This window comes from Hyla sarda, chromosome 9 (genome assembly GCF_029499605.1).
Source record: "Hyla sarda isolate aHylSar1 chromosome 9, aHylSar1.hap1, whole genome shotgun sequence".
NCBI classification, from domain to species: Eukaryota; Metazoa; Chordata; class Amphibia; order Anura; family Hylidae; genus Hyla; species Hyla sarda.
In genome coordinates, this window is record NC_079197.1 from 17417401 (window position 1) to 17539296 (window position 121896).

Sequence of the window (121896 nt, forward strand, 5' to 3'; positions counted from 1 at the left end):
AGGCCCCACAGTGTGCCCACCCTGCACCTACTGGAGGCCCCACAGTGTGCCCACCCTGCACCTACTGGAGGCTCCACATTGTGCCCATCCTGCACCTACTGGAGGCTCCACAGTGTGCCCATCCTGCACCTACTGGAGGCTCCACAGTGTGCCCACCCTGCACCTACTGGAGGCTCCACAGTGTGCCCACCCTGCACCTACTGGAGGCCCCACAGTGTGCCCATCCTGCACCTACTGGAGGCCCCACAGTGTGCCCATCCTGCACCTACTGGATGCTCCACAGTGTGCCCATCCTGCACCTACTGGAGGCTCCACATTGTGCCCATCCTGCACCTACTGGAGGCTCCACATTGTGCCCATCCTGCACCTACTGGAGGCTCCACATTGTGCCCATCCTGCACCTACTGGAGGCCCCACAGTGTGCCCATCCTGCACCTGCTGGATGCTCCACAGTGTGCCCATCCTGCACCTACTGGAGGCTCCACATTGTGCCCATCCTGCACCTACTGGAGGCTCCACATTGTGCCCATCCTGCACCTACTGGAGGCTCCACATTGTGCCCATCCTGCACCTACTGGAGGCTCCACATTGTGCCCATCCTGCACCTACTGGAGGCTCCACAGTGTGCCCACCCTGCACCTACTGGAGGCCCCACAGTGTGCCCACCCTGCACCTACTGGAGGCCCCACAGTGTGCCCACCCTGCACCTACTGGAGGCTCCACAGTGTGCCCATCCTGCACCTACTGGAGGCTCCACAGTGTGCCCATCCTGCACCTACTGGAGGCTCCACAGTGTGCCCACCCTGCACCTACTGAAGGCTCCACAGTGTGCCCACCCTGCACCTACTGGAGGCCCCACAGTGTGCCCATCCTGCACCTACTGGAGGCCCCACAGTGTGCCCATCCTGCACCTACTGGATGCTCCACAGTGTGCCCACCCTGCACCTACTGGAGGCTCCACATTGTGCCCATCCTGCACCTACTGGAGGCTCCACATTGTGCCCATCCTGCACCTACTGGAGGCTCCACATTGTGCCCATCCTGCACCTACTGGAGGCTCCACATTGTGCCCATCCTGCACCTACTGGAGGCTCCGCATTGTGCCCATCCTGCACCTACTGGAGGCTCCCCAGTGTGCCCATCCTGCACCTACTGGAGGCTCCCCAGTGTGCCCACTCTGCACCTACTGGAGGCCCCACAGTGTGCCCACCCTGCACCTACTGGAGGCCCCACAGTGTGCCCATCCTGCACCTACTGGAGGCTCCACATTGTGCCCATCCTGCACCTACTGGAGGCTCCACAGTGTGCCCATCCTGCACCTACTGGAGGCCCCACAGTGTGCCCATCCTGCACCTACTGGAGGCCCCACATTGTGCCCACCCTGCACCTACTGGAGGCCCCACAGTGTGCCCACCCTGCACCTACTGGAGGCTCCACATTGTGCCCATCCTGCACCTACTGGAGGCTCCACATTTTGCCCATCCTGCACCTACTGGAGGCTCCACATTGTGCCCATCCTGCACCTACTGGAGGCTCCACATTGTGCCCATCCTGCACCTACTGGAGGCTCCACAGTGTGCCCATCCTGCACCTACTGGAGGCTCCACATTGTGCCCATTCTGCAACTACTGGAGGCTCCACAGTGTGCCCACCCTGCACCTACTGGAGGATCCACAGTGTGCCCATCCTGCACCTACTGGAGGCTCCACATTGTGCCCATTCTGCACCTACTGGAGGCTCCACAGTGTGCCCATCCTGCACCTACTGGAGGCTCCACAGTGTGCCATCCTGCACCTACGGGAGGCTCCACAGTGTGCCCACCCTGCACCTACTGGAGGCTCCACAGTGTGCCCACCCTGCACCTACTGGAGGCCCCACAGTGTGCCCACCCTGCACCTACTGGAGGCCCCACAGTGTGCCCACCCTGCACCTACTGGAGGCCCCACAGTGTGCCCATTCTGCACCTACTGGAGGCTCCACAGTGTGCCCACCCTGCACCTACTGGAGGCTCCACATTGTGCCCATCCTGCACCTACTGGAGGCTCCACATTGTGCCCATCCTGCACCTACTGGAGGCTCCACATTGTGCCCATCCTGCACCTACTGGAGGCTCCACAGTGTGCCCACCCTGCACCTACTGGAGGCCCCACAGTGTGCCCACCCTGCACCTACTGGAGGCCCCACAGTGTGCCCACCCTGCACCTACTGGAGGCTCCACAGTGTGCCCATTCTGCACCTACTGGAGGCTCCACAATGTGCCCATCCTGCACCTACTGGAGGCTTCACAATGTGCCCATCCTGCACCTACTGGAGGCTCCACAGTGTGCCCATCCTGCACCTACTGGAGGCCCCATAGTGTGCCCACCCTGCACCTACTGGAGGCCCCACAGTGTGCCCACCCTGCACCTACTGGAGGCTCCACATTGTGCCCATCCTGCACCTACTGGAGGCTCCACATTTTGCCCATTCTGCACCTACTGGAGGCTCCACATTGTGCCCATCCTGCACCTACTGAAGGCTCCACATTGTGCCCATCCTGCACCTACTGGAGGCTCCACATTGTGCCCATCCTGCACCTACTGGAGGCTCCACATTGTGCCCATTCTCCACCTACTGGAGGCTCCACAGTGTGCCCATCCTGCACCTACTGGAGGCTCCACATTGTGCCCATTCTGCAACTACTGGAGGCTCCACAGTGTGCCCATCCTGCACCTACTGGAGGCCCCACAGTGTGCCCACCCTGCACCTACTGGAGGCCCCACAGTGTGCCCATCCTGCACCTACTGGAGGCTCCACATTGTGCCCATCCTGCACCTACTGGAGGCTCCACAGTGTGCCCATCCTGCACCTACTGGAGGCCCCACAGTGTGCCCATCCTGCACCTACTGGAGGCCCCATAGTGTGCCCACCCTGCACCTACTGGAGGCCCCACAGTGTGCCCACCCTGCACCTACTGGAGGCTCCACATTGTGCCCATCCTGCACCTACTGGAGGCTCCACATTTTGCCCATTCTGCACCTACTGGAGGCTCCACATTGTGCCCATCCTGCACCTACTGAAGGCTCCACATTGTGCCCATCCTGCACCTACTGGAGGCTCCACATTGTGCCCATTCTGCACCTACTGGAGGCTCCACATTGTGCCCATCCTGCACCTACTGGAGGCTCCACATTGTGCCCATCCTGCACCTACTGGAGGCTCCACATTGTGCCCATTCTGCACCTACTGGAGGCTCCACAGTGTGCCCATCCTGCACCTACTGGAGGCTCCACATTGTGCCCATTCTGCAACTACTGGAGGCTCCACAGTGTGCCCACCCTGCACCTACTGAAGGCTCCACATTGTGCCCATTCTGCACCTACTGGAGGCTCCACAGTGTGCCCATCCTGCACCTACTGGAGGCTCCACATTGTGCCCATTCTGCACCTACTGGAGGCTCCACATTGTGCCCATTCTGCACCTACTGGAGGCTCCACAGTGTGCCCACCCTGCACCTACTGGAGGCTCCACAGTGTGCCCACCCTGCACCTACTGGAGGCTCAACAGTGTGCCCACCCTGCACCTACTGGAGGCTCCACAGTGTGCCCACCCTGCACCTACTGGAGGCCCCACATTGTGCCCATCCTGCACCTACTGGAGGCCCCACATTGTGCCCATCCTGCACCTACTGGAGGCCCCACAGTGTGCCCACCCTGCATCTACTGGAGGCTCCACATTGTGCCCATCCTGCACCTACTGGAGGCTCCACATTGTGCCCATCCTGCACCTACTGGAGGCTCCACATTGTGCCCATCCTGCACCTACTGGAGGCTCCACATTGTGCCCATCCTGCACCTACTGGAGGCTCCACAGTGTGCCCACCCTGCACCTACTGGAGGCCCCACAGTGTGCCCACCCTGCACCTACTGGAGGCCCCACAGTGTGCCCACCCTGCACCTACTAGAGGCTCCACATTGTGCCCATCCTGCACCTACTGGAGGCTCCACAGTGTGCCCATCCTGCACCTACTGGAGGCTCCACAGTGTGCCCACCCTGCACCTACTGGAGGCTCCACAGTGTGCCCACCCTGCACCTACTGGAGGCCCCACAGTGTGCCCATCCTGCACCTACTGGAGGCCCCACAGTGTGCCCATCCTGCACCTACTGGATGCTCCACAGTGTGCCCATCCTGCACCTACTGGAGGCTCCACATTGTGCCCATCCTGCACCTACTGGAGGCTCCACATTGTGCCCATCCTGCACCTACTGGAGGCTCCACATTGTGCCCACCCTGCACCTACTGGAGGCCCCACAGTGTGCCCACCCTGCACCTACTGGAGGCCCCACAGTGTGCCCACCCTGCACCTACTGGAGGCTCCACATTGTGCCCATCCTGCACCTACTGGAGGCTCCACAGTGTGCCCATCCTGCACCTACTGGAGGCTCCACAGTGTGCCCACCCTGCACCTACTGGAGGCTCCACAGTGTGCCCACCCTGCACCTACTGGAGGCCCCACAGTGTGCCCATCCTGCACCTACTGGAGGCCCCACAGTGTGCCCATCCTGCACCTACTGGATGCTCCACAGTGTGCCCATCCTGCACCTACTGGAGGCTCCACATTGTGCCCATCCTGCACCTACTGGAGGCTCCACATTGTGCCCATCCTGCACCTACTGGAGGCTCCACATTGTGCCCATCCTGCACCTACTGGAGGCCCCACAGTGTGCCCATCCTGCACCTGCTGGATGCTCCACAGTGTGCCCATCCTGCACCTACTGGAGGCTCCACATTGTGCCCATCCTGCACCTACTGGAGGCTCCACATTGTGCCCATCCTGCACCTACTGGAGGCTCCACATTGTGCCCATCCTGCACCTACTGGAGGCTCCACATTGTGCCCATCCTGCACCTACTGGAGGCTCCACAGTGTGCCCACCCTGCACCTACTGGAGGCCCCACAGTGTGCCCACCCTGCACCTACTGGAGGCCCCACAGTGTGCCCACCCTGCACCTACTGGAGGCTCCACAGTGTGCCCATCCTGCACCTACTGGAGGCTCCACAGTGTGCCCATCCTGCACCTACTGGAGGCTCCACAGTGTGCCCACCCTGCACCTACTGAAGGCTCCACAGTGTGCCCACCCTGCACCTACTGGAGGCCCCACAGTGTGCCCATCCTGCACCTACTGGAGGCCCCACAGTGTGCCCATCCTGCACCTACTGGATGCTCCACAGTGTGCCCACCCTGCACCTACTGGAGGCTCCACATTGTGCCCATCCTGCACCTACTGGAGGCTCCACATTGTGCCCATCCTGCACCTACTGGAGGCTCCACATTGTGCCCATCCTGCACCTACTGGAGGCTCCACATTGTGCCCATCCTGCACCTACTGGAGGCTCCGCATTGTGCCCATCCTGCACCTACTGGAGGCTCCCCAGTGTGCCCATCCTGCACCTACTGGAGGCTCCCCAGTGTGCCCACTCTGCACCTACTGGAGGCCCCACAGTGTGCCCACCCTGCACCTACTGGAGGCCCCACAGTGTGCCCATCCTGCACCTACTGGAGGCTCCACATTGTGCCCATCCTGCACCTACTGGAGGCTCCACAGTGTGCCCATCCTGCACCTACTGGAGGCCCCACAGTGTGCCCATCCTGCACCTACTGGAGGCCCCACATTGTGCCCACCCTGCACCTACTGGAGGCCCCACAGTGTGCCCACCCTGCACCTACTGGAGGCTCCACATTGTGCCCATCCTGCACCTACTGGAGGCTCCACATTTTGCCCATCCTGCACCTACTGGAGGCTCCACATTGTGCCCATCCTGCACCTACTGGAGGCTCCACATTGTGCCCATCCTGCACCTACTGGAGGCTCCACAGTGTGCCCATCCTGCACCTACTGGAGGCTCCACATTGTGCCCATTCTGCAACTACTGGAGGCTCCACAGTGTGCCCACCCTGCACCTACTGGAGGATCCACAGTGTGCCCATCCTGCACCTACTGGAGGCTCCACATTGTGCCCATTCTGCACCTACTGGAGGCTCCACAGTGTGCCCATCCTGCACCTACTGGAGGCTCCACAGTGTGCCATCCTGCACCTACGGGAGGCTCCACAGTGTGCCCACCCTGCACCTACTGGAGGCTCCACAGTGTGCCCACCCTGCACCTACTGGAGGCCCCACAGTGTGCCCACCCTGCACCTACTGGAGGCCCCACAGTGTGCCCACCCTGCACCTACTGGAGGCCCCACAGTGTGCCCATTCTGCACCTACTGGAGGCTCCACAGTGTGCCCACCCTGCACCTACTGGAGGCTCCACATTGTGCCCATCCTGCACCTACTGGAGGCTCCACATTGTGCCCATCCTGCACCTACTGGAGGCTCCACATTGTGCCCATCCTGCACCTACTGGAGGCTCCACAGTGTGCCCACCCTGCACCTACTGGAGGCCCCACAGTGTGCCCACCCTGCACCTACTGGAGGCCCCACAGTGTGCCCACCCTGCACCTACTGGAGGCTCCACAGTGTGCCCATTCTGCACCTACTGGAGGCTCCACAATGTGCCCATCCTGCACCTACTGGAGGCTTCACAATGTGCCCATCCTGCACCTACTGGAGGCTCCACAGTGTGCCCATCCTGCACCTACTGGAGGCCCCATAGTGTGCCCACCCTGCACCTACTGGAGGCCCCACAGTGTGCCCACCCTGCACCTACTGGAGGCTCCACATTGTGCCCATCCTGCACCTACTGGAGGCTCCACATTTTGCCCATTCTGCACCTACTGGAGGCTCCACATTGTGCCCATCCTGCACCTACTGAAGGCTCCACATTGTGCCCATCCTGCACCTACTGGAGGCTCCACATTGTGCCCATCCTGCACCTACTGGAGGCTCCACATTGTGCCCATTCTCCACCTACTGGAGGCTCCACAGTGTGCCCATCCTGCACCTACTGGAGGCTCCACATTGTGCCCATTCTGCAACTACTGGAGGCTCCACAGTGTGCCCATCCTGCACCTACTGGAGGCCCCACAGTGTGCCCACCCTGCACCTACTGGAGGCCCCACAGTGTGCCCATCCTGCACCTACTGGAGGCTCCACATTGTGCCCATCCTGCACCTACTGGAGGCTCCACAGTGTGCCCATCCTGCACCTACTGGAGGCCCCACAGTGTGCCCATCCTGCACCTACTGGAGGCCCCATAGTGTGCCCACCCTGCACCTACTGGAGGCCCCACAGTGTGCCCACCCTGCACCTACTGGAGGCTCCACATTGTGCCCATCCTGCACCTACTGGAGGCTCCACATTTTGCCCATTCTGCACCTACTGGAGGCTCCACATTGTGCCCATCCTGCACCTACTGAAGGCTCCACATTGTGCCCATCCTGCACCTACTGGAGGCTCCACATTGTGCCCATTCTGCACCTACTGGAGGCTCCACATTGTGCCCATCCTGCACCTACTGGAGGCTCCACATTGTGCCCATCCTGCACCTACTGGAGGCTCCACATTGTGCCCATTCTGCACCTACTGGAGGCTCCACAGTGTGCCCATCCTGCACCTACTGGAGGCTCCACATTGTGCCCATTCTGCAACTACTGGAGGCTCCACAGTGTGCCCACCCTGCACCTACTGAAGGCTCCACATTGTGCCCATTCTGCACCTACTGGAGGCTCCACAGTGTGCCCATCCTGCACCTACTGGAGGCTCCACATTGTGCCCATTCTGCACCTACTGGAGGCTCCACATTGTGCCCATTCTGCACCTACTGGAGGCTCCACAGTGTGCCCATCCTGCACCTACTGGAGCCTGTCCTGCACCTACTGGAGGCCCCACAGCGTGCCCACCCTGCTGTGCCCTGAACTTCCGGTCTCTCCTTCCACTGAGGCCTAGGATCCAGCAATACTACATAAAAGTAAGTGTTTGTCAATGCAGTGTGTGTATATGGCTGTAAAATACCTATGTGCCTGTGATAGATAGATATAAGATTATTTTATTAAATGTATGTAATGTAATATCCCTATGTGTCTGAAATGTATGTATACTATATATATATATATATATATATATATATATATATCTTTTGTTGTTGTTTAAATGTTATACTTTGAGGTGTGTAAACTCCATATGTAATGCGCCTTGACTATCTTCCAGGCAGCATTAGGGTAGCACCTGTGAGGCCGTGCACCTATATCAGCCAACTCAGGTGGGGCTTGCAGCTTGCCTCCCCCCTCCCATTGTATGTGTGTTTAGCCACGCTGGAGGGTACCTGGGAGGAGGGTGTGAGTCGTCCTAATGCTGCCGAAATTGCCCACTGGCCCCTGTTTTGCTTATCACGCACAGGTAGGTTAGCGTTAGGTCCTGCGCCATTTGAGAAACCTTGGCGTTGGTGTGCGGGCTCTGGTGTGTCCTTCATATAAGGATACACTGGCGAATGTCTCAATTTTAACATCAGTGTTGAGGGATAGCCAATGTATTGTTTACATCCACCACAGTAGTGCACCTAAATTCCTGTATTGTATATATATATATATATATATATATATATATATATATATATATATATATATATAACGATTATTTTATTAATATCTAGAGATCTCTCTCTCTCTCAGTTCTTTTCTGTCTAAGTGCTCTCTGATGACACCTGTCTCGGGAACTGTCCAGAGTAGAAGAAAATCCCCAATAGCAAACCTCTTCTACTCTGTGCAGTTCCTGAGACAAGCAGAGATGTCAGTAGAGAGCACTGTTGCCAGACAGAAAAGAACAACTCAACTTCAGCAGCTGATAATTATTGAAAGGATTAAGATTTTTTAATGGAAGTAATTTACAAATCTGTTTAACTTTCTGGAGCCAGTTGATATAAATTAATTTTTTTTCCCTGTGTGGCTGAGGGTGTGGTTAGGGATATGGTAAGGGGTGCGGCTATGGGCGTGGCTTGTCCCTCTTTGCGCTAAGCAAAAGTTTGGAGGTATGTGCAAAACTACAACTCCCAGCATGCCCGGACAGCCGTTGGCTGTCCGGGCATGCTGGGAGTTGTAGTTTTGCAACGCCTGGAGGGCCGCGGTTTGGAGACCACTGATCTAGGCAATCTGACAGTGCTGTTGATAGGGGCACGTTGGCTGTTGTTATAAGGCCTTCTTCTTTTTTTGTGCACTATATAGTAGCATTATTTATTTGCTATATTGGCATTTATTATTTTTATACAGTATGGCAGCATCATCTACAACATAAACTATATGGTGACATAATTCCGCTACAATGTGTCAGATTATTGTGTACACGGAAGATAAGTGTGAACTCAGGCTACGTGCAGAACATGTCGGCGCTAGGACCGCTCGGAAATGCGCCGTCTCATGCGACGACAATGCATTCCCTTGAGGACTCCGCAGAAAGAACAGACATGACTTTCCTTTCTAAGGATGGCGAAATCTGAATTTCCGCCCCAGATGTTTCAGAAAATTCCGCTAAGTGAAATGTGCAGCATAATCCCATTGAAATAAATGGGGACTCTCTGTGCGGTATATTCATGCGGAATTCCACACGGACATTCTGCCATGGTTTTGTAAATTTCGGTACCTGAGAAATTGCCGGTGATCGGTAAACGTCTTCTCACACCGTGGAAACTTACAGTCCCCACCACAGAGAACGGGATGGAGGAGTTCAGTGCTTTGAGAAAAAAAGAGAAATGTTGAATTTTTTACTGCATTTTACACTCATTTTTACAGCATTTTAGCTGTTTTTGCAGCGATATTCCAAAGTCGTGGTCAAAATGACAACTATTTACCATATTTTGCGGTATAAAATCTCGATTTGTGTCCTGAAAAACAGCCTCAGGGGAGGTGCATAACTACTATATAATCTGATCCCATAGAGATAGCAGCAGTATACAGATAGAGATGGAGGGGAGGTGCATAACTACTATATAATCTGATCCCATAGAGATAGCAGCAGTATACAGATAGAGATGGAGGGGAGGTGCATAACTACTATATAATCTGATCCCATAGAGATAGCAGCAGTATACAGATAGAGCTGGAGGGGAGATGTATAACTAATATATTATCTGATCCCATAGAGATAGCAGCAGTATACAGATAGAGCTGGAGGGGAGGTGTATAACTACTATATATCCTGATCCCATAAACATAGCAGCAGCAGTATACAGATAGAGCTGGAGGGGAGGTGTATAACTACTATATAATCTGATCCCATAGAGATAGCAGCAGTATACAGATAGAGCTGGAGGGGAGGTGTATAACTACTATATAATCTGATCCCATAGAGATAGCAGCAGTATACAGATAGAGCTGGAGGGGAGGTGTATAACTACTATATATCCTGATCCCATAAACATAGCAGCAGCAGTATACAAATAGAGCTGGGAGGGGAGGTTTATAACTACTAAATATACTGATCCCATAGAGATAGCAGCAGCATACAGATAGAGCTGGAGGGGAGGTGTATAACTACTAAATATACTGATCCCATAGAAATAGCAGCAGCAGTATACAGATAGAGATGGAGGGGAGGTGTATAACTACTATGTAATCTGATCCCATAGAGATAACAGCAGTATACAGATAGAGCTGGAGGGGAGGTGTATAACTAATATATATCCTGATCCCATAGAGATAGCAGCAGCAGTATACAGATAGAGCTGGAGGTGTATAACTACTATATATCCTGATCCAATAGAGACAGCAGCTGCAGCAGTATACAGATAGAGCTGGGAGGGGAGGTGTAAATCTACTATATATTCTGATCCCTAAGAGATAAGAGCAGCAGTATACAGATACAGTTGAAGAGGAGGTGTATAACTACTGTATATTCTGACCCCATAGAGATTGCAGCAGAATACAGATAGAGCTGGAGGGGAAGTGTATAACTACTGTATATTCTGACCCCATACAGATTGCAGCAGCAGTATACAAATTTGGGTGGGGAGGGATCTGGTAGGTGATGATGTGATCCTAGAGTCCACAGGAAGTCAGAACCCAGGACTGACATCCTGTCGCTCACATTAAGCACAGTGGCCCACATTTATCATTGTAGGTGTAAGTGAAGCATTTATCATTGTAGGTGTAAGTGAAGCATTTATCATTGTAGGTGTAAGTGAAGCATTTATCATTGTAGGTGTAAGTGAAGCATTTATCATTGTAGGTGTAAGTGAAGCATTTATCATTGTAGGTGTAAGTGAAGCATTTATCATTGTAGGTGTAAGTGAAGCATTTATCATTGTAGGTGTAAGTGAAGCATTTACCATTGTAGGTGTAAGTGAAGCATTTATCATTGTAGGTGTAAGTGAAGCATTTATTATTGCAGGTGTAAGTGAAGCATTTATCATTGTAGGTGTAAGTGAAGCATTTATCATTGTAGGTGTAAGTGAAGCATTTTTTTACACCTTTTTTTGTGTGCTGTAATGTGTAGGAGCACCACATTTATGAAATGTTCACTGAGCATTTGATACATTTTGTGCAGGTCACATTTTCTCAAATTTCTCTCTTCACATACACTAAAAAGCTACGCCAGGTGTGGGATGGTGCAGTTTTAGAGACTTTTCAGTGGCTTTGCTCCTTTTTTGCGCCTTTTTACATAAGGCGCAGTTCATAAATCCCTTCCATATCATGTGTATTGCCAAAATCAGTGGATTGCAACTGAAATCAGTAGAAATGTGTAAACAAAAAGGCACAAAAAACGCGCAAATAAGCCCTGCTTGCTCCTTTTTGTGCCTCTTGTAGACACAAAAAACTGTCTAATGATAAATGTCGGCCAGTACCTTTTTATTGCACTAGGCCAACAAGGCCCAGGCCTAGGGTGACAATCTATCCGGAGGGGACACACAGTAGATACGCCACTACCGTCACAGTCACGTCTGCAACAAAACCTGCCGCATGTGAATTCGCACTTACACAACTACTGACCTGTCCTTATTTAAAGCGTGACTGAAGGATTTCTTTTGGGATCGCTCGGTATTTAGGGACAGTTCCTGTATGTAGGCGGACGCTGTACTTTTCTTGCTGACAGGATCTTCTTCGCCTTTTCCGAAGTCTGCTCCATGTTGGACCCAGCCCAGGCTGCCGAGATTGAACCCTGTGACAGGATAATCGCACTGAGTACATGTTGTCAGGGTCAGGCTTGGTGAAAGTCAAGGGAGGATCAAAGATTTTGCAGATTTAGGGTGTGTGCCTCATATTTTCCTTCACCTGCCATTTGTACAGACCCCGAGGGCTTATCCTGTTCCGTCTTCATTAAACACCTACCATGTGGGTATAATCCGCCTTATAAATAAACCATTCTTATGGAGTCATTTCATTAAAGGGGTACTCCGGTGGAAAACTTAATCCTTCCAGTACTTATTAGCTGCTGAATGCTACAGAGGAAATTCCTTTCTTTTTGGAACACTGATGACATCACGAGCAGAGTGCCCTCTGCTGACATCTCTGTCCATTTTATCAACCGTGCATAGCAGATGTATGCTAAGGGCAGCATGGTGGCTCAGTGGTTAGCACTGGGGCCTTGGGTTCAAATCCCACTAAGGACAACAATAAATAAAGAGTTATTATTATTTATTATAATGACATCAGCAAAGAGCGCTGTGCTCGTGATGTCATCAGAGAGAATTCCAAAAAGAAAAGAATTTCCTAGTATTCAGAAGCTAATAAGTACAGGAAGGATTAAGATTTTTTAATAGAAGTAATTTACTAATCTGTTTAACTTTCTGGCACCAGTTGATTTAAAAGAAAAAAGGTTTAAAAGAAAAAAGGTTTTCACCAGAGTACCCCTTTAAGGCTGTGTTCACACCATTCTCATGGCATAATTTCTTTAAAGGGGAACTAACACCCTTCTCGAAACTTTTCTTATTATCCAAACTTTATCTACATAATGGTGAACAACATTGCTTTTTCTAGTGCAGCGTTTTTCACCCAATGTGATGTAGTTTTGCAACAGCTGAAGGCACCCTAGTTATTAAACGCTGCACTAGTGCCACCTACTGGAGGTAGGTCCTGGAGACTGCCAACTGGCATATCAAGTCTTAGGCCATGTTCACACGGCAGAATATCTGACATGCAATGTGAACATAGCCTAAGACTTCCTTCAATGGTTAGAGGTCTCCACAAGACAAAACAGTACCCAAAGACCTACATGTACCTGGAGGTGCAGCGCGCACTTGCTTGTGTCTGTTCATCACTTGGAAATATCTGGAGGGCTGCAGGTTTGGTACTGATGGTGATGATGATGATGATGACAGTAATGTTGGTAAAGTAGGAGATGTCACATGTAGGGCAGGAGACTGAGAAGAAGAGTCTCTGGTGATCTGTGAGAGCAATAAAAATAAGTCAGCAGTGCTACCCCATAATATATATTTTGGTTTATAGGTGTAATATTTATCCTGTGCAGGTCCTGTGGATCCCAGCAGTACAGTATAAAACATGGACAACGCAGGAGATGTGCGGCTGTGTACAGGTAGTAGTAGAAGTGGTAGTGGTAGTAATAGTAGTGGTAGTAGTGGTAGTGGTAGTAATAGTAGTGGTAGTAATAGTAGTAGTAGTGGTAGTAATAGTAGTAGTGGTAGGAGTAGTAGTGGTAGTAATAGTAGTAGTGGTAGGAGTAGTAGTGGTAGTAATAGTAGTAGTGGTAGGAGTAGTAGTGGTAGTAATAGTAGTAGTAATAATAGTAGTGGTAGGAGTAGTAGTGGTAGTAATAGTAGTAGTAATAATAGTAGTGGTAGTAGTAGTAGTAGTAGTGGTAGTAGTAGGAGTAGTGGTGGTAGGAGTACTAGTAGACTAGTAGTGGTAGTAGGAGTAGTAGTGGTAAGAGTAGTGGTAGTGGTAGTGGTAGTAGGAGTAGTAGTGGTAGTAGTGGTAGGAGTAGTAGTGGTGGTAGTTGTAGTAGTAGTAGGAGTAGTGGTAGTAGTAGGGGTGGTAGTAGTAGTAGTAGGGATAGTAGTGGTAGTGGTGATAGGAGTAGTGGTGGTAGTAGTAGTAGGAGTAGTGGTAGTAGTGATAGGAGTAGTAGTGGAGGTGGTAGTAGTAGGAGTAGTAGTAGTAGTGGTAGTAGTGATAGGAGTAGTAGTGGTGGTAGTAGTAGGAGTGGTAGTGGTAGTAGTAGGAGTGGTAGTAGTAGTGGTAGTGATAGTAGTAGTAGTGGTAGTAGTAGTAGTGGTAGTAGTGATAGGAGTAGTAGTGGTGGTAGTAGTAGGAGTGGTAGTGGTAGTAGTAGTAGTAGGAGTGGTAGTAGTAGTGGTAGTGATAGTAGTAGTAGTGGTAGTAGTAGGAGTGGTAGTGGTAGTAGTAGTAGTAGTAGTGGTAGTGGTAGTAGTAGTAGTAGTAGTGATAGTAGTGGTGGTGGTGGAAGTAGTAGTAGCAGAAGTGGTAGTAGTGGTAACAGTATGGAACATGATGACAAGTCAGAAGATGTGCGGCTGTGTAGGGGTAGTAGTAGCAGTAGTGGTGCAGTGGTGGTGGTAGTAGAAGTAGTAGTGGTAGTGGTAGCAGTAGTAGTAGTACAGTATGGAACATGATGGACGTCTTGTGTGGCTGTGTAGGGGTAGTAGTAGTATTTGCAGTAGTAGTAGTAAGATGTAGAACATGATGACAAGACAGAAGATGTGCGGCTGTGTAGGGGTAGTAGTAGTAGTAGTGGTGCAGTGGTGGTGGTAGTAGTAGTGGTAGGAGTAGTAGTAGTAGTACAGTATGGAACATGATGGACGTCTTGTGTGGCTGTGTAGGGGTAGTAGTAGTATTTGCAGTAGTAGTAGTAGTAAGATGTAGAACATGATGACAAGACAGAAGATGTGCGGCTGTGTAGGGGTAGTAGTAGTAGTAGTAGTAGTGGTGCAGTGGTGGTGGTGGTAGTAGTAGTAGTGGTAGGAGTGGTAGTGTTAGCAGTAGTAGTAGTACAGTATGGAACATGATGGACGTCTTGTGCGGCTGTGTAGGGGTAGTAGTAGTAGTAGTATTTGCAGTAGTAGTAGTAGTAGTGATAGTAGTAGTGGTGGTGGAAGTAGTAGTAGCAGTAGTAGTAGTAGTACATTATGGAACATAATGATAAGACAGAAGATGTGCGGCTGTGTAGGAGTAGTAGTAGTAGTAGTAGTAGTAGTATTAGTAGTAGTAGTGGAAGTAGTAGTAGCAGTAGTAGTAGTAGTAGTACAGTATGGAACATAATGATAAGACAGAAGATGTGCGGCTGTGTAGGAGTAGTAGTGATAGTAGTGGTGGTGGTGGAAGTAGTAGTAGCAGTAGTGGTAGTAGTAGTAACAGTATGCAACATGATGACAAGACAGAAGATGTGCGGCTGTGTAGGAGTAGTAGTAGTAGTAGTGATAGTAGTAGTGGTGGTGGGGTAGTAGTAGTATTTGCAGTAGTAGTAGTAAGATGTAGAACATGATGGACAAGGCAGCAGATGTGCAGCTTTGTAGGAGAAGTAGCAGATGTCAGCATTTTAAGAAATTCATCCTATACGAATCTCAGAAGTTTAGGATCTGTCCCAAATTGATTTGCTTATCTCTAATTGGCTGTTTCAAACATTTTCTTTATGTTTGAAGAATATGTCCTGCCTGATGAAACACCTAGATGGTGTGAAACAGCGGTCGCTTTCATATGGCTAGTTCAGTGTTTCCCAACCAGGGTGCCTCCAGCTGTTGCAAAACTACAACTCCCAGCATGCCCGGACAGCCACTGGCTGTCCGGGCATGCTGGGAGTTGTAGTTTTGCTAAATCTGAAGGCACCCTGGTTGGGAAACACTGGGCTAGCTGTACGTCTATAACCGACCCTGCTGAATCTTCTCACTGCAAGAAAAATAGAGTCTACTACTTGCACATCATATGGTAAGTGTCTGAGTTTCCTCTTTTACACACAGACAACTTTAATATTCCGTAAGTACCTAGCACGTAGTTATTGGGATTCCAAGAACACTGGTTTGGCCGATCCATGCTTACTTGATGGGTCTCTGGACAATAGGCTGATCATACACTGCCCCCTGCTGAGATGACTGTCCAAAACCCTTGTGGATAAACCTGGCAGCAAGAGTTCAATTTTCCTACAGCTCCTCCACAGGGGGAAATAAGTATTACAAGTGTTCATCTTAATCAATAGGATTTCTGTGTACGGCAGGAAAGAACAGGTCCCCAGAAATAATCAAGTGCCAAAATAATCAGAATCCTGAATAGAGAAACCTGAACACATGGAATGTTGCGTTCACTTGCACGCCTCCCGCCAGTCTCGTCACTTCTGCATTGTTCCAGTTCTAGCGCGCACGCTTCAGATGTTTTTGGGTATATACAGACTCTGTTACTCCGTCACTGAACGACCATTTTTTTTGTCGTCCTGGCTCATGATTCACATCACAGTTAGTGAGAATGTACCGTATATACTCGAGTATAAACCGAGTTTTTCAGTACGATTTTTCATGCTGAAAACGCCCCCCTCGGCTTATACTCGAGTGAACTCTCCGCTGGTCAATCCCTTCTCAGTGGTCTTCAACCTGCGGACCTCCAGATGTTGCAAAACTACAACTCCCAGCATGCCCGGACAGCCATCGGCTGTCCGGGCATGCTGGGAGTTATAGTTTTGAAACCTCTGGAGGTCCGCAGGTTGAAGACCACTGCGGCCTTCGTCCTCATTCAGACACCTACGACTTGCCCTCCCCACCGGACGGTCCCTGCAGCATAGATGGCCGGACCCGCTCACCCTTCCTTCCCACCGAGGGGAGGTGAGTAGAAAACGAAAAAGGGGGTGTCTGAATGATGACAAAGGCCGCAGTGGTCTTCAACCTGCAGAACTCCAGAGGTTTCAAAACTACAACTCCCAGCATGCCCGGACAGCCGATGGCTGTCCGGGCATGCTGGGAGTTGTAGTTTTGCAACATCTGGAGGTCCGCAGGTTGAAGACCACTGATGAAGGGATTGACAGGCGGTGATGATGAAGGGGGGGGGATGATGACAGGGAGGGATGATGACATGGGGGGATGATGTATTTCACACCCTAGGCTTATAGTCGAGTCAATAACTTTTCCTGGGTTTATGGGGTGAAATTAGGGGCCTCGGCTTATATTCGGGTCGGCTTATACTCGAGTATATACGGTAACAGCCAAGACTTTGAAGTAATAGACGGTGTCATCATCTCTTTCCAGGGATAAGACAAGCAAATCACATGACACAATGCCATAATTGTTATAATACCGATCAGAGGAGAATACCACCCACGGCTCTATTTGTCTTAAATGGTTCCTTTTAAGTTGGGAGCGGGTTATATTATTTTATGTTTATTTGATGTTTTAATTGCTGTTGATCTATAAAGACGCACTCCACCCATGAAACTGGGTAATCCTATAGGAACTTTCATTTTCTTTTACTATAAAGTACAGAATTGCTGATTAGAATAAACATATCCATATGGTATAATGCAGATACTATGCGGTTTACATCGGATGAGATCAGCATGACCTCATGGTGGTTAGAGGTAACTCGGAGGTTTGTCATATCAGAGTTAACATTGGGTGTCTTTATGGAAATATACAAAGAAGGAGAGGTGCTCCATCAAAATGGGAACCTCAAGCTGTTGCAAACTGATGGAGGATGGAGGATATGCAATGATCAGCTGATAGGGGTTGCCTTCATGTTTTCTAGTTCCCTTACTTTACGTGTACCTGGCATTTCAAGTGACTTTTTCATTATAAGCAGCACTATTTCTGGCCATTATATAACTTGTATGAGGTATTTTTCAGCAGATTTTTGCTCTGCAGGCTTCATCTCTAATTTTCAGTTCTCTCAAAGCTGGTGGGAGAAACTCCCTTCTCCTCCCACCATAGACTTGTATTGCTTGTCTTGAGCTCTCTTCTCCTTCTCTATAGACTTGTATTGCTTGTCTTGAGTTCTCCTCCCACCTTAGACTTGTAGTGCTTGTCTTGAGCTCCCTTCTCCTCCCACCATTGACTTGTATTGCTTGTCTTGAGCTCCCTTCTCCTCCCACCATAGACTTTTATTGCTTGTCTTGAGCTCCCTTCTCCTCTCTCCATAGACTTGTATTGCTTGTCTTGAGTTCTCCTCCCACCTTAGACATGTAGTGCTTGTCTTGAGCTCCCTTCTCCTCTCTCCATAGACTTGTATTGCTTGTCTTGAGTTCTCCTCCCACCTTAGACTTGTAGTGCTTGTCTTGAGCTCCCTTCTCCTCCCACCATAGACTTGTATTGCTTGTCTTGAGCTCCCTTCTCCTCTCACAATTGACTTGTATTGCTTGTCTTGAGCTCCCATCTCCTCTCTCCATAAACTTGTATTGCTTGTCTTGAGTTCTCCTCCCTCCATAGACTTGTATTGCTTGTCTTGAGTTCTCCTCCCACCTTAGACATGTAGTGCTTGTCTTGAGCTCCCTTCTCCTCTCTCCATAGACTTGTATTGCTTGTCTTGAGTTCTCCTCCCACCTTAGACTTGTAGTGCTTGTCTTGAGCTCCCTTCTCCTCCCACCATTGACTTGTATTGCTTGTCTTGAGCTCCCTTCTCCTCCCACCATAGACTTTTATTGCTTGTCTTGAGCTCCCTTCTCCTCTCTCCATAGACTTGTATTGCTTGTCTTGAGTTCTCCTCCCACCTTAGACATGTAGTGCTTGTCTTGAGCTCCCTTCTCCTCTCTCCATAGACTTGTATTGCTTGTCTTGAGTTCTCCTCCCACCTTAGACTTGTAGTGCTTGTCTTGAGCTCCCTTCTCCTCCCACCTTAGACTTGTATTGCTTGTCTTGAGCTCCCTTCTCCTCCCACCATTGACTTGTATTGCTTGTCTTGAGCTCCCTTCTCCTCTCTCCATAGACTTGTATTGCTTGTCTTGAGTTCTCCTCCCTCCATAGACTTGTATTGCTTGTCTTGAGCTCCCTTCTCCTCCCACTATAGACTTGTATTGCTTGTCTTGAGCTCCCTTCTCCTCCCACAATTGACTTGTATTGCTTGTCTTGAACTCCCTTCTCCTCTCTCCATAAACTTGTATTGCTTGTCTTGAGCTCCCTTCTCCTCCCACCATAGACTTTTATTGCTTGTCTTGAGCTCCCTTCTCCTCTCTCCATAGACTTGTATTGCTTGTCTTGAGTTCTCCTCGCACCTTAGACTTTTAGTGCTTGTCTTGAGCTCCCTTCTCCTCCCACCATAGACTTGTATAGCTTGTCTTGAGCTCCCTTCTCCTCCCACCATTGACTTGTATTGCTTGTCTTGAGCTCCCTTCTCCTCTCTCCATAGACTTATATTGCTTGTCTTGAGTTATCCTCCCTCCATAGACTAGTATTGCTTGTCTTGAGCTCCCTTCTCCTCCCACCATAGACTTGTATTGCTTGTCTTGAGCTCCCTTCTCCTCTCACAATTGACTTGTATTGCTTGTCTTGAGCTCCCTTCTCCTCTCTCCATAAACTTGTATTGCTTGTCTTGAGCTCCCTTCTCCTCCCACCATAGACTTTTATTGCTTGTCTTGAGCTCCCTTCTCCTCTCTCCATAGACTTGTATTGCTTGTCTTGAGTTCTCCTCCCACCTTAGACTTGTAGTGCTTGTCTTGAGCTCCCTTCTACTCCCACCATTGACTTGTATTGCTTGTCTTGAGCTCCCTTCTCCTCTCTCCATAGACTTGTATTGCTTGTCTTGAGTTCTCCTCCCTCCATAGACTTGTATTGCTTGTCTTGAGCTCCCTTCTCCTCCCTCCATAGACTTGTATTGCTTGTCTTTAGCTCCCTTCTCCTCCCACCATAGACTTGTATTGCTTGTCTTGAGCTCCCTTCTCCTCCCACAATTGACTTGTATTGCTTGTCTTGAGCTCCCTTCTCCTCTCTCCATAGACTTATATTGCTTGTCTTGAGTTCTCCTCCCTCCATAGACTTGTTTTGCTTGTCTTGAGCTCCCTTCTCCTCTCTCCATAGACTTATATTGCTTGTCTTGAGTTCTCCTCCCTCCATAGACTTGTATTGCTTGTCTTGAGCTCCCTTCTCCTCCCTCCATAGACTTGTATTGCTGAACTGATTTTCAGACACACAAATTTAAGCAGCAAAAGGGGAGAAGAGGGAAGAAGCTTCATAATAGGAGAAAGAAGCATTTTTGTCTACTAATATTGCAAAGTTTTGTATATTCACTCGAACTACTAATCTATGCAAAGTTTGTCAAATGACATGACCTGTTTGAGATATTAAAATGTGTAGTGGCACTTACTGGATGGATCACCACGGCTTGCTTATTCTCATGTAGCAGTGCCCGCAGGTATGAAGAGGAGTTGATGGCGGCTGGAGGGCTGACCATGATATAAGGACTCTGATGCTGCTGCTAACATAGCGCATTTATATTAGTACTAAGAATTGTTTGTGCTTAGCTACACAGTTTTAATACTAACAAAATATTACTTGATGTAACTGTGAGCCGGCGGAGGCGGCGTTCCTGCGATTCCATTGATCATTCTGACCCTTCGCTTTTCCATTAGGCTGGATGTCGCTCTCTGGAGACGAAGTTTGCACAGTCTTGTCTTGGTAGCTCCGCATGGGGGCCTTTAATCAACTGCAAATAAAGGGTTAATGCATTAATTACTATCATCTGAAAATGGCGTCACATATTACTGGCGTGTTACATAATGAGGAGCACTAGGAGCAGCACAAGCACTAAGGCCATGTTCACACTTCCGAATTTACGTGCGGAATTCCACAGCAGCAGAGTCCCATTGTATTCAGTGGGATTCTGCTGCGCTGTGCACACAGCGGAATTTCGGCACCAGTTGTTTCTGGCACAGAAATTCTAATGTCAGTGTTCGCAGAAAGAACGGGCCTGTACATTCTTTCTGTGGAATCCGCATGAAATGCATTGCCGTCTATGAGACGGCGCATTCCCAAGCGGTCCTAGCAGTCTGTGGAATGCTGTACGGAAAGTCTCCGGACGTGTGAACATAGCCTTAAGCTGATCATAAATATTGCCTGGCTGTATTAGAACACATTCACACAATGGAATTTCTGAGCGGAATCCAGTGAAAAAAAATTCCACTTTAAAATTATACTGCAGCAGAGTCTTATTGTTTCAACGGGATTCTGCTGCACTGTGCACATGGTGCAAATTCCGTGGTGGAAACATCTGCTGCGGAAATCCCAATTCTGGCCCCCGACAAAAGAATTGACATGCATTGCCTTTAATGGAGATGGGGGATTTCTGAGCAGTCCTAGCGCCGGCATGCCCTGCCAGAGCCCGCTATTTGTGGAATGTCCGCACGTGTTTTCCGGGAAGACTTTCTGCAAAAAAAAAAAGTCCGCCATGTGAACATTGCCTTGTCTTCCCTGACTGCCACATTGATTTGCCTGTAGCAGTGTTTCCCAACCAGTGTGCCTCCAGCTGTTGCAAAACTACATGCTGGGAATTGTAGTTTTGCAACAGCTGGAGGCACCCTGGTTGGAAAACACTGGCCTGTTGTATAATATCTTCTACGTTTGTATATTTGGAAGGGTGGCGATAAGTGGCCACCAGACACTTATGGTGCTGCATAGCATGAAAAACTTGACAGGCACAAATTTAAAGGAGATCTCTGTTGAAAATTAACTGTGGATAGGGGATAAGAAGCTGAACACAGGTTCATCAGGTTGCTGTCCGGTTGCATCAGTTTTTTAAAGAAAAAAAGTATACGTTTTTAACTTTTCACTCCATTTTGAATAAAGTTTTACTTGTTTGATTGAAATTCCCAAAAAAAAAAAAACTGTGCAAAGTCAAAAACCGTATGGTGAAAACCGGATGGAACCGTACGCACATACAGTTCTGTACGGTTCCCATTGACTCCCATGTTAAAAAAAACGTATACGGTTTAATACAGTTTTTCACCCGGACCAAAAAACGTGGTAGACTACGGTTTTGAGTACGGGGAAAAAAAACTAACAAAACCGTACAGGATGCAAAACGGACACAACCTGATGCATCTTTTGGCTTATTACGATTTTCAATGGAGAGTCAATGCATACGGTTTTCAATACGGTTCCGTACGGTTTTCACATTGAAAACGTATACGGGAACTGTATTGTAAAAACGTGGTGTGAATGCACCCTAATACGGCGTTTCCCAACCAGGGTGCCTCCAGCTGTTGCAAACCTACAACTCCCAGCATGCCCGGACAGCCGAAGGCTGTCCGGGCATGCTGGGAGTTGTAGGTTTACAACAGCTGGAGGCACCCTGGTTGGGAAACACTGCCCTAATACACATTAAGAAGCTACAGCATGGCATAAAAACTTACCCATCCACTGCGGGCATTGCCAACTATGCCCCCCAGACAACTGTATCTACTACAAAGAGATATAAAAAAAAAAACGCTTTTCCATGGAAACTCCCCTCCCCCACCATAGACTGATTTTCCATTGTGACAGGTACACTTTGAGTAGTTTTTTTAATAGCGCCGTCTTGTCGGTTTCTCTGTTTTTACAGGAAACGAAGCCAACGTGGGACGTGTCTGAATCTACCGCTTCCCTTCCTGTGACTCTTCATGAGAGACAAAGAACACAGTCGCCTTTTCTACGTCTCTTTGTAACCTTTATGGAAGAGCCTGACGTTCTATAAACATTTGACAACAATTATTTAAAAAAAAAAAAAAATTTTAAATGTATTTTTCACATTATATATCAATACGAATGTCTTAGGCCCCTTTCACACTACAGGTATCATCCTGTAAAAAAAAATCCTCTGTTATCACTCCTGGCAAAAAGTCCTGAAAACGGCCATGAAAAAATCCCATTCATGTCAATGGGATTTTTTGACCATCCTTTTGCATCAGGCTTGTCCGTTTTTTTAACTAATGTCGGTTATTTTTGCCGGCACAAAAGACGGTGAATGCACAAATTTTTGGTCCGGCAGAAAAAAAAAAAAAATGGTGAAAAAACGGACGTTAAAATTTAACATTGAAGTCTATGGGAACCGGATGTTCAAAAAAAACACACATCCGTTATCATCGGTTATTGTCAGGTTTTTTTAACATCCGTTTTTTGTACTGAGCATGCTCAGTACAGCTTTACAAAAAAAGGGTTAAAAACCCTGATAAAAGAAACGGATGTAACTGGTAATAATGGATGATAACGGATGGACAACATCAGTTTTTTTTTAAATAAATAACCCATTAAAATGACGGATGATGGTCATCAGTTATCATCCGTTATTACCGTTATTGCATCCGGGTTTTTTTCATCCGTTATTGCAAAATAACGGCAGTAAAAAAAAAACATTAAAAATAACGGATGATGGTCATCAGTTATCATCCGTTATTACCATTGCATTCGTTTTTTTTTTTTTTTTCCATCCATTATTGTAAAATAACGGCAGTAAAAAAGCAGGATGATACCTGTAGTGTGAAAGGGGCCTTAACCGGGCACTTTCAGAATCAAAAACTTTTTATATGTTGTACATCTTGGAAAAAAAATTACCTTTTAATATCTAATCTAATATACTTAATTTAAAAAAAACAAAAACATTATTGCCTTTTTATAGAAATCATGGCTTATTAAAAAACACCACTAGGGGTCCCCATACCATCCAGAACATAATCCTGTCCGGCTGCAGCATCATCTTTGTCCCAGATGAAGCACAGGCAGGGAGAAAGTCCAGGAAGTGAGGGCGGGGACTAGCACTCCTCTGTGCTCACTCCTGTCCTGTCAGACTGCAGCATGAAAACAGAGAGGAGGGGGTTACAGAGCAGCCTGCAGTGATTGGATGAGGAGACCCAGAACAGCAGACTCAGGGAGGAAGTGAATGCATGGTGAGGGCGAGATCAGTGCTTGCTTCAGACACAAAATGACAAACCAAGTGAGCAACAGATAGAAGGTATTTGTGAGAGAAATATAGGTGTTAGACACATAATTATATGTACATGATCAGGATTAGGTACTCAGTCACAGTCGCATTTTGTGGCATATGACAGGTATTCTTTAACTAACCTAAGTGGCGGGAAGTGGAGTTAAACAACATGAATCAATCTTACGGTATCTGCAAAGAGTAATTGACGATTCTCTAAGATGTAAATAAGCCGCAGGGGCCCATTGGGTGGTTCTGATAAAGCCAAGTGTCCACGATATCCCTTCCTTGTCAGAGCCCCCTGCTTCCTCCTTTGATTGACTTTTAGTTCCAGCAATAGCAAGAGTGATGTTGGACAGCAGTTGGCTGTCCGGGCATGCTGGGAGTTGTAGTTTTGCAACAGCTGGAGGCACCCTGGTTGGCAAATATTGGTGTAGGGGTAGGATAGTTTTGGAAATACTGCTCACTTGCCATGATAAGGCCTGCCCATTGTCTATTAGTGGCCCCGTGGGAAGGATACGTTGCTCTTGTATGGAGGTATACACAGCATCTCGACATACAATGCTGGAGGAAAGGCTTCACATATGTCCAGGGGAATATGTACCTTTCCATTAATATATACAGTCAGGGCCGTAAATGTTGGCACCCCTGAAATTTTTCAAGAAAATTAAGTATTTCTCACAGAAAAGGATTGCAGTAACACATGTTTTGCTATACACGTTTATTCCCTTTGTGTGTATTGGAACTAAACCAAAAAAGGGAGGAAAAAAAGCAAATTGGACATAATGTCACCAAAGGGCTCTTTAGCCTGAAACGCGTAGGCTCTACGCTCCTTGATATGCTGTTTGTCACTTTTGTACCTCAATAAATAAGTTTTACCTGCCTTCCTGGTGCTGGACATCTTCCGTTTTCTAATAATGTCACCAAACTCCAAAAATGGTCTGGACAAAATTATTGGCACCCTTTCAAAATTGTGGATAAAAAAGATTGTTTCAAGCATGTGATGCTCCTTTAAACTCACCGGGGGCAAGTAACAGGTGTGGGCAATATAAAAGTCACACCTGAAAGCAGATAAAAAGGAGAGAAGTTCACTTAGTCTTTGCATTGTGTGTCTGTGTGTGCCACACTAAGCATGGACAACAGAAAGAGGAGAAGAGAACTGTCTGAGGACTTGAGAACCAAAATTGTGGAAAAATATCAACTATCTCAAGGTTACAAGTCCATCTCCAGAGATCTAGATTTGCCTTTGTCCACAGTGCGCAACATTATCAAGAAGTTTACAACCCATGGCATTGTAGATAATCTCCCTGGGCGTGGACGGAAGAGAAAAATTGATGAAAGGTGTCAACGCAAGATAGTCCGGATGGTGGATAAGCAGCCCCAAACAAGTTCCAAAGATATTCAAGCTGTCCTGCAGACTCAGGGAGCATCAGTGTCAGCGCGAACTATCCACCGACATTTAAATGAAATGAAACGCTATGGAGGAGACCCAGGAGGACCCCACTATGGAGGAGACCCAGGAGGACCCCACTATGGAGGAGACCCAGGAGGACCCCACTATGGAGGAGACCCAGGAGGACCCCACTACTGACACAGACATAAAAAAGCAAGACTACATTTTACCAAAATGAACTTGAGTAAGCCAAAATCCTTCTGGGAAAACATCTTGTGGACAGATGAGACGAAGACAGAGCTTTTTGGTAAAGCAAATCATTCTACTGTTTACCGAAAACGGAATGAGGCCTACAAAGAAAAGAACCCAGTACCTACAGTGAAATATGGTGGAGGTCAGTGATGTTTTGGGTTGTTTTGCTGCCTCTGGCACTGGGGGCCTTGAATGTGTACAAGGCATCATGAAATCTGAGGATTACCAACGGATTTTGGGTCGCACTGTACAGCCCAGTGTCAGAAAGCTGGGTTTGCGTTCGAGATCTTGGGTCTTCTAGAAGGACAATGACCCCAAACATACGTCAAAAAGCCCCAGAAATGGATGGCAACAAAGTGCTGGAGAGTTCTGAAGTGGCAGCAATGAGTCCAGATCTAAATCCCATTGATCACCTGTGGAGAGATCTTAAAATTGCTGTTGGGAAAAGGCGCCTTCCAATAAGAGACCTGGAGCAGTTTGTAAAGGAAGAGTGGTCCAACATTCCGGCTGAGAGGTGTAAGAAGCTTATTGATGGTTATAGGAAGTCACTGATTTCAGTTATTTTTTCCAAAGGGTGTGCATCCAAATTTTTAAGTTAAGGGTGCCAATAATTTTGTCCAGCCCATTTTTGGAGTTTGGTGACATTATGTCCAGATTTCTTTTTTTCTTTTTTGGTTTAGTTCCAATACACACAAAGGGAATAAACGTGTAAGCAAAACATGTGTTACTGCAATCCTTCATTTTCTTGAAAAATTTCAGGGGGGACAACATTTACGGCCATTATTATTATTATTATTATTGGTATACTGGGATGTTATCCCTAAAGTGTGTGCTCATAATATGCAAAGACAAGATAGCATAAGCCATAAGAATACTCTCTATAACACAAGGTGATCTGGAGGATATATAATGGAGACACTAGGGGGCATCTGTGGATCAAATATTTAAATACTATTCGGGACTCTTTTCTGGACAAACTACCTTTTGTTTTTCAAGCCGCGTCCCTCCAGCTGCTGCAAAACTACAACTCCCAGAATGCCCAGACAACCAAAGTCTGCATCAAATGATATTTAACATTTACACTATACCTGTACAATTAGTCTACATTAGAATGGAGATACTTTTTCCGAATACACTACATCATTTTTGGTTGCAACCTCTACCATAGCCCAGGGCTGCTCTGAAAAATCTGAAATATCCCAGTATTCCTTGCAATTTTTTGGGCACTTTCCATGCTGGGAAGTGTCATTTTTATACCAGACACTGGGCAGTAATCTAATAGGAAAAACAACCCCCATTAAGTACCCGTGGGCCTGTGCCTGGGGCTGCAGTGTTAAAAAGTACCTGTCACCAAAAAAACTGTTCTCAACTATCTCAGGCAGTGTTCCCTAACTATTCCTAACACCCCTGGGGCCCTTAAAAAATTTCAGAGCTTTAAAAAGCTGCATATCCTACCTTTCTTCTTGCTCACATTGTGCAATTTCACAGCAGAAGAAAGTGGGCATTTCCCAGCAGGCATGACATCACTGAAGCCTGCTGGGGGACCACTTCCGCCCTCACGTGGTTGCAGTGCTGTGATGAATAGAAGACCTCAGGCTCTGTGCAGCTGTCAATCAAGCTATCAGTCACATTTTTCACTTTTACAGCCTACTGTTCAAAAAATCTGTGAGGTGTAAGTACTCACTGTAACCCTTGCTATGTTCCTGAAGGGGTGTAGTTTCCAAAATTCTCTCTCCAAAAGTCCAATGGCGCTCCTTCTGTTCTGAGACCTGTAGTGCGCCAGCAGAGCACTTAATGTCCACATATGGGGCGTTTTCTTAATCAGGAGAAATTGGGCTTCAAATTTTGGGGTCCATTTTCTCCTATTACACCATGTGAAAATGAAAAATTTTGAGTAACACCATCATTTTAGTGTTAAAAATAAAAATTTTCATTTTCTCGTCCAAGTTCAACGCAAACCCGTCAAAGATCTGTGAGGTGTTAAAGGGGTTCTCCGGTGCTTATACATCTTATCACACCCCCTCCTGTAGGCTTGCATTGAGGGGCGGAGCGTGATGCCACAAGGGGGCCGAGGCGTGACGTCACACGGCGCCGGCCTTGTGGTCGTCGGTAATCAGATCCGGAGCAAACACGCTCCGGGGACTGATTACAAACAGGGTGCCACGTGCAAGATCACGGGGGTCCCCAGCGGCGGGACCCCTGCGATCAGGCATCTTATCCCCTATCCTTTGGATAGGGGATAAGATGTATAAGCACCGGAGAACCACTTTAACCCCTTAAGGACTCAGCCCATTTTGGCCTTAAGGACTCAGACAATTTAATTTTTACGTTTTCATTTTTTCCTCCTCGCCTTCTAAAAATCATAACTCTTTTATATTTTCATCCACAGACTAGTATGAGGGCTTGTTTTTTGCGCGACCAGTTGTCCTTTGTAATTACATAACTCATTATATCATAAAATGTATGGCGCAACCAAAAATCACTATTTTTGTGGGGAAATGAAAACGAAAAACGCAATTTTGCTAATTTTGGAAGGTTTAGTTTTCACACCGTACAATTTATGGTACAAATGACATGTGTTCTTTATTCTGAGGGTCAATACGATTAAAATGATACCCATTACTACATACTTTTATATTATTGTTGCGCTTAAAAAAAATCACAAACTTTTTAACCAAATTAGTACGTTTATAATCCCTTTATTTTGATGGCCTCTAACTTTTTTATTTTTCCGTATAAGCGGCGGTATGAGGGCTCATTTTTTGCGCCGTGATCTGTACTTTTTTTTGATACCACATTTGCATATAAAAAACTTTTAATACATTTTTTATAATTTTTTTTAATAAAATGTATTAAAAAAGTAGGAATTTTGGACTTTTTTTTTTTTTCGTTCACGCCGTTCACCGTACGGGATCATTAACATTTTATTTTAATAGTTCGGACATTTACGCACGCGGCGATACCAAATATGTCCATAAAAAATTTTTTACGCTTTTTGGGGGTAAAATAGGAAAAAACGGACGTTTTACTTTTTTATTGGGGGAGGGGATTTTTCACTTTTTTTTTACTTTTACATTTTTTTACATTTTTTTTTACACTTGAATAGTCCCCATAGGGGACTATTCATAGCAATACCATGATTGCTAATACTGATCTGTTCTATGTATAGGACATAGAACAGATCAGTGTTTTCGGTGATCTTCTGCTCTGGTCTGCTCGATCACAGACCAGAGCAGGAGACGCTTGGAGCCGGACAGAGGAAGGTGAGGGGACCTCCGTGCGGCGTTCTGAATGATCGGATCCCCGCAGCAGCGCTGCGGGCAATCCGATCATTCATTCAAATCGCGCACTGCCGCAGATGCCGGGATCTGTATTGATCCCGGCACCTGAGGGGTTAATGGCGGACGCCCGCGAGATCGCGGGCGTCGGCCATTGCCGGCGGGTCCCTGTGTGTGATCAGCAGCCGGGATCAGCCGCGCATGACACGGGCATCGCTCCGATGCCCGCGGTTATGCACAGGACGTAAATGTACGTCCTGGTGCGTTAAGTACCACCTCACCAGGACATACATTTACGTCCTGCGTCCTTAAAGGGTTACTGTACCCCTTGTTACGCTCCTTGACGGGTGTAGCTTCCAAAATAGTGTGCCATGTGTAGGTTGTTTTGCTGTTCTGGCACCCCTGGGACTTGCTAAATGCAACATGCCCCCCAAAAACCATTTCAGCAAAATTCTCTTTCAAAAAGCCAAATTTTGCTCCTTCTCTTCTGAGCATTGTAGTGCACCAGCAGAGAACTTAACATCCACATATGAGATATTTCCATACTCAGAAGAACTGGAGTTTTAAATTTTGGATGACATTTTTTCCTATTACCCCTTGTGAAAAAAAATTGGGGTAACACCATCATTTTTTAGTTAAAAATCAAATTTTCAATTTTCGCGTTCAAATTCAATGCAAAGTCGTCAAACACCTGTGAGGTGTTAAGGTTCACTATACCCCTTGTTACATTCCTTGAGGGGTGTAGTTTCCAAAATAGTGTGTCATGTGGGTTTATTTTATTATTTATTTTTGCTGTTCTGGCACCAGGGGGGCAACATGGTCCCAAAAACCATGGCAGCAAAAAAAAAATTTTTAATTCCACAGTTACTCTTTCCCTCTTGAGCCATGTTGTGAGCACACAGAGCACTTTATGTCAACATATGAGGTATTTCCATACTCAAGAGAAATTGGGCTACACATTTTGGGGGCTTTTTCTCCTTATACCACTTTTAAAAATGGGGCTACAAGAACATGTTAGAGTAAAAAAATGCAGATTTTGATTTTTCTCCTCCACTTTGCTGCTATTCTTGTGAGACACCTAAAGGGTTAACAAACTTTCTGAATATCATTTTGAATAGTTTGAGGGGTGTAGTTTCTATAATGGGGTAATTTATGGGGGATTTCTCACAGAAAGGCCCCTCAAATCCACTTCAGACTTAACTTGTCCCTGAAAAATTCAGATTTTGAAATTTTCGTGAAAAAAGTAGACATATTGTATTTGTGAATCAATATATAAATTATTTGGAATAGCCATTTTCCTTACAGGCAGAGAGTTTCAAAGTTAGTAAAATGCTAAATTTTCATAAAATTTGGGGATTTTTCACCAAGAAATGATGCAAGAAACAACAAAAATTTGTCACTATGTTAAAGTAGAATATGTCACAAAAAAACAATCTCGGAATCAGAATAAGAGGTAAAAGCATTCCAGAGTTATTAATGCATAAAGTGACAGTAGTCAGAATTGCAAAAAAGGGCTGAGTCCTTAAAGGGGAACTCCGTTGGAAACAAGTAGAAAACAAATGTTTTCAAATCAACCAGTGCCTAAAAGTTAAACAGATTTGTAAATCACTTTTATTAAAAAATCTTGATCCTTCAGGTACTTATTACCTGCTGTATAAAACAGAGAAATTTGTGAATTTATTTTCTGTCTGACAACAGTGCTCTCTGCTGACATCACGAGCACAGTGCTCTCTGCTGACATCTCTGTCCATTTTAGGAACTGTCCAGAGCAGCATATGTTTGCTATGGGGATTTTCTTCTACTCTGGACATTTCCTAAAATGGACAGAGATGTCAGCAGAGAGCACTGTGCTCGTGATGTCAGCAGAGAGCACTGTGTTCCAAAAAGAAAAGAATTTCCTCTGTAGTATTCAGCAGCTAATAAGTACTGGAAGGATTAAGATTTTTGTAATAGAAGTCATTTACAAATCTGTTTAACTTTCTAGCACCAGTTGATTTAAAAAAAAAAAGTTTCACACCGGAGTACCCCTTTAATATCCTCATAGAAAACCTCTTCTGCTCTGGACCATTCCTGACACGGACAGAGGTGTCAGCAGAGAGCACTGTTGTCAGACTGGAAAGAACTTCACAAATTTCTCTGTAGTATATCTGTAGTATTCAGCAGCTAATAAGTACAGGAAGGATTCATATTTTTTAAATAGAAGTGATTTACAAATCTGTTTCACTTTCTTGCACCAGTTGATTTGAAAAAAAAAAAAATTCCCACCAGAGTTCCCCTTTAAGGTGAAAATGGGCTGAGCCCCTAGGGGGCTAAATGGCCATTAGGCTCTTTTCTTTCTTTCTTTTTTTAAGCCTTTAACGGCCGTTATTGGGACAGGGCACAACGGGCAATAATGGGTCCTGATGGATGACAGATATGAGATAGCTCACCGTGCCCTCCTGTGTACACCAATAGACAGACAAGGAGAGCGCTCCTAGTGTGATAGCGTAATGCAAAAGAAAAAATTATAGACAAGAAAACTTGCTCACCAAGTATAGTTGTACTGCGACCAAGTACAACTATGGTGAAGGCGTGAAGTGACCCTGCAACGGGCGAAGAGCGGCAGCTGCTCCTGGACACACAGGCGAAGAAATTAAGCGGATCCCTCCAGGGAACAAACCAGGATAGAGGCAGCGCACAGGACTTCAAAGGTAAAATGGTTTATTTACCCGGCATGCAACGCGTTTCGCTGGATAACCAGCTTCATCAGGCATGATGAAGCTGGTTATCCAGCGAAACGCGTTGCATGCCGGGTAAATAAACCATTTTACCTTTGAAGTCCTGTGCGCTGCCTCTATTCTGGTTTGTTCCCTGGAGGGATCCGCTTAATTTCTTCTCCTGTGTACACGGCTCCTATTAAACTCTATGCGAGTTACGTAAACTGTGTACAGAAGCCTATTCGGCTGTTTTTGGCTTCCTGACTATCTCCTAAAGCCACAAGGTCTTGCAGACTATCCGGCAGATTTTCTCGAATGTGTATGGAAGCCTTTGGGATAAGTCTTCAATGTGTGTATAATGGGGGGGGGGGGATCCAATTTCATAGGTTTCCTCAATATCAGTAGAATAAAGGGGTTGTGCCCCGCCATGGCCAGCATGAGAGGAAGGTAGAATAGTCAGCTGCCTAGGGTGCCACTAAAGGGGGGCACAGTTTGCATTAATTGAATGAAGGGCACATTATTAAACCAAATGCTGGGACCCTCCACTATCTCTAGATCGGGGCCAAACTCTCTGTTACCTCTAAACACTTTGACCCCCACCTTCGAAGGCAAACTAGACTTATAAGTGATGGTCCGCTCCAACAAAAAACAGCTGTAGAGATATCCTGCCTCCTGTCGCGGATTAAGCACTTCGAGGTAAAAGACAATGACCCACATCATTGTGCATTTGTAAACCAAAATCTCATGCTTGCCACATTAGGAAAATCAGGTAAGCAAAAGCCACACACAAGAGCCTTTACATTATTCTCTAATAATAGTCAACACCGCACTATATAAGCAAAAAAAAAAATAAAAAATTTAAAGCAATTTCAGAAAAGTTACAATCTACACTTAAAACCAATTAAACTTTGCTGAGAAGCCGTAAGAAAGCGAAACACATGATGAATCACATAGCGGCGAACAATACGACGATAGACAAAAGTAAGGGGTTAAAGTTGACATTAGTCATAATGTTCTGCATTCATTTTCCTGATCCTGGTTTTGACAGCAAAGCTCGCAAACAATAATCAGCTTTTTTTTTTTTAAGGAATGTTTCGGGCTCGTTGCGCTGCGTATTCCAGGCTGCATGAAAAGCCCTAAAAATACCTTCTTGGGGTTTTTTTTCCGCCTAATTCTCCAATCATTCCTCACTCATTTAATCTCTACCAATGGGTTGCACAATGTTTACTGGATAAACAATGTGTATTATATCAGGCCACCTACTCCGTGCCAGAGAAATCTGAGGCACTAAGTATTTATAGGCTCCGAAAGCAGATGGAAAATATGTACAAAAGGGAACAAAGACACGGGGAATGGTAATTAACCCTGAGGGCCCCGGGGCCGCCGCGTTCTTCTTCTACTTCATTCCAGGCACTTAGGACTTGGCTGTGAAGGCTCTAGCACTTGTATAACTCAAGCGTGAGTGTGTTCCTAAGTGAGGGATAGTATCAGGGCGCGCTCCTAAATTTCTTAAAGAACCTGTGACCTCAGGAATGTCTACTGCAGTGTTTCCCAATCAGTGTGCCTCCGGCTGTTGCAAAACTACAACTCCCAGCATGCGCAGACATTCATTCCAGGCACTTGGCTGTAAAGGCACCAGCACTTGTATAACAAAAGCGTGTGTTCATAGGTGAGGGATAGTAGCATGGCGCGCTCCTGTGACCTCACAAATATCAACTGCAGTGTTTCCTAACCAGGGTACCTCCAGCTGTTGCAAAACTACAACTCCCAGCATACCCGGACAGCCTTCGGCATCTTATTTTAATATAGATACTGACTGTTATTTGCCCCAGGGCTCAAGTCCTGCAGGAATGAGTGGAAACTGAGTTCCTGCACTTTTTCCACAGCAGGAACACCGTTCCCATTAGTAGGAGTCCTGCAGGACCAGCCTTTAAAGGGGTACTCCAGTGGGAAACTATTTCTTTTTTAAAAATCAACTGGTGCCAGAAAGTTTAACAGATTTGTAAATGACTTCTATTTAAAAATCTTAATCCTTCCAGTACTTATCAACTGCTGTATGCTCCAGAGGAAGTTCTTTTCTTTTTGAATTTCTTTTCTGTCTGACCACAGTGCTCTCTGTTGACACCTCTGTCCATTTTAGGAACTGTCCAGAGCAAGAGCAAATTCCCATAGCAAACCTCTCCTGCTCTGGACAGTTCCTGACTTGGACAGAGGTGTCAGCAGAGAGCACTGTGGTCAGACTGAAAAGAAATTCAAAAAGAAAAGAACTTCCTGTGGAACATACAGCAGCTAATGAGTACTGTAAGAGTTAAGATTTTTTTATGGAAGTAATTTACAAATCTGTTAAACTTTATGGCACCAGTTGATTTAAAAAAAAAAAAATTTCCACCGACGTACCCCTTTAAGTGAAAATCTTGGGTGAGTTCCCATACTTTTTATTTTCCTAGGATTTGACCCCGAATTTGCCCCATTTGTTCTGATTCGCCCATCACTGTTCATATCTTTGCCCCTAATGTGACACTATTTTTCGATTTTTACTACTGACCAGAATGTGTTTCAACGGGATGGTAAACCTTGATCCCCCAACGCCGTGTTGCAATCCATCTTATAACTAAACCATGGTGGGTGTAGACAGTAGCGGCCCTGGTTGTAGCACCGTAATGTTGACCAGATCCCCTAATATGGTGTTTCCCAACTGGGGTGCCTCTAGCTGTTTGTGGTGTCCTGGTACAGGACATGTCCTGTCACTTTGTCTGGAGTCCCCTCAGCCAGAGTCCCTCCATGCTAATGGGCTCTCCTGAAGGGCTAACCACTAGTTGCCTCTTAATATGGTAATATTTAATGTATATATTTAATTAATCTAGAATACCTCTGTATAGGAGCTTAGAGGTCACGTGCCTTTAATTTATGTTATGCTATGGCTTAAGGACCTTTGGGTCATGTGACATACCCAGAGTTCCAGAGGTCAGGACTGACAGGTTTGGCTGACCAACAAGCTTTGTTCCTCCTCCTTAATATATAAGGGGCTGCTGCCACTGAATTCTGTCTCTTAGCTCCTGCTCTTGGTTCCAGACTATCAAGCAGCACTAATCTCAGCACAATCATCAATCCAAGCTAGGCCTGAAGCCTTATCCTCCGCAGCCACTAAACCGTGAGTTATCCAGCTCAAAAATACTAAAATCCTGTGTGACTACTGCAACTCAATTGTCTTCAAACCAGTAGCCCAGTGGCTAGCAAACCAAAGCTCATTGTATTCAGAAGTCCCAGCAAACCTGTGAGGAACCTGAACTACGGTTCTCTATACAAAGACTGTTTTGTTACCTGCAGTTGCATAAAATATGCAGTAAAGTTTATTCCGGTTTCATCAAATATCTGCTGTGGACATTCAATTATTTCTCCCTACCGTTTCTGGGACGGTTGGCGGTAGGATCATTAATCTAAGGAAAACCTCATCCTGGCGTCACGACAACATAGGGCTAAAGGGTACCTCTCATCAAATAAACTTTTGATATATTTTAGATTAATGAATGATGCTGAATAACTTTCCAATAGAATGTTAATGAAAAATATGCTTCTTTCTATTGTATTTTTCCCAATCAGTCCTGTCAGCAAGCATTTCTGACTCATGCTGGAGTCCTAAACACTCAGAGCTGCCAGCCTGCTTTGTTCACAGCCAAACAGGCTGTGAACAAAGCAGGCTGGCAGCTCTGAGTGTTCTCCTTTGTGAACAAAGCAGACTGGCAGCTCGTAGTGTTTAGGACTCCATCATGAGTCTGAAATGCTTGCGGCCAGGACTGGTAGGGAGACCCCTAGTGGTCATTTCTTCAAAGTGGAAAATTAAATAGAAAGAAGCATATTTTTTAATAACATGCAATTGTAAAGTTATTCTGCATACATTAATCTATAATATATCAAAAGTTTTTTTTTGATGAAAGGTACCCTTTAACCCCTTAAGGACCAATGACGTACCGGTACGTCATTGGTCCTGCTCTTCTGATATAACGCGGGGTTACACAGTAACCCCGCGTCATATCATGGCGGGCCCGGCGTCATAGTGAAGCCGGGACCCGCCTCTAATAGCGCGCAGCGCCGATCGCGGCGCCGCGCGCTATTAACCCTTTAGCCGCGCGCTCAAAGCTGAGCCGCGCGGCTAAAAGTGAAAGTTCCCGGCTAGCTCAGTCGGGCTGTTCGGGATAGCCGCGGCTAATCGCGGCATCCCGAACAGCTGACAGGACAGCGGGAGGGCCCCTTCCTGCCTCCTCGCTGTCCGATCGCCGAATGACTGCTCAGTGCCTGAGATCCAGGCATGAGCAGTCATGCGGCAGAATCGTTGATCACTGGTTTCTTATGAGAAACCAGTGATCAACATAGAAGATCAGTGTGTGCAGTGTTATAGGTCCCTATGGGACCTATAACACTGCAAAAAAAAAGTGAAAAAAAAAAGTGAATAAAGATCATTTAACTCCTCCCCTATTAAAAGTTTGAATCACCCCCCTTTTCCAATAAAAAAAAAAACACAGTGTAAATAAAAATAAAAATAAACATATGTGATATCACCGCGTGCGGAAATGTCCGAATTATAAAAATATATCATTAATTAAACCGCTCGGTCAATGGCGTGCGCGCAAAAAAATTCCAAAGTCCAAAATAGTGCATTTTTGGTCACTTTTTATATCATTTAAAAATGAATAAAAAGTGATCAATAAGTCCTATCAATGCAAAAATGGTACCGTTAAAAACTTCAGATCACGGCGCAAAAAATGAGCCCTCATACCGCCCCATACACGGAAAAATAAAAAAGTTATAGGGGTCAGAAAATGACAATTTTAAACGTATTAATTTTCCTGCATGTAGTTATGATTTTTTCCAAAAGTCCGACAAAATCAAACCTATATAAGTAGGGTATCATTTTAATCGTATGGACCTACAGAATACATATCAGGTGTCATTTTTACCGAAAAATGTACTACGTAGAAACGGAAGCCCCCAAAAGTTACAAAACAGCGTTTTTTTTTCAATTTTGTCACACAATGATTTTTTTTCCCGCTTCACCATAGATTTTTGGGCAAAATGACTGACGTCATTACAAAGTAGAATTGGTGGCGCAAAAAATAAGCCATCATATGGATTTTTAGGTGTAAATTTGAAAGAGTTATGATTTTTTAAAGGCAAGGAGCAAAAAACGAAAATGCAAAAACGGAAAAACCTCCGGTCCTTAAGGGGTTAATACCAACATGCCCTACAATATTACCTGCACCACCCTGTCACCACATGTTGCAAAACTATAACTCCCAGCATGTTGGCTGTCCTGGCATGTTGGGAGTTGTAGTTTTGCAACAACTGGAGGTGCCCTGGTTAGAAAAGGCTGGTATGGAGGGCATGGAACTCTACAGTACTTTATGCTGTATTATACTATCACAAGTGAAAAAAATATTTTGGAGCTGACGCGGCCCCCAAGGAATGATGGCAGAGGCCTTTGGCTTTTTTGCCACCTTGTCGACAATGTAGTGTCCTCTAGTTGGGAAAGGATAGAGGGACAGCTGTCACGTATTGCTGCGTCTTGTTTGTTTTCCTTTGGCCGAAGTTAGTCTGGAGTGGGATCAGCGTTTGCACCTGTTTTTTGGAATGGGATTACCAGCTCAAAGTAAGGCATGTAGCGAAGGGCTGTCTGCCCCTGCCCCGCTCGATTGATGGCGTGCCAGGCTGCTCTTCTCACAGAGTATATGTCTTGTGGCTAACCACCAACAGGCAGTGCACTTCAAAACACAGCCCGAAATCAGATACCCATCTTATATGTCAGACGCCAGGGCCAGCCAGCACTTCCAATGTCACTGTGGGCTGTCACCAGCCTGAGACGGTACCTGGGAAATCACCCCGGACTGTGTGAACCCGCTCATCTCGCTGAAACAACCTTCTCCGTCTTTGTTCCTGTGAGATCTGAGCCCATTGTATTATCGACAGTGATCGTAATCTATGGTATTTTTTTTTTCCGTACTATTTTTGGATTTTAAAACGTTTTGTGCGATTATAAAACATAAACGAAAAGCTTCATGCTAACCCCTTAAGGGGGGGGGGTCTCCTGGGAATTAAAGGAGTTCTGTACTGAAAGATACCTTATCCCCTATCCAAAGCATAGGGGATAAGTTATAGATCGCGGGGGTCCGACTGCTGGGAGATTTCCAGAATGGGGCCCAGGCAGTCTGCTGGAAGGGGGCGTGCCGACCCCCGCACTGAGCTGTGGCCGACACCACCCACCCACTATGTATCCCATAGAGATACATAAAGGGAGCATGTCAGCCGCGACTTCCTGCGGGGGTCGGAACGGCCAATTCGGGCAGACTGCCGGGGCCCCGTTCAGGATTTCCCAGCGGCTGGACCCCTGCGATCTATAACTTAATCTCTGTCCTTTGGGTAGGGGATAAGTTATTTTTCACTGAACTACTCCTTTATACTTATGCCCTATCCATGAACAGGGAACAAGTGTCTGATAGCGGAGAATCCGACCTGGGACTTCTTATACGGGGCCGGCTACTTATCCATTCTCGTCGTGTTCCGGCTTCCACCCTCGGAGATGAGCGCAAGTGAAGGCCCGCCCAGCCAATCACCATCTAAGGCGGGACATCGCTGCGGCCAGTGATTCGCTCACCGGGTAAGTTGATGGGCCCCGTATAGGGGATTGCGGGGGTCCCAGCTGTCAGACTCGCCACAATCCGACACTCATCCTCTATTCTGTAATTCAGTTCCCAGAAGTAGCTCTGTAAGAATATTAGGGAGATTTATCAAAAACTGTGCAGAGGAAAAGTTGTCTAGTTGCCCATAGCAACCAATCAGATCGCTTCTTTCATTTTTAAAAAGGCCTCTGCAAAATGAAAGAAGCGATCTGATTGGTTGCTATGGGCAACTGGTCAACTTTTCCTCTGCACCGGTTTTGATAAATCTCCCCCATTGGACATAAATGTATTTTCTGGTGCCCTGGTACATTTACATCTTGAGCGGCTGTCCGACTATAAATCGAGTGCAGGAGCTGCACCCACTTCATAGACGGTGAGTGATGGCTGCCATTGGTCAATGTTGGACAACGGCGATCCCGCCAATATCCATCATTAACCCTTAAAGTGCCATGATCAATAGTGATCACAGCATTCAAGAGCCACAATGACAGCCTTCCTCACCAATCGGCACCCCCGTAGAAATAATGCGGTGGGGGTCAGATCAGTCGAAATGCCTGTCGGAGGTCAGCTTACCTGCTTCCTGCTTCGTGGGGGTCCCAGGTGCGTTCTGCTGACAGAGCCTGCTTAGGAATGCTATGCAATAGCATGACATAATCCAGTGTTAGCAATCTAAAGATTGTATGTAGAAGTCCCCAATGGGAACTTAAAAAGGGTAAATAAAATTATAAAAACAATGTTACTTAAAATATAAATAAGCCTCTATCCTAATGAAAATTTAAACTACCCTCCTTTTCACATTTTTTCTAATTTAAATAGAAATTTAAAAAAAAAACACTGAAATTGTCTGAATGATTAAAACAACATTTATGATCACATATGGTGAATGGCAAATTATTATTATTTTTTAAATATGTCACATACCAGAAAAAAATTGAATAAACGGTGATCAATAAGTGTTTAAAATATGTGCGCGAAAGTAGTACCCATAAAAACTACAGATCATCAAACATCAAACAGCCCCGTATAAAAAAAAAAAAAAAAGTTATAGGGGTCGGATTTTTAAACATACTTATTTTGTTTAAAATGTTTTTGTTAAATAGAAAAGTGTTAGGGGTTACGCTGCGTCCAGACATGCTGGCCACGAGCGCACCCCTGTTCTGTCCCCTGGTGCCGGCGGCGCTGCCGTTCGCATGTCGGTATGCGGTCGCAGGCATCCGCCGGCCCGTAACTTACCTTTCCACGCTCCTGCTCCCTCTGTCTGCTGGCACACGCGTGGCTGCTTCCTAGGGCGTGCACGTGCGCCGGCTCTCAGAAATTTAAAAGGGCCAGTACGCCCTTAATTGGGTTTAGCTAATTAGTGAAATTATAAGTGTCAGCACTTCCTCTATTGCCTTGCCAGATCTTTATGACACCATTGCATTAGAGACACTGTTCATTTGTGTCTTGCCTTACCATGTATCTGACCCAATTGCTACATATCCTGACCTTGCTCCTGTGCCGCCTGCCTTCTGACCTCTTGCTACGTGACCTGACCTTGCTACAGTGCCGCCAGCACTGACCTCCTGCCTGTCCTGACTACAAGTTGTCTCATCCTTCCTGCACCATGTTTTACCTCGGCACCCTGTGTGGACGAGTCATATCAGGGGTAGCAACCTGGGTGCCGCCTGCCACATCAAGTCCATCCCGCTTTGTGGCAGGCTCTGGTGAATAACAGTGGCACCTTTAGACTCTGCTCCCTGGTACGGCCCACGCCATCATCCACACAGGTCCAGCTGATCCACTTCTCCACCTCCAGCCATTACAAAAGGCATGTAAACACAGGCATCATTTTAATTGTATTGACCCACAGAATAAAGAAAACATGTCAGTTTTATCCTAAAGTGCACTGCATAAAAATGAAACCCTTCCAAATGTTACAAAATTGTGTTTTTCTTTTCATTTTCTTCTGGTTATGCTCTATATTTAATGGTTGAATAAAAATTGTCATTACAAAGTACAATTGGTCACGCAAAAAACAAGCCCTCATATGGGTCTGTGGATGTAAACATAAGAGTTATAGCTCTTAAAAGTTAAGAGAGAAATTTGGAAAAATTAAAATTAGCTGTGTCCTCAAGGCCAAAATTGACTGTGTTCTTAAGGGGTTAATGAACAGGTCAGATTTGGAGTTTTGCATTACTACTGTGATGGGGAATTGCTAATAGTGCATGTCAGCTTTAGTAAATATTTGTATTCCTCGTAAAATAAAAATTCTGGTTCATTGGTTCTTAGAACTCTGTGATGTGCCGTTCCTCTGTTATTCCTCCTGGAAATATAGGAACAATTTCAGAAGAACGTCTAGCTGGAGGTGTGCCTCCACACACTCGGATGTTGTCCAATCAATGATGGCTCTGCAGGGTCACACCCCTTTGACATGTCAGGCTCTGCAGGGTCACACCCCTTTGACATGTCAGGCTCTGCAGGGTCACACCCCTTTGACAAGTGGGAATTGAAATGTCCAGATGTCAATATATTCATAGATTTTTAGGAGAAATAACAGGGGAGCAGCACAATAAAGATGAGGAATACATGAATTTACTTGTTTCTATTGGAGGAGGGAACATTTGTCTGACCGGCTTCTCTGAGAAATAGATAGGTAGGTATATAGATAGATAGATATGAGATAGATAGATAGATAGATAGATAGACAGATATGTGATGGCCCAGTACGGGAGGTGTTAGCCCGTACCCTTGCTGCCCTGTCCGGCAGCCTCCTTCAGTGTCCCCTGGACCCCTTGTACTTGTCCCCCCCCCCCCCCCCCCCCGTATATATGTTTTGTGATGCATTATAATATATAATGTGTTGTTACTTTAAGAAGTGTACCATGTGATTGTTACCCAGGAGGTACCAGTGATCAGGTGATCCCAGGGGTGACCTATGGGCTCCCTGCTAGTCTCCCCCATATAAGCCCCGGGTGGAGCTATCTCGCTCTCTTTTGCTCTTTCTGCTAAGCTGAGGTCCAGTGCAGTCGCCTAGTGTGTGTATCCAGAATCATTGGAGGCCTCGAGTCCAGTCCTGCAGCCACAGTCAATTGCAAGTAATCTACAGTCATAGCTTTGTCAGTCGTCAGTCAAGTCAAGTCAGCGTGGTCTGCATTAAATTGTCCAGTCCTACTACAAGCCCCAGCAAGCCCTTAAGGTCTCTGCATCACTGGTCACCTCTGTGGGCCCAGACTTTACCATCTGTCTACCCTCAGTAAAGCTACCATTGTCCGTAACTTGGCGTCAGAGTCATTATTGCCCCCCTGCCTCGCCCAGGATCCAGCGTTATAACTTCGGGTGGTATCGAGGATATAAATGTTAATTTATGGATTTTTTTCCTCGCATTCTGTCTCTCATAGTTGAGGTATAACCTATGATGAAAATTACAGCCTCTCATTTTTTAAGTGGGAGAACTTGCATAATTGTTGGCTGACTAAGTACTTTTTTGCCCCACTGTAGACAGACAGACAGATAGATAGATAGATAGATAGATAGATATGAGATAGATTGATAGATAGATATGAGATAGATAGATAGATAGATATGAGATTGAGATAGATAGATAGAAAGATAGATATGAGATAGATAGATATGAGATAGATAGATAGATAGATATGAGATAGATAGATAGATATGAGATAGACAGACAGACAGACAGACAGGTAAATAGATAGATAGATAGATGGATAATAACTGGTGAAGTAGTTTACAGTTCTGACACTAGGGGGCCCCGTCTCCATGTAGTCCCCTGTGGTGTCGGGGGTGCGGTGTGGAGTGCGCTGTCTCCTAATTAATAAGTTGGTTCATTAAGAGATTAATATGTAAATGTCTCATTAGAGATGGAGCGGAGCCGGCAGGGAGCAGCAGGATGATTCGCAGACATACACGTTACCTGAGATTAATATTATGAGAGGTTTCTGTCATATCCCCTTCTCCTAATAACATCTCCTACTTGTAAAAATAGCAATTCCGCTGTATGGCTGCAATCAGTGATCATTACCGTGTGGTTATTGTGGGGCAGGATGTCTTCTGGGCCCTACAAGATGACAGCAAGGATCCTCTTCACAGGATAAACTTAAGCACTTAAAGGGGTATTAGGATTTTTCAACACACTTTCTGCATCAATTTCTTGGGGGTTTTAAGATCTCTGCTTGCCACCATGTAGAAGGAAACTTCACTGCTTGATATATATAAAAATGAAGGATGAGATATGAGGTCGGGATATTAGGACGGGATATGCAGATGCGATATTAGATCGGGATATGAGGGCGAGATATGAAGACGGGATATGAGGATTGGATGTGAGGACAGGATGTGAGGATGGGATATGAGGACAGTGTTATAGCCTGGGGGATGTAGGGTATGGGGAGTGTAGCTGTGCAGTAATTAAAGGGTGCTTGTTAACTCTTGCTATTCGTGACGCCAAGGTGCGGGCTCCTCAGTAACGCTTGTCCTACTGCCACCTTTCCCAAGAGCGATAGGGAGGTAGAGAAGAATAGATTGTCCTCAACCGGAGAGTTTTCTGAAACAGTATCAACTTTTACTGAAGGTTTTCTGCAAGCTTCAATAACATAACAGTCTTTAAGCATAACAACAGCTTTTCCTTGGAGATTGACAAAGGTTGGGACTTTAGCATTTAGAGTCTTTTAGTATTGTGCGTTATTCCACTGTATTTAGGGGACTTAGTTGCGGTCCAGTAGTCACACTAACATAAGCGTAGATTTAGATTTGAACTCACGGTTTTAGTTCTGCTGAGACCGGCAGGTTTTTGAGGCCTAGCGTGTCTTTGAAAGTTGCGTAGCACCGTCCTGTTAGTCCGGTATCCACGAGAGCAGCAACCCAAGAGAGCGACAATTGGACGCAGCTTCCTTATATGGGCAGGGGCTGGACTAACGCTAATTGGTCCATACTGATGTCAATCACCATTACAGAGATTTGTGGGTAACACGTGACCCAAGGACCTCCTAAGGTCCTACAACATACCATAGAGGGGACTAGCATGGTCACATGACCGAAGGTCCTGCGACGCTAAACAAGGTAAGTACTATACATTACTATAAAATATATATAATTATTAAATATATACACATATTATCATTAGAGATAGACTTGACGAGAGGCGACTAGGGGCTGTCCCACCTGAGGAACCCTACCTGAACATAGTTACTCTGACTTTGGGACCTCTACACTAGGTAAGGTATGCAATACGGATGTGAGGATGGGATATGAGGGTGAGATATGAAGACGGAATATGAGGATGGGATGTGAGGACGGCATATGAGGATGGGATGTGAGGACGGCATATGAGGATAAGATAGGAGGACAGAATATGAGGACAAGATATGAGGACGGGATAGGAGGAGGAAATATGACAATGAGGAAGGGATATGAGGACAGGATAGGAGGAAGAGATATGAGGCTCGGGATATGAGGACGGGATATGAGGGCAAGATATGAGGACAAGATATAAAGACAGGATATGAGGACAGGATATGAGGACGGGATATGAGGACAGGATATGAGGACAGGATATGAGGACAGGATATGAGGACGGGATATGAGGATGGGATATGAGGACAGGATATGAGGACAGGATATGAGGACAGGATATGAGGACGGGATATGAGGATGGGATATGAGGACGGGATATGAGGACAGAATATGAGGACAGGATATGAGGATAAGATATGAGGAAGAGATATGAGGCTCGGGATATGAGGACAGGATAGGAGGAAGAGATATGAGGCTCCGGATATGAGGTCAGAATATAAGGTCAGGAAATGAGGACAGGATATAAGGACGGCATATGAGGTTGGGATATAAGGACAGGATATGAGGACTGGATATGAGGACAGGATATGAGGACAGGATATGAGGACAGGATATGAGGACGGGATATGAGGACAGGATATGAGGACGGGATATGAGGACAGAATATGAGGACAGGATATGAGGATAAGATATGAGGACAGGATAGGAGGAAGAGATATGAGGCTCCGGATATGAGGTCAGAATATAAGGACGGCATATGAGGTTGGGATATAAGGACAGGATATGAGGTCGGGATATGCAGACGGGATATATGGTTGGGATATGAGGACGAGAGCATTGTTTCTTTTTCTCTCAATACTGTACATGAAGTATAAAATTGTGTCTTAAGTTGAGCATATCCATTAGTAAGGAGTTCGTGAAGTGTTTCCCAGACAGGGTGCCTACAGCTGTTGCAAAATTACAACTCTCAGCATGCCCGGACAGCCGAAGGCTGTCCGGGCATGCTGGGAGTTGTAGTTTTGCAACAGCTAGTGGCACACTGCTTGGGAAACACTGAGTTAGTGGTAAATAATTCAATTGATTTGATATTGTTTTGTATTATAACAGTGTTTACCATAAGAAAAGCTTGAAAAGTATCAGAAACCTTATATATCACAAGCTGAAAAGTTAAGAAAAAATCAATATAAATGCAGATAAAGCCGGTAGTATAAGTATCGTCTCCCCCATCACATCTGTAGAATCTCAGAAATGTCTGCGGTTATACAGTTTCGGAGTAGTTAGAACTCGCTACTTGTAAATGGGTGTGGACCATCTACGGGATACGGGTCAATAAGGTACTTTTTGGGTTTGTTTCTCAGAAAAGCAAATGCTGTTTTTTCCCTACATAGTCGGTGACTGTGGCGTCACTGCGGTGGCTGTTACCGTGTTGCGAATTGTGATGAAGGAGGCCGATTAATCAGCGGATGTCGTAGACGTCACTATCCGTAAACCTTGGCACAGGCCAACGCAACAGTTTCATCAAATTTATAGTGAAAGGCAAAATTTATATTACAACTGAATTACATTTTTTGGAATTTGATGGTCTAAATCTGTGTGTGGTTTTTCAGCTGTTGCAAAAACTACAACTCCCATCATGCCCGGATACCCGGGGGTCCTTATTAAGGCATTAAAAGGGTACTCTGGAGAAAATCAAATGTTTTCGAATCAGTTAGTGCCAGAAAGTTATACAGATTTGTAAATTGCTTCTATAGAAAAATCTTAATACTTCCACTACTTATCAGCTGCTGTATGCTCCAGGGGAAGTTGTAAAGTTCTTTCCAGTCTGACCACAGTGCTCTCTGCTGACCCCACTGTCCATGTCAGGAACTGTCCAGAGCAGAAGCAAATCCCCATAGCAAACCTCTCCTGTTCTGGACAGTTCCTGACATGGACAGAGGTGTCAGCAGAGAACTGTATGCTCAAGAGAACTACACAACTTCCTCTTGAGCATACAGTAGCGTATAAGTACTGGAAGGTTTAAGATTTTTATATAGAAGAAGTTGACAAATCTGTCTAACTTTCTGTTGATTTTAAAACCTTTTTTTTCCCCTTCAGAGTACCCCTTTAAGTTCTGACCAGCCATCCCTTCATTAGACCAGTACGACTGGGTCCACATGTAGTATTGTGACTTGTATTTGGTCCTAATTTTGGTCAAGGCCAAAACCAGGAGGGGAACCAACACTTATCATGATTTGGGCAAAAAATATTTATAAAAATACTATGTGATGTATATTTAGGTAACATCGAACATAGTGTCCATTGAGAGTGTCTAAAGCAGTGTTTCCCAACCAGGGTGCCTCCAGCTGTTGCAATAGAACAACTCCCAGCATGCACTGTCATGGCATGCTGGGAGTTGTAGTTTTGCAACAGCTGGAGGAACCCTGATTGGGAAACACTAGTCTAAAAGGCAAATCCTCAGAGTATTATAAAGTGACCACATAGATGGCTACACGAGAAAGACCCTTTTTATGAAGCCAGATGCAGTAACACAACATCACCAATTGGAAAGGGGTCACAAACATACTAACAAAGAAACCATCCAAGACCACCAACCAGGTTGTATATGGGAAAGTCAATCCAAAATTTTAAGAGAAATGTTCATATTGAAAAGAAGAAGTTTGAATCTCATCATCTCAAGCTTACACGATCGGAATGATCTCAATTATTTTTTACTTATTATCATTTTTTACAATGATTAATAAAAAAAAAGAAATAAAAAATTCCAATTTTTTTTTCTTTTGGGAAGGGTGGGATGACTTTCGTAGACCCTTTAGTGCCTAGAACCTTTAGCAGATAATATTCTATATACGTATGACTATATTCACGTGCTGGTCGATCTTACAGATATATAAAATCGGAATTTGTCAGTACATTACTGCATAATATATATATATATATATATATATATATATATATACATATATATGCCACATAGTATAGTAATTTTATGCAATACAACAAATTTGTCTCTACTACATTTTATCTGTAAAATAAAATAAAAAAAAATGAAATATATATATATATATATATATATATATATATATATATGCGCATATTATTGTAATTTTATGCAATACAACAATTTTGACTCTACTACATTTTATCTGTAAAAAAAATTATTAATTTTTTATATATATATATATATATATATATATATATATATATATATATATGTGCCTAGTATAGTAATTTTATGCAATACATCAAATTTGGCTATACTATATTTTATCTATAGGCTATGTCAGTGTTTCCCAACCAGCGTGCCCCCAGCTGTTGCAAAACTACAACTCCCAACGGCTGTGCGGGCATGATGGGAGTTGTAGTTTTATAACAGCTGAAGGCCCACTGGTTGGGAAACACTGACCTAACACCATCATGTGTGATACTATCTGCTGAGCTACTGTATCTAACTCCATTGTGTGTGATACAGTGTGTCTGGGCATGCTGGAAGTGGTAGTTCTGCAACAGCTGGAGTCCCCCTGCTTGTGAAACACTGGGCTATGTTCACACCAAGACACAGAAAATGGCACAAATCGTTCTATTATAGTTTTTCTCTGTGTCAGTTCTACTCTTGGTTTTGGCTACCGACCAAAATGCTAGGTGTGAACACAGTCGTGCAGATAGGACTTTTTTATTTTTCTCATATGATTAAATTCACTAAATTATGTGACAAATTAAAAGCATAGCAGTGTATACTGAGGGGACAATGACGCACCCACGGGGAGAAAGAGAGGGGTGACCAGGCCTCACCGGACGGCATTTCCAGGGCCGTAATGAACCAGGGCCTCCCTAAAGATTAACTCCATTTGGTTACAGGGAATAAAGGAGTCATCTGTCTGCACGGCCAAGGGAATCTGAATGAAAAGAAAGACTCCGGCCTCCCACCAGATTATAGCGATCAGCTGGAGGATAAAAGACACGGACCCCCAGTAGATTAAAACTCAACCTAAACAATAATGAAAGGCTGAGACCCCAATCGCTTCGTCCAAAAGGGGGAATTGGGAATTCATTTCCATACAGCCTGTGTGTCCTGAATATATGGGCTCCATGTTTACTAGATTAGGTCCCATTAATAAAGAAGGCCTCCATTAATCTTCCCCCGCGCCTCTTTGATTTCCCTATAATTTATGGGCTGACAGATGTGTTTGTCTTCCAGTTGCCATGGAGGTCGCAGCGGCATGTGAAGAGGGAGACCCCCGAATAAGAAATGAAATCACGGGAAATGGGAAGGGGGGAAGTTATTGGTATCATTGGCCTGTTATTGAGATGATAGCAGGGCTGGGAATGGGCAACATTGTACCAAGCTTTCTATTAAAGAAATATTATTCTTTATAGTAAAGTAAGACTATCCATCTATCTAATTCATATCTATCTATCTATCTCATATCTATCTATCTATCTATCTATCTCATATCTATCTATCTATCTCATATCTATCTATCTCATATCTATTTATCTATCTATCTCATATCTATCTCATATCTATCATCTATCTATCATCTATCTATCTGATATCTATCTATCATCTGTCTATCATCTATCTATCTCATATCTATCTATCTATCTATCTATCTATTATCTATCTCATATCTATCTATCTATTATCTATCTATCTCATATCTATCTATCTATCATCTATCTATTTCATATCTATCTATCTCATATCTATCTATCTATCTATCTCATATCTATCTATTTATCTCGTATCTATCTATCTCATATCTATCTATCTATCTATCATCTATCTATCTCATATCTATCTATCTATTATCTATCTCATATCTATCTATCTATTATCTATCTATCTCATATCTATCTATCTATCTATCTATCTATCAATCATCTATCTATTTCATATCTATCTATCTCATATCTATCTATCTATCTCATATCTATCCACCCATTTATTTTTCTATTGTGTATTGCCTTTCTATCTATCTATCTATCTATATATATATATATTATAACAATGCAACACAAAATAATTGTACAATATATTAGGATTTATACCAACTAACCAATCTAGATACTAGTTACAGAAATAATAGTAAAAATATAAATAAAAAATTCAGCTAGATGAGAACATAAAAGTTATAATAGTATTAGGAATGAGTGGGATATTTTACTCAATATCCACTGTTTCCCATAAAAAAGGCTTACATTTTTTTATGTAGATATAAAATAAAAATAAGTAAATACATTTAGAATTCTTTGTCTAATGTAATGATGTAGATACCAACTCCTCCAGCCCGTATCGCGTTCGCGCCCTCCCTCCATACCTCTGTCTTCCTGGTGACGGTCAGATGATTTTGAAGACATGCCTAAACAGTCCCTACTTATACCGCAAGGAAACGCGGTGTCATCCCCACCATTGGCTGAGGCTCTGACCTCATGGAAAGTGGACATTTTAAGCATTTTACATTAAAACCAACTTCTCAGAGTTGTGTTTTTTTTACTTGGTATTTTTAACAAATCATTTTTTTTTTTTTACTTGGTATTTTTACCAAAAAGGTTACAATAATATCAGTGAAACCGCAAGAGGTAGGGAGAGAAAGACTCTTCATATTGAAGGTAGACTCTTCACATAGGTACGAGAGTCTATTTACATCCCTTTCATATAAAAAAGTCAATTTTATTTAAGTTTTTTTCACTTTTTTGTGTTAGAATACTTGGGGTTTTCCAACTCTCATTGTAGACAGTTATTTTGACACAGTCTTAGGACCACTTTCACACGGTCTAATTTTGGTCAGTATTGTGAAGTCAAAACTTGGCACGGAACCAACACTTGGAAAGATTTGCACTTCTTCTGTGTTTTTGGACCCATTCTTAGTTATAAATACTGATTCTTATTACTGTCCAAAACACTTTCGTGTGAATATGGTCCTAACCAAACAATAAGGTCAACTGAAGGCTTCTTGTCTACAAAACCCAAGCATGGCTGCTGGTCCATACCATTTTATGGAATTCTTTTGTCCGGCATCAAGTCATAGAACTTTTTACTTCAAACGTTAACGTCGATAGACTATCGTAACTGTGATTTATTACCTTTTAATATGTAGGCGTGAGGAGAGAACATAGAATTTTTCATACCAACCAACTGCGATCCAGAATATGGACGACAATCTTGGCAAGAAAATATATCCCTCTTAGAGCAAAAATAGTTCTTGTCTCGGTGCCAGCTTAGGGGACCAGCATGGGGGGGAGGCAGAACTTGTGGCATGCTTTCCGGACTAAATCAAGATGAGTGATTACTCACTGAACAGACACAATTTATCATCAATATCTCTTTAAACTTTCCAGACCCAAACCTGTGATTGACGTCAATGAGCTACCGAGGAGCACGAGGCTATAACATCTAAAAAACACTACGGGGCAATAAAATTATCACAGCCAAGAAAGTACAAAGAGAATACAAAGTCATAATCATATGTATGACTTCACCCTCAATATAATATGGTAAGATCTTAAAGAAAATTCCTAAAAAATTAAAAAATTGTAGATTGGGATTGGTTTCTGCCTCACGTCCTATGACCGGACCATAATATCTATCCCAGACCGGACTATGTACTTGTACTTACATAAAATGCTAAGGTTCATACCGTTTTCTGGATACACACCACCCGCGTTGGTTCTTGCCCCGCTAGAAGAAAGTTGGAAATATTACGGGAAGGATCCGATTAACCATTCCGATAAATAAAATCGCATTACATATACGTGGGGTTGGTTGGATTTGAATTGTGATTTGAGAATTAGGTGTTTTCAAAAATGACATTTACTAGAATGAAAAGTTTTTTGGCTCTTTTCCGCCATGTTGAAAACAAACCAGCTCACTGCCTATGAATGTTTCTTGGTAGGAAGAGACTTCAGATGGTGTAGGAAGCACGGAATACAAATCCAAGCTGCATGTCTTGGTGAAAAAAGGGCAAAAAATTGCAAAAAAAAATCCAGTTCCCAAAAATCAATAAAATCCAAAATGTATTAAATCATATTAAAATGATACCCAAAAATGGTGAGGTATAAAAGCAAGCAGAAACGCCAAGGCGTTTCTGCTTGCTTTTATAAATCACCATTTTTGGGTATCATTTTAATATGATTTAATACATTTTGGATTTTATCGATTTTTGGGAGCTGGAATTTTTTGCACTTTGTTCATACTATGGTATAGCGGAAAAGAAAAAAGTGCAAAAAAATTGCAAAAAATCCCAGCTCCCAAAAATCGATAAAATCCAAAATGTATAAAATCATATTAAAATGATACCCAAAAATGGTGAGGTATAAAAGCTGGCATTTCTGCTTGCTTTTATACCTCACCATTTTTTGGGTATCATTTTAATATGATTTAATACATTTTGGATTTTATCGATTTTTGGGAGCTGGAATTTTTTGCAATTTTGTGCACTTTGTTCATACTATGGTATGGCGGAAAAGAAAAAAGTGCAAAAAATTGCAAAAAATTCCAGCTCCCAAAAATCGATAAAATCCAAAATGTATAAAATCATATTAAAATGATACCCAAAAATGGTGAGGTATAAAAGCAAGCAGAAACGCCTTGGCGTTTCTGCTTGCTTTTATACCTCACCATTTTTGGGTATCATTTTAATATGATTTTATACATTTTGGATAATAGTTTTGTGTAATTAATTTTATGTCTGATACTTGTCTTTGTTTGTACCCCATAATTGTAAGCGCTGCGGAATCTGTAGGCGCTATAGAAATAAATAAATAAATAAATAAATAATATAATTTTATACATTTTGGATTTCATCAATTTTTGGGAGCCGGAATTTTTTGCAATTTTTTTGCACTTTTTTCTTTCCCGCCATACCATAGTATGAACAGACAGCGAAAAAATTCTAGGCCCTTGGGCTGCGAAGGGGTTAAACACGCAAAGCTGATGGCTTCCGAGAGCAACTGTGTACCGAGCTTAAAAAAGGCTGACACAGCTGTCCTTACAGGCCTGTTTCGGATGTCCCTCTAAGCCAACATCAAGAATGTTATTGAGGCTGCTCACTGACAGAAGAGGTCTCCTTTACCATAAACATTTCCTTAAATCCTGGCTTTGTTTTTTCCTTCCTGTGTCCTCACCTCTTTATTTAGAGTCATGCAAGCCGCAGCGTCCATTACGATCTCGGATGTCCAACGATGCCCGCCTTCTTGGCCGGTGACTCGGCTGGTACAGTGTGCTGCCTGGGCGGGCAGGGTGCTTCTTGTACATCTGGGCTCTTACAGACCTTCAGGTACAGGCTCAGTCTTTTATCTCCAGAGTGCCCTTTCATCTTGAAGCCAAGAACTGACGTCATATCAAAGCCCGACAGAGGGACACTGAGTCTGCTTCACCCCCGACACCGAGCACCTAGAAGCAGAATAACTAGACATTTCGCTTTGTTAATGTTTTTGTTAGAAAAAGCTCAATCCTTGGTGCGTTTCGATGGCATAGAGTGTATTGTAGTCACATATACCCAGATAAAATGGAATAGTAATAACATACAAAGTATGTTAATTATATGTTAATTATTTTAAAAAAATTAAAAAAAGGAGTGTTAAAGGGGTTCTCCGGTCGACAGACAACTGGTGCCAGAAAGTTAAACAGATTTGTAAATTAGAGGTACAAAAAAGACAATACGTAGGTGCACTCACCGCTCGGCGGAGACTGTAGCGTGTAGGGGTCCGGTTCACCGGGAGCTGGATCTCAGCAACGGCAAGAGCCTCTGAGCGCCATACTTCCTGCGCCGTCGCTGAGATCCAGCTCCCGGTGAACCGTACCCCTACACGCTACAGTCTCCGCCGAGCGGTGAGTGCACCTACGTTTTGACTTTTTGTACCTCTTTGATACCTTACACTTGTATGTGTGCACCCCGCAGGAGACATGAAGATAGGTACCGATGTTTGGTCACATTGCAGTTCAGGTGATATATGCCCTTAGTGTGCTCTCCCCTTTCTTGCCTGTTTTTATATACCAGATTTGTAAATTACTTCTATCAAGAAATCTTAATCCTTCCAGTACTTATTAGCTGCTGAATACTACAGAGGAAATTATTTTTTCTTTTTGGAACACAGAGCTCTCTGCTGAATCACGAGCACAGTGCTCTCTGCTGACATCTCTGTCCATTTTAGGAACTGTCCAGAGCAGCATATGTTTGCTATGGGGATTTTCTCCTACTCTGGACAGTTCTTAAAATGGATAGAAATGTCAGCAGAGAGCACTGTGCTTGTGATGTCAGCAGAGAGCTCTGTGTTCCAAAAAGAAAAGAATTTCCTCTGTAGTATTCAGCAGCTAATAAGTACTGGAAGGATTAAGATTTTTTTATTTATAGAAGTAATTTACAAATCTGTTTATCTTTCTGGCACCAGTTGATTTAAAAAAAAAAAAAAGTTTTCCACCGGAGTACCCCTTTAAAATCAACCAGAGTCAGACCGGAGTATCTTGAAGGCTTAGATTTCAGACATAATAGAACGTAGGGATTTATTGGTCATTGTCATGGTCACATCATATCATCAGTAGGGTGGCCACCAGGCCAATATTTTACTGCCACAGACTGTCTTTTGGCCACACTGCCAGAATTTTCAAATTAAAGTGGTATTCCAGGCAAAAACTTCTTTTATATATATATCAACTGGCTCCAGAAAATTAAACAGATTTGTAAATTACTTCTATTAAAAAATCTTAATCCTTCCAATAGTTATTAGCTTCTGAAGTTTTCTGTCTAACTGCTCAATGATGATGTCACGTCCCGGGAGCTGTGCATGATGGGAGAATATCCCCATAGGAACTGCACAGCTCCCGGGACGTGAGTCATCAGAAAGCAGTTAGACAGAAAACAACAACTCAAATTCAGAAGCTAATGACTATTGGAAGGATTAAGATTTTTTAATAGAAGTAATTTACAAATCTGTTTAACTTTCCGCAGCCAGTTGATATATAAAAAAAACGCTTTGGCCTGGAATACCCCTTTAAAACTACCGGCAATGCAATGGCCGGTATTTATCCAACCAATCCTCTAACTGTTGCACCATATACTATTCCAGTGTTTCTCAACCAGGGTGCCTCCAGCTTTTGCAAAACTACAACTCCCAGCATGCCCGGACAGCCGTTGGCTGTCTGGGCATGCTGAGAGTTGTAGTTTTGCAACAGCTGGAGGCCCACTGGTTGGGAAACAATGGTATAGGTTATGGTGTAACATTCAAGGAGTTGGAGGGTTGGTGGGATAAATACCGGCCATTGCATTGCCAGTATTTTTAATATAAAAATTCTGGCAGGATGTCCGAAATACCGACTGTATCTGTAAAATACCGGCCAGGTGGCCCCGCTAATTTCATGCTGGGAGTTGTAGTTTTGCAACAGCTGGAGGCACCCCTGGTTGGAAAACATTGACCTATACTATATACTACTATATAGTCCAACATGCTGGGAGTTGTAGTTTTGCAACAGCTGGAGGCACCCCTGGTTGGAAAACACTGACCAATACTATATACTACTAATGTATATAGTCCAACATGCTGGGAGTTGTAGTTGTCATTTGGGGCAGCTGCTGAGACACAGGCTGTATCAGGTCATGCTGGGAGTTGTAGTTAGTAACTAACTGCAACTCCCGGATTTAATTTAAAAAAAAAGTGACCAAAAAGTCACATCAAAACAAAAATGATACCGTTAAAATCTACAGATCGGGGCACATAAAATGAGCCCTCATACAGGCCCGTATTAGGAGAAATAAAAAAGTTATAGGGGTCAGAATAGGACAAAATTCCATTCCCCCCACATATGTGTATCCTGTGATGTTACGCATATATAATTAATTATGCAAATTAGCATAGCCTGGTAACCCTAATCGTCAGTAAGGACTAGGGGGGAGATTTGTCAAAACCTGTGCTAAGAAAAAGTTGCCCAGTTGCCCATAGCAACCAATCAGTTTGCTTCTTTCATTTTGCAGAGGCCTTGTTAAAAATGAAAGAAGCGATCTGATTGGTTGCTATGGGCAACTGGACAACTTTTCCTCTGGATAGGTTTTGATAAATCTCCCCCTGGGTTATTTGTAAAACAGTCCCTAAAGCTGGCCAGAGATATTAGACATGGGTCAGCCAAACCCGCCGATTTCAGTAGGACCAGGTGACCATCTCATGTGTATGGGGGAACTCCAGACTCCCTCAACAGCAGATGTCGGGGGAGAGAAGAATTAAGAATTGTTGGATATCAACCAGATAAACTGCCCCCAGAGGTGTCTGGCAAAGGCTTACCTTCCCCAAATCCCATTGAGAATGGGGAGATAGAGAGATATAACTAGAGCACTCATGGCCAGCCTAAAATTCCTTAGGCTAGGTTCACATCACGATTTAACCATCCGATTATCGGAGTATAAAATCAGACAAAATCGGATTGCAAAAAATCGTATACAATCGTATGTAAAAATTTCTTTGCTATCCGATTTAAAATCGTATCCAAAAATTGTACAGATGAAAATTCCATCAGATTTTCAATAAAAATCTGATCCTGTTTTCAAAATTAATCTGTATGCCAATGGCAATAAAGTTTTATATATTTGAAGTGTATGTGTTTTGAAGACTACTGCGCATGCGTCCAAAAAAAACGCGTGCGATTAATCTGATAGAATCACCCAATCACACGATTCCATACGATTTACATCGGACACGATTTCGATCCGATTTTGAATCTGGATGAAAAATCGTGGTCAACCACAATTTTACCGCCGATCTTAAATCGTGCAAAATCGGATGCGGATCAAAACTGATGTATTTGTTGACTATCATTAATGAATGGAAGTCAATGGATACGACTTGGCGTGCAGATTTGTACAATTTTAAGGTTAAAAATCGTGAGAAGAAGGAGGATGGTAAAATCGTGATGTGAATGCGCCCTTATCTAACGCCTGCTTTGAACATAATCATCTAGTAATAGACCTTGTTGTAGACATTGTACATAAAATACAAAAAAAAAGTGTTCCAGCAAAATACATGTCCATAAAACTTGTATCTTGCTTCGTATTAAAACAAAAGTCCACACAGCACGGGCAGGCATGAAACTTACGCATTTTGGTCGCTCTTGACCTTAATCATAGACCATGGATAGTCAATGATTAAGGTTAAAGGGGTACTCAGGCAGAAAACACATTTTTTTTTAAATCAACTTGTACCAGAAAGTTAAACAGATTTGTAACTGACTTCTGTTTAAAAATCTTAATCCTTCCAGTACTTATCAGCTGCTGTATACTATAGAGGAAGTTGTATTTTTTCCTGGAGTTCTTTTCTGTCTCACCACAGTGCTCTCTGCTGACACCTCTATCCGTATCAGGAACTGTCCAGGACAGGAGAGGTTTGCTATGGGGATTTGCTGGTACTCTGGACAGTTCCTGACATGAACAGAGGTGTCAGCAGAGAGCACTGTGGTCAGACTGAAAAAAAATTCCAGAAAGAAATACAACTTCCTCTGCAGTATACAACAGCTGATGAGTACTAAAAGGGTTAAGATTTTTTTAATAAAAATAATTTACAAATCTTTTTAACTTTCTGGCACCAGTTGATTTTAAAAATTTGTTTTCCTCCAGAGTAGCCCTTTAAGTCCACTGGTGGACCAATCTACCAGCCTACTTTTCATGCTACAAAATACAAAACAAAATACAATGATCCTCATTCGAGAGAGAAAAAAAATCAACATTATTGTTTCAATTAGGGTTTTATGTTAACTATATTTTTTAAGAATTTTTTTGTGATGTTTTTTCACATTTTCAATTTTACTATATATATATTTTTTATATGAAAAGAAAATTCGTCCAGCACTTGACTCAGGGAACGGTATCTTTATTAAGGTGCCATGGAGAACAGCACCGACAGCACCGACAAGGAGTACAGTAAAAGGTGACAGCAGTATATAGATAACGCTGGATCCACCACCATTCACAGAAAAGATCATCTTAACCCCTCCCTGTAGAATGACCTCTGAAAAGGTCACAATTCATCTGAATGGGACAGCTCCTGTCCATTGTCGTATATGGTCCACGGGTCTTGCTGTAAAGCATATCACTAAATGTTGTTAGAAAACAGTTCTGGCAAAATGGCTGCCCCTATAATAAAGCACAAAAAAAAGTTAAAAAAAAATTAAAAAATTACAATCAGAAAATAGAAACAAAATTTGAAATTCAGAACAGGTTTCAACATCTGGATTTAATCAGGAAAAATCCATTTAGGTGACACTTCACCTTTAAAGAAGTGATATGCTTTGTCAATCTATTTTGGAGCCACCAGTTTTGTTAAAAAATAGGCAAATATTACTCTATTTGAAACAAGGGCCAGCGGTAGGAACCTTTAATCAGTGTTTTCCAAACTGTGTGTTCCCAGCTGTTGCAAAACTACAACTTTCAGCATGCCCAGACAGCCTTAATTTTGTATCCATTTTTGTGTGGGCTAAACATGTTTTTAACATAAGCACCTTAATCAGTGTATTTTTTTTATCAGTGTGTCCCCAGCTGTTGCAAAACTAAACTCCCAGCATGCCCGGACTGCCTTAGTTTTTGTCCTATTTTTGGTGGGCTTAACATGTTTTTAACATGAACACTTTAATCAGTGTTTGTCAAACAGTGCCTCTCCAGGGGTTGCACAACTACAACTCCCAGCATGCCCAGACAGCCTTAATTTTGTATCCATTTTTTGTGTGGGCTAAACATGTTTTTAACATAAGCACCTTAATCAGTGTATTTTTTTTTTTTTTTTTAAACAGTGTGTCCCCAGCTATTGCAAAACTAAACTACAACTCCCAGCATGCCTGGACAGCCTTAGTTTTTGTCCTATTTTTGGTAGGCTTAACATGTTTTTAACATGAACACTTTAATCAGTGTTTGTCAAACAGTGCCTCTCCAGGGGTTGCACAACTACAACTCTCAGCATGCCCAGACAGTCTTAATTTTGTATCCATTTTTGCGTGGGCTAAACATGTTTTTAACATAAGCACCTTAATCAGTGTATTTTTTTTAAACAGTGTGTCCCCAGCTGTTGCAAAACTACAACTCCCAGCATGCCCGGACAGCCTTAGTTTTTGTCCTATTTTTGGTGGGATTAACATGTTTTTAACATGAACACTTTAATCAGTGTTTGTCAAACAGTGCCTCTCCAGGGGTTGCACAACTACAACTCCCAGCATCCCCGGACAGCCTTAATTTTGTATCCATTTTTGTGTGGGCTAAACATGTTTTTAACATAAGCACCTTAATCAGTGTATTTTTTTTTTTTTTTAAACAGTGTGTCCCCAGCTGTTGAAAAACTACAACTCCCAGCATGCCCGGACAGCCTTAGTTTTTGTACTATTTTTGGTGGGCTTAACATGTTTTTAACATGAAAACCTTAGTCAGTGTTTGTCAAACAGTGCCTCTCCAGGGGTTGCACAACTACAACTCCCAGCATCCCCGGACAGCCGAAGGCTGCTGGGAGTTGTAGTTTTGCAACCGACGCACTGTTTGGAAAACACTGACCTAAATCCTGAAGACCTTTGTGGAAACCATTGCCTGGAGATGTGTTCTTAAGCTACGTACACATGACACATTGCTTTGTTTTGGTATTTTTAGAGCTAGTCACATGATACGGATCACCACAGGCGAGACAGATAAGGTGAAGATCATCAGCTAAGGTAAGGGGAAATTCCACCATAGTCTTCTGACATTTCAGGACATGAGATTTGAGTTGGTACCAAGTCTCCACAAGATGAAGTGTTCTACGAGGTCTGTGAAGGGCTGAGATGGTTCTCGATGGTTTCTGCCACTTACGGTCCTGACAGGATTTTTAGGATTTACCTGAAGGAACAGTGAACTTTGAGTCCAATGCCTAAAAGGGTATACACCAACCAAGAAAAATAGCAAAGCAAAGAGTGATAGTACGCCAATTACAGTACAAATGATAAAGCTTTATTAAATCATACGCAACACAGCCATATACAATTAAAGGGTACCTCTCATCAAATAAACTTTTGATATATTTTAGATGAATGAATGTTGAATAACTTTCCAATAGCATGTTAATGAAAAATATGCTTCTTTCTATTGTATTTTTCCCGATCAGTCCTGTCAGCAAGCATTTCTGACTCATGCTGGAGTCCTAAACACTCAGAGCTGCCAGCCTGCTTTGTTCACAGGCTGTGAACAAAGCAGGCTGGCAGCTCTGAGTGTTCTCCTTTTTGAACAAAGCCGACTGGCAGCTCATAGTGTTTAGGACTCCAGCATGAGTCTGAAATGCTTGCTGCCAGGACTGGTAGGGAGACCCCTAGTGGTCATTTCTTCAAAGTGGAAAATTAAATAGAAAGAAGCATATTTTTTAATAGCATGCAATTGTAAAGTTATTCTGCATACATTAATCTATAATATATCAAAAGTTTTTTTGATGAGAGGTACCCGTTAAAAACACTTTAAAAGGGGGTCCATGAAAAGCATATGACCACCCTCAGCCATGGAGAGGGACCCCCCAAAAAACTCCAGGGGCTCCCCCCAACAACAGGGACACCCGTCTAATCTCTCAACAATATGTAAGGTGCAGTTTCTCTCAAGACAATACAGCCCCTATATGAAGTGCAAGAACAATTATGTATAGTAAAAAAAAACTAGCAGCTATAGATAATACACATGTAAATGTCTATTAAGGTGCACAGTCAATAAGTCAAATAAATAATCATATATAAGATATACTCAACATAAGGCAATATATACAAAGCAGCTATGCAGTTTGCAATGATGTTCAAGTATATAGAAAAATGTCATGCAGTCAGAAGAGAGAGTAAGGTATACGTCACACTATCATGTGGAGAGCGGGTGTCCCCCCCCAAGACTTAGGTCCCCACGCGTTCCGTCACTTTCCGCGCCCCTGAGTTTTTTACATGGCTGAGGGTGGTCATATGCTTTTCATGGACCCCCCTTTTTTAAGTGTTTTTAATTGTATATGGCTGTGTTGTGTATGATTTAATAAAGCTTATCATTTGTACTGTAATTGGTGTGCTATCATTCTTCGCTTTGCTATTTTTCTTGGTTGGTGTATATATATTGCTTTAAGGCATAGATAGCACCCAAATAATTATTGCAGAGGTTGAGCCCACTACCTTATTGCACAATGCCTAAAAGGGGTCACAGGGTGTCCTCCTAGCCATCAATCATCTGCAAAAGAACTGGGTGTAAGTAGGTTATATCCCTAAAGTGCCACCACAGAGGAGTTTTCCTTATACAGTTGTCCCTCAACCCACAATGGTTACAATATTTTCGGTCTTTTCTGGACCATTGTAACTTGATACCAGACTCACCATACAATGTACAGACAGTCCAGATCTGTGATACTTGTCAATGGCCGGAAGAACTGACCGATCAGAATGGGCATTCACTGGTAAAACCCCTGTATTACTGAAGTGTATGCACTGACTGGTGTCTGGTAGCGCCCCCTACAGTACAGGGAGGTATTACATGTTCTGTACTACTCTTTACCTGTATTACTGAAGTGCATGCACTGACTGGTGTCTGGTGGCGCCCCCTACAGTACAGGGCGGTATCACATGTTCTGTACTCTTTACCTGTATTACTGAAGTGTATGCAGTGACTGGTGTCTGGTAGCGCCCCCTACAGTGCAGGGAGGTATTAAATGTTCTGTACTACTCTATACCTGTATTACTGAAGTGTATGCACTGACTGGTATCTGGTAGCGCCCCCTACAGTACAGGGAGGTATTACATGTTCTGTACTACTCTTTACCTGTATTACTGAAGTGTACGCACTGACTGGTGTTTGGTAGCACCCCCTACAGTACAGGGAAGTATTACATGTTCTGTACTACTCTTTACCTGTATGACTGAAGCGTATGCACTGACTGGTGTCTGGTAGCGCCCCCTACAGTACAGGGAGGTATTACATGTTCTGTACTACTCTTTACCTGTATTACTGAAGTGTATGTACTGACTGGTGTCTGGTAGCGCCCCCTACAGTACAGGGAGGTATTACATGTTCTGTACTCTTTACCTGTATTACTGAAGTGTATGCACTGACTGGTGTCTGGTAGCGCCCCCTACAGTACAGGAAGGTATTACATGTTCTGTACTACTCTTTACCTGTATGACTGAAGCGTATGCACTGACTGGTGTCTGGTAGCGCCCCCTACAGTACAGGGAGGTATTACATGTTCTGTACTACTCTTTACCTGTATTACTGAAGTGTATGTACTGACTGGTGTCTGGTAGAGCCCCCTACAGTACAGGGAGGTATTACATGTTCTGTACTCTTTACCTGCATTACTGAAGTGTATGCACTGACTGGTGTCTGGTTTCGTAATGCAAGTCTGTCTCTACTTACACTCTGTCCAAAATTTTTATTTTATAAACTGATAATTCCTTTAAGAAGACAAATTAAACAAAAAGCCCCATGTATCACAAGTCTGAAAAAAAATCCTTAAAAACATATACAGAGTCAATAATGGATACTAAGGCAAAAGTTGTCACTTATTTTTTATTATATCATATTTTTATAGAATTTTACAGAATTAAATTATCTAAAACTGTATACATATGGAGGTACACAGACGACTCCTGACGTATCTGCCCTGGTCTTATGGAGGTACACAGACGACTCCTGACGTATCTGCCCTGGTCTTATGGTCCATTTACAGTTCTTATTTTTCTCTCTATCTCTCTTACATTAGTCATTTTGTCACCAAGTGGTTTTCACACCTTTGAAAGTAAATAAATGTTTCCTTCCGAGCATTCGTGTCATGTTGACTATATATTATGGTTTTCTTGAAACAAACTCTGCGCACAGTTTTTTTTTTACTATTGATTTACAGTATATCATACTTTCAATCTTGTATCTTGCATAGTAATTATTTCTTAGCAAGTCAACATCTGAACCAAAGTTGAACCTTTATTTATACTGGGCATATTATGGGACCTTTACACACTAATGCAGGGGTCCTCAAACTTTTTAAACGGGGGGCCAGTTCACGGTCACTCAGACCGTTGGAGGGCCGGACTATAGATAACAAAACATGATCAAATTCCTATGCACACATATATCTTATTAGTGGACTACCCCTTTAAGTACCCACACATTAGGGTTGGCAGTACAGTTCCCCCACAATAGGTGCCATACAATTCCCCCACATTAGGTGCAGTACAGTTCCACCACATTAGGTGCAGTACAGTTCCCCCCACATTAGGTGCAGTACAGTTCCCCCCACATTAGGTGCAGTACAGTTCTCCCCACATTAGGTGCAGTACAGTTCTCCCCACATTAGGTGCAGTATAGTTCTCCCCACATTAGGTGTAGTATAGTTCACCCCACATTAGGTGCAGTACAGTTCTCCCCACATTAGGTGCAGTATAGTTCTCCCCACATTAGGTGCAGTATAGTTCTCCCCACATTAGGTGCAGTATAGTTCTCCCCACATAAGGTGCAGTATAGTTCTCCCCACATTAGGTGCAGTATAGTTCTCCCCACATTAGGTGCAGTATAGTTCTCCCCACATTAGGTGCAGTATAGTTCTCCCCACATTAGGTGCAGTATAGTTCCCCCACATTAGGTGCAGTATAGTTCCCCCACATTAGGTGCAGTATAGTTCCCCCACATTAGGTCCAGTATTTCCCCCCACATTAGGTGCAGTATAGTTCCCCATATTAGGTGCAGTATTTTCCCTCACATTAGGTGCAGTATAGCTCCCCACATTAGGTGCAGTATTTCCCCCCACATTAGGTGCAGTATAGTTCTCCCCACATTAGGTGCAGTATTTTCCCCCACATTAAGTGCAGTATTTTCCCCCACATTAGGTGCAGTATAGTTCCCCCACATTAGGTGCAGTATTTTCCCCCACATTAGGTGCAGTATTTTCCCCCACATTAGGTGCAGTATAGCTCCCCACATTAGGTGCAGTATTTCCCCCCACATTAGGTGCAGTATGTTCCCCCACAGACATACAGCCTCCAGCCAGTGTATGGCTGGAGGCTGTATGCCTGTGTTCTGCCCCACTTCAGTGCTCCGACCACCGCTCCTCCGGTCCGGACATAGCAGTAAGTCCCCGGACCGAAGGAGCAGGGTGGTCGGAGCACCGAAGCCGACTTGCCGCTGGTAACACTTACCTAACTGGCCAGCGCACGTCCTCATCGCTGCCCCGCTCCTCCGCGCCCCGTTGCTATGGGCGCACTCACGGCATCAGTGACGTCCATGCATGCGCCACCTTCCCGGCGGCCCCTGCGTTTTTAAAGTAAACGCGGGGTCTCCGAAAGCGCATCCCTGTGTCCCGAAAACATCTTTCGGGACACAGGGATGTCCCAGGCAGCGGCAGGCCGGAAAAATTTGTTCGGCGGGCCGCATGTGGCCCGCGGGCCGTAGTTTGAGGACCCCTGCACTAATGAAACCAGTGTGTACCCTCCGTATTTATAAATGTACTAAAGGGGTACTCTGGTGGAAAACCTTTTTTTTTTTTATCAACTGGTGCCAGAAAGTGAAACAGATTTGTAAATTACTTCTATTAAAAAATTATAAAACAAGTCCTGTGGACCAATGAGGTTAAAATTGAACTTTTTGGCCGGAATGAGCAAAGGTACGTTTGGAGAAGAAGGGGAACAGAATTTAATGAATAGAACCTCTGTCCAACTGTTAAGCATGGGGGTGGATCAATCAAGCTTTGGGGTTGTATTGCAGCCAGTTGTCACGATTCGGCTGGCTGGAGGTGGATCCTCTGTGCCAGAGAGGGATTGGCGTGGACCGTGTCGGTGGACCGGTTCTAAGTTGCTACTGGTATTCACCAGAGCCCGCCGCAAAGCTGGATGGTCTTGCAGCGGCGGTAACAACCAGGTCGTATCCACCGGCAACGGCTCAACCTCTCTGACTGCTGAGATAAGCGCGGTACAAGGGAGTAGACAAGAGCAAGGTCGGACGTAGCAGAAGGTCAGGGCAGGCAGCAAGGATCGTAGTCAGGGGCAACGGCAGGAGGTCTGGAACACAGGCTAGGAACACACAAGGAAATGCTTTCACTGGCACAATGGCAACAAGATCCGGCAAGGGAGTGCAGGGGAAGTGAGGTATAAGTAGGGAAGTGCACAGGTGAAGGTACTGATTAAAACCTCATGCGCCAATCAGTGGCGCACTGGCCCTTTAAATCGCAAAGACCCGGCGCGCGCGCGCGCCCTAAGGAGCGGGGCCGCGCGCGCCGGGACAGCACAGACGGGGAACAGGTCTGGTAAGCGAGTCGGGATGCTCATCGCGAGCGGGCGCATCCCGCATCGCGAATCGCATCCCGGCTGGGAACATTATCGCAGCGCACCCGGTCGACAGGTCTGACCGGGGCGCTGCGAATAGGAGAACGCTGTGAGCGCTCCAGGGAGGAGCGGGGACTCGGAGCGCTCGGCATAACAGTACCCCCCCCCCCCCTTGGGTCTCCCCCTCTTTTTGGAACCTGAGAATTTGAGGATAAGATCTTTGTCCAGGATGTTGTCCTCAGGTTCCCATGATCTCTCCTCTGGGCCGCAATTCTCCCAATCAACCAAAAAAATTTGAAAGGACCAAGATAATGTGGTCCCAGTTTATAACTGGGGACACAAAGCGGACATACTTGGCGGAGAGCCATACTTTGTCTCCGGGAGAAAAAATGGGGGGAATTCTTCTTTTCCTATCGGCATGTTTTTTCATCCGGGATGAAGCCTGTAAGAGAGAATTTTGAGCCTCTTTCCACATGGTGGAGAAGTCCTGAGTCACCTCATCAACAGAGGGCAAACCAGAGGGCATGGGAGTGGGAAGGGGGGGAAGAGGGTGACGGCCGTACACCACGAAGAATGGGGATTTAGCGGAAGATTCAGAGACTCTGAAATTGTACGAGAATTCGGCCCATGGTAGAAAATCTGCCCAGTCATCCTGGCGGGAGGAAACAAAATGTCGCAAATAGTCACCCAGAACCTGATTAATTCTTTCTACTTGCCCATTGGATTGGGGATGATAAGAAGACGAGAAGTTTAATTTGATTTACAGAGGGCCCTCCAGAATTTAGACACAAATTGAACGCCTCTATCCGAGACGATATGCGTGGGCAGCCCGTGAAGGCGAAAAATGTGTATAAAAAATTGTTTCGCCAACTGAGGCGCAGAAGGAAGACCTGGAAGAGGGATAAAATGTGCCATCTTGGAGAATCGATCAACGACCACCCAAATAACTGTGTTGCCATGGGATAAAGGTAAGTCAGTAATAAAGTCCATACCAATCTGAGACCATGGTCGTTCAGGAACAGGCAGAGGATGGAGGAGACCAGCAGGCTTCTGGCGAGGGGTCTTGTCCCGGGCACAGACTGTACAAGCCCGCACGAAATCAACAACATCAGCTTCCAGGGTAGGCCACCAATAAAATCGAGAGATGAGCTGGATGGATTTTTTGATGCCAGCATAGCCTGCGAGGTGTGAGGAGTGTCCCCACTTGAGAATCCTGAGGCGCTGGCGTGGAGAGACGAAGGTCTTCCCTGGAGGAGTTTGTCTGATGGAAGCTGGAGAAGTGGAGATCAGACAGTCCGGCGGAATAATGTGTTGCGGGGAAGCTTCCACTTCAGAGGCATCCGATGAACGAGAGAGGGCATCAGCCCTAATGTTCTTGTCAGCAGGGCGAAAATGAATTTCAAAGTTAAAACGGGCAAAGAACAACGACCACCTAGCCTGGCGAGGGTTCAGCCGTTGGGCAGACTGAAGATAAGAGAGATTCTTGTGATCAGTGTATATAATGACTGGATAATTGGATCCCTCCAGCAGGTGCCTCCATTCCTCAAGCAACAATTTTATGGCCAGTAGTTCTCGATCACCAATGGAGTAGTTTTTCTCCGCCGGAGAGAAGGTCCTAGAAAAGAAACCACAAGTAACAGCATGCCCGGAAGAATTTTTTTGTAGGAGTACTGCTCCAGCTCCCACCGAGGAGGCGTCTACCTCCAGCGAGAAGGGCTTAGATGGATCAGGTCTGGAGAGTACGGGAGCAGAAGAAAAGGCAGTCTTGAGATGATTGAATGCGTCTTCCGCTTGAGGAGGCCAGGACTTAGGGTTGGCGTTTTTCTTGGTTAGGGCCACGATAGGAGCCACAATAGTGGAAAAATGCGGAATAAATTGTCTGTAATAATTGGCAAACCCCAAAAAACGTTGGATAGCACGGAGTACGGAGGGGCGTGGCCAATCCAATACGGCTGATAGTTTATCTGGGTCCATCTGTAGTCCCTGGCCAGAGACTAAGTATCCTAGGAAGGGGAGAGATTGACATTCAAAGAGACATTTTTCCATTTTGGCATATAATTGATTGTCCCGAAGTCTCTGAAGAACCATGTGGACATGCTGGCGGTGTTCTTCTAGGTTAGCAGAAAAAATCAGAATATCGTCTAGGTAAACCACAACACAGGTATATAGAAGATCACGAAAAATGTCATTTACAAAGTCTTGGAAGACGGCAGGGGCGTTGTAAAGCCCAAAGGGCATAACCAGATATTCAAAGTGTCCATCTCTGGTGTTAAATGCAGTCTTCCACTCGTCCCCCTCCCTGATGCGGATGAGATTATATGCACCTCTTAAGTCCAGCTTGGTAAAGATGTGGGCGCCTCGTAGGCGATCAAAGAGTTCCGAGATAAGAGGTAGGGGATAGCGGTTTTTTACAATGATTTTATTAAGTCCGCGGTAATCAATGCAAGGGCGTAAGGAGCCGTCTTTTTTGGAAACAAAAAAAAATCCAGCTCCGGCACGGGAGGAAGACTTGCGGATAAACCCCTTTTTTAAATTCTCTTGGATGTACTCCGACATGGCTTGTGTTTCCGGAGCAGACAGAGGATAGATTCTGCCTCGGGGTGGAGTAGTACCAGGGAGGAGGTCAATAGGACAGTCATAAGGCCTGTGAGGAGGCAAAGTCTCTGCTTGTTTTTTGCAAAAAAAATCTGCATAATCCAGATAGGCCTTGGGGAGACCAGATATCGGAGGAACCACAGGGTCTTGACTGACAGTACAGGGAGCAGGCTAAAGACAGTCTTTGTGGCAAGAAGTACCCCAGTTCTTGATTTCCCCGGTGGTCCAATCGAGGGTTGGGGAATGGCTTTGAAGCAACGGTAATCCAAGAAGAATTTCCGAAGTGCAGTTAGAGAGGACCAGAAATTCAATTTTTTCGTGATGGGGTCCAATGCACATTAAGAGGGGTTCCATGCGGTAATGCACAGTACAGTCCAATCTTTCATTATTAACAGAGGCGATGTAGAGGGGACTGGCGAGACTGGTCACCGGGATGTTGAACCTGTTGATGAAAGAGGCCAAAATAAAATTTCCTGCAGATCCGGAATCCAAGAAGGCCATAGCTGAGAAGGAGAAGGTAGAAGAAGAAATCCGCACAGGCACAGTAAGACGTGGAGAAGCAGAGTTCACATCAAGAGCTGTCTCACCTTTGTGCGGAGTCAGCGTGCGTCTTTCCTGACGTGGAGGTCGGATAGGACAATCCTTCAAGAAATGTTCGGTACTGGCACAGTACAGGCAAAGGTTCTCCATGCGGCGTCGTGTCCTCTCTTGAGATGTCAGGCGAGACCGGTCAACTTGCATAGCCTCCACGGCGGAAGGCACAGGAACGGATTGCAGTGGACCAGAGGAGAGAGGAGTCGGGGAGAGAAACCGCCTCGTGCGAACAAAGTCCATATCCTGGCGGAGCTCCTGACGCCTTTCGGAAAAACGCATGTCAATGCGGGTGGCAAGATGAATAAGTTCATGCAGGTTAGCAGGGATTTCTCGTGCGGCCAGCACATCTTTGATGTTACTGGATAGGCCTTTTTTAAAGGTCGCGCAGAGGGCCTCGTTATTCCAGGACAATTCGGAGGCGAGAGTACGGAATTGGATGGCGTACTCGCCAACAGAAGAATTACCCTGGACCAGGTTCAGCAGGGCAGTCTCGGCAGAAGAGGCTCGGGCAGGTTCCTCGAAGACACTTAGAATCTCCGTGAAGAAAGAGTATACAGAGGCAGTGACAGGATCATTGCGGTCCCAGAGCGGTGTGGCCCATGACAGGGCTTTCCGAGACAGAAGGCTGACAACGAAAGCCACCTTTGACCTTTCAGTTGGAAACTGGTCCGACATCATCTCCAAATGCAGGGAACATTGTGAAAGAAAACCACGGCAAAATTTAGAGTCCCCATCAAATTTGTCCGGCAAAGATAAACGGAGGCTGGATGCGGCCACTCGCTGCGGAGGAGGTGCAGGAGCTGGCGGAGGAGATGATTGTTGAAGCTGTGGTAGTAGCTGCTGTAGCATCACGGTCAGTTGAGACAGCTGGTGGCCTTGTTGCGCCTGTTGCGACTGCTGGGCGACCACCGTGGTGAGGTCAGCGACAACTGGCAGCGGGACCTCAGCGGGATCCATGGCCGGATCTACTGTCACGATTCGGCTGGCTGGAGGTGGATCCTCTGTGCCAGAGAGGGATTGGCGTGGACCGTGTCGGTGGACCGGTTCTAAGTTGCTACTGGTATTCACCAGAGCCCGCCGCAAAGCGGGATGGTCTTGCAGCGGCGGTAGCAACCAGGTCGTATCCACCGGCAACGGCTCAACCTCTCTGACTGCTGAGATAAGCGCGGTACAAGGGAGTAGACAAGAGCAAGGTCGGACGTAGCAGAAGGTCAGGGCAGGCAGCAAGGATCGTAGTCAGGGGCAACGGCAGGAGGTCTGGAACACAGGCTAGGAACACACAAGGAAACGCTTTCACTGGCACAATGGCAACAAGATCCGGCAAGGGAGTGCAGGGGAAGTGAGGTATAAGTAGGGAAGTGCACAGGTGAAGGTACTGATTAAAACCTCATGCGCCAATCAGTGGCGCACTGGCCCTTTAAATCGCAAAGACCCGGCGCGCGGGGCCGCGCGCGCCGGGACAGCACAGATGGGGAACGGGTCTGGTAAGCGAGTCGGGATGCGCATCGCGAGCGGGCGCGTCCCGCATCGCGAATCGCATCCCGGCTGGGAACATTATCGCAGCGCACCCAGTCGGCAAGTCTGACCGGGGCACTGCGAATAGGAGAACGCTGTGAGCGCTACGGGGAGGTGCGGGGACCCGGAGCGCTCGGCATCACACCAGTGGCACAGGGAACATCTCACGAGTAGAAGGAGAAATGGATTCAATAAAATTTCATCCAATTTTGGATGCTAACTTAATGCATAACTTAATTAATCTGTGAAAAAGCTGAAGTTAGAATGAGGATGGCTTCTACAAATGGATAATGATCCTAAACACACCTCGAAATCCACGGGGGATTACATCAAGAGGCGTAAACTGAAGGTTTTGCCATGGCCTTCACAATCTCCTGACCTCAACATAATTGAAAATTTATGGATAGACCTTAAAAGAGCAGTGCGTGACAGACAGCCCAGAAATCTCAAAGAACTGGAAGACTTTTGTAAGGAAGAATGGGCAAAGATACCTCATTGAAAGACTCTTGGCTGGCTACAAAAAGCGTTTACAAGCTGTGATACTTGCCAAAGGGGGCAGTACAAGATATTAACTCTGCAGGGTGCCAAAACTTTTGCAGACGTCATTTTTTTGTTTTCTGTTATTTTGAAAGTGTAAATGATGGAAATAAAATCTAACTTTTGTTGACATATTATAAGATTGTCTAATCTGTATTTTGATGCCTTTTGGAGATTTTTCCATCTTTCCTTGGCTTCTTTATGCACATTAATACAAATTTTTACCTGGGGTGCCCAAACTTTTGATCCCCACTCTAACTGCAACTCGCGAATTTAATAAAAAAAAAAAAGTAATCAATAAGTCTCATCAGAAAAAAAATGGGACTGTTAAAAATTATAGATCGGATGCAAAAAATTAGCTCTAATACAGGCCCGTACAAGGAGAAATAAAAAAGTTATAGGGGTCAGAATAGGAAAAAAAAATTCCCTGCATATGTGTATCCTGTGATGTTACGCATATATAATTAATGATGCAAATTAGCATGGCCGGTATTTTTTTTTTGCAAGAAAGGTGGCGACCCAATCTGGAATTAGCCATATTTTAATATAAAATAACTATGGAACCCAATGAACATCACTATCCGGCTTCTTATTTCTATTGCGTTTTTGACCATTCCTCTCCTTACTTCTATGCGCCTTTACCCAGATCGGCCTAAATGCCAACAATTATCCGAAAACACTTCTACTGTATATCATTAAACTAACATCAGTATAACAGCCATCGCAGCTATTACAGTGACTGGAAAAACGACATTTTATAATCTCAAGGCCTTCGTAAAACATCATTTAATGGGGGGATTGGCACCTTCTTAATCCGCCATGCCTAGGATTTACACAAGGAGATGGAAACAACAGACTTATTAAAAGTGGGAAATCACAACTTTAGCGGCGGCTTTGATGAATATTTCGGATATATTAAGCCTCTCGTGCCTATTACCAGATTCCTCGGCGAAATGTACTTACCACATAGATCAATTTTCCATTTCTCTTTAATTCCAGATGCTATGTTAAAGGGGTAGTACCGTGGAAAACTTTTTTTTTTTTTAATCAACTGGTGCTAGAAAGTTAAAAAGATTTGTAAATTACTTCTATTTAAAAAATCTTAATCCTTCCAGTACTTTTTAGGGGCTGTATACTACAGAGGAAATGCTTATCTATTTAGATTTCTCTGATGTCATGACCACAGTGCTCTCTGCTGACCTCTGCTGTCTATTTTAGGTCCTGTCTGGAGCAGCATATGTTTGCTATGAGGATTTTCTCCTGTTCTGGACAGTTCTTAAAATGGACAGCAGAGGTCAGCAGAGAGCACTGTGGTCATGACATCAGAAAAATCTAAAAAGATAAGCATTTCCTCTGTAGTATACAGCCCCTAAAAAGTACTGGAAGGATTAAGATTTTTAAATAGAAGTAATTTACAAATCTGTTTAACTTTCTGGCACCAGTTGATTTAAAAACAAAAGTTTTCCACGGTACTACCCCTTTAAACTCATACAGTATAATGAGAACCAGGAGTTGGTTACAATTAATCAGCCTGAATTTTGGGGGGGGAGAATTTTTACCTTCAATACCCCATTCACCATGAAGTGAAGTTGTTTGTGTAGGGAGGACGGGTGGTCAAACAGGCCGACCTAAGGATTCACTGGCGTGTCCAGGCTCTGATAGCTCTGCATGCGCCGCACCACTGTCCTCGCAGGGTCAGACACCACAGTGGGTGGGAAACAAAAAATTAGTGATTGAGGTCACCTACGAAATGGATGAACTTGCCACTGGGGGCACCTATATTTTTTTAGAGCTGAGGAACGTGCTCTCAATTCACCCAAAGTGCAATAAAAAGTGCAAACGTGTTGCACCAAAAAAAACGTGCACAAAGGATGTGGTCTATCGCAAGACCTCCGAGAGGAGAGTCCCCCCAAAAAACAAAACCCATCGCCTCAGACCAAAAGGCACCGCGAGGTTCCAGGTTCGATGTCCCTTTTCGCCAAAGCTACTAAGGGACCATAAATGCTCCCGGCATCCCCTAGGCGTTAGCCAAGGTATCTGCCCACAGAGCCGTTAAAGGGGTACTCCGGTGGAATTTATTATTTTTTTTTTAAATCAACGGGTGCCAGAAAGTTAAACAGATTTGTAAATTACTTCTTTTTAAAAATCTTTACCCTTCCAGTACTTTTTAGCAGCTGTGTGCTACAGAGGAAATTCTTTTCTTTTTGAATTTTTGTCTTGTTCACAGTGCTCTCTGCTGACACCTCTGTCCGTGTCAGGAACTGTCCAGAGCAGCATAGGTTTGCAATGGGGATTTTCTCCTGCTCTGGACAGTTCCTGATACGGGCATCAGGTGTCAGCAGAGAGCACTGTGGACAAGACAAATACGAAATTCCAAAGGAAAAGAATTTCCTCTGTAGTATACAGCTGCTAAAAAGTTCTGGAAGGGTAAAGATTTTTTTTAATAGAAGTAATTTACAAATCCGTTTAACTTTCTGGCACCAGTTCATAAAAAAAAAAAAAAAAATGTTTTCCACCAGAGTACCCCTTCAATGGTCAGTACCCTGCAAATGCAGGAGTACCCAGTTTTTTTGCAGGGAGGTGCGGAACCTGATGAGCTCACACACCTCCCCTAGACCGCCAGGAGGGACACCCAGAAGGGCTACCGCATCCTGACAATCCTGTGAACACGCAACATGTAAAAAGTGACACAGTGAACAAAAAGAAATAAATAAGTGAATGTTTGCACTTATACTGCCCGAACATCCGGCCGGATCAATAAAAATGTCTCTGATACTGGGAGCACCTATCTAATGGAGGAAACTACCTAGCGAGGTCACCTAAACGATGGAGGAAAATAGCTCCTGGAAGAATCTGCCTACCTAACAAGCAAGCTACCTACCTTATGGGGAACCTGAATACCTAATGGGGGAAATTACATACCGGGGGACCCTGTCTATCTAATCAAAAAAAAAATACCCGCTTGGGTCACAATACTAATGTGCTAAACTATTTAATAGGAGGCACCAATCTAATGGGTAAAATTACCTGCTGTGGGAACCTACCTAATGTCCATACGCTGCAGTATATACCAGTTTGTAGAGAAATTGAACGGACAGGGTAAAAGTGAGTTGGGCATACCCTTACATTGTTTGTGCACCCAAGCTAGTGGCACAGAGGAACAGGTATTTAGTGCGTATAGTGCTCAAGATCGAGGCTTGTGGTGTTGTGACGCCATGCCATGCCTCCTGCATTCATGCCTATGGGAGGGGCGTGATGGCTGTGGTCAAGCAATAGGATAGGGCAGGCATAGGCAACCTTCGGGACTGCAGATGTTTTGGACTACATCTCCCATGATGCTTTTGCAGCATTCTGGCTGTAAGAGCATCATGGGAGATGTAGTCAAAAACATCTGCAGTGCCAAAGATTGCCTGTGCCTGGGATAGGGGATAAGAATGTCTAGGGGCGGAGTAACCCTTTAAAAAACTTTTGACATGTCTGGGGGGAGAACAGCTGACCGAGACAATCCCATACACTTACTGTACAGTGGTCCCTCAACATACGATGGTAATCCGTTCCAAACGGACCATCGTTTGTTGAAACCATCGTATGTTGAGGGATCCGTGCAATGTAAAGTATAGGACAGTGGTCTGCAACCTGCGGACCTCCAGATGTTGCAAAACTACAACACCCAGCATGCCCGGACAGCCAACGGCTGTCCGGGCATGCTGGGAGTTGTAGTTTTGCCACATCTGGAGGTCCGCAGGTTGAAGACCACTGTTAGAGGAAGTTGTACTCACCTGTCCCCGCTGCTCCGGACCGTCACCGCTCGCCACCGCTGCCCGTCCATCGCCGTTGCCGCATCCCCGACACTCCGGCAAGGCCTCTGCTTCCCCGGAATCCTCGCTCTCCGTCGCCGCCATCACGTCGCTACGCATGCCGCTCCTATTGGATGACGGGACGGCGTGCGCAACGACGTGATGACAACGATGGAGAGCGCCGACGATGCAGGGGATCCCGAAGAGGACGCGCCGGAGCCCCGAGGACAGGTGAGTGATCGTCAGCGGACCACACGGGGCACCGTAAACAGCTATCCGGTGGCAGCTGAAGCAGTCTGCGTTGCCGGATAGCCGTTTATGCGATGGCCCCGACATACAAAAGCATCGTATGTTGATGCTGCCTCTGAGAGACCATCGCATGTTGAAATTATCGTATGTCGGGGCCATCGTAGGTCGGGGGGTCCCTGTATATTGTAAGTTTGCCTCACTTAGCGCACTCTTCTTTGGTCAGGGTCCAAGCAGTCAGACCCCGACCGATCAAAACTTGTGGCATATCTCTACAACATGTCAGAAGTTACAGAGCCTATTTAGGTGTCAAACATTAATTTAAAGAGATGCCACCTTCAATAGGTGGTAGTGAGGAGCAAGTTCTTTTCCTTCTGGCGGAGAACTACTTATTGTTCTTCAAAAATGCTGTAGGTCTGGGAATTTTTTAACAATACCATTTGTAAAAAAACGACCAGAAGCCATTGATTCTTCTGACATACATTATTAAACACTTGTAGCTCCAGGCGTTCCATTTACCATAGAGATTAATGATCAGGGTCAAATGGTCATCCAGCTAATGAACAGTATAGAGAATTAACGTGACTATTGTTCCTGCGGAGGAAGTGGGCCATGTTCTTGCATGGAGGATGATTTATTGGAGCCCCCATATAGTAGTGCATTGGACCTCCTTTGACATTCAGAACCACAACCATTTGTTGGGGCATATAATGAAGGAGGTCCCAGCACTCACCGATGCAAGCAATTGATATTTTATTGTATATCCAAGTCATAGGACGCGTTTCGGCACTTAGCCTTCCTCTGCTGTCAGACACGGCACAGACAGCAGAGGAAGGCTAAGTTCCGAAACGCGTCCTGTGACTTGGATATACAATAAAATATCAATTGCTTGCATCGGTGAATGCTGGGACCTCCTTCATTATATTGCATTACCTTTTTCCTCGTGCACCACCACCTTTTCAGATAGTACTGACCATTGCTCTACCATTTGTTGGGGCATAGACTCCCAGCATGTCCCGACAGCAAACAGCTGCTGAAATATTTCTGTAGGAAAATCCACCCAAGTGGACAGGATTTGTTCTAACACCAGATGGGGGTCCTGACATGCTCTTAAAATTCCATTCTACTTCACCCAATGCGTTTCGGTTCTCAAGGATTCTTCCTCAGGACCCCAAACACATATTTGGACCCCAAACACATTTACTGTATCTTCCTCTGTATTTTAATGGGATTTCAATTTAGGGTGCATTCCCACAGGGCGTATTTGAGGCTGCGCAAAGTTTATGGCAGCAGCGGGAAATACGCTGCGTATTCCTTGCTCACTATACACACAGGGCTTTCCGGCGGCAGCACTATGTGTGTAGTGAGTTTTGGAGGTGGAGCCGCGCGTCACAGACACGCCGGCATATGGCTCCGCCTCCAAAACTCACTACACACATAGGGCTGTGTGTATAGTGAGCAAGGGATACGCAGCGTATTTCCCGCTGCTGCCATAAATTTTGCGCAGCGTCAAATACGCTGCGTATACGCCCTGTGGGAATGCACCCTTAAAAAAAAAAAATCCCCTGCATTGTCATCTTCTGCTGCTGGACGATTTTCATTTGTTACTTTTCTAATGTGAGCCCATAATATAAAGGGGGGAGAAGAACGGCTGACCGAGACAATCCCATAGACTTACTGTATATTGTAATTTTGCCTCAATTAGCGCACTCTTCTCTGGTCAGGGTGCAGGCACTCAGACCCTGACCAATCAAAACTTGTGGCATATCTCTACAACATGTCAGAAGTTACAGAACCAATTTAGGTGTCAAACTTTAATTTAAAGGGATGCTACCTTCAATAGGTGGTAGTGAGGAACAAGGGGTATTCCGGTAATAAACATTATTTTTTTTTTATATATATATATATTTTTTCTTCATATCAACTGGCTCCAGAAAGTTAAACAGATTTGTAAATTACTTCTATTAAAAAATCTTAATCCATTTTGTTGGCATCTGGATTCAGCTGAAATCAGTGACTGAGACGCTACTGTACTTGTGGGGGTCAAAGGAGAGGAATGTGCTAGACAGGTATTCCTACTTAAAGGGATATTCTGGTGAAAAACGATTTTCTTCATATCAACTGGCTCCAGAAAGTTAAACAGATTTGTAAATTACTTCTATTAAAAAAAAAATCTTAATACTTCCAGTACTTATCAGCTACTGAAGTTGAGTTGTTTTTTTCTGTCTGACCACAGTGCTCTCTGATGACACCTCTGTCTGTCTCGGGAACTGTCCAGAGCAGGAGAGGATTGCTATGGGGATTTGCTCCTACTCTGGACAGTTCCTGAGAAAGACAGAGGTGTCAGCAGAGAGCACTGTGGTCAGACAGAAAAGAACAACTCAACTTCAGCAGCTGATAAGTACTGGAAGGATTAAGATTTTTTTTTTTTATAGAAGTAATTTACAAATCTGATAGAAGGTAGTGCGGCACTGCGTGAGTGTGCTGGATGTGGGATGGCAGGTAGGAGTTGGTGTAGCTGTATTGCCTCAGGTGGTGCTCAGACTATACAAGCAAAGTTCATGATGTCCGTAAAGAGAAATGAAAAATCGGCACTCACCGGTCATTATGGCCGGACGAAGCACACCAAGTGTGCGAAACTAGAGCTCGGTCGCCACCACTTGCCCCCCCAACACCCCTCTCTTCTGTACCCCTGATGTCAGTATGTCTCAATAAAGAAGACCCTGCAGCCACACCGGTGAGTGCCGATTTTTCATTTCTCTTTACGGACATAATTTACAAATCTGTCACTGATTTCAGCTGAATCCAGATGCCAACATAATGGAGAGGTGGCCACACACTTGCAAATCCTTAGGACTCACCGAACCATCAGATAATAGATCTCATGGATATTCCATAAATATCTTTCTCAAATGGTTTGATCTAAGTTGTAAGATATAAGCCATACACATGAGATTGCTGTCTCTCTCTATCCCCCCCACACAAATGAATGCAACGCTGAGGGACCCCTCAACTACTGTTGGGAGATACAAATTATTTGGTCAACTGGTCCTGCCAAAAATGGCGAGTTCAGCCAACATATGCCCAATGTGTATCGGGGCAATTGGGCTTCCAGAAGCCTGGATTGTGGCTATGATCTAAACCATCCCAAAATCATGGACCATGGATATGTCCCAACCTGGACACCTAATAGATGTTTAAATGTTGTGGGTTGCCACAAAGCTCAAAACTTTGATTTGGATTGTTATATATGGATATGTATGTATGTATGTATATATATATATATATATATATATATATATATATATATATATGTATATATATATATATATATATATATATATATAATCATACAATTTCCCTTAAAACCTCACACAACAGGTGATATAATGGTAAACGTGACACCTTTTTATGGCCTGTAGACAAAGTCAGTAATTTTTTGGACATGTTTCTCTTCTAGTTAATGGACCCATAGAGACAAAGATTTAAGAGACTAGTCAGGGGCTCTGAATCCCAGGAATTTTGTTAGGTAAATATCAGTGTTTGCAGATTATTTTGGCTACTCAGGAAGAAAGTGTAAAATAAGTAAACACCTACGGCACACACCGGTCGCCTCCCCACGGAGGGTGAAAAGCCAGCAGTATTTTCGGGTGAAAAGAAAAATATTTATGGCCGCCATATACAGAAATTAAGTCTGTCAACTTCCTGCCAAGAACGGTCATCAAAAATAACCCCACACCATGAACGCACCTGCACGGTTGGCTCAGCTAAACCTTTACGTCTTATTTATGGGGAAAACAATGGGAAATGCTAAAGGTTATATCCAAACCAGCCAATCAATTTAACCCCCAAAATATTACTCACCCAGGGATTTCTAAATATGGCTTTAAACCAAACAACAAGCCAAAATATTATGACAAAGTAAGAATCTGCACAATGGCCTCTATAAAAGGAAGAAAATGCTATATAAAGAACTCCATACAAAATACAAACCTAACAAAGAGAAAACCGAGACACTTGTGTACCCTATAAAAAAATATACATCTTTATTGTAGAAAAAAAAATTAAAAATATAAAAAAAAAAAATCGAAATTTATATCAATCCAATCACCGGGGCCCCCACACAGAAGTAATAGCAATACAGCAGAAATAGGTTACATGGTACAGTATATGTGAAGTGCACAATATAGTATGTGTAAGGTGATATATATCATATATAATGCAAATGAGGGAATATTGGGGCAGATTTATTAAAACCTGTGTAGAAGAAGAGTGGTGCAGTTGCCCATAACAACCAATCAGATTGCTCCTTTTATTTTCCATAGGCCTTTTGTAAAATGAAAGAAGCAATCTGATTGGTTGCTATGGGCAACTGCACCCTACACAAGTTTTAATATATCTCTCCCAATATTCCAAACAGTATAAACATAAAGGGGGAGATTTATCAAAACCTGTCCAGAGGAAAAGTTGCCCAGTTGCCCATAGCAACCAATCAGATCGCTTCTTTCATTTTTAACAAGGCCTCTACAAAATGAAAGAAGCGATCTGATTGGTTGCTATGGGCAACTGGGCAACTTTTGCTCTGGACAGGTTTTGATAAATCTCCCCCAAAGGAGCTAAAGTGCCCATGCTATAAGGATAAATAAACACATAATGATGCACATAAAAAAACATAACAAAACTAAATAACAGCGCTAGTAGCAGTGATGATGTCACTTCCCTACAGAGTGGCATCATGGGAGGAGTGGTGTCATCCGGGGCCCCACACGGCTACTAGCACTGTAGTTTATCTCTGGTATGTTTGTTTATGCGCATCATTATGTGTCTCAGACTGATTTTATTTGGTTATTTGCCTGGTTCAATGGAGCTCCCACTATATATATATATACATGCAGGAAAATGTATATTTTAAAGATTCTCATCTTCTGACCCCTATAACTTTTTATTTTTCCCCGTACGGGACGGTATGAGGGCTCATTTTTTGCGCCGTGATCTGAAGTTTTTACCGGTATAATTTTTGTATTGATCAGACTTTTTGATCGCTTTTTATTCATTTATTCGTGATATAAAAAGTGACCATAGCTTTGCATTGATCAGTGTTATAGGCGGTCAATTGCTCAAGCCTGTATCTAAGGCTTGGAGCAATCAATCGCCGATTGGATGTGACGGAGACAGGTGAGGGGACCTCCGCTCGGGTGCTAGCTGATCGGGACATCGCGATTTTATCACAATGGTCCCGATCAGCCCAACTGAGCTGCTGGGAAGCTTTCACTTTCATTTTAGACTCCGCAATCAACTTTGATTGCCGCATCTAAAGGGTTAATAGCGCGCGGCACAACAATCGGTGCTGCACGCTATTAGCCCAGGGTCCCGGCTATCATTAGCCACTGGGACCTACCCGGTATGACGCGGGGTCATGTCGTGACACCGCGTTATTTACCAGGACCGGGCACAGGGCGTACAGGTACACCCTGCGTCCTTAAGAGGTTAAAGTATTTCTCTATCTATTCTTTGTCTGGGCATGCTGGGAGTTGAAGTTATGCAAGGGTTATCTGGAGGGTCACAGTTTGAAACCACTGCTCTAAAGCAAACTCCCCAAATAATACAGAAAAGAACTATACAACTTCCTCTGTAGTATACAGCAGCTGATAAGTACTGGAAGGATTAAGATTTTTAAAGAGAAGTCATTTACAAATCTGTTTAACTTTCTGGCACCAGTTGATTTAAAAAAAAAAATTTCACCGGAGTACCCCCTTAATATTGACTCCTTACCAGGTGCTATGAACAGCAGACAGTAAAGATCAAGTAAGGACGACATACCAGTGATACCAGCTAAATATACAGAAAGCACCAGACTCACACATTTTTGTGAGTAACAATTTTCGCACTTTATCATGCGTTGGTGCCAGGATTCAAGGGTTACAAGTTCTAGTGAGGAATATGCTAAATGATGATTTATTTATGAAGGTGTCAAAGCAAAGAAGATAATGGAGCGGCCTAGACGTATCTCACACACCGAAGGGATTACTCCATACAAATGTGTTATATATCGTTAAAGTGGGGAACCTGGGACTCTCCAGATACCGTGGAGCTTCAAATTCCAGCATTCTTTCCTAAGAGATTGGCGCATTAAATCCCGACATTCTTTATTACAGATCCAAATCCTGGACTCCTGACATTCTTCACAACAGATCCAAATCAATATACAGTAGGTGGCTTATCTAGTCAGCAAATGTGCACGGAAAAAATTTAGATGTGGCACCGTAGCTCCAGTTGGGTCCATATCATCATTTGAATACATGGTGGAAACACGCAGGGGGCGCTTGTTGAAATATCAGCAACAGCTGCAGACTTCTAAAATGCTTGAGGGAGTATACTGAACTGGAAGCAGATGGTGCTGTGTTAACTATTACTGTTTATTAACATGTCTGGTTCCTCTTGTTTAATGTCCTGCCCTCTCCATGATATCATTCTTCTGTATCCTCCATCTCCATGGGATGTACTTGATGGCTTTGTTATGTCTTACCTTCCAATCCGATTTCACAATCTTATGTTGAATAACCACTTTACAAGTACTTGAGACCAGGGACTGTGTGATAGCCTCTACAATGATGTGGTGGGTGTGATATAGCAGAGTGGTGTGACCAAGTTCCTCAGAGTATCACAACCTTATTTCTATTGAGGTTGTATTGAGGGGGCGTGTTGGCCGCCGCTTCGTGCAGTGGTCAACACTCCCCCTTCCCAGGGGGAGTGTACAGGAGCCCAGTACAGGAGACCGCAGTCGGCCCCAGCGGTCGGACCCCTCGTGATCTGAAACTTATCCCCTATCATTAGGATAGGGGATACGTTTTTCAGGACTGGACTATTCCTTTAAAGGCGACCTGCAGTGTTAGACATTTATCCCCTATCCTTAGGACAAGGGATAAGTGTCTGATTGTAAGGGTCCCGAACACTGGAGCCCCCCCGCGATCTCCTGTTCGGGGGCCCTGGCTCTGCTGCGGCACTCCCATGCAGGAGGCGTGTAGGCATGTGGAGGCCGCAGCATGACACGCCCCCTCCATGCATCTCTATGGGAGACGCGGAGATGCTGTGTTTCTGCATCCCTGTCTCTCCTATAGAGCTGAATGGAGGGGGCGTGTTGTCGACCTTAGTGATGTAGACGACACGCACATTTGCCGTGCAGAGCCTCAGCATTGCTGTGTCCCTGTACGGGAGATCGCGGAGGGTTCCAGTGGCCGGACCCCCCCGCGATCAGCAGGGACGTGCACAGAAATTTTGAGGGGCAGGGGCGCAATGCAAAAAAAAAAAGGGCACACCCAATCCATATGTGACTCCCTAGACCAGTGCTACCCAAGGAGTAGGAAGCCAGGAGAGCCAGCATGCAGCACACTACTTTTGCCCACTTATCTGCCACTTATTATTGCTTAAATTACTCTTGTATTATTGCTTATGTTACTGTTATATCTGCTCCTCTTAATATTGTCTCTGTCACCCTTATGTCTACTCCATTATTACCCCTAATACCCTTATGGTATAGCATTGATCAGTGTAAGCAATCAAGAGATTGCATGTTTTAGCTCACTGTGGGGGCTTAAAAAAAAAAAAAGTTAATAAAAGTAAATTAACCCCTTCCATATTAAGGGTGCGTTTCCACATGGCGTATACATGGCGCGAAATTTATGGCAGCAGCGTGAAATACACTGCGTATTCCCCGCTCACTATACACACAGGGCTTTCCGTCAGCAGCCCTATGTGTGCAGTGTGTTTTGGAGGCGGTCACAGTCACGCCGGCACGCGGCCCCGCCTCTAAAACTCACTACACACATAGGGCTGCCGCCGGAAAGCCCTGTGTGTATAGTGAGCGGGGAATACGCAGCGTATTTCCCGCTGCTGCCGTAAATTTTTCACAGCGTGTGGGAACGCACCCTAAAAGTTTAAATCCCCCCCTTTTTCCCATTTTTTGAATAAAATAATGTAATAAAAATTTTAAATAATCATATGAGGTACTGCCGTGTGCAGTATAAGATTACCTAAACCGCGCAGTCAATTGCGTACACGTAAAAAAATAACAAAGTCTAAAATTGTGCATTTTTTGGTCACTTCATATACCAAAAAATGTGGTATAAAAAGCTATCAAAAAGTCCCACCAAAATAAAAATGGTACCGATTGAAAACTGCAGACACAAAATGGACCCTCATATAGCCCCGTATGCGAAAAAATTTAAAAGTTATAGAGGTCAGAAGATCACAATTTTAAACATACTAATTTTGGTGCATGTAGTTATAATTTTTTTTAAAGTAGTAACATACAAAACCTACATAAGTTAGGTATCCTTGTAACCGTATGGACTTACAGAATAAAGATAAGGTGCCATTTTTACTGAAAAGTGCACTGCATAGAAACAGAAGCCCCCAAAAGTTACAAAATGGTGTTTCTATTTTTAATTTCACTACAAATATATATTTTTGGTTTTGCAGTAGATTAAATGATTGATGTCATTACAAAGTACAAAGCACAAAAAACAAGCCCTTATATGGGTCTGTAGGTGCAAAATTGAAAGCGGTATGATTTTTAGGCCTGGTCTTTAACCCCTGGGCGCCGGTCTGTACTAATGACCATCTTTGGGACTATATTAGACATGACTGTACCATGCTGTTTTATTAAGCCTGCTGCACATTGAGAAAGGGCCACAGACCCGGAACGCGTTTGTTTTAAGGCTCTTTGGAATAAAGGACATTATCTTAACCTACATTGCCTTCCTTGTGTCTGAGCGGTTTGGCCTTGAACTACACCGGTGTTTTTTTTCTCCTCCACATTCGCGGAACACCCGTCTAGATACTTACTGAGAGTGTGCATCATCCTGTATCCTGCGCTAGGGTATGTGTCTAACACTAAAGTACTCCTTTAACTTACTTAAATCCCAGAAATGAGAATTCTTAAAGCGAAGGTTCTGTTTAACAACTTTACTTACCGTAACTCCTGATGCAATCCAATACAGCACAGACTCTTGGAATGCGTCTTAAAAAAGTACAGTTTTGGTGATACAGCTTGAGATTCAGGGGACATGTCTTAAATGGTCATTCATTTTTTTGTCTGATCCCATGTAATACCACTTTCTACCAACACAGGCTGCTTCTGGAGAAACGTGTGACTGCTTGCTGCTTTCCCTGGAAATTTGGATGCAGAAACTACAGTGATCAGCTGATAAATTGGGGGGGGGGGGTCTTCTTTCAGGGTAGGAGTTATCCAGATGAAACAGAAAAAAAAGTGATCGGCTGATCAACAAAGGGTCTTCCTTCAGGAAAGGAATTATCCAGGTCGGACAACCCTTTCAAACTGGTGTTCCCATCCTTTAAAGTGATGGTTTATCACTATATTCCGTTTATAATTACTTGAAGTCAAACTGCAGGACCCCGACCAATCTAAGAATGAAGGGAACACAGTACATATTTCCTGGCACAGCAGCCCTTGGCTACCCAGTTGTGCAGCTTGATGGCTGAGGGCCACTGTGCAAGAGAGGAACACTAAAAGGGATGCAGCACTACACCAGATTCTTTCCATTGGTGGGAGTCCCAAATGTCGGACTTCCACCAAATCCACCAAACTCCCTTTTGACTGTGCAATGAGTCTCCCCCTGGTATAATGATTTATCTTGGATATGTTTTACATTTTAAAATATGCATGGAACAATATGTGAAGATACCCGGTTGAAGGACCGTTCTGTATGACGCTGCTAGTAAATGAACGAGCACATTATATGTATGAGTCATCCATAAATGCGGCTTCTTTGTCATCCATTGTATTTCAATTATTGCATAATGCGTTAACTGTTTACCGCTGGCAGAAGAGTAAGCGCTTGGAGGTGGTTATCAGCCATCAGCTGCCACCCCCACCCCCACATCCCAACACGCATGCTTGGGGGGGATATTCATATTTTTACAGTAACATGGGGGAGAAAATGATTTGTTAAATGGAACAAAGACAATATGACAATATTGACAAGTTCTATGTGTGTGTGTCGTCTCCCTGAACCAATATAAGAAGTTAGCTACAGTTCCCCCATAACAGCACCAACTGCAGTGCCTCTAGTTAGTAGTAGGCAAAAGAACTGCTTTCTTCTTTTTTACATATTCAAGCTTTATTTATCCCAAATAATATTGTAGCACACATCTATGGCTCTAAAGCGTCAAAGTAATAATAATTCTTTGTGATCACAAAGAGATAAGCGGAGCGATTCACCCATTCGTAGAAAACTTGCGGCTGCAGATGTGTCACTTCGCTGGCATTCGATAACCAGGTCGAGACCAGAGCGGGGAGGCGGAAGATGTTACCAGGGATTCAGGCATCGGGCCACAGCCGTTAACATTCGCTAACCAGGTCGAGACCAGAGCGGGGAGGCGGAAGATGTTATGGGGGATTCAGGCGTCGGGCCACAGCCGTTAACATTCGATAACCAGGTCGAGACCAGAGCGGGGAGGCGGAAGATGTTATGGGGGATTCAGGTGTCGGGCCACAGCCGCATCGCACCGTTTGCCGCTTCGTCAGGCCCCTTGCAGGGGCCTGATAAAGCGCCAAATGGTGCGATACGGCTGTGGCCCGACGCCTGAATCCCTGGTAACATCTTCCGCCTCCCCGCTCTGGTCTCGACCTGGTTATCGAATGTTAACGGCTGTGGCCCGACGTATGAATACCTGGTAATATCTTCCGCCTCCCCGCTCTGGTCTCGACCTGGTTAGCGAATGCCAGCGAAGTGACACATCTGCAGCCGCAAGTTTTCTATGATTGGGTGAGTCGCTCCTCTTATCTCTTTGTGATCACATTTTCCATGCATACCCTTGTAGCACCACCCACAGAAGCCCAGACTCACGAAATACTAATTACAATCAGATTTCACCACAGTTACAATTAAGTGAAAGTGCCGTATTTTTTCTCTTCTTTGTGGCTATAATAATAATTCTTTATTTATATACCGCACACATGACACAGCTGATCAACACTCAGATTGGTCCCTGTCCCCATAGCGGTTCACAAGCTAAATTCATCAGTATGTTTTTGGAGTGTAGAAGGAAACCTACTCAAACATGGTGAGAACATACAATCTTCTTGCAGATGTTGTCCTTGGTGGGATTTGAACCAGGACTCCAGCAGTGCAAGGCAACAGGGCTAACCACTGAGCCACTGTGCAATAAAGAGTTCGTTGCATGATCTTGTTAAATGTCACTGCCCCATCACGATAAACCACCCCCTACCTTTATTTTTATTATTTTTTAGTTTTCTACCTTGATATTGCTCTGTACTTTCTGCTCAGTCTGAGTCAAATTCACAGACTGGGAAGGGGCGTTCCCCAGCAGGCGTGACATCATCTGAAGCCATACAGGGGAGAACTTCCTCCCTCACTCTGCTACACACAGCCCAGAGCAGTTCACTGTGAGATAAGCTATGATTAGCTATGGCTGCACACACACTCCTCAGCACTCCAGACTGCATTTCCTGATTTTGGACTTCTGCCAGGCCAGCAGGAGTCCAAAGTCTGTGCAAGAGATGAGGGGAAATGTGCTCTGGACAAGTAGGGAGACACCTAGTGGCAGCTTTTTTAAACACAAATAAAACATAGAAAACTTAAAAGTACAGATTTTTTTATTTACCATAAGGAGTGCAATAGCAAAAATTAATTTTAATGACAGTGCCCATTTAAACACATAACTATTTCAGACACATACACATTACAATCTTTATAGGAAGCCAATCTGTATATATATTTTGGATTGTGGGAGGAAACCAGACTACAAAGAGGAAACGAATACAAACACAGGAAGAACACACAAGCTCCATTGAGATCTGGTCTTTGTTTAGATTCAAACCCAGGACCCCAGCGCTGCAAAGCAACAATACCGAACACTGAGCCACTGCCCTCCCGCATACGGGATAACTCCTTCCATTGATGCTAAAAATCTAATTAGAAGTTTGTAAATGAGTTTTTATAACCATAAACCCCTTTGAAATATTGTGGACTAGTTTCTGTTCTAAAGGGCACATTAGAAGACTCTATGTCAATTTGCTATGAAAAGCCATTGGAAGGGGTTTATCAAGACATTTAGAAAGCTTTTTAAACTGTTTTTTTCTCTATGTTTGTCACAGAAAATGTAGCACAATGGGTCCGTGTGACTTTTTGTGCGACAATTGCTTTAGAAACGTTTCCATGCCTTTTACCCATTTAGAGCACTTTGGCCGACATTTATAATTGTCTTTAGACTGTTTTTTGTGTCTAGAAAAGGTGCAAAAAAGGAGCAAGCAGGGTTTATTTGCACCTTTTTTGCGCCTTTTGGTTTACACATTTCTGCTGATTTTGAGTTGCAATCCACTGATTTTGGCAATACACATGATATGGAAGGGTTTTATGAACTGCGCCTTTTTGTGAAAAGGCGCAAAAAAAGGCGCAAAGCCACTGAAAAGTCTCTAAAACAACACCAGCCCAGACTTAGCTTAGCTTTTTGGTGTATGTGAAGAGAGAAATTTCATAAATCATTTACCTGCACAAAATGTATCAAATGCTCTGTGACCATTTAATAAATGTGGTGCTCCTACACATTACAGCACACAAAAAAAGGGTAGAAAAATGCTTCACTTACACCTACAATGATAAATGCTTCACTTACACCTGCAATGATAAATGCTTCACTTACACCTACAATGATAAATGCTTCACTTACACCTACAATGATAAATGCTTAACTTACACCTACAATGATAAATGCTTCACGTACACCTACAATGATAAATGCTGGCCTTTGTGCAGTGGTCACTGATTTACTAAGTTCAAATTTTTGCGAAATGTCTCAAAATTGTCACATGATCCCAGAAATAGATGGTTTCTCAGGTCAATTCAGCCCTGCCTTGCATTTTCTGTGCGTTTTCTGTTAGTTTTTCTGTTGTATACTTCTGGCCACCAGGGGTCTCCCTTCTTGGCCAGAACACATTCCGTCTAGTCAAAATCTCAGATTTTGGTCTCCTGCTTGCAATGGCAGGAGACCAAGCTCAGGAAGTGTTTCTATGCACTGAGCTTGATTGACAGCTGCAAAGAGCCTCACTGACAGCTGCACAGACTGAGAGCTGCAAAGAGCTTCACTGAAAGATACACAGACTGAAAGCTGCAAAGAGCCTCACTGAAAGATACAGACTGAAAGCTGCAAACAGCCTCACTGAAAGATACACAGACTGAAAGCTGCAAAGAGCCCCACTGACAGCTGCACAGACTGAAAGCTGCAAAGAGCCTCACTGAAAGATACACAGACTGAAAGCTGCAAAGAGCCTCACTGACAGCTGCACAGACTGAAAGCTGCAAAGAGCCTCACTGACAGCTGCACAGACTGAAAGCTGCAAAGAGCCTCACTGACAGCTGCACAGACTGAAAGCTGCAAAGAGCCTCACTGAAAGATACACAGACTGAAAGCTGCAAAGAGCCTCACTGAAAGATACACAGACTGAAAGCTGCAAAGAGCCTCACTGAAAGATACACAGACGGAAAGCTGCAGCAAAGAGCCTCACTGAAAGATATACAGACTGAAAGAGGTAAAGAGCCTCACTGAAAGATACACAGACTGAAAGTTGCAAAGAGCCTCACTGAAAGATACACAGACTGAAAGCTGCAAAGAGCCCCACGGAAAGATACACAAACTGAAAACTGCAAAGAGCCTCACTGAAAGATACACAGACTGAAAGCTGCTGCACAGAGCCTGAGGTCTTCTATTCATCACAGCACTGCAACGATGTGAGGGCGGAAGTGGTCCACCAGCAGGCTTTAGTGATGTCATGCCTGCTGGGAAACGCCCACTTTCTCCTGGGAGATTGCACTATGTAAGCAAGAATAAAGGTATGATATACAGCTTTTTAAAGCTCTGACATTTTTTTAAAGAGGGGTGGGGTGTTAGAAGTAGTTAGGGAACATAGCCTGAGTTAGTTTAGAAAAGTTTATTTGTTCACAGGTACTATTTAAGAATTCACACCACTCTTTGTAAATGCCCCCCATTGACTCTAAAGCAGTGGTCTCAAACTGTGGCTTTCCAGATGTTGCAAAACTTCCACTCCCAGCATGCCCGGACAGCCAACGGCTGTCCGGGCATGCTGGGAGTTGAAGTTTTGCAACATCTGGAAAGCCACAGTTTGAGACCACTGCTCTAAAGAAAAATCCCCAAAATGTTGGATTAAAATTACAATTAGTAGAACAAAAGTTTCTACAGAAATAAATTTATGGATTATAAAGACTACCAATAAATTCTGTGTATTTCCCTTTAATATTGACTCCTTGCCAGGCGCTATGAACAGCAGACAGTAAAGATCAAGTAAGGACGACATACCAGTGATACCAGCTAAATATACAGAAAGCACCAGACTCACACATTTTTGTGAGTAACAATTTTCGCACTTTATCATGCGTTGGTGCCAGGATTCAAGGGTTACAAGTTCTAGTGAGGAATATGCTAAATGATGATTTATTTATGAAGGTGTCAAAGCAAAGAAGATAATGGAGCGGCCTAGACGTATCTCACACACCGAAGGGATTACTCCATACAAATGTGTTAAATATCGCTAAAGTGGGGAACCTGGGACTCTGCAGATACCGTGGAGCTTCAAATTCCAGCATTCTTTCCTAAGAGATTGGCGCATTAAATCCCGACATTCTTTATTACAGATCCAAATCCTGGACTCCTGACATTCTTCACAACGGATCCAAATCAATATACAGTAAGTGGCTTATGTAGGGCCGGTCCTGCCTATAGGCAAAATAGGCAGCCGCCCAGAGCGCACTCTTGATGGGGGCGCCGAAGTTAATAACCAGCCAGCATCCAAAGCACCCGCTGTTCATCCGAAGCACCTGCCCAGTCAGCATTACTGCCGCACCCCCCGCCACCGCCACCCCCACTCCCACACCATGATAATCTTTATTCTTCAGCCTGCAGGAGGAGCGCAGTGCCACCTTCCAGGTCAGACATGCAGGTCATGTCCGGATATGGCGCGCACCTCCATACATCCGCCCCATGAGCAGGAGGTTTGTTACAGTGTGTCACCCCAGAAGAAAAGTGGGGTGTGTCAAAGGACGGAGCCAATGGGGTCAAGGAGCGTCAAAATTAGCTTTCGCCTAGGGTGACAAAAATCCCTGCACCAGCCCTGGGCTTATGTTGTCAATTGTGCATGGAAATAGTTTAGATGGGGCACCACAGACCTAGCTTGGTCCATGTCATATATTTGCACAGATGGTGGAAACAAAATTAAAGGAGAAAACACCATATGAAGATAGATAACGGAGCACTCACCCAATCTTCGTCCATGCTGGCAGACTCTAAACGATGTGATGTCACATCACGGCAGGGAGCCGGTAGATGGTACCGGGGGAGCTCAGACGCTGGCCACGGACCATATCAAGCCACTTGGCGCTTCGTCAGGCTGCACACCTAAAAAATGAAATTAAAAGAGATCTCTAGCGAAAAAGGACTTATCGCCTATCAACAGGATAGGGGATAAGTAGCTGATCACCGGGGGGTCCGACCATTGGGACCCCTCATGATCACCAGGATGGGACCTGGCGCTCAGTGAGGAGCGCATGCTGCAGCTAACATGTGCTCCATTCATTCCTATGGAAGCGGAGAAAAGACCCGAGAACAGCTCTCCGGCATCATCCGCGCTCCTATAGGAATGAAAGGAGCACGTGCCAGCTGCAGCATGCGCTCCTCACTGAATGCCGGGTCCTGTCCCGTAGACGACACGCGCTCCTCACTGAGAGCACCAGGGTCCGGTCCCGGGGATCGCTGGGGGTCCAACCAATGGAGGCCCCTATGCTCAGCTGCTTATCCCCTATCCAGTGGATAGGAGATACCTTATTTTTCACCAGAGTACTCAGGCTTGTTGAAATATCAGCAACAGCTGCAGACTTCTGAAATGCTGGAGGAGGTTTATTGAACTGACAGCAGGTGGTGCTGTGTTAACTGTTAACATTTATTAACATGTACACTGGATCTTCTTGTGTAATATCCTACTCTCTCCGTGATATAATTCATCTCTGTATTCTCTGTTTTATTATGTTTTCTTCTTTAATGGGAATACCCCTTCATGCATTTATCTTTTGGCTGTGCAATGAAACTTCCCCTGGTGGAATAATTTATCTTGATGTAAAAACTTGGATATATTCTAGATTTTAAAATATAGATGTAATGATGTGTGAAGAAACCTTTTCCAGCACTGTTCTGTATGACACGGTTAGTAAATGAACAAGCACATTATATGTATGAGTCATCCAAAAACATGGCTTCTTTGTCGTCATCGTATTAAAATGTTAACTGTTCACCGCTGGCAGAAGAGTTAGCGCTTGGAGGTGAATCAGGAGGCCAAAGATAATAGAGGTCTCTCGGCTGAATCTTAATTTGGGGGCAGTGCTGAGTCCTCAGCCCCCAATAACATGCATACTTAGAGTGGGGAACATTCAGATTTTTTCAGTAATGTGGGGAAAGAGGAGAATGTGTCACATGTAAAGAAACATACAACAAAGAAAATCCGACTATGACAAAAAGTTCTATACAATTGTGTGTCATCAATCTGAAGCAGTAAGGCAATATTCCTCCATAACAGCGCCAATCATAATGCCCCTTCTAAGGCTAAGTGAATATATGTGTCGGAGCTCCGTCACCTGCAGATTGTACTGTATTGTATATATCATCTGCTCAGCTCCTCCTGCTCTATAACATGATACCTGCAGATTGTACTGTATTGTATATATCATCTGCTCAGCTCCTCCTGCTCTATAACATGATACCTGCAGATTGTACTGTATTGTATATATCATCTGCTCAGCTCCTCCTGCTCTATAACATGATACCTACAGATTGTACTGTATTGTATATCATCTACTCAGCTCCTCCTGCTCTATAACATGATACCTGCAGATTGTGCTGTATTGTATATCATCTACTCAGCTCCTCCTGCTCTATAACATGATACCTGCAGATTGTGCTGTATTGTATATATCATCTGCTCAGCTCCTCCTGCTCTAACATGATACCTGCAGATTATACTGTATTGTATATATCATCTGCTCAGCTCCTCCTGCTCTATAACATGATACCTGCAGATTGTACTGTATTGTATATATCATCTGCTCAGCTCCTCCTGCTCTATAACATGTTACCTGCAGATTGTACTGTATTGTATATATCATCTTCTCAGCTCCTCCTGCTCTATAACATGATACCTGCAGATTGTACTGTATTGTGTATATCATCTGCTCAGCTCCTCCTGCTCTATAACATGTTACCTGCAGATTGTACTGTATTGTATATCATCTACTCAGCTCCTCCTGCTCTATAACATGATACCTGCAGATTGTGCTGTATTGTATATCATCTACTCAGCTCCTCCTGCTCTATAACATGATACCTGCAGATTGTGCTGTATTGTATATATCATCTGCTCAGCTCCTCCTGCTCTAACATGATACCTGCAGATTATACTGTATTGTATATATCATCTGCTCAGCTCCTCCTGCTCTATAACATGATACCTGCAGATTGTACTGTATTGTATATATCATCTGCTCAGCTCCTCCTGCTCTATAACATGTTACCTGCAGATTGTACTGTATTGTATATATCATCTTCTCAGCTCCTCCTGCTCTATAACATGATACCTGCAGATTGTACTGTATTGTGTATATCATCTGCTCAGCTCCTCCTGCTCTATAACATGTTACCTGCAGATTGTACTGTATTGTATATATATTATCTGCTCAGCTCCTCCTGCTCTATAACCTTATACCTGCAGATTGTACTGTATAGTATATATCATCTGCTCAGCTCCTCCTGCTCTATAACATGATACCTGCAGATTGTACTGTATTGTATATATCATCTGCTCAGCTCCTTCTGCTCTATAACATGATACCTGCAGATTGCATTGTATTGTATATATCATCTGCTCAGCTCCTTCTGCTCTATAACATGATACCTGCAGATTGTACTGTATTGTATATATCATCTGCTCAGCTCCTCCTGCTCTATAACATGATACCTGCAGATTGTACTGTATTGTATATATCATCTGCTCAGCTCCTTCTGCTCTATAACATGATACCTGCAGATTGTACTGTATTGTATATATCATCTGCTCAGCTCCTCCTGCTCTATAACATGATACCTGCAGATTGTACTGTATTGTATATATCATCTGCTCAGCTCCTTCTGCTCTATAACATGATACCTGCAGATTGTACTGTATTGTATATATCATCTGCTCAGCTCCGTCTGCTCTATAACATGATACCTGCAGATTGTACTGTATTGTGTATATCATCTAGAAATATACCAAATCGCCTAACACAGTGGGGGAGATTTATCAAAACCTGTGCAGAGGAATAGCGGTGCAGTTACCCATAGCAAACAATCAGCTCGCTTCTTTTATTTTTAAAGAGGCCTGTGGAAAATGAAAGAAGCGATCTGATTGGTTGCTATGGGCAACTGCACCGCTATTCCTCTGCACAGGTTTTGATAAATCTCCCCCAGTGTGTTCCAATTAGTGTGCCCCCAACTGTTGCAAAACTACAACTCCCAGCATGCCCACACAGCGTTCGACAGAGGAAGAGTGGTGCAGTTGCCTATAGCAACCAATCAGATCACTTCTTAATTTTTAAAGAGGCCTGTGAAAAATGAAAGAAGCCATCTGATTGGTTGCTATGGGCAACTGCACAACTCTTCCTCTACACAGGTTTTGATAAATCTCCCCCAGTGTTTCCCAACCAATGTGCCTCCAGCTGTTGCTAAACTACAACTCCCAGCATGCTTGGAGTTCTAGTTTTGCAACAGCTGGATGTACAGTGGTTGGGAAACACTGCCCTAACATATGCAGATGTAAATCATATATTTGTGTGTACGTATATGTCACTTTCTATATTGTTTATTAAAATGCAGCAATTATCATCACATTTACATTTTTGTAATCGAAATTTGTTGTCTGAAATGTTGCAGACAAATTTTTTGTTAGTTTTTTTTATTTTTTTACTTTTTGGGTCATTTTCGGTAGGGTACTTTAGTGACTGAACTTCATTGTTGCCAAGTGACGATTACTTTTTGCAGGGGTCATTGAGATATTAAATGCGACTTCTTAAAAAAGTTGCCATTTAGTTGCTCAAGCGACAATTTGGACGCTAATTTGCGAAAATAATCTTAAAAGGACCATAACAGTTCGGCAGCCCTGCATCGCTGAAATCATTATTATGTGATGTTTTTTATGGTATTTTCACCTATTTTTTATTTTTTTTGTAGCCTTCAGTAAGTTACAAAACATTTAATTACAAATTATTTTCTGATCTTTTCAATAGGTAAAGTATGCGTGGTTAAATGGGCGCTGTCAGGTCCAAAAACGTTTTATATGTTGTTACTGATGAAAATTAAAGGAGTAGTCCAGTGGTGAGCAACTTATCCCCTATCCTAAGGATAGGGGATAAGTTGCAGATCGCGGGGGGTCCGACCGCTGGGGCCCCCTTTGATCTCCTGTACGGAGCCCCGACAGCCCGCGGGAAGGGGGCGTGTCGACCTCCGCACGAGGCGGCGGCCGACACGCCCCCTCAATACAACTCTATGGCAGAGCCGAAGCGCTGCCTTCGGCAATCTCCGGCTCTGCCATAGAGATGTATTGAGGGGGCATGTCGGCCGCCGCTTCGTGCGGGGGTCGACACCCGCTATCTGGGCCGAGAGCCGGGGCCCCGTACAGAGAGATCGCAGGGGGCCCCAGCGGTCGGACCCCCCGCGATCTCAAACTTATCCCCTATCCTTAGGATAGGGGATAAGTTTTTCACCACTGGAATACCCCTTTAAAGACCTTTTGTAATATGGTTGTTTAATTTTTTTTTTTATATTTAATAAAGAAAACAGCTCCTGAAAATCCCACCACTAGGGGTCCTAATACCTACTGGGGTACTAACCAGTCTTGCAGCAGCATCAAGCTTGTCCATGAGTCATGGACAAGAGATGATGCATGGACAAGGCTGCATGAGCAGGGGCACCAATCACCTCCTACCACTACAAGGGAGGGACACGCCCCGTTCCACTGAAAAGATTTCGAACACTATGAGCTACTGAAAATAGGTATTTTTTTTTATAATAAATATAGGTGATAGAGGCATAAAAATACATAAAAATAGATGGGTACTGAGTAAAAATTTTTCTTTTTTTAAATTTGTTTTGGACCTTAACAGGGACTTTAAGCGGGAAATATTGAAAAAGGTTTTTGATTGTAGTCTGTTTTTTTTTTTTCACTTTAGTTTAATGGAATAAATTCAATTACAAAAAAAGCAATTTTGGAGACTCTACTTGCTATATGGTAATGCAATATTTAGGTGCCAATGGTGTTCAACTTGGGACTTGTTCACACTGCCCGAGTGCTTCAGTAAAGAGAATCTCCGTCAGTCAGTCTGTCGGAAGGAGAAAAGTGGAGAAAAAAATACTTCATGGCCAATTGTTTTTTTCTCCGCTCAACTTCTGTAAAATACTGGACACCCGACAGATTCCATTCAAGTTAATGGGATCCCTTGGGCCCCGGAAAGGGAGCTGAATGGACCCTGAATGGGTCGGAGCATTGTGGTGGTGTAAACTTAGCCTTACACCCTTACATGTTGCATGGCGCAAAAGTACTTCCTGCCAACTTGTTAGTAAGGCCACCAGGCTTCAGATTTTTTAAAAAAATCCTTAAATTCCATTAAAAAATTCTCCATTCCGAAGGAGACCTGTGTAGCTGCCCAGACTGCCCAGTCCAAAAAGCCATTCGTAGTAACAAAGTCCAAGCATGGAGTCCAAGCAGAGAGATACACAGCATTGACTGAAGATGCCAACAGCTTACGATGCGCCAATGCCACAAACGTACTGAATATTTTTGTGCAGGAGAGGTGAGGGGTGATGCTCTGCAGGGATTTGGTGCTGAAGGTTTTTTTACGCAGTGATTCATGATGTTCTACAGGTAGCTGGCATGAAAGTCTCCTGAAGTGGAGGACTCATGTGCAGAGTAGAGGACGCATTCTTGGACGATCCTTGTGTATAGCCTACACATCTTCCTACAACGCCATCGCTCGACATCGCTGTATCCATGGAGGGAGACAGCCTGAGAGAGATGGAGTATTCTGGGATCCTGTATGAGAGAGAAGCCATTCATGATGTCAGATCAGTGCAAGGGAGGGATGGAGCTGTATCCCTGCGAACATCCGGAGCCGACAAGTCATCCGGCTCCTGTATCCATGGCAACTAGAGGCGGATACCTCTCTCCCCCCCCCCTCAATCGCTCTCCCCCCCCCCCCTTCTTCATCTCCATCCTTCGCTCCCTGCCTCCCCCTCCCCACCATGTAGAAGATGGCTGGTTCCCTTTTGCTGGAGTGGCCTGGAAGGAAAAATCAGACGGGCACCCCGAATCTACAGCTTCCTGGTGCCCCCACATCTTCAGTCTCCAGCTGGGGTACCACTGGGATCCGGCAGCTGAATAGGTAAGGTTGGGAACGGTCCCTGTATTGTCCTGCCATACCAAAAAAGGGGGTCAGGAGGGACATTCCATGGTGTAACCCATCAATCTATACATCTCGCTGCATAATGCAAGATCTATGTGACATCTCCTGGTCTCCGTCTCCCGTATTGTTCCTATATACCAGCATCGCTATGTATGCACTGGGCTCCCCTCCCCCATCGGTGTCTCTCCATTGCTTTTCTCTGCTTTATCTATTTAGTAGTCTTTTGTATGTCTCCAATTGTCTCGTCTCCTTTCCCCGCGTCTTACCCTTATTTGTCTATGCTCGGGGAGGAACCGTGTTGCTATTGAAATAGAAACGAGAGCGTTATCGCCTCATAAAACCCTGGATACTGCACTAGACTTCACCCTTTCTATGCCAGGAGGCCTGCACCCTTTCTATATCAGGAGGCCTAGCAGCCCTTTTTTTTTTTTCTTTTTTTAAAGGCGAATAAATGGTTAAAATATGCGCGTGGCATACGAATGGTCCTGACTGAGGAGTAATAACGCCAGCAGAGGACCCGGGCCTCCATTGTGATGCCAATGTGAATTATATCATTGCATTGGCGCCTGGTTATAACCCGCCTATGTGGCCCTTTATAAGCGTGCAGTGCTCGCCTGTTAGGTTTGTGGCGTTTCTGTCGGACGCCTCCTGAACGCTCTTTGTTCGCACACGGGTGCTAATAAAACTTATGCCAAGACTATAGGGCATCTGACAGGCTTCTCCCTGCAAAAGCCATATAGGCCATATAATAGAGAAGGACGGCCCTGACAGCTGGGCCGGGTATATGCCAGGCATGCCACAGGGGATTCTGAATGATGGTTGTCTATCCGTATGACACAATAACCCCCAAAAATTTCCTCTTAATATAATGCATTGTTTCCCAATTACGGTGCATCCAGCTGTTGCAGAACTACAACTCCCAGCATGCCCAGACAGCCTTCGGCTGTCTGGGCATGCTGGGAGTTGTAGTTGTGCAACAGCTGGAGGCATCCTAATTAGGAAATACTGATATAAAGCCTAGATTTATCTCTGCACTCTAGTGTTCTCTGTTATCACCCATTGTTTTTAAATCAACTGGTCCCAGAAAGTTGTACAGATTTGTAAATTATTTCTATTTAAAATCCTAATGCTTCCAGTACTTATCAGCTGCTGTATGATCCAGAGGAAGTTGTGAAGTTCTTTCCAGTCTGACCACAGTGCTCTCTGCTGCCATCTCTGTCCATGTCATGAAGAGTCCAGAGCAGGAAAGGTATTCTATGGGGACTTGCTCCTGCTCTGGACAGTTCCTGACACGAACAGAGGTGGCAGCAGAGAGCCCTGTGGTCAGACTGTAAAGAACTACACAACTTCCTCTGGAGCATACAGCAGCCGATAAGTACTGGAAGGATTAAGATTTTGATATAGAAGTAATTTTCCAATCTGTATAGCTTTCTGGGACCAGTTGATGTGAAAACATTTTCTTTTTTTTTGCCTCCAGAGTACCCCTGCTCACTACCAGACCTAGCTCCAGTTCTGAGAACATGCAAATAAATATACAAATTATAGGTCTCCATTATGCTTGTAGATCTTTGTTAGTGTTTTATTCCGTATTGCAGCCTTTAGTAACTACTATATGAATTATATCCATGAAATATAATCCTTAAAGAGTACCTGTCACCAAACTAAACTTTTAATATATTCTTCCTTATCCGGGCATGCTGGGAGTTGTAGTTTTGCAACAGCTGGAGGCACACTGTTTGGAAACCACTGAGCCAGGTCTTATACTCTATTGTACCTATTTATTGAGACTTTTAGGTACAAACTGTATATATTCACAGGTCTGGATTAGAGATGAGCGAACTTACAGTAAATTCGATTCGTCACGAACTTCTCGGCTCGGCAGTTGATACTTTTCCTGTGTAAATTAGTTCAGCCTTCAGGTGCTCCGGTGGGCTGGAAAAGGTGGATACAGTCCTAGGAAAGAGTCTCCTAGGACTGTATCCACCTTTTACAGCCCACTGGAGCACCGGAAAGCTGAACTAATTTATGCAGGAAAAGTCATCAACTGCCGAGCTGAGAAGTTCGTGACGAATCGAATTTACTGTAAATTCGCTCATCTCTAGTCTGGATTTACATTTTATTCTTTCTATTAATATTTTAAATTAATATTAAAACATTGGTCCCATAGCAGTCACAGGGCCTCTCTAAGGTATGAACGCCCTTACTGGGGTGTATACTATTCTTGTCTCTTGCTAGTAGTAATGGATGATAGCAATGTCTATTGCGGATGTTGCCTCTAACATTTACATTAGTATACAGACAGGGCTAACATCAGAAATGTTGGGGCTTCTTACACAGTTCAAGGCCTGGACCCCAGATCGCCTGCCCCTGAGTCCACCTCTAGGGTCAGCCCTTCTTTAAGTACAACAAAGCCAGTATAAAGTTAGTTATTTTCTGTTAAAAGAATGTCCCCATACTTGTTTTAGGCCCCTTCTGTGGCAGTTGACCCCATTTAGTTGTAGGCCCCCACTGTGCTTGCCCTCATACTTGTTGTAGGCCCCCTCTGTATACTATGGTTTTAGGTCCGGTCTTAGGTCCGGTCACAAAACCGCATACGGGTCAAAACTGAGCCGAAACTGAGCCGACCGGAGTCACCATTTGACGGTCGGCTCATTAAAGTAAATGGAGTCACGGGCTGATCCAGCTGGGGTACGGGAGCGCCCGGTTTGCCCCTCCCCCCGCCAGATCCGGCACCTGTATGTACAAAACGTGGTGTGAATGCAGCCTAAGAGAGAGAAGCTCCACCCAGGGCTTTTATGGAGGAGACTAGGAAGGAGCCCATAGGTCACTCTTGGCGTCACCTGGTCACTGGTACCTCCTGGGTAACAATCACATGACATAACTCTTAAAGATACAACACATTTATACAATACACTGCAGAACATATGTACAGGGGGGGAAACAGGTGCAAGGGGCCCTGGGGACACTGAAGGAGGCCGCCTGACAGGACAGCAAAGATACGGGGTAACATCTCCCATACTGGGCCACCACAATAGAATGGGAGGAATAGATACCAAGACAGGTTATCAAGCTTAGGGTTATTTAGTTTGGAGAAAATATGTCTTAAGGTCAATCTGATCACAATGTACAAATATATAAGTGGACAGTACAGAGATCTTTCTAGTGATCTTTTTATACCTAGGCCGATAACCATGACAAGGGGGCATCCTCTACATCTAGAGGAAAGAAGGTTTCATCATTATCAGAGACAGAGATTCTTTACTGTAAGAGCAGTGAGACTATGGAACTCTCTGTCACATGATGTTGTGATGTCTGAGTCAATAAACAAGTTCAAGGGGGCCTGGATGTTTTTCTGGAAAAATATAATAAGATTTACGTGGACAGAAGGTTGATCGAGGGATTTATTCTGATGCCATTTTGGAGTTGGGAAGGAATTTAACCTCATAGGGGTTTTTACCTTCCTCTGGATCAACACAGTAGGGTTATAGGTTAAAGTTGATGGACTCTTGACTGTTTTCAACCTTATGAACTAAGTACATAAGGTCGGTTTCCCATACAGATTCATTCTTGTCTCTGTATTACGGTCACAAGTCCTGGCCTGACTGCACGTCCGTGACCCGAATATACTGCTGTCACTTCAGGCCATTAGACCTTTGCTCAGGCCAGGACTTAAGACAATAATACATCCACATTATGGTTGTGTGAAAACGTCCTACACTATGAAGGCTTTCCAAAAAGGAGTTCCAAATACAAGATAAATTATAATATATGGGGGGGGGGGGCTAAATACAGATTATTGGTTTGGCCCATTTTGGACATTATCGGTATAGGCAATTACCTTGCCCATATGCTGATAATGCCCCGCCCCCGGCCAGAGACGACCGTCGCCGCCGCTGCCCCATTGCCTCCCCATCCTCTGGCCACATACTGCGGCCGCTGCCCCATTGCCTCCCCATCCTCTGCCCACATACCACCGCTGCCCCCCCCCCATCCTCTGCCCACATACTGCCGCTGCCCCCCCCATCCTCTGCCCACATACCACAGCTGCACCCCCATCCTCTGCCCACATACTGACGCTGCCCCCCCCCATCCTCTGCCCACATACTGCTGCCGCCCTCCCATCCTCTGCCCACATACTGCAGCCGCCCCCCCCCATCCTCTGCCCACATACTGCCACCGCCCCATCGTTTCCCCCCATCCCCGGTGTTATAATTACCTGTTACCGGGGTCCGCAATACTTCTGGCTCCTGCGCTGTTGCTGTGCGCTGTGCAATGACGAGTGACGTCCCCAACGCGACGTCACCGTCAGTGCGCACAGTGACAGCGCAAGACGCCGACGGAGCCAGAAGTATCGCGGACCCCAGGAACAGTATTTTTAACACCGGGGTGGGGGGAGGCGGTATGTGGGCAGAGGATGGGGGGGGGTGGCGGTGGTATGTGGGCAGAGGATGGGGGGGAAGCGGCGGTATGTGGGCAGACAATGGGCAGGGGAGACGATGGGGCAACTGTGGTGGTTAGACTCAGGACCCCAGGACAGGTAGGGGGAGAGAAACGGGTGGCGGCAGCGGTCTCTGTCCCGGCAAAAGCCACTGCAGTTCATTGATTTAAAGCGCCCGCTTTAAATCGTTGAATTGCAATGGCTTCTGCGGGGGGGGGGGGGGGGGGGGGGGTTTGAAATAGCCGATAACTTATACCGGAATATCGGTATAAGTTATCGGCTATCGGCCTGAAAGGTGACAGATTATCTGTATCGGTCCTAAAAAATCGATATCGGTCAATCCCTGGTGATGGGTCTTCTTTAGGGTACATTAACACATACAGGATCCTGCGCAGATTTGCAACTGCAGATTATAAGCTGCGCTCAGTCATTTAGTTTACATTGAAATCTGCAGCAAAAAATCCTGTGCATCAATTCCTGCGCATCAAATCTGCGTACGTATGAGCATACCCTTAAAGAAAAAATAGGTCAGCCCTATACACTACCCACACATCATGCTGTGTTCATCCTCCACAATCCTACTGTAAGTACATGTTCCTACAGAAATACCTGTCATCTAAACAAGACCAAATAAAGGGGTATGTGGGTGCTTACAATGTAATGAGGGGGGCACAAACTTTAATGACCTATATCGACAATATTCCTTTCCTCTGCCATCTGTTCATTTGGAACTTCAAACTAGGATTTCACGTAACTAGACTAAGAATAGAACATAGAACTGACAAAATAGAGGTTATATAAGGTTTAAACTTATTTCCTATCCCAATGTTTCCCAACCAGGGTACCGCCAATGGCTGTCCGGGCATGCTGGGAGTTGTAGTTTTGCAACAGCTGGAGGCACCCTGGTTGGGAAACACTGTCCTATTTATTGGCTATGGGATAAGTATTTGGTCAATGGGGGTCCGAGCAGCAGCATTCATGCTCAGTCTCCATTTGCCATTAATGGGACTTCTGAAGATAGCTAAGGCTAAGTTCACACTGCGCATGTCCTAAAATACTGCATGTCCTTTTTTTTTCTCAGCTCAGTTCCTGTAAAATATTGGACATCCGACATGCCCTATTAAAGTCAATGGGACCCCTTGGGACCCTGCGATATCTGTTGTGAAAAGCGTCCCAATAGCTTTCTTGTTTGTCTGCCTGACCCTAAACAGAATGGAGTCAGCAGCAGTGGGCACTGTTAGAATAAAAAACTTTTTATATGTTGTATATCTTGTCAAAACATTAACCTTTCTAATATACTTTATACAAAAAATGTTATCTCCTTTTTATAGAAATCATGGCTTATAAATGAGACCACTAGGGGTCCCCATACCATCTAGAACATAATCCTGTCCAGCTACAGCATCATCTTTGTCCCAGATGAAGCACAGGCTAGGACAAAGTCCAGGAAGTAAGGGCTGGACTAGTACTCCTCTGTGCTCACTCCTGTCCTATCAGACTGCAGCATGAATACAGAGAGGAGGGGTTACAGAGCAGCCTGCAGTGATTGGATGAAGAGACCCAGCACAGCACATCAGACTCAGGGAGGAAGTGAATGCATGGTGAGTGAGGGCGGGCTCAGTGCTTGCCTCGGACACAACCCTTCATGAGCAATGGATGTCAGAATGAGTGAGAAGCAGAACAGAGGGATTTATGAGACAAGCTAGACACTTTAAAAAGACATGTAAAGAATCTTCATGACCTATTGTGTAACATATAGAAGCATAATTTTTTCTGTGCTGGGACAGGTACGCTTTTAAAGGGGTACTCCACTGGAAAACATTTTGTTTATTATTTTTAAATCAACTGGTGCCAGAAAGTTAAACAGATTTGTAAATTACTCCCCCCGCACTAACCAGAGGTACTGGCTGGTAATACGGGGGACGCTGATCAATATGCTGCCTAACATGCCCGGATCCGTCCAGCCGTTTGCCCAATATCTTCATTATTCCTGATATGCAAATGATCTTCTAACTGGCATTGGCGGGGTTACATGCCTCCCTCTGGCACTGTGATATCAGCGCTGCTCATCCGCAGCACCGCCCAGCTTATGAATATTCATCCCCTCCCTCTGCCTCTTCTTCTCCTCCCCGCTCTGTACAGGACTCCACTGCACTGAGGCCGCTTCCGGGTGTACACAGGAAGCAACACATGGGCAGTGGAGTCCTGTACAGAGCGGGTTAAAGGGGTACTCCGGTGGAAAAATATTTTTTCAAATCAACTGGTGCCAGAAAGTTATACAGATTTGTAAATTTCTTCTACTTAAAAATCTTATCACCTGCTGTATTCTCCAGAGGAAGTTGAGTAGTTCCTTTCTGTCTGACCACAGTGCTCTCTGCTGACACATCTGTCCATGTCAGGAACTGTCCAGGGTACAAGCAAATCCCCATAGCAAACCTATCCTGCTCTGGACAGTTCCTGACACAGACAGAGGTGTCAGCAGAGAGCACTGTGCTCAGACTGGAAAGAACTACACAACTTCCTCTGACACATAAAGCAGCTGATAAGTACTTGAAGGGTTAAGATTTTTTAATAGAAGTAATTTACAAATCTGTTTAACTTCTGGCACCAGTTGATTTGAAAAACTTTGTTTTCCACCGGAGTACCCCTTTAAAGAAAAACCCCAGAGGTAAGACCAGATCTCTACTACCCCTGTCTGCTGCCTTATACTTTGCCCAGCCAACTTAGACAGTTCTTTTCAAGTTTCCCCCAGTTTGGGGGAGATTTATTATTAAGATTATTTTCGCAAATTAGCGACCAAATTGTCGCTTGAGCAACTAAATGGCAACTTTTTTACAAAGTCGCATTTAATATCTCAATGACCCCTGCAAAAAGTAATCGTCACTCGGCAACAATGATGTTCAGTCACTAAAGTACCCTACCGAAAATGACCCAAAAAGTAAAAAAAAAAAACTAAAAAACTAACAAAAAATTAGTCTGCAACATTTCAGACAACAAATTTCGATTACAAAAATGAAAATGTAAATGTGATGATAATTGCGGCATTTTAATAAACAATATAGAAAGTGACGTATACGTACACACAAATTTATGATTTACATCTGCATATGTTAGGGCAGTGTTTCCCAACCAGTGTACCTCCAGCTGTTGCAAAACTACAACTCCCAGCATGCTGGGAGTTGTAGTTTTGCAACAGCTGGAGGCACATTGGTTGGGAAACACTGGGGGAGATTTATCAAAACCTGTGCAGAGCAAAAGTGGATCAGTTGCCCATAGCAACCAATCAGATCGCTTCCTTCATTTTTTTTAAATGCCCTGTGAAAAAAGAAAAAAGCGATCTGATTGGTTGCTATGGCAACTGGTCCATTTTTTCCTCTGGACAGGTTTTGATGAATCTCCCCTTTGATCCAAAATTTCCGCCAACCTAACCTGTAATTTTAGTACTGCCCTGCTCTTCAAAAACGGATCCATAATGGGGGGAACTCCTTTTGAGACTTCGAAGGACATTTTTCAAGACCTAAATCGGCCTAAACTTGAGGAAGACATTCCTGGAAAAAAAAAAAGACAATTACATGGAGAGCTACATTATGGCCCCCTATGATCTCAGAGTCTTTTTTTGGGAATGAAGCAGCAGTCACACTTGCGTGTTGCCGCTCCATTCACTATCCATAGTCCTGGTGGAGATAGCCGAGTGCTGTCCTTGGCTATATTTGGCAGTCCTTACATGTGACTGCTGCTCCATTCCTGGGGTGGACACTGGACCCCCATTCTCAATATCATGCAATCAGACCCCTGCAATCTCCTGAAGAGAGGGGATAAGTGCTAATGGTGGGACAACCCCTTTACTGGCCTAGACCACCAGGAATTCTGACATTAACCTCCTCACTGCATTTTCTACTAGGAATATTAGTACCATAAATACAGCAACTATAGTGATGAGGCCTTCATGTTGCTCATTTTGAAAAAAAAAAAATGTAATTTCTATATACCGTATTTTTCATCCTATAGGACGCACCGGCGTATAAGACGCACCCAATTTATAGGTGCAAAATCTAAAAAAATTAAGATTTTGAACCCAATAGTGGTCTTCAACCTGCAGACCTCCAGATGTTGCAAAACTACAACTCCCAGCATGCCTGGACAGCCGTTGGCTGTCCGGGCATGCTGGGAGTTGTAGTTTTGCAACATCTGGAGGTCCGCAGATTGAAGACCACTGCATAGGAGGTAATACTCACGTGTCCCCACCACTCCGGACCCGTCACCGCTGCCCTGGATGTCGCTCCATCGCTGTCGCCGTGTCCCCGTCGCTCCGGAACATATCTGCTGCCGGCCGGGTATCCTTGCTCTCCGTCGCCGCCATCACGTCGTTACGCACGCCGACGCACGTACGCGACGACGAGGAAGGAGAGCGCCGGCCATACAGGGGATCCCTGAACGGAGAAGACACCGAGGAGGCAGGTAAGGTCCCTCCCGGTGTCCTATAAGCACTAACCCGGCTATTCAGTCGGGCTGTTCGGGACCGCCGCGGTGAAATCGCGGCGGTCCCGAACAGCCCGACTGAACAGCCGGGTTAGTGTCACTTTCCCTTCAGACGCGGCGGTCAGCTTTGATTGCCGCGTCTGAAGGGTTAATACAGGGCATCACCGCCATCGGTGATGTCCTGTATTAGCCGCGGGTCCCGGCCGTTGATGGGCGCAGGGACCGCCGCGATAGGGGTGTATTCGCCGTATAAGACGCACCGACTTTTTCCCCCCAGTTTTGGGGGAAAAAAAGTGCGTCTTATACGGCGAAAAATACGGTAGTCATTTTTGTTGATGCTATTGAATGAAGTTGTGGTGGACCACCTGTGTATGGCAGAACCACGGGTGTAGCGGTGTAGGTGGTGGGGCCAGATGGTATTCACCCCGGGGACAAGATGTTATTAACCCCTAGTGTTCGTGACGCCAGAGTGGTTTTTGGTACCACACGAACGGTATCTACGCTCTTCCAATGGCTAGTTAAGGAAAAGAGAGTCCACAACCAGTTATGGTTTAACTGAGGCTTCACTGAGATTAAGACAGATGGAATTATCTTCACAGCTCGGCCAGATTCCCAGAGAGGTGGCCAGGAACTCAGAAGACCTCGTAGCTTGCTGGGACCAATTATACTTGTAATAAACTTGAGACAATTATCTTGAGGCTACTTGACTTGACTACTTGTAGTGACAGCAGACATAGACTTTTGACTTACTGGAATGACAGTGGCCCAGATGGTGATAGTGTCCCACGTAATAATAGTACCTCCCTTTGTGCCCCACATAGTAATAGTGCTCTCAATGTGGCATCAATTCAGTAACAGTGCCCCTTTAGTAAACCACACACGTTCAGTTTTAGTGCCCAACATGAAAATAAAGTATTGCCTTAGTGTCTCACACACAACTAAAGTGTCCCTCCAGTGTCCCTAAATGGCCCCATACAGCACACCCAGAAAAAAAAGAAAATTAATTATAACCTAAATACTATTTTGCAGGTGGCCTGAAGTGCCCGTGGCTTATAAAAGTGCATGGCAAGGTAGGTAGCCTATGGCTCCCTGCACTTGCATAGTATTCAACTGTATTGTCCTTAGGATACTGATCACTATGACCACATATATTGACAGACACCATTTATCTACACATCATATAAGTGATTATTGTAGAGCCACATTTAGTGTCAGGAGTTTTGCAACATCAGGAGGGTATGAGTTTGGAGACCGCTGCTTTAAACAAACTTCCATTCTGCTACCCCTATAACAGTAAAATTCTGGGCCTGTTACTAGTGCCAGAAATAAATCAAATAAATAACCTAAATACTCTCTCCTATACTGCAGGCAGCCTGAATTGCCTGTGGCTTATAAAAGTGTATGGCAGGGTATGACTCCCTGCTCTTTCATAGTATTTAACTGTATTGTCCTTAGGATGCTAAAACAGTTACAAAGAGGTGCCAGGTTTGGAACAGTTTCTATAATTTGATTCACAAATTATTATTATTATCACATTATTAATGATAGAACAGATAGAAGTGCCTGTGGCTTATAAAAGTGTATGGCAGGGTATGACTCCCTGCTCTGCCATAGTATTCAACTGCATTGTCCTTAGGATGCTAAAACAGTTACACAGAGGTGCCAGGTTTGGAACAGTTCCTATAATTTGATTCACAAATTATTAATATTATCACGTTATTAATTATATAACTTATGGAACTGCCTGTGGCTTATAAAAGTGTATGACAGGGTAAAAAGTCTATGGCTTCCTGCTCTGCCATAGAAGTCAACTACATTGTCCTTAGGATGCTGAAATAGTTAAAGGGTACCAGGTGGTGGTTGCTTATGCCAGTTCTTATAATTTGATAAACTGAAATAATTTGATAATATTAAAAAATAGTATTATTATTATGACATTATTAATGATATCACCGATGAAAGTGCACAGTACCTCAGTCTGCCTTACGGCAGTACATCAGCTCTACAGAATAGTGTCTTTCTAGATGCCCCCAAAGCAGCTGAGCTGAAGTGTAATTTAATAAGCCAGAGATCACACAATAGACAGGAAAAGACCATCGCTGTGACTTCCCATTTCGGCACAATAGTCTTCCCCCACTAAGCCGCTTTTCCGAATAGTAATTCTAGCTCCAGCAATCATTGCAGGTGAATACTTATTTATTCTGGGAAGAAATCACATGCAGCAGGCATACAGTATACATAAAAGCAATGTACATGCATTTCAAAAGAAACAATAGCAAGCTGCTTTAATCCACTTATAGCCAGCAGGAGAAATAATTGCATAATGGGGGAACCAAAGCCCCGGGCTTTTCATTGGCTAGTTAGGCCTGAATTTACACACTTTGACGCTGGCAAAAGTCAGACGTGCATCTTAAAAATTATTGCAATATCTGTCTAATTTGACCATTTCCAAAAAAAAAAAATAATAATAATAATTTTTTTTCCTATTGTACCAAAATTAATCCCCATTATTCCTTATAATGGGATTTTCCTTCTAATCACCATTTACACAGTATGATTAATTGCAGTGCTGGATGGAATTATTATGTAGGTCAGACAAGGATCACATCCTTTGGATTGGATTATTGCAAAACTACAACTCCCAGCATGCTGTTGGCTGTCTGGGCATACTGGGAGTTGTAGGTTTGCAACAGCTGGAGGCACCCTGTCTGAAAAACATTGACCCAAGAGACAAGTGGTTGGGTCCAAATCCAGCTCCAAATTAGGTCTTAGGCTGGACCTTAGGGATCTGCTTTTGTGTCACCAACCAGGCCCCCCAATGTATCCTCTTTGTATATCCCCTATAGCTCTGCATTATGGACCCAGGGAAAGTTTACAAGTCAATGTACAGTACAGCGTTTCTGTGAGGCCTGTATATATTTATAGAAGAGTATCTCCATATTATAGCATGCAATGGAACACACCATCTTCTGGAGGTACCCTATAATACAGCATGCGATGGAAAACGCCATATTATGGAGGAACCATATAATACGGCATGCGATGGAACACGCCATATTATGGAGGAACCCTATAATACGGCATGCGGTGGAACATGCCATATTATGGAGGTACCCTATAATACAGCATGCGATGGAACACGCCATTTTATGGAGGAACCATATAATACGGCATGCGATGGAACAGGCCATATTATGGGGGTACCCTGTAATACGGCATGCAATGGAACACACCATATTGTGGAGGTACCCTATAATATGGCATGCGGTGGAACATGCCATATTATGGAGGTACCCTATAATATGGCATGCGGTGGAACATACCATATTATGGAGGTACCCTATGACATGGCATGCTATGGAACACGCTATATTATGGAGGTACTCTATAATATGGCATACGATGGAACATGCCATATTATGGAGGTACCCTATAATATGGCAGGGGGTGGAACATACCATATTATGGAGGTACTCTATAATATGGCATACGATGGAACATGCCATATTATGGAGGTACCCTATGACATGGCATGCGATGGAACATGCTATATTATGGAGGTACTCTATAATATGGTATACGATGGAACATGCCATATTATGGAGGTACCCTATGACGTGGGATGCGATGGAACACGCTATATTATGGAGGTACTTTATAATATGGTATACGATGGAACATGCCATATTATGGAGGTACCCTATGACGTGGCATGCGATGGAACACCCTATATTACGGAGGTACTCTATAATATGGCATACGATGGAACATGCCATATTATGGAGGTACCCTATGACATGGCATGCGATGGAACACGCTATATTATGGAGGTACATGCCATACATTTTTTCTCACAGGTTTTCATGGATAGCCTTATCTTATGTTATTGGATTTTCTGTAACATTAATTGATATTCATACAGCAGAAGCTTTATATGTATCTCATCGGGCCCTAATCCCCAGGTGGACCTCCCAAATCCCTGGGATCTGGGGCAGTGGATTTTTTGCCTGGTCCCACCAGATTTGATGCTCCTGATTTTACTATTTTTGCATCCTCAAGATATGGCTATAGTTGAAGTCTGTGGCATAGGCTCCCTTACCTGCCATTCTCTGGCCCACAGTCCACCTTAGTCCGGTGGCCTACATGATGGTGCAGCTGCACAATAGACCTCAGCATTCCTGCATGTGCGTTGTGACTGTGGACATTCTTTGGTCCACAGTCCACTTTAGGCATGCAGCCTACATGATGGTGCAAAAACACACTGGATATCAGCATCCCTACATCTGCAGCATGTCGCCTTTAAGATATGGGTATAGTTGAAGTCTGTGGCGAAGTAGGGAGCCATGGGCTCCCTAACCTGCCTTTCTCTGGGCCACAGTCCACTTTAGACCTGCGGGCCTACATGACGGTACAATTGCACACTAGACATCAGCATCCCTGCATCTGCGGCATGACATCATGCATCATGCCGCCTGTGCTGGAGTACTGACTATACAGGCAAAAAGAGAGAGCTGCTCCATGCTAGAGACACATGGGAGAGATGAGGGGACACTAATGACTGTGACACAGGGAGAGATGAGGGGACATTAATGGCTGTGACACAGGGAGAGATGAGGGGACACTAATGACTGTGACACAGGGAGAGATGAGGGGACATTAATGACTGACACAGACAGAGATGAGGGGACACTAATGTCTGTAATACAGGGAGAGAGGAGGGGACACTAATGGCTGTGACACAGGGAGAGATGAGGGGACATTAAGGGCTGTGACACAGGGGAGATGAGGGGACACTAATGACTGTGACACAGGGAGAGATGAGGGGACATTAATGGCTGTGACACAGGGAGAGATGAGGGGACATTAAGGGCTGTGACACAGGGGAGATGAGGGGACACTAATGACTGTGACACAGGGAGAGATGAGGGGACATTAATGACTGTGACACAGGGAGATGAGGGGACACTAATGACTGTGACACAGGGAGAGATGAGGGGACACTAATGACTGTGACACAGGAAGAGATGAGGGAACACTAATGACTGATACACAGGGATAGATGAGGGGGACACTAATGACTGTGACACAGGGAGAGATGAGGGGACACTAATGACTGTGACACAGGGAGAGTTGAGAATAGGACAATGCAGAAAAAAAAGGATAGAGATGGCGCTATATAGTGCTGATTATCAGGGATGACAAGGGAGGATAGCGCAAAAAGTAATGGATCTGCTCACCTTCGTAGGTTGCACAAAGCAGGCACAACAATGATCATAGTTTTAGCAGGTCTCCGGTTCGGTGTGTTGGGAGCAGCCGCCCGTCGGTCCCGTCAGAGACGGTGTGGAATGCAGGAGAACAGATGTGGAGATATGGAAATCCCTGCAGGGATTCCTTTCCTTCCAATGAAAAGTCCAACTTCGGCAGGTAGCGCTTTACCAATGTGATGACACGGGAGTCAGGTGTAGGGTTAAAGGGGTTATCCAGCATGAGGTGATTTTAGTACATACCTGGCAGACAGTAATGGACATGCTTAGGAAGGATCTGCGCTTGTCTTGAGCTAAATGGCTATGCTGTGAGATTACCATAACACTGTGGCTAGCTTTCTGTCAACTTGTATTTCCTGTTTTCAGTTTTCTTGTTTGCCTACAAATCCCATGATACCATTTTCCTCCTTCCCACACATCAGCTACCCCACCCATTGAAACATAAATGAGCTGCAGACCTGTGGTTTTCAATCAGGGTGCCTCCAGCTCTAGCATTACTTGCAGATTGATCTCTCTCCACCCATTGAAGCAGACATGCTCCCTGTCATCAGCTGACTAGTGAGTCAGGTCTCGACCGCATTGCAAGCTGGGAAAAATCTGAGACAACAGTCATTTTGTATGCTGTTAAAAATAAATATTGGGATGAAAATCACATAAGAATTGTGAGAAAACCGTCACACACAGGTACAGATACTATATTATGAACTACACTAACTTTACAGCCCCTGTAGCATAGTCAAATAAAAAAAAATCCTGGAATACCCCTTTAAGGTACTTTTTATTAATAGTCATAAATAGTACAATGCAGGTGCAGACAACGCTTTTAGGAGGGGCTCCCTTCTTTGTCAGCTCCTCCTGTCGAAGAAGGGAGCCCCTCCGAAACACGTTGTCCGCACCTGCATTGTACTTTTTATGACTATTAATAAAAAGTACCTTAACACTACACCTGACTCCCGAGTCATCACGTTAGTGAAGCGCTACTGCCGAAGTCGGACTTTTCATTAGAAGGAGAGGAATCCCTGCCGGGATTTCCACCTCTCCACATCTCTTCTCCTACAGGGAGAGATGAGGGGACACTAATGACTGTGACACAAGGAGAGATTAGGGGACACAAATGAATGATACACAGGAAGAGATGAGGGGACACTAATGAATGATACACAGGAAGAGATGAGGGGACACTAATGACTGTGACACAAGGAGAGATTAGGGGACACTAATGACTGTGACACAAGGAGAGATTAGGGGACACTAATGAATGATACACAGGAAGAGATGAGGGGACATTAATGACTGATCATATGACGTTACATAACGTGTGGCATCCTGGCTCCAACCTTATTTTGCTGGCTCTTTGATTCATAACAAATTTGTAAGCCTTGCACTAAGACATGGATTGTGGCACAAAAAAGGGTAAGCATACCTGAAATGCTTCTTTTATGACTAGATTTTCTACAACAATGGAGATTTACTTTACTCTGCCTTACACAAGAGAGAAAAATATATAAAACTGTGGTGAGGGTGTTAACCACCCGAAGGTATACCGCTGGAACCTGGGCGAGGCACGGAGGGCAAATAATGACTCCGGCGCCAAGTTACAGAACAACTGCAGCTTTACTGAGTTAGGCTGGGTCCACACTACGTTTTGTCCCATACGGGAGCGCATACGGAAGGGGGGAGCTAAAAGCTTGCGCTCCCGTATGTGACCGTATGCGCTCCCGTATGCCATTCACTTCAATGAGCCGACCGGAGTGAAACGTTCGGTCCGGTCGGCTCATTTTTGCGCCGTATGCGCTTTTACAACCGGACCTAAAACCGTGGTTGACATACGGCATACGGCGCAAAAATGAGCCGACCGGACCGAACGTTTCACTCCGGTCGGCTCATTGAAGTGAATGGCATACGGGAGCGCATACGGTTACATACGGGAGCGCGAGCTTTTAGCTCCCTCCTGCCGTATGCGCTCCCGTATGGGACAAAACGTAGTGTGAACCCACCCTTAGACAGGTGGAACAGTCAATTAACAGCTTAGCCAGGCCCAAGGAGGTGACCCGTGACTTCAGAGACCTTAGGGCTCGCTGGGACTTGTAGTGGACTTGGGCAATTTGATGCAGGGTCACACTGACTTGACACAGATTAATCTTGACTGACTTGACTAGACTGAATTCACCCCGTTTGTAGCTTACCAGGTTTTGACGTTCACCTGTGGAGTAGTGGACTCGTGGATGTGTGGCTGCGTAGTAGGCCTTGGGCCTCCTCAGGACACTCACTGGACATGACTGTACTGAATCTCAGCAAAGACTTCAAGGGACTGAACTGGCTCCACCCAGGGCTTATATGGGGGAGACTCTGGAGGGGTCCCATAGGTCACCCTGTAGGTCAAATGGTCACTGGTACCTTCCTTGGTTACAACACATGACAACAGTATTTAAAGGTACATAACACTATATACACATTACATTGATTATCATAGGCATTTACCACTATTCACGGAACATAGGTACGGGGGGGGGGGGGGGGTCACTGAATAGAGTCCACCTGACAGGGCAGCAAGGGTACAGGGGTGCAGCTCCTGTACTGGGCCACCCAAAACTAAAAGCCAAGGAATTTGTATTACTCTTGACCTCTCTTACAACCTGAGAACTATTCCAAGACTTATATCAACAAAAGACTTACACAGAAGGAAAGGTCAAGCGATTATTTCTAGACCAAGGCTGTCAGCTAAACAATAAAGAATGGGATAATTCTCCAAACTGATTCAGATACCGTATATAATAAGGAGGGAACGGGATGACATCTCAGTTTAGTACTGCTCTTCCTGTGTATTATGTTATGGCTATCCTGCTCAGGGCTGTGGAGTCGGTAGATAAATGTTTCGACTCCGACTCCAGAGTTTTCTGTACTTCCGACTCCTCTGTATTAATATGTGAATGTATTTTATACATTCCTTGAAGGAAAGAAAGGTAACATACATGTCATTACAACAGGACTACTGGCTGGGAAGCCAACAGTCTACTGTATTGAACAGTTTGTGTGCTGATCTGCTGCTGAAGATAGGGCAGTGGGAGGATCAAGGAAGGGGCATTTATTATAAAACATGATTTCCCTAGTAGAATCCCATTGTCATTTTAAAGTTTAAAGGGGTACTCCGCCCCTAGACATCTTATCCCCGGGGTCCCGCTGCTGGCGACCCCCAGGATCGCCGCTGCGGCACCGCGCTTTCATTACTACACAGAGCGAGTTCGGGGGACGGATACAGAGCGATACAGTGGACGGAGCAGCGTAATGTCATAGCTCCGCCACTCGTGACATCACGGCCTGCCCCCTTAATGCAAGTCTATGGTAGGGGGCGTGAAGACCGCCCCCTCCCATAGACTTGTATTGAGGGGGCTGGCCGTGACATCACGAGGGGCAGAGCCATGACGTCACGGTGCTCCAACCCCTGTATCGCCCGTCATTACGCACAGAGCGAACTCGCTCTGTGCAGTAATGATAGTGCGGTGCCGCAGCGGCAATCCTGGGGGTCCCCAGCAGCAGGACTCCGGCGATCTGACATCTTATCCCCTATCCTTTGGATAGGGGATAAGATGTCTTGGTGCGGAGTACCCCTTTAAGCTAACAATCGAGTTTACAAGTTTTTATAGCCTTAGCTGAATGGCAGCAGTTTTTCCAATGGCTTACAGCTTCAGTCTTGAACTATTGACCCTCCATTCCCTTCCCTTCACTTATACAAGTGTCTCTAGTCCTGCAAAAAACATATTTCCTTAACCCCTTATCAGTGAGAGGCTAGGTTACCCATGGGTTCCCTGTAACAGCAGGACACAACACTATGGAAAGTATAAGTATTGCCGCTCCTAACTGTGCGTTGTGTGCCATATAGTAAAGCACATGAAAAGCATGCTTCTTCACGGTCACTTAACGTGTTCGTTTTGCGGTTACGTGAGGCACTGCATGCATTGGTCTTTATTCTTACAGTAGACAAGCCATTAATTATAACTTTTTGTGAATTGGAACATTTAAACTTGCTTTTTTTTTTTATTCCAATCTAAATTTAGTAGGAGTCGGAGTCGGTGCATTGTTTGCCGACTCCGACTTCAGGTACCCAAAATTTTGTCCGACTCCGACTCCACAGCCCAGATCCTGCTGTTAACATTTTACTTCAGAACTTTAAGGGTACGTTCACAAGTACGCAGATTTGATGCACAGGATTTTTTACTGCAGATTTCAATGTAAACCAAATGACAGCTTCTAATCTGCAGTTACAAATCCTGCGCATCAAATCTGCACAGGATCCTGTATGTGTGAACGTACCCTAAATGCTAATTTTACACTAGGTGGGGCCCTCGGTGGCACTAATTATGAGGCCTCTACATGACTGGTAATCTTTCTGAAGGGTACGTTAACACATATGTATTTTGCTGCATATTTTCTGCAGCTGATTTTGCTCCCCATTGATTTCAATGGGTAACAAAATCCACTGCAGAAAATCTGCAGCAAAATATGCACATGTGAACATACCTTGATAGCATATTCAGCCACACACCAGATCCGCTGCAGATTTGAAGTTGCGATTAAACAAGGCAATAACAATATTGACATGCAAATAAAAAATACATTGGAGGAGATTCATCAAAACCTGTCCAGAGGAAAAGTTGCTGAGTTGCCCATAGCAACCAATCAGATCGCTTCTTTCATTTTTCAGAGGCCTTGTTTAAAATGAAAATAGCGATCTGATTGGTTGCTATGAGCAACTCGGCAACTTTTCCTCTGGACAGGTTTTCATAAATCTCCCCCATTGTCTTGTACATTGCCTAGTGAAATCCACAGATGATCCTGTGTGTGTGTGTGTGAATACACCCTTAAAGGGGTTGTCCAGTAAATGAAACAATTTGCGTATGTGTGGTGGCCCAGTACAGGAGATGTTACCCCGAACCCTTGCTGTCCTGTCCGGCAGCCTCCTTCAGTGTCCCCAGGGCCCCTTGCACCTGTTTCCCCCCTGTACATATGTTCTGCAGTGTATTGTATTATAAAATGTGTTATATCTTAAGAGTTATGTCATGTGATTGTTACCCAGGAGGTACCAGTGACCAGGTGACCCCAAGAGTGGCCTATGGGCTCCCTGCTAGTCTCCCCCATATAACCCCTGGGTGGAGCTTCTCTCTCTTCTGCTGAGGTCCAGTGCAGTCTTGTCTAGAGTATGTGTCCAGAGTGTTGGAGACCTCAAAGTCCAGTTCTGCAGCCACCATCAAGTCAAGTGAGATAAAGTCCCAGCTTTATGAGTCAAGTCAGTCCCTGTCATCTGTCAAGTCAGCGTGGTCTGCATTCAATTGTCCAATCCTACTACAAGTCCCAGCAAGCCCTTAAGGTCTCTGTGTCACTGGTCACCTCCTTGGGCCCTGGCTGAACTGTATAGACTTTACCAACTGTCAACCCTCAGTAAAGCTACCGATGTCCGTAACTTGGCGTCGGAGTCTTTGTTGCCCTCGTGCCTCGCCCAGGATGCAGCGGTATACCTTCGGGTGGTTTTAGGCTAAACCATGCCCTGGCGTCACGAATACAAGGGGTTAATGCCATCTGCCCCTAGGGTAACAACATCTGCCCTCATCACACCCCGCTACCACATATGGTTGTGAAAAAGTATAATAAAGCAACTTATTAATATAATGTTATTAGCCATACTGCACAGATCTCTCCATATCAGCGGTGCTGTCTCCTTTGCAGCTGTGATGTCACGTCACACGGAGCTCTCATCCCTGCTCCCCCTTCCCCTCCTGTCTGCTCAGTACAAGACCATTGATGTGAAGAGGAGAACTCATGTTATTGATCATTAGATTTTGGGGCAGCAAGAAGTAGTTTCCATAAGGACAGGCTCACTGCTGCCTTATCTGAGAAAGGCTTCCTGCTGCCTTAAAATCTAATGAGCAATAATATGAGCTCCTCTCCTCACTGATCTTGTCCTGAGTAGACAGAAGGGGGGGGGGGGGGGAATGATGGAAGCTCTGTTTTCAAAAAGTGGGACGTGACGTCACAGCTACAAGCCAAACAGCTCAGCTAATAATGGAAGATCTGCGCACTATGGCTAATAACATTATATTAGTAAGTTGGTTTATTATACTTTTTGACACCATACACAGGTTGTTTCTTTTGCTGGACAACCCCATTAAAGATAATCTGTAATCAATAATGGAGTATCTCTTTTAGAACTCTGCTATGTCCCATTTTGTTGTTCTTTTTCATGGGAATGTACAAATAAAATGACAACTGGGCATCTTCAGTCTTATTGCTGCACATTTGAGAACTGGGTGACCTAATACACATGCAGCATGGAAATAGTTGCTGCAGCAATCTTGATGGATCTCAGTTACTTATAATAGGTCCACCAGGTTTCCACATGTCCAAACCAAAACTAGAAAAACTTGATTATTAGAGATGAGTTCACAACATGGAATCTCTGGTCGGAATTTCTGCCAGAGATCCCAAGGGCAGCACTAGGTCCGCGTAGACTGATTTGCCGACCCCACGGGTAGATATGCATTTCTAAGTATACATAAAATGTACATAAACACTCTTTTAGCGGTTCCACTCAGGAGCCATTCATGGGGACAGCAATGCAGTCTGCACGGTCCTAGAACCGCACTCAGGATTTCCGACGGAAATTCTGGCGATAGATTCCGTGATGTAAACCCGGCCTTTGTGTTCAGTAATTGAGACCAAATAAGGATTGACCTAAATCAAACGCCCATTTGATTTGGCCAAAAAAATATTGTGTCATCAGAAAATAAGATTTTTTAGTTCTGTTTTTTCCTAGTTACTATTTTACTATCTATATTAAAAACAATTTTTAAATCTTGCCGTTTCAATTCTGGCTACCAGGCCTAAAACTAAGCTGACACTTCCTGTTCTGTACAGATCATTTCTCAGTAATGCTCTTTTTCTCATCCCAAACAGGAGTAAAGTGAAAGGTGACAGCAGTATATAGGTAACAGGGGTACACACAATACCTGTTGCTCACAGCTCAGCTTCCCCCTCCCTGTGCGATGACTTCTGTAAAGGCCACAAAGCATGCTACTATTCATGTCAATGGGACAGCTTCAGTCTGTTGTTGCCAATGTCCATGGAGCTTTGCCATAAAGCATATATCCATATGCTGTTAAAAACAGCATAATAAACAGCATAATAATGCACAACATTACATGCACAAACAATTACAATCAAAGATTACAAACAGATTACAAAACAAGAACAGGTTTCAATATCTGGCCCTAAATAGTAAAAACAATAAGGTAATACATTTCCTTAAAGGGGAACTCTGCCCCTAGACATCAATTAGATAGGGGATAAGATGTCGGATCGTGGGGTCCTGCCGCTGGGAACGCCTGAGATCGCGGCTGCAGCACCCCTGACATCCAATGCATGGAATGAACTTCCCTCCATTGCGGAAGACTGGCGATGCGGGGTGGAGGCCTGCGACGTCCTGGTCATGCCCCGCACGTGACATTATGGCCGTGCCCCCTCAATGCAAGTCTATGGGAGGGGGCGTGATGGCAGCCATGACCCATCCCATAGACTTGCATTGAGGGGGGCGTGGCTGTGACATCACGAGCAGGGCGCGACCGTGATGTCACGAGCCTCCGACACTGCACCCGATGCTCTAAACGAACACCGGTTGCCGCAGGGAGATCGCAGGGGGTCCCCAGCGGCGGGACCCCTGCGATCAGACATCTTATCCCCTATCCTTTGGATAGGGGATAAGATTTCTAGGGGCAGAGTACCCCTTTAAAAATGGCCCTTATTGCCTAGAAAAGGTCTCCTAGGAGTATATCTAGATTGGGTACAGACCTAGCTGACCTCAGGGTGTCATACACTACTTTTCCAGGCAATTGAGTCACATTCTAATCAGAATTATTTATTTTTTGGACCCAATCGAATTGACAACTAATTTGTTGGATTCTGATTCAGTCCATTTTCCTGTCAATTCGCTTATCTCTATTGAATGCGCTATGTCTACTCGGGTTCATGGCTCCTTGCACTATCATTGTCTGTGGTCCTGTCCTGTATATGGGAGCATTGCATGCTGCACGTTGTCTATGAATGTGATTTCCACCCACACAACTTATTAAGGAAAGAAAAGGCTTTTTGATTATTAATACATTCTCCGAACAGAAACTTTTAATGCAAACAGCGTCTTAAAGTGCAGACATCTGCAGTAATGATGTGATCCTCACTGCTGTAGTGAAGGTGAAAGGAATTAATAAAAGAGGATTATCAGGAGCTGAAAATAAAGCATGGAGGATATCCTGGGAGCTGCTCCTTATATTCACCCGTCCAGTCAAAAGTTTAATATACAGGAGACATTCAGGTGAAGACAGAGTAGTCATTGGTCAGTTCTATAACCCACCAACCTTCCTACCTAAACTTCTCATTAAGATTGGTTGCTATGCTTTACTGATCATAGCAACAAGGATAACATGTAAGTTTGGTTGTATTAATTATTAAGTTTGATTTCTGCAGAAAAGATGCTTAAAGGGGTACTCCAGCGCTAAGACCTCTTATCCCATATCCAAAGGATAGGGGATAAGATGCCTGATCGTGGGGGTCCCGCCGCTGGGGACCCTCGTGATCTTGCACGCAGCACCCTGTTAGAATCAGTCCCTGGAGCACGTTCGCTTCGGGTCTGATTACTGGCGATCACAGGGGCCGGAGCATTGTGATGTTACTGCCCCGCCCCCCGTGTGACGTCACGCTCCGCCCCCTGAATGCAAGCCGATGTGAGGGGGCGTGACAGCTGTCACGCCCCCTCACATAGGCTTGCATTGAAGGGGCGGAGTGTACGTCACGCGGGGGCATGACATCACAATGCTCCGGCCCCTGTGAGCGAACGTGCTCCGGGGACTGATTCTAACGGGGTGCTTCGTGCAAGATCAGATGCCTTGTTAAAAATGAAAGTGATCTGATTGGTTGCTATGGGCAACTGGGCAACTTTTCCTCTGGACAGATTTTGATAAATCTCCCCCAAAAAGCTTAAGCATTTTCCACTTTTCCTACTGCACAGGTATAATGCACACAATTCTGTCACAATAGTGGGATAATGTACACATAATAGTTATAGCACAGGGATAATACACATAGTGATGTCACAGTAGAGAAAATGTAAAACATATCACACTATAAGAATAATGCACACAGTGATATCATAACAGTGATAATTGACAGTGATATCATAGTACAGTCATAATGTGCACAGTGATGTTACAGTACGGAAAAAAGGCAAAAAGTAATGCACAGTAGTGTGGTAATGCACACAGTGATGTCACAGTACAGGGATAATACACACAGTGATGTCACAGTACAGGGATAATACACACAGTGATGTCACAGCACAGATATAATACACACAGTTATGTAAAAGCACATGAATTATACAAATAATAATAATAATAAGGCCAGGAAAATCTTTTTCATGATGTTATATTATACCACAGAGTTAAAGGGGTACTCCGCCCCTAGGCATCTTATCCCCTATCCAAAGGATAGGGGATAAGATGTCAGATCGCCGGGGTCCCGCTGCTGGGGACCCCGGGGATCGCTGCTGCAGCGCCCCGCTATCATTACTGCGCAGAGCGAGATCGCTCTGCACGTAATGACGGGCAATACAGGGGCCGGAGCATCGTTACATCACGGCTCCGCCCCTCGTGACGTCACGGCCCGCCCCCGTCAATACAAGTCTATGGGAAGTGGCGTGGCGGTCGTCACGCCCCCTGCCATAGACTTGCATTAAGGGGACGGGCCGTGATGTAATGAGGGGCGGAGCCATGACGTCACGCTGCTCCGGCCCCTGTATCGCCCGTCATTACGCAAAGAGCGAACTCGCTCTGTGCAGTAATGATGGGGGGGTGCCGCAGCGGCGATCCCCGGGGTCCCCAGCAGCGGGACCACGGCAATCTAACATCTTATCCCCTATCCTTTGGATAGGGGATAAGATGCCAGGGGCGGAGTACCCCTTTAAAGGGGAACTCCAGTGGAAACAAGTGGAGAACAAAGGTTTTCAAATCAACTGGTGCCAGAAAGTTAAACAGATTTGTAAATTATTTCTATTTCAAAATCTGAAGCTTTCCAGTACTAATCAGCTGCTGTATGCTCCAGAGGACGTTGTGTAGTTCTTTCCAGTCAGACAACAGTGCTCTCTGCTGGCACCTCTGTCCGTGTCAGGAACTGTCCAGATTAGAAGCATATCCCCGTAGAAAACCTCTCCTGCTCTTGACAGTTCCTGACATGGACAGAGGTGTCAGCAGAGAGCACTGTGGTCAGACTGGAAAGAACGTCAAAAATGTCTCTGTAGTATATCTGTAGTGAACAGCAGCTGATAAGTACTGAAAGGGTTAAGATTTAATTGAAGTCATTTACAAATCTGTTTAACTTTCTGGCACCAGTTGATTTGAAAATATTTTTTTCACCAGAGTTCCCCTTTAAAGGACACCATGTACACTGTGACATCATAGGACAGGAAAGAAAAATATAATGATGTTGTAAAATTAGCATGATGTCACAGCGCAGGAATAAGGCAAAAAGTGGCTCATACATCGTTGGGTCCTTTTACTATGCAAATAAACATGTCTGTAAACACCCACTAGCAAAAGTAATAGTAAAACTGCAGTTGTTAAAGTATTTAGGTATTTCTCCCAAAAATATCTTTAAAAACTTTGGGTATGGGCAGAACATCATATTTCCATAGTCTACGTGGAAAAGCTGGGTCTGACTTCAGGGACACGTTTTTCTACCACTCTCCTGATTAGTCATCAATGTTCGGTCCAACAAAGTTCACCCTTTGTGTCATATACATGATCAGTACTTTGTCCTTTTGATGTATATGGCGAACGCTGCAGTGTGTGGAGTCTGGTATGCTAAACTAATGTCTAGGCAGCTTCTCTCATGCAGGCCTTCGAGTTTAATACTGCAAGGTAACTGTTTGCAATCATGCTTCATTTTTTAACCAATGTATTTAACCAATGTTTTTCTCTGTTTTTGAATGTTGTGATATATTAATAATAATCATTATTTTCTCCTTTCTTGCCCCCGTTCCTAATTTTGTTCCTCCATCATTCTGTCACTAAATGATCATACGTTGTATAGTCATCCCCGCGTTTCCATTTTCCCATACACCCCCTACCCTTTTGGAACCTTCTCCCACCCATTTTTCTTTCCCTACCTGCCATCTAAATACCCATCAAGCCTGGCCCCCCTAAAATTCCCTCTTATTGGAAATGGAGCAGCACAGAAGGAGAAGGAGGCGCTGACCAAAGGCTAGTTGGAGCCGGCCTCCAACATGGCTAATGGCAGTGAGTCTGAGGAGCTGCCTGGCTCTCTTACCCAGTCAACAGCAATCTCAACCCATCTCAAACTAGTGTTACTGGGTTTCATTATATGTGCCAGTCTAGCGGGTAACCTACTGGTTTCACTGCTAGTGCTAAAAGACCGCTCCTTGCACAAGGCTCCTTACTACTTCTTGTTAGATCTCTGTCTAGCCGATGCCGTCAGATCATCTGCCTGTTTCCCATTTGTCCTACTCTCCATCCGCAATGGTTCAGCCTGGGCCTACAGCCTCCTAAGCTGCAAGGTTGTGGCATTCATGGCAGTTCTTTTTTGCTTTCACGCCTCATTCATGCTTTTCTGCATTAGTGTTACTCGCTATATGGCCATTGCCCATCACCGATTCTATTCCAAGAGAATGACGCTTTGGACGTGCATTGCAGTTATCTGCATGGTCTGGACACTCTCAGTTGCTATGGCCTTTCCACCAGTCTTTGACGTGGGTACTTACAAATACATCCGTGAAGAGGACCAGTGCATATTTGAGCATCGATACTTCAAAGCCAATGATACCCTTGGATTTATGCTCATGTTGGCGGTACTGATCGTTGCTACTCATATTGTCTATGCCAAACTACTCCTCTTCGAGTACCGCCATCGCAAAATGAAGCCTGTGCAGATGGTGCCAGCCATTAGCCAAAACTGGACATTCCATGGGCCGGGAGCTACAGGGCAGGCTGCTGCCAACTGGATTGCTGGATTTGGAAGGGGGCCAATGCCACCTACTTTGCTGGGTATACGTCAGAACACCCACACTGCCAATAGGCGTCTATTGGGGATGGATGAGTTTAAAAGTGAGAAGAGGCTGGGTCGGATGTTTTATGGAATAACCCTGAGCTTTTTGGTGCTTTGGTTACCCTATATCGTGGCCTGTTACTGGAGGGTGTTTGTCAAAACCTGTATCATCCCTAATCGCTACTTGTCCACTGCAGTGTGGATGACTTTCACTCAGGCTGGGGTAAACCCTATCATGTGTTTCCTACTCAATAAAGACCTGAAAAGCTGTCTTCAGCTCCACATCCCCTGCTGGAGGACGAAAGCCTTGTTACCCAGGGAGCCTTACTGTGTGATGTAAAAGGGAAACCATTGCACTCCCAACCTCACATTAACCTCAGTGATTGGGAGATGTGGATTTACCGGGTCAGGTCGGCGTGGCCGAGAAGGAGTTGATCTGCTGGACCATGTTAACAGCGAAGACACAAAAACATCGAGATGAAAGACCATAGCTTTCTTTTTAAAAAAACAAAACAAAAAAAAAAATTACAAAGAAATGTTTCTTTTATAGCGATGTCATTGACAAAAGGACTTGGCGGGTGGGGGGTCCGGGGTGCGTGAGGATTTCTGGATTGTCTCTTTTTTTAATCAAGCTAAGTGCATAAAGGGAGAGGGGTGAAGGCTGGGGAGGGGTGGTCATGGAGGGTATGCAATGTGTGTTTGGTGGGAGGGAAAGGGGAAGCTGATGGGAATTTATGTATTTGTTATGGACATATTTATTGACATGGTTATAATGCCATCACTTGTATTAATGTCTTTTGATTGATACAAACATGAGGAAATTTGTTTTTTTTTCTACAACTCAATTACATTCATAGGTTACAGTCATGTTGGGTACAACTTTATCCTGCCAGGTAATGAAACATTCTTAAAGGGGTATTCCAGGAAAAAACTTTTTTTTTAAATATATATATATATATATATATATCAACTGCCTCCAGAAAGTTAAACAGATATGTAAAATACTTCTATTAAAAAATATTAATCCTTTCAGTACTTATGAGCTTCTGAAGTTAAGGTTGTTCTTTTCTGTCTAAGTCCTCTCTGATGACACGTGTCTTGGAAAACGCCCAGTTTCGAAGAGGTTTGCTATGGGGAATTTGCTTCTAAACTGGGCGTTTCCCGAGACACGTGTCATCAGAGAGCACTTAGACAGAAAAGAACCTTAACTTCAGAAG

General features: G+C 44.7%; 2 protein-coding genes and 2 long non-coding RNA genes across 11 annotated transcripts in view; 2 read left to right on the plus strand and 2 right to left on the minus strand.

Moving 5' to 3' along the window:
- FOXP3 (forkhead box P3) overlaps positions 1-51970 on the minus strand; it is a 71003-nt gene extending 19033 nt beyond the window's left edge. The window contains exons 1-7 of one of the 7 annotated variants that reach the window (XM_056538082.1): positions 51450-51970; positions 49943-50004; positions 20347-20497; positions 20159-20266; positions 13131-13296; positions 11903-12071; positions 9558-9647 (exon numbers count right to left, since the gene is read on the minus strand). In XM_056538082.1, the coding sequence (XP_056394057.1) occupies positions 9558-9647; positions 11903-12071; positions 13131-13296; positions 20159-20266; positions 20347-20481 (668 nt within the window). In that variant the 5' untranslated portion in view covers positions 20482-20497; positions 49943-50004; positions 51450-51970. Of the gene's footprint in view, positions 1-9557; positions 9648-11902; positions 12072-13130; positions 13297-20158; positions 20270-20346; positions 20498-27075; positions 27254-37869; positions 37988-38011; positions 38147-49942; positions 50005-51449 lie in introns of those variants that run through there. The other 6 variants (XM_056538076.1, XM_056538075.1, XM_056538080.1 and 3 more) reach the window with 6 other exon arrangements.
- Positions 51971-54360: 2390 nt separating this feature from the next.
- On the plus strand, positions 54361-61081 carry LOC130290445 (uncharacterized). 2 transcript variants are annotated; one of them, XR_008847606.1, is made up of 4 exons: positions 54361-54468; positions 56138-56231; positions 57932-57993; positions 60858-61081. It is a non-coding gene; the product is annotated as an uncharacterized LOC130290445 (long non-coding RNA). The 2 variants fall into 2 exon arrangements; XR_008847605.1 differs by lacking the exon at positions 56138-56231 and having other exon boundaries at positions 54362-54468.
- On the minus strand, positions 56244-102698 carry LOC130290446 (uncharacterized). The gene is made up of 3 exons (XR_008847607.1): positions 102264-102698; positions 88176-88313; positions 56244-56437 (listed from the first exon to the last, which is right to left on the minus strand). It is a non-coding gene; the product is annotated as an uncharacterized LOC130290446 (long non-coding RNA).
- On the plus strand, positions 94214-121409 carry GPR173 (G protein-coupled receptor 173). Its single transcript, XM_056538083.1, has 2 exons — positions 94214-94375; positions 119708-121409. The coding sequence occupies exon 2, from the start codon at positions 119901-119903 to the stop codon at positions 121017-121019; it is 1119 nt and encodes a 372-aa protein (XP_056394058.1). The 5' UTR covers positions 94214-94375; positions 119708-119900; the 3' UTR covers positions 121020-121409.
- The last annotated feature ends 487 nt before the right edge of the window (positions 121410-121896 follow it).

Excerpts from the sequence above, each read along its gene's own strand:
- GPR173 (XM_056538083.1), top strand. The coding sequence starts at position 119,901 with ATGGCTAATGGCAGTGAGTCTGAGGAGCTGCCTGGCTCTCTTACCCAG.